Source organism: Diabrotica undecimpunctata, chromosome 5 (genome assembly GCF_040954645.1).
Source record: "Diabrotica undecimpunctata isolate CICGRU chromosome 5, icDiaUnde3, whole genome shotgun sequence".
In the NCBI taxonomy this organism is placed as follows: Eukaryota; Metazoa; Arthropoda; class Insecta; order Coleoptera; family Chrysomelidae; genus Diabrotica; species Diabrotica undecimpunctata.
This window is the reverse complement of record NC_092807.1, coordinates 127493996-127638174: the sequence shown is the minus strand read 5'-3', so window position 1 is coordinate 127638174 and position 144179 is coordinate 127493996. Positions and strand designations below refer to the sequence as shown.

General features: G+C 32.8%; 2 protein-coding genes across 3 annotated transcripts; both read right to left on the bottom strand.

Annotated features, from left to right (window-relative positions):
• Window positions 1-39855: 39855 nt before the first annotated feature.
• Window positions 39856-97992, bottom strand: LOC140441775 (neprilysin-11-like). Of its 2 annotated transcripts, XM_072532689.1 has the most exons (12): window positions 97772-97991; window positions 89588-89633; window positions 83389-83709; window positions 82136-82257; window positions 66952-67182; window positions 65387-65419; window positions 61226-61449; window positions 54847-55302; window positions 45654-45718; window positions 45345-45595; window positions 40422-40584; window positions 39856-40124 (listed from the first exon to the last, which is right to left on the bottom strand). In XM_072532689.1, the coding sequence occupies exons 1-12, from the start codon at window positions 97835-97837 to the stop codon at window positions 39883-39885; spliced, it is 2220 nt and encodes a 739-aa protein (XP_072388790.1). In that variant the 5' UTR covers window positions 97838-97991; the 3' UTR covers window positions 39856-39882. The 2 variants fall into 2 exon arrangements, with proteins under 2 accessions (XP_072388790.1, XP_072388791.1); XM_072532690.1 differs by lacking the exon at window positions 83389-83709 and having other exon boundaries at window positions 97772-97992.
• A 25152-nt stretch (window positions 97993-123144) lies between these two features.
• LOC140442470 (uncharacterized) lies at window positions 123145-143104 on the bottom strand. Its single transcript, XM_072533540.1, has 2 exons — window positions 143020-143104; window positions 123145-123557 (listed from the first exon to the last, which is right to left on the bottom strand). Exons 1-2 carry the CDS (start codon window positions 143102-143104, stop codon window positions 123145-123147), a joined length of 498 nt encoding a protein of 165 aa, XP_072389641.1.
• Window positions 143105-144179: the final 1075 nt, after the last annotated feature.

The window sequence follows — 144179 nt, the reverse complement described above, 5'->3', positions numbered from 1 at the left end:
AATTTTGTAGCTCTAAACTAGATAGGATAACAAAATATAGCTGAAAAACTTACCAAGCTGTAAATTGCTCTCTCTGGAACATGTTACCTCTCTTTGTAGTCAATGCTTTGAAGGCAGACTAAACTGGGACTTTGTTAATTTTAATTTTCTTTTTGTATTTGCGTAAGAAATGCATGTTTTTATTTATTAACGATTAAGCAATTACTTATTCTATTATTTTTTAAGATTGTTGATTAAAAATTTTTGTAAACTATTACATCTAATCCCTTTATTAAGTATAATTATTTGAAAAATGTGTGTTTATAAGAATATATAAAGCGATATGTCTCTATCAGTCCAACAGACCGAACCAGTATTGTGTGAACTTTTTACGTCACCGCTGGAGGGTTCATATTTAACCCAACAAATAATTATTATTATAGGTATTACATCAATTGATAAAATTAAACTTGTAAAAGCTTGATTTAAACCTTATTCACTGTGATTTAGTGATTTTAAGGCTATATTTTATAAAGGCACGTTCGACGTTGGAAATTTGTACGGGAGTGAATCGGCAAAATTATTACATATGTAAGATATAGGTAAGACACAAACAAAAGATATATTTTCTCTCTCTTTCTCTCTCGAGAATACAATGTTCCTTTTGTAAATGTATTTAATATTTATTAATATTATTATTATTTTATATTATTTCGGTAGATATATACATTTGGCCAAAGTCTTTTACAAATAAATATTCTTCCTGGAACTTCTATGATTCGTAATAACATTTCCATTTTTGGAACACAATAAATAAATAAACACAAACACAAAATGCAACCAAAAAACTGACATCTTAAATAATGTTCTTGTCCAATAACGACATTGATTAGCCACCTTATTATTTAAGGTTATTGGTCGAATCAGTTGAAGCGCGGTATTTAGAACGAGAAGTCGCGAATTCGATCCCAATGAGGTAATATATTTTTTTAATTATTATGTTCTGATTTTTGTCACTTTGGTTTTAAAAATCAAATAATGGAGAAATCATAATATCTTTTTTAATATTGTTTCGCTAATTTTATACATTATTTAATTTTCCAAACTATTTTATTTATCATTGAATATTTAGTACATATAGTAGTCATGGGCGTAGAGATAAAAGGGTCAAATATAATTATTGTTATTTTAAATTTCTTTTATGTATATGTTTATATACATGAAGATAAATTTCAAAAAAGGTCGATTTTATTTTTAAATTATGATTTTTTGGCATATATATGATACTAGTGACATTATTTATCTGGGAAGAAACAGTTATTCTTTCACCGAGAGTTAATTTAAGAAGATTTTCACAATTTATTGGGGATTTTGAAACCGTGCCACAAAGAATCAAAAAAATGCAGGGACCTAATAATTTATACAAGTGCTTTTAAATAATATATTAATTTCTCCATGGCTGCATTTAAAAGTATCTTACAAAATGGCATCAAAACGCTATTAATAAAACTGAGACTTAGTTCAGTTACCTAAAAACTATTAATTCAAATTTTAAGGTTCAGAAAAGAGTTATTTGAGTGGGACTTATTTCGTTTTTGAAGTTATACTTTTATATGCGCGTTCGACGTTGGAAATTTGTATGGGAGTGAATCGGCAAAATCGTTACATATGTAAGATGTAGGTAAGAGAGAGACAGAAGATATATATTCTCTCTCTTTCTCTTTCGAAAATAAAAATGTTCATTTTGTAAATATACTTAATATTTATTAATATTATTACTATTATTTTTCTATTCTGTTCAGATTTGTCTTGAGCCTCGTTGGGTATGTTAAATTATAAATTAAAACTTAAATAAAATATCTCTTAAGTAAATATCTCAAGAAAATTAAAATGAGTACTGATATACACAGCAAACAATAATTAAATTTTGTATCTGTCAATGTCAGACAAATTGACAGTTGTATCAAGAAACAATATTTTTATTTTATCATGGTAAATTAAACATATGCGTAAGTAAGTTATGTATATTGTTATTTTTAAATACTTATGAAAATTGCATTTTAATTTGTATTGTATTATTATATTGAATTATATTGCAGTGTTTTGTATTGTATTTTTAAATTAATAACAAAATAAACAATGAATTTTGCTGCAGAGTATGTGTAAAAATTTTTTTTTGCATTCAACTCCTTTCAAACATATATGAAAATAAAAATATACATTTTCATCACAATATTGATTCAATCCTCCATTTACTGTACTCCTATTACAGATCAAATGTTGTTTATATACAGCAAACGATGCACCATATACCTGTATATCTAATTCTTTTTCTCTTTCTGCTCTCTCTTACATATAGCCTTACATATGTAATGATTGTGCAGATTGACTCCCATATAAATTTGTAACGGCGAACGCGTTTATAGAAGTATAACTTCTATTGGCAGTCCCAATGGACTGCCACACCCGTTTTTTTTTTCCAAAGTCTGTGATATAAAGCCGACCATGTTTGTTTAATTCCAATTAAACGCATAGGAAACTCAATACAAAATTTATTTTGTAGTTTTTAAGCACACAATAAAAATAACTTTTTACGCTCCTACTGGCCACTTTTCCTGCTTAGTGGTCTTCCGATTGCAGAATAAATACAATATTGAATACTAAGCAAAAAATAAGAACAATTCATAAATTATTAAAAAATAATACCTGATACTTTTTATACCTAATTTTCTAGGAGTAAACTTTAGTATAATGTTCATTTATATATTCATTCTATTTGCAAACTTCAATTTCTCACTATACCTAATTTAAAGAAAACCATTTACGTTAAAATATGTTTTTGTGTGATGAAAAACGACCCCAAATGTCCCGGAATATCGAATAAGGAGACAAGATAATTCGTCACACACGCTAATATACTGGTTTTGACAGGAACCAAGCAACTTCGATCAACGAATTTTTGATCTGAAGTGTTTTATTAATCGCTCGCTTTCTAAAATTGTGTTTGACGTAAGTGTATGATGTAAGATATTTTTATGCTAGATCTAATTTAAAAATTAACGCAATAAAAGAATTTGTTTAAATAACAAATCAAAATCTAATCATTTGTAGTATAAAACAAATAGTAGTATTGGTTTATACTACACTTCTAATTTACTTTAATTCCTTAGTAGTCACTAGGAATTTTTGAAAACTAGTAGTCGCGAGCGGTCAAAACGATCGCTGTCTTTTATTTCTTAGCTTGTGTTAATTAAAGTATTTGGGACCAGTTTAAGTAAAACACTATTTTATTAAGATTCCATAGGTATAGTAACCTGTTATAATATATAAAAAGTAAACTGTTTTAAACACTGAACAGAACACTAAAAAAACTATTCTCTATTCCGGCAAAAAAAGAAAACTTTTAGGTAATCCGATGTAAGTTCAGTTTGGCACTCTTCACATAGTACACGTATATGCTTTATGCACAAAAACATTTTACATCTTCAAAAGTGGTTTACCAGTTCTTTTTACGGTTACAAAAGTAGCATCTATCATGTACTCTTTCATTCGATGGATTGTCGTATGTGTTAGGAATATCACATATAGCTTTAATTTAATTTAGTTTTAATTTTAAATCTCTGAAAATTCATCACTTTATCGGTAATAGAAAATGCTCAAAGCTTCAACAATTTTCTTTCAAGCATTTTGTTTTAACCAGGCTTCTTACTTGTATAATTTACTAGCGAGTTAGTGCCTGCAATATTTAGAAAATTATAATCTATAATTGAAATACATGGTATCCAACGACAATTCCCTAAAAAACCAGACAACATGTCAATTCATGTTACAAATTCTGAAAGGTTATATCCATATATATATATATATATATATATATACCTATATATATATATATATATATATATATATATATTATAATGACACCATAAATGATGATACTAAGACTGACAAAGATGAGACAGCTGTAGAAGAGATTGAAACAGTAAATGAAAATTTTTGTACTCCTAGCATACAAAAAATCGTTAGTGAGCACAGAAATCGGTTATTACCAACTAAGAACAAAAAACCGATAATATTTACGATGAACCTTTGTTTGCATATTGAGCAAAAAAAGCCAGAAACATATTCGGCACGGTCGTCACTTGCTGCTGATATAGCCCAATCTGGTTATGCAAAAATCATCGATTTCACGGCAAAATTGTTCGCAGATATCTGAAGCTTTTTAGACATAGTGGGGGTTACTAAATGACTAATAGATGAAAAAGTACTCATATTTTTACCTTGCGTTTTTTTAAACAATAATTGATGGCCACAATTTGATTTTTTGTCTATTAGTTTTTTCGCTTATATTTTACATAAATATTTATATCATTGTTATATATTATTATCAAAAATATCTTTATTTTCTCGTTTTTTAAATTAAAATTGATAAATAATTTACGGAGATATTTGCAAAAAAGCAGTTTTTTTTGCACTAATTTATAAATTTTATTATTTTTTTTTTAACAAAATAAAATGGTATTAATACATTTGAACATCGAGGAATTACCGCCTTTTAAATGTGTGCGAAATTTTCCCTCGATCGGTCAAATAGTTTAAAAGTTATTTAATTTATTTATCCTTAAGGAAAAATATTTAAACTATTCAACTTGCTCTACTAATGATGCTAGACACATTTATCAAATTTCATAGGATTATTTAAGACTTAAACTATCTCAGAAGTTAAATGCATATTGCGTTTTTATCGAAATTATTTACAAAATAAACGTTTTAAAAAGGGGTATGTATGTTTTGCGCTTATAAACAATTGTTATAACTTCTATACAGGGTGTTTCAAAAAGTTATGTCATAAATTAAATCACACATTCCGGGGACAAAAATAAATTGATTGAGTCCAACTTACCTTAGTACAAAAGTGTACACAAAAAAGTTACAGCCTTTTGAAGTTAAAAATAAAAATTGTTTTCTTTTTGCATTATATCCTAAACTACTTGACATTTTGTAATAAAAATGGACACGTGACTTTCTTCTTCTGAATGAATTTTTCATAAAAAGAAACAACAAAATCTTAGCCCACAGAAAAATTTTAAGGGAGGTGTGCAGCCCTAAATCCCCTCAAACTTTTAAACACGTTCAAATCAAACGAATTTTGTGGCATCATTAGTTTAACACAATATTTTTAAAAAATTTTGGCCTCTTGTTTTCATTAAAAAAAATCCGTTTGAGTTACGGCCCTTTTCATTAACTTTTAAAAAATTTCGTGCAACTAAATAAATGACTTAAATGAATTAACAAGTACAAAAAATGTCTATAACCTCTATAAATATGATATTACAATAAATGTTCAAAATGACCCCCATTTTCTTCAATACACATTCGGCATCGTTTTAATAAGAAAATCCGAATGCGCTGAAAAATCATATATTTCTGACGAAATTGATTTGCATCTTCAATTATTCTAACCCTCAATTGTTGTTCGTCCTCTATTGTTACAGAGTACACTTTCTCTTTCATAAACCCCCAAAAGCAAAAGTCCATGGGGTTAAGACCTGGACTTCTTGGTGGCCAAGAAAAAGGTGCGTCACAACCCCTTCCAATCCACCGACCAGGATACTGCCTGCAAAGGTATTCCCGGACTTCATTACTGTAATGCGTTGGAGCGCCATCCTGTAGAAACCATATATTTGGCCTTATTGCAATATTCACTTCTTCCAAATACTCTTGTAAATCGTTTGCCAAGAACTGCAAATAATTATCACCATTTAAATTGTTGGGAAGAAACACTAGGCTTATTAGCTTGTTATCCACAATTCCTACCCAAACAATAACTTTGAAACTCCTTTGGGACTGGGTCGTTTTTTTTTTCGTCGGCTTAAATGTGCTCGTTATTATGGTTTGTTATTCCATTTCTACTGAAGGTAGCCTCGTCGGTAAACAAAATATTTCTAATAAAATTAACGTTTCGAGTGTTTTCCATTAACAACTAATCGCAAAATCCAATCCTTTTAGGATACTCTTCAACCAATAACTCTTGAACCGTTGTTAAGTGATAGGGTTTAAGCAGCTGATCTTTCAAACGCCTCCAAACCCTTACGTGAGGAACATTTAGTTAAGCTGCTATTAGGCTTGTACTTGTTCCAGGGACTTTTTCAATGATTTTCTAAAATGTCTTCATCAGTTGCATCCATTATTGGACGACCACTATTGCCAGCAACTTGCGGTTGGAATGTACCCGTTTCCCGTAAACGACGATCAATGGTCAAAAATAATCGTCTATCGGGTGTATTTCTATTGGGGTATTTTACTGCATAACGCCTTGCGGCTGCTGCACTATTTCCTTGACATTCACCTACGATATTCTCGATAGTTTATTGAAATCATAATTTAATCTGATCCAACTTACCCAAAGTTAAATGCATATCTGCCATTTCCTGAAATGTGTAGGCCATTGTAATATCAAAATTTTTAATATTAATTTTAAACGATGGAACTGTTTGTAATTATTGTATCGGTATAAACTAATTGTAATTTTATGGCCAACTAGGAAAAAACTAGTTTTTCAAAAAAGTGATAAGAGGCAAAAAAGTTTTAAAAATAATGTGTTAAACTAATAATGCCACAAAATTTATTTGATTTGAACTTACTCAAAAGTTTGGGGGGATTTATGGCTACACACCTCCCTTAACCCTTAACTACTGACGTGGATGTTTCAGGACGTTGACTCTGACATGCGGTATGTCATACCGTTGCCTATTCTCCTTTGTTTTTAATATGAATTTATCTTATATCACTGTATTTGTTTTTTATATCAACTACGGAATGATTTTTCACATTACTGTAGCATAATGTACTGCTACAAGTAAAATAAACTTTACTTTTTCAAGAATATTATGAATGCATGCATAATATTTAAAAAAATGGTGGACGTTACTACAAAATCGTTTATAAACTAAATTACAAGAAAAATTGATTACTTGTGACTAACAAATGGTAAAATAATGTTAAAAGAAACAGACTAATGATTTAAATGTAATGAGAAACTAAAATACAAAATTCTGACAATAACCAAAAATTACAATAAAATAACTAGTCATTTTGCGCGCAAGGTCCGCAATTTTTCTTTGTACACTGTAAGCACACTGGTTTTCCACAAGAAAAGCACACATAAAAAGTCTTTCACTTTAATGCACTTGGGCATAAGTAACACGTCTTCTTTTTCTCAAGCCTTTCTTCAAAATCTGCTTCTTTTGGCGTTTTTGTCCTAGTATTCGTTCAATACCACATAATAATTCCCTCGGGATTCTGGGATTTTCGAGTCTTCTTTGTAGATAAGGTAAAACTAATTGTTTCACCAACTCCTTTGTGTAGTTTAGCCTTTCCATATTATCTTCTTGTAGTGATTGGTACACAACATGCGAATTAACAGCACCTATATCAATGATGCGGTAAAAAATAGTAATGATGCCATCGGCGAGAACGACGTTTTACAGAATATTTGGCACACTTGGCATCTAAAGTATCGACACCTCCTTTCGTACGATTATAATGAGCTATAATTTCTGGTTTTCCAGGAATCTGATCCGTGCCTATTGAATGGTGCATCGAAGAAATAAGTAAAACAGCCGTCGATTTTTTTGGCACATGGGAAATTAGGGATAAACTTTTCGTAAATCCGTAAGTAGTTGAATTTACTTGCCTACATCGGTGTGGCTAGAATTTCCGTTTATTTTTCTTGAGGGTTCCCACATACGTTGACTTCTTTACTTTTAACTGCTTTACTAATTCTATAGAACTACACCAATTATCAGCTGTGATATTACGGTTAGTTCCATAAATAGGTTAAGCAAGCCGAAGAACAGATTGAGTTGGTTTATTCATCTTCTTTTCTTCTCCAGATAACCCAGTTCCGTCAGTGTCCTTGCCTCCATATATATAGGCATTGTATAATTAACTTGTTCGTGCATCAGTCAGGCACATTATTTTAATGCCATATTTCACAGGCTTATTAGGCATATACATTTTAAACCTACACCTTCCCCTAAAGCCGACCAACATTTCATCAATACAAATAAATGTGCCTACGGAATACAGTTTTTGACAATTTGATATGAATATATTAAATATGTTACTAATGGCTGCTATTGGATCTATCTTTTTTCTTTCTTCTCTATCCACAGGGTTATAAAAACGTAAACATTTTAGAAATATTGAAAATCCTTCTTTTGACATAACACATCTGAATATATCTCTACCAGTGCCATCTGTAGCAAATATAGAATTTATATCTTCGTCATTGGATTTGAAAGCTGATGAGTATAAAAGCAATTCCAAAAAGGCTTTTAGTTCTATTTCATCAATTTCATTTATTTCTGGTCTATTCATTCTTTTATAGATTTCACGAATTGCACGTAATTTATTATTTGTCCATTTACGTATTTCTTGTATTATATCCTCAGAAATAAGAAAATTAAAAAAAAATGATGAAGTTTCGTTTCTTACATCTCTGGACCGCACAGCTGGTACTTTTATTACAAGGTTGTGTAACGGAGTTCTTACATTTTTCGAGGGTGCTGTACCATTATCATTTAAATAATATTCGTCTTCAGAACTTTCCGACTGCTCACTTCCGGTGTCGTGTGAACTTTCAATACATACTTCTTCGCTTGCATCGTCAACATCACTATCACTACAATATTCTAAATCACTAGGTACTTCGTCAGCCCATTGAGATAAAACAGCCTCAAAATCATCATCTGAAAGCTTTACAGTTTTGCGACTAAATTTAGAACAACTGGATGAACTTGCTACCATACTAACAGCAAAAGAATACACTACACTGCTTTTAACTATAGAAACGTAAATACTGACATGCGGTACTTGATACCGCAAGAAAACTTTATGTCAACGTAGCTCAAAGACTAAACGTGTACTAAAACTGCAGCAGTTGAGAGCAGGTACAATTAAACCCCACTTGAAGGTACACAGATGGTGTTCTAAGAATCTTTTATAAAACACGTTTTAAAACAAAATATATTTTCGGCTCGGTAAGGCATACCGCACGTCAGTGGTTAAGGGTTAAAATGTTTCTCTGCTCTTATATTTTGTTGTTTCTTTTGTATGAAAAATTCTTTCAGAACAAGAAAGTAACGAGCCCATTTTTATTACAAAATGTCAAGTAGTTTAGGAGATAATGCAAAAAAACAATTTTTATTTTGTAATTTCAAAGGGCTGTAACTTTTTTTGTGTACACTTTTGTACTAAGGTAAGTTGGATTCAATCACTTTATTTTTGTCCACTGAATGCATGATTTAATTTATGACATACCTTTTTGAAACACCCTGTATTTTTTAAGCTACAGACTTGTACGTCTGGTACTGGTACTAACCATTGGATAGCTAGTACAACACTCACATTTAAAAGAAAAAAATTTTAATAACCAATAGACACGAAGTTAGGGACTATTTAAAAAAAAATCAAATCTACTTTGTTTATAATACCAATATGTTTTACTTTGATAATTTCGCTTATTCTGTTGTTCGTTACTCTTTCTAGTCTAGATTTTCCAGCTAAACGTCTCCAGAAATCCATTTTGTTGCCTCTAGCTTTGTATTGTATCTTTCCTTTATTTGCCATATTTTACTACTGTAGGTAATTATGCTTTTATTGATTGTGTTATATATCTTGTGTTTGTTATTATTAGAGATTGATTGATCCCAAAGGATACTATTGAGAAGGGAAATTGCTTTTATTGCTTGGTTGTTTTTCTCCCCATTTGTGTCGTCTACGTTGCCTTCTTTTGTGATGATCATACCTAAATATTTATATGTGTTGCAATGTTTGATAAGTTCTCCATCTTCCAATATGAGGTCCTGTTGTTTCCCGCCGATACACATATACTCGGTTTTTTGGATATTGATTTTAAGTCCCCATTTTTTATACTTCCCGATTAATCTTCAAGTCATATACTCAATATCTTTATAATCTTCTTCATAATCTTCTGCTATCACTAGTTGCTCATCTGCAAATGACAAAGTTTATATGCTATTGTTGTTAATCGGCATTCTATTACGTTCATTTAGAGCTTGTTCTAGATAAATTTTAAATAATGTCGGGGAGAGAGCCCTGCCTAAGGCTTTTATTCAGTTCGAATCCACTTGACAGATTATTTCCAACCTTTACCTTTGAGTTAGCATTACCGTACAATGCCTTAGTCGCATTTATTAAATTCATGCTTATGTTTGTTTTCTCTAAGACTTTCCATAATTTATAATGTGCTACGCTATTCCTTTCGTAGGTCTACATTCAATAAATGTACTTCTTGATTAACGGCTATTTGCTTTTCAATAATATGTGTAATGCAAAACAAATGATCAACAGTAGATCTACCTGCCCTAAATCCTGCCTGTTCCTCAGCCTCTAAGTCTTTATATTCGCTTTCTATTCTGTTTTTAATCACTTTTTCGTATATTCTACTAATCAAGTTTATCACGGCAATGCCTCTGTAATTGACATATTCATCTCTTCTGCCTTTTTTGTGTATAGTGGATATGAATGATGTCTTCCACTTCATTGAGGTTGCTCTTCCATTAATGCAGTTTTGGAACAGTTTGGCTAAACTTGTATATAGTTTGGTTGTACCGTGTTTAATTAACTCTGCAGAGATGTTACCTGAAGCCAGTGCTTTGTTATTTTTTAGTGATCTACATAATTATATCTTCCACTTCTTTGGTGTATTCGTAAGGGCGAAGTTAAAATATTTATATTTTGTGTTTCGTTGCTGTCTTTAAATTGTGGTCTATCTTCCCTTAGAAGTTTCTCAAAATATTGGTCCCAGTCGTCCATTGTTATTGTTGAGACTATGTCTTCCTTCTTATCTTGTCGTAAGGATTTTAAGACTCCAAGTTTCTGTACTTTTTCGTCCTCTTAGATGTGAATTTATCATGTTACACTTTGGTTGCTATTCTTCATTTTTATTCCGACATATCATTTTTAGTACTTTAGTTTAAGACTTCTTATGGAATATTTTATCCCTTTTATTCTTTGTATTGAAGAATTTTTGATATTAGTCTCATTTCTTCTTTAATTCTTCTTCTATTTCTTCGTCAAACCAATATGGAAGTTTTCTTTGATTTTGGATTTGGTATCCAATGGCGTCTGTTGCTGTCTCCTGGAGACAACTTTTTATGTAAGTGTAATGTTCTTCAATAATATTATATTGTTAATTTTTCAATTTTTCTATTCCAATAATTAATCTATTTCTGTATAATTCTCTCTGGGGTTGTAGGGTTGTGTTATAGAGGAAGTACCTTTCATCGGAACGACCACATCGAGCGTCATAGACGGGAGATGGTTCTTGATAACTGGTCCTCATAAGACACCCAACTCTCACTTATGGCTCCACGTGCCACACCCTAGGCAACTGCATTGGTCTGCAAGCTAAACTAAGTGAGGGTAACCAGATATGGTGAAAATAGCAACGTCTGTACCCAGAATGGGCGGTTGCAAACGGCGTCTGTTCCATAGTGGGCGGCTGAAAACTAAGCCCTGAAGCGGCATGAAGGAAGGCAACGGGATACCACCTTCATTATATTTCCCAAGACAATCACATGAATACATTCAACTCAAAATTATCCGGAGGTATAAATAGTTTCCCAATCGAATCTCCGGGGGGAGCGGTCTTGAATGTTTCAAACGTACGAGCAAACTTAAGAAAGACATTAAAGATAGGCACCTGGAATACACGCAGCTTATTTGAAGCCGGGAAGCTGGCTAACCTAACTCAAGAAATGAGCAGATTTGATCTAGATATCCTTGGGATCTCAGAAACCTGGTGGCCTGGATCCGGTAAATGCACTACAGAAAGCGGAACATTCTTTTACTCAGGCAATGATGACCGCGATCATAGAAAAGGCGTCGGGATTATGATAACTAAAAGATTGGTGAGAGCTGTCACAGAGTTTGTACCATATTCCGACCGCACAGCCATAGTAAAACTTGAAGCGAAGCCAAATAATCTCAACATCATACAGGTTTATGCACCAACTACAGACGCATCAGATGAAGTAGTGGAAAACTTTTATAGTGAAATCAAAGAACTACTTAAATTGACAAAGAAACATGATGTTAACATAATTATGGGAGATTTTAATTCCAAAATAGGGAAGGGCAGCTTTGAAGACGTAGTTGGACCCTATGGTCTTGGAACAAGGAACGAAAGGGGCACCCGACTTATACAATTTTGTCAAGAAGAAAACATGAGAGTTACCAACACATGGTTCCAACTCCACCCCCATCGCCTTTGTACTTGGAAATCTCCAGCCGATAGAGCTCAGAACATAATAAGAAATCAAATAGACTTCATTCTTATCAACGGTAGATTCAGCACAACTGTCAAAAGAGCTTGCACATACCCTGGAGCAGATGTCCCTTCTGACCACGTACTATTAGTGGCCGTCATAAAGATCGCTCTTTTATGCAAGAACAAGCCTGAAACTCAACAACATATAGCACTGGACAAACTGAAAGACCCAATGATACAAGCAGAAATAAGCAATGAAATAAACGCACAAATTCAAATATTGACGACAAATATTGCCGAAGATCTAACACCAACATGGAATACGATTACAAGTGCTGTAACAGACATCATGAAAAACAACGTAGGGTACAAACGAAATAACAAGAGGCAAAAATGGATGACAGACGAAATACTATTACTAATGGAAGAACGACGAAGACACAAGAATAAACAAGATGGCAGAAATATGTATGAAAACATTAACAGGAAAATAAAAGCAAAAATAAGAATAGCAAAAAATGAATGGCTTAAGCAACAATGTATCGATCTAGAACATTTACAACGACAGCACTACGACCGTAATTTACATAAAAAGCTTAAGGAGACTGCTGGAATATACAGAAAACGAAGACCAACCACCATAGTTAATCAGGATAACCAGATAGTGCTGGGTGAAAAGGAAAAAATTGATATATGGGAAAATTATATCCAGGAGCTCTTCCATGACGAAAGACCTATGACTGAAGTTTATACAGACGACCAGCTGACTGGCCCTTCAATCACCAAAGAGGAGATAGGAAAGGCAATATTCAATTCAAAAAACAATAAGGCACCTGGACCAGATGAAATCCCGTCAGAAATACTCAAATTACTGGATGAAAGGGGAATTTCAGCACTACACAAAATATTTAACTTAATTTATGAAACTGGCTGCTATCCTCAACAGTGGTTACGCTCTACCTTTATTCCCCTGCCCAAGAAAGTCAATGCAAAAAGATGTGAGGATCACAGACTCATTAGCCTGATGAGTCACACTTTAAAGATATTCTTAAAAATACTACATCAAAGAGTATACAAAAAATGTGAATGGGACATCAGTGACTCCCAGTTCGGGTTTAGGCAAGGTTTAGGAACACGAGAAGCAATAGTAGCAACACAGGTGCTGGTCCAAAATTGTTACGATCAGAAGAAGGATGTGTTCCTATGCTTTTTAGATTACCAAAAAGCGTTTGATCGTGTCCAACACCACAAGTTAATGCAGATCCTCAAGAAAGTTGATATAGACCAAAAAGACATAAGATGCATTGAAAACTTGTACTGGTATCAAACGGCACAGTTAAAAATAGACAATTCTATATCCAAACCCATACATATAAGAAGGGGCGTTCGACAGGGATGTGTGCTTTCCCCTCTTTTATTTAACATTTATTCGGAAGCCATATTTCAAGAGTCTCTGGAGGATGCAAAGATGGGAATCAAAGTGAATGGAGTACTGATCAATAACATACGATATGCTGATGATGGTGTCTTAATTTATGACAACATAGTCGATCTTCAACAACTTGTCACTATAATCGGAGAATACAGTAAGCGAATGGGATTAGAGATTAATACCAAAAAAACCAAATTTATGATCATCTCCAGAAACTTGGATGCACTTGAAAACTCCACCATAACACTGAATACTAAGTCCATTGAAAGAGTGAGTAAATTTAAATACCTGGGATCGTGGCTTTTTGAAGACTGGGCATCGGACAGGGAAGTAAAATGTCGCATTGAGCAAGCTCGACAAGCTTTCGTAAAATTCAAGAAGGTACTGACTTGTTCAGAGTTCGATCTTCAACTGAGACTAAGGTTTACTAAGTGCTACGTGTGGTCAGTGCTGCTATATGGCGTAGAGGGCTGGACACTCAAAACGAGGGATATAAACAGATTAGAAGCTTTCGAAATGTGGCTCTATCGCCGTATCCTAAAAATACCATGGACAGCAAAAATCACAAATATAGATGTCCTTAAAAGAATAAACCAAGAACGCCAACTTTTCGAAACCATCAAGAAAAGGAAAACGGCGTATCTAGGTCACATCATGCGAAATGAAAAATACCAGTTCCTCCAACTTATAATCGAGGGTAAAATTGAAGGCAAGAGAGGAATGGGACGCAAGAAAATGTCCTGGCTCCCAAACATAAGGCAATGGACAGGGATTAATACGACATACAATCTCTGATACATATTGCAAGAAATAGAGAATTAATGGAAAATGTGATCGCTAACATCCATTAGTGGATTTGCATCTAAAGAAGAAGAAGATAATTCTCTCACGATTTCTTGTTTTAAGCTGATTAGGTTATACCTATCCCGTATTTCTTTTTCCCTTTCGTTTCCATTTTTTTCTTCTTTAGGTTTATTTACTCCAAACGTGATCTTAGCTTTTAATGAGTAATGATCGCTTCCACAGGTAGCTCCTCTCAATATTACATCGTATAAAATCATATTTGTTTTTTGTCGTATGATTATGTTGTCTATGATTGATTTAACCCTCTCGTATTTTACGTCCATGTGTATTTGTGTATGTTTCTGTGTTGAAAAAATCCATTTGCGATTTTTATTTCATTTTGTTCGCATAATGATATTAGTCTGGTACCATTATCATTCACGTGGTCCTCTCCGAATTGACCTATACTGCGTTATGGGTTTTTTTTTCAGTTCTGCTGTTTAAGTCTCCCAAGATGATAATTTCTCGAGATGTGCTTCTTCTTCTTATGGTGCCGTGCACCTATAGTGCGTTGGCGAATTATCTTAAGGTCAGACGTCTGTCTTTTGCAGCATGCAAAAGTTCGCCAGTGTTAGTTACGCCTGTCCAGTTCTTTATATTTCGCAGCCACGACATTTGTTTGCGACCTACTCCTCTCTTGCCCTTAATCTTTCCTTGGATAATTAGTTGAGGGATTGCGTATTTTTCCCCTCTCAGGATGTGGCCCAGGTATCCAATCTTTCGTGCCTCGATCAAGCTGAGCAATTCTCTCTCAGTATTTGCTCTTCTTAGGACTTCCTCGTTTCTCACCCTATCTGTCCATGGTATGCGGAACATTCTTCGCAAGGTCCACACTTCGAAGGCTTCCAACTTGTTAATGGAAGATATTTTCAATATTCAATTTTCAATGTTCGGCATGTCTCCATGCCGTATATCAATATGGACCATACATAGCACTTAACCATTCTGTAACGGAGATTGAAGGAAAGATTGAGGTTACAAAGTAGCGGTTTAAATTTAAGAAAAGCTTGTCTTGCTTGTTCGGTACGGCATTTTATTTCTTGTTGAGGATCCCATTGGTAGACTTTTGCAGATGTGCAGACTTTTGCAACCTCTAAATTTAATTTCTCAAAAAAATCGTTTTTAATGTGTCTGCTGCCTCATCATTTACTGCATATACACCCAAGATTGTGCATTTGTGTCCTTTAATCGTAAGGTTCATTGTTATCATTTTCTCGTTTATGGCTCCTACGTAGTTATGTATTTCCTTAGCTTCTTACGTATTAATATGGCAACACCTTATTGAGCTCTTTTCTCCTTTAGTACCTTGCTGTAGAATTGATAATATTCTTCGATGTTTTCTGATCTTCGGCCCTTTCATTTTGTTTTGGTAACTACTGTGATGTCCAATTTCAGCTTACTCAGTTCATTCATTATTTCATTTATTTTCGGTCTAAAACCTTGCACGTTCCAAGTTCTAAAATTTATACTCCTTTTTCGTAGCGTACGTCGTCGTTTGTTGATCGATTCATTCCGAAGCATTTTGCTGGGTTTTTTAACATATTATATTTTTTTGTGAGTAACGAAGAGTTAGCCTGATCCCTCAACCCCCGACTTGGAGGGCCAGGGAGTTTTCCTTCTAGACAATTTGCTTTCACTGCAGCTTAAGAGCATAACCTACACTTCTAAATAAGGAGCCTGTACAGGGTGCTATTAACCGGGCCAATTGAACCCTGTTTTTTTTTAAGTGTTCAACTGGCCCGGGTTTTTAAAGGGTTCAACTCCTCTATCCCTCCTCCTCTATCCGGGCTTAGGACCGGCTGTCTCGGTTATAGAGCTACTCAATTTACTCCACACCAATATAGGCAAAGTTACCTTAGATATATACGAAGGGAAATATTTTTCATTCCGTCTCACTTAGCAGCTCTACCTGACGAAATAGCAAATCATGTATAATAGAATGGCTGGTTTGACGTGATGTAAATATTCTTTTTCGTATAATGTTTAAATATTCTATTACTTTAAAATAAGTATTCCTATAACATAAATAAGAAACACTTTATTCCTGTACTTAATATTCTGGCTTATACAAATAAAGCTTTCCATTTCCGCATTAGACAAGCGTTGCAGCTTATCAGATAGTTTATTTAAACTATGAACACTATCACCAAGATTTCTTTCATACACAGTATTAGGAATAAAATGTGATTAGGATCACTCTGGTTTTACTTAAATTAAAATTTGATTAAACATTTCTGCTTGCACAGGCTGCAAATTAAAAATCAACAAACAATTTATGCAACTCAACGTTACCACTCCAAGTAAATCTATTGTAGAGGAAATAACCGCACGACTTGCAGTTAAGTTCGTATCTTCTGTAAGATGTAAGCCGGAAAGTAAAGACCGCATCTCCAAGATTTGCTTTTCAATAAAATAACGCTGCAATTACAGTTCAGTGACGGCTGAGAATTATTGAAAAGTGCTATTACAAGATGATGGACTAGTCTTGTTTAAATTAAAATTAAATAAAACTCGTCAATTTCCTTTCTTTCTTATATAATATAAGTTGTTAATAGTGTAACCATTGAACGACACATCAGAAACGTTAGGCACCAATGTGTATCAATAAAACTCTCAATATTCTTTGGGAGTCAATCGTTAGGCCTCGATTAGCTCAGTCTCTCAGGTGTGAGAACGTCTTATCTTAGAAGTAAATCTGAGCAATAAGTGTGTCTGGAACAAATAAACCAAGATGTTAACTAATCATATTTTTATTGTTCATAAAAAAATCTTAAATTTAATAAGATATTCAAAAACTTAAAGCAAATCTTTCATTTAAGCTTTACAAATATCAAACATCGTACTTATCATGCATCACTCACTGGTGTACAAATTAGTATTTCTATAACCAGAGAAAAAACGCAGTACCCTCTACTCGATTACATATACAGCCAAGATATCAACAAAAATAGCCAAACACATAAATTAGAAAGGAATAACACCAGCTTTTAGAACAAACAACAACTTAAATTACATTCGTTCAGAAAATTGCCAACTATAAATAAACTCACGTGTTGATATTATCCCTCTCATTCGTCAAGAGGCTATTAAATATAATTTATTTCCTTAAGCCAGACGGATTCTCATTTTACACGTCCAAACTTGTCAGTCTGTTTAAATTCAAATTGTAGCATGTTGGTTTTTAAAATACTATATTGTGTGTTATATGTTATAGTTATTGTTATCTACTGGTCGTGTTATTTTTTAAAGTTTAGTTTAAGTGTTTAGTATTGAGTTTTATAGTGCGTAGTGAACTTCTAGTATCAAAAGACAAAGTATTTGTTAATTAAAAGTAAAAATAGCTTGCGGTAATCACTTTAATAAAGATAAGAGAAACCAATATTTTAATTTATTAATATCTCGAAAAGCTTTATTTCCTTTTTAGTCCATTTATTCACAGTTTTTGCTGTAAATATTAAAGAACCGCTTGGACTGACATGAAATTTGGCATATACATAGCTAACGGCAAAGAAAAAAAGTGATATTGTGCCGATATGTGCTTTTGTCATGGGGGTGAGTTTCACCCCTTCTCTGGTGTGAAAAAACATGCCTTGTTTTTGCTTGTTTTTTTTTATTCTTTCACGTTGAAATTTATTCGATTTGGAGTTTGACGAATAAGAACCAACTTTTCATTAGCTACAAATATGCTTCTGGCTTTATATGTACACCATTTTTTTTGCTATTTTATAAGCTATATTTTTGCTAAGAATATTTTTTCGACAAAATACTTATTTTTTAAATCATGAATGTGTAGCTTGTATAAGTCCATTTTAAAAAGAGGTAAAAGAAATAAATTAGACTTACTCACAATCAATTTAATTTTACTATCCAAGACGACCGTTCTCGCTTTCTAAAATTTGCGAAGCATCATCAGGTCAGTGGTACAAAGTAAATTAAATGCTGAAATTATAAAAAGCCCATATTATGGTGTTGTCTTATAAAGATATAGATCAGAAAAGTTAAAGTAATTATGCCAATATTACATGTTTGTGTTTATTAATATGCATAAAATTGCTTTAGCAGATAAAATAACAACCCACAAATTGGTACGAGAAAAAAAATATGTTGAATTGTAATAAATTAGAAATAAACAAAATACTACTTACATTCCGGTAGGTACAAGAGTTTTGGTGATTGGTTATACATAATTCAAACTATCCCGTAATGCTGATACTGGGTGAGCTTCGGTCGATGTTGTAACTGTCTGACAATTAAGGAGGAAGTTTCTTGAGGAATATGTTATTGTTTGTTGAATGAAAGAGTGATGTTTTATATTATTTAAATTATATAAGTTATTTTTATTTATTAAAGAGATATATTTTTGAAATGTGTGTTAAATTATTGAAAAATTTCTTTATACAGAAAGAGGACAGTTATATGACAATGAATGAAAGTACTTGTATTATTTTGTGAGTGTGCAATTTCTTTTGACTTGTAATTATCAACTTTTGGATAAAAGCATTTCATTTTTGTTGGGCAAAGAATTGTGAGTTCAAATGTTAAAATTATAAAACTAAAACACAAAGGGAACAGAAAACAATTAAAAGGACAAAACAGACATAAAACTTTAAAAAAGGGGGCTTATAGGTACTACATTACTTGATAGGAGAGGAATTGAGTTTTTTTGTTATCTGCAAGTATTTTAAGAGGTAAATTTGACAAGCTAATGTAGGTTAAAGTGTGACAGTTCTTCTTCTATTTCTAAAAATAACTAGTTTTTGAAGCCAACAGACCTTAGTAATTAAACAATTAAATGAAAATGAAAATGTAAGCTAATATGTATAATATTGGCATACTTTTGACAATCACTAGATAAATTTAATTTAACTTTAAAATTTAAGTGTGACATTCAAAATAATTGAAACAATTTTTATATAACAAATTTGAATTTTTTTTTAAAAACCAGAATTACAAAACAAATTTAAGATGAGCATTTGGTAACAAATAATAATCCAAATGTGTAATAAATATACAAATTTGTGAAAAAGATTTTTTGAAAAAACAAACTTATTGTCGGTGTGGACGAGCGTTCTGCAATGGTATGTTTAAACTTCTTCATTTTAGTTTTATTATATTAATGTGTAAACAAGAGAAATGGATAAAATTGTTCATAGCAACACATTCCAAAAATTAATTCGAGTTATTAATTAATTAATAATGATGTGCTATTTAAACGGTGTAACAGTAAAATTTAGTCTTATTTTAAGTTTATAATGTACCAAAGTAAGTTGTAATGTCTACGTCGGTATTGTTAAGTCTGTTCAATAAATTTCACATGTTGAATTAAATCAAATTCTAATATAATGAGTATATATTGTAACATTTTTTTTATTAATATATTAAATTAATTTTAATTTCTTTTACCCATGTGGATGATACGTTGATGGTCGTGTTTACGATCAGAAATTTTTATTGGGAAACTACCGAAATATGACTGAAGAATCTACCTGAGTATTTATTTAAAGACGCCGGTCTGGCGAATCCTTAGTTAATCCTTTTTCGGGTTCTTTGTCATAAATTCGGTAATTGTCGTCGAACGCCCGTTGTAATGTTTTTCGGGAAAAACCTAATCTAGGAGATTTGATATTTCATCACGTTTGTAGGTAGAAGGATACCGTTATGTTCAATGTTAATTAGAACTTTTTACCTTCTCAGAAATACATACAACTGGCCTATGATTTTTGAGTGGAAGATACCCTCACCTTTTCTTGGGTAGTTTGGTAAAATTTTAGAGGAACCAAGTCACTTACCGATGGGCATTCGTCGAGCTAAGACGCTTAGTTCACATTAGCGTATATGCTACCTTACCGTCTCTGTGCATTTTCTTTATAAGTGTGTATACACTTGTTTATTAGAGTTTTTTTTATCTTACACTATATTAGATTAAGTATAGTTGTAAAGTACCTTTAAGGGTAATTAAATTCAGTGTTTAATACAAGTACAGTATTAACTTCAGTGAAATGAAGCAGCAGTCGTCAGGAATTACTGTAAGTTAACATAATCTTAATATCTCCACCTATCTTGGCAAGTAACATGGTATGGCATCATATCATCTTCCATTATCTGGACGTATTTAACGAGCATACATGTCTTCAAATGTAGTTGAGAATAACTACTGAATTTTGCATTAAATTTAAAGAACAGTCAGTATTTTGTTACGAACCAAATAATCGACTTAACCAAGTGCGGTTTGGTTAAATTTTTATGTTTTCACTTCAGTAACTTTTTTGTATTTTTGTAAATTTAGATTTTATTAATTTTTGTTATCTTTGGTGTTTGTTATACTTATATCTTTGTAAAGGTATTTTCTAATTACATTTCTGCTTATTTTTATATGTATACCTACCACCATTTCATAGTTGTTTGTGTATTTTTATTACTTGTGTTGCATTCAGCAGCGTCATAATTTTCTTGTGGAATATATTGTTATTGTTTTATGTATGTATTTTATTTGTCGACTCCTAACAAAGTTCCCTGATATAACCACAACTCTAAATATTTGCTTTTTACCTTTAAATATAACTATACCTTTGACCAGTAGAAAGATCAGGCTGATTAAGTTTCGTAGGTAAGTAAGTGTAATACCTTATATATTTATTTTTTGTTTATGTAGAGTATTGACTAATTTTATTCAATAACTAACTGTTGATATCTTTTCTTGGGTTTGATCTCTGAACCTAAATATCTTTCCTTATCTCTTTTCTTTTCTAAGGTTTCTTAATTTTCTCCTTAAACCCCAAAAAATTAAGTGGCGCCCTGTTCCCTATCTTATCTTATCTTTGGTAATTTTACCCATCTATCTTTTTGTTTATTTCTGTATCTTTTTCTAATATCTCCTATCGTATCTTTACTTATTTCTTCCGTTGGACCCATTTCTGGTTCCAAAAGCTAGTTTCGAACCCACGACTCGCTCTCCACCAACCATCTGGCTGCCGTCCGCAGTGTCTCCATTGGTGACCTTTCTAGCACCATCCAAAAAAGGTTTCCGAGGTTACAATATCGTAGATATTATAAGCCAGATGGACTATATTAGAAAATTTGTGGTAACTAAGTTGAGGTAGGTACCATACCATCAAATACTAATATTTTATTTTAGTTTAAGGAAAAGGAATTTTATCAAAAAGAATATTGTGGATGTGAAGGTGTCCGAATTTGAAATCATTCGTTGACGATTGGAATCACTAATAAGATGAATTAGCTGTATTAATTTGTGTTGTCAAATATGTGAAGTTGTGAAATATATATATTATGGATTTTAAATAATGTTGAAGTTACTTTAACATACCACGTGGTGATAATGGATGATATATGACATATGAAAACAAGAAAATAGGGGATCAATCAAATAAAATCAAACATGTATTTCGACTGAGAGTAGATAAAAGAACAGAAATAGAATCATGTAATGTTATTTTATATATTCAAGTAGTTATATTAATACTGAGTAGACTGGTGTATATTCCAGTTCTAATTCTGTGGCTAGAAGGCAAAAGGGGATAACTCTAATTTGGAAGTTTTTCAGTAAAGACATTTTTAATTCATATGGTCTTTTTGTTACCTTATAGAATTAATATTAGTAACGTTTGTATATTTCTAGACCCGACTTACATTCTGTTAGATATATTTAAGTGTTTTTTCTTAAATTAATATCTATGTGTCCAATATTTGGATAAATTAAAAAAAATATTTTAGGATATTTATTATTTTTAATTATTTCAAGAAAGCATAAGGAGATAAGTCAAGTTATAGTTGAAATGCACATAAAATCATCTTGGTAAAGGGGGTTATGTAGATTTATACCCTTATACTCGGTAGTAATTTGGCTAACATTATATGTGCACTGTAGTGTTAACTGCAGTTATTTCTACTTACAACGGGCAATCACAATAAAGCAAAGAAAATATTTTGTTCTGGATATAGCATTGACAGAACAAGAAATAAAACGTAAATTTTTTCAAAAAGTTTATTAAACATGGAGGTTTCTACAGCAATCTGATGATACGTTTACAAATTAACAATTGATTAAGATGTTACTTAGAAAGAGATTAAAGGCGCATTCTAAACATAAAATAAAAACATATATTCTATATAATACGAACAAAATAGCTTTAGCAGGAAGAAAAAAAATTTTGATGAACACAAATATTTTTCGGAAGCTGTTTCTTTAAAATAATAAATTACACAAATATTTGTTTTAGAATATTTTATTAAAAATCGTCATCACTAAAATAATTATCTATGTCTGGATCTGTGTCAGCAGTATTATCCAGATCTTGTGAATTTCGTGGGATTTGGGCAAGTCCACGATAACATTCTTTTGCACTCTCATCAACTAACTCAATATCGTCTGAAAGATCGCTTACTTTTTTTTCACTTATTTGTCTTGGCTTAAATACAAATTATCTAAAGTAATGTTCTTGATATCGATGGGTGTATCTTCTTTTTTTGTCTTCTAAAATTTATTTCTTGTAATGGCTGATATTCCTGAAGCGATGTTTTAAAATTAATATTGCCAAATTCCTTGGTGTATCTTAGCTATTTGATATTTCTCCAGCAAATTTCAGTCTTATTGTCTCTCTTCTTTCTCTTTATTAACATTCCTTTTAGCAGAAAGCATTTCAGAAGGTAAATTAGCAAAACTCTCAAATAAACAAGAAGCAATTTCGTTTGCACGTAAACACGGTATTAGTTTGTAAGTAAGGAGTAGGAAAAACCTGTTGTAAGTCAAATACAAATATTTTTGGACTTTTGCTGTTTATACATTTTAATTTGTCTAATCTCTGACTCGTAAGCAGTTTCAGCTTCTATATGATGATCTGCTAATAAATTCTCATGCTTTTTCCTTGCATCAGCTGTCTTACTGATATTAATATGATTGTGAAAAATATCACAATTGTTACAGGTATCGTTGCTTGGTTTTTTAAACTTTAAGCCTAATTTATCGATTGTTTGAGACTAAACTTTATAAGAAACCGGTTCAGATGTTATGTCCTGGGTAAACATTTGATACATCTTACCTTTTGTTAATTCTGCTACTAGATACTTTTTACTAGTATGTTTTCGTGAGTAGTGAGACTCATAGGCAGGAAATTTTGATATGTGGCTATAGACGAGTTCCATTTTAGATTCGGAAATTTTGTTTTTTGGTTCATGCCTGCCTCTGCCATCAGCCATAGAAATACCACAGTTGGATGACATTCTCTTTTTTGTAACAGTTTCTATAAATTTATTACTTTCGTCAAAAATAGCACAAAAACATACCTTGCAGCATTGGATTCTTCCTCCTTGGATTTCTATAAAAAAATGTAAAACACTTTTCCCTATTTTTTAAAGGTTTATCAGTATCACTTCTGTTAGTAGTAATCTTCTTGTCAGAAATTTAAATTAATGAGGCAATACAACTTACCCTTCTATAGTAGTTGCCCATTCCCCAGTAATTTTAAAACAGAGATATAATCTATGTTCATCAAATATTTTTTCTTTACACTTTCTTCTAGAATCTCGCAGTGACTGTGACTGCCTAGCTTTACTGCATTTCCTTTGTTTGTTTTATTTCATATCCTTTACCCGTATTTCGTAAAACCTGTCTATTTTTTCTTTTTCCTACTTTTCGTTTCAATATTTTGTGCATTGGTTGGCCATGTTCTTCATTATTTTTAAAATTTGGTTTATCTGAGCCCTTTTTCTCCTGTTGTTCTCCTCTCATTGTTCGGTGTCAGAATCACTATGGTGGTCTTCTTGAATGTGATCATATTCCGGGTCTTTTACGCTCTCGTCTTGTCAAAGACGAGAGCGTAAAAGAGTCAAAATCTTGCTGTACATTTTCTTTTACTAAAAAAGAATATGGAATGTAGTGATCAATAATCAACAATTATACCACACGTGGAGGAATAATAATTGTTATTTCGAGTTGCCATCGTAGTGAACGTTCCTTGATAAAATTTGCGTGTGCTCTCTTCACAATCTAGACAAGTACTGACGAGAAACTGATACGAATATGATTTGCGTGGACACCGCATTCTTGCAAAAAGGGATAACTTTGTATATCCTAGCAATACTTTCATATATATTTCTTCTATCACATTCCGGCAAAAGGGGATATCTTGATTTAATGCCTTTTACTAGCACACGTTTCGAATAATTCTCAAGTTAACATGACTTAAATCGTTTTGCTTCTCAGTTAATTTCATAATGTTAGAAAATATGTGCACATATACCATTTTACTAGTAATTACTATTTTGCTCTCCAGAAGATATCTTGAGTTATATCCTTAAAACAGTCGAAACGATTAAATTGTAGCCCAGTTACCCCTTTTTGATCAATAATAATATTTTAATTAGTAAACTTTCACTTAACTCTCTTTAACAAGATTGTGCAGAATCAAAAATGCTGTCGAATGGTATACATAACACTATTTTGCAAAAAATCGACTTATCCCCTTTTGCCTTCCAGCCACAGAATTGTGCATTTAATGTATGCGATGACGTATTTTTTAAGGATTTTAAAATTTCTAAATGTTCCATGACTCGTTCCATGGAGTTGACTCGCTCGACCAGATAGTGGATAAATATATGTGCAAACGTAAAACAAACTGTTGGATTTTCGCATATTTTATGAATATGTTAGATGTATGCTGTTTAGCATCTTATGTTATTTGGATCAACCCGCATCCAAACTGGAACATAAAAAGACACGAAAAAAGATATCTATTCATAATTGAAACAGCAGAATAACTTATAAAGCCCTTATATTATCCGCAGATCTAACGTAGGGGTAGGACTGTCTAAATCCACTAGATTCCTTATGGCGAACTTTGCAGGAGAAGCAACTACCACAAGTGCCACACCTAAATACAGAAAAGAAGATATTACTTATGTCCATTAAAAAGAATCAAGAACAAAAAAAAACTTGTAATACTTGCAGCAAGAACGTTTGCAACAACTACAGCAGCGTAAAACATGAGTGTATTAGTTGCCTAAGAAAGTAATAAAATGTCATATCATTGTAGATTCTTTAGAATTATAGATTAAGATTTGCATTGTTTTTTATGTTTGATAGTCCGAGCACTCAATAATTATTATTACTTTATTAGCTAAAAATAACATGAAAAAGACAGTAAAGATTCTATTTCACGTACAAATCGTCTATGTATCTGTTTATACGTATTTCGCTTTAATAAAGCTCATCAGAACAGTTATTCATAGGCGTTCTCAACGTGAAAAATAGATCTTTTCTGTCTTTGGGAAGCAACGATAAAATCGCTTCGAAACGGACGCAATAGCGACATCTGATATTAAATCCGTAAAATAGTTTCCAAACACAATTCAGATTTCTGCTTTAATCTGAACCTTCTATAAATGCAAGGTATAACAGACGTTGATAAAGATGTTAATAGAGACATGGGAAATCTAAAATTTGCATTCCACGACATGTCTCCTCAACTAAGCAGAAATCGTTAGCGAATTGGTTTCTTGAAAAGCGAAATGAAAAAGACAGTAAAGATTCCATTTCACGTACAAATCGTCTATGTATCTGTTTATACGTATTTCTCTTTAATAAAGCTCATCAGAACAGTTATTCATAGGCGTTCTCAACGCGAAAAATAGATCTTTTCTGTCTTTGGGAAGCAACGATAAAATGGCTTCGAAACGGACGCAATAGCGACATCTGATATTAAATCCGTAAAATAGTTTCGAAACACAATTCAGATTTCTGCTTTAATCTGAACCTTCTATAAATGCAAGGTATAACAGACGTTGATAAAGATGTTAATAGAGACATGGTTAACAGAGACAATAGAGTTAATAGAGACAATAGAGTTAACATCTTCCATAGAACATAGAACATCTTCCATCTAACATAGAAGGTTCAGATTAAAGCAGAAATCTGAATTGTGTTTCGAAACTATTTTACGGATCTAAAAATAACAATTCAAATGAATTGCCAGATATTTTAATAATTATAACATCCTACTATAATATTGTTACAATGTGTCCGACGGACACACTCTGTCCTACTACGTCAGTAAAAATAAGTGCCCGGATGAGGGTTAATCATATTAGCCCTTGAACGTTAATTTATTTCTGTCTAGACACTTATAAATAATTTCACGATCTGTAATATTTTTATGTTTTTAGTGTATTTTTAACTTTAGTATGTGTTTGCTTTTAACCTTTGTGTAAGAAAGGCGAATAAATATTTTAATTCTTGTAATGTGAAGTTTTAATAGCGAAGTAATTTTTATTGAACTAAATCATTTTTAAAAACTGCCCCGAACGCCAGAAACATATTATTCGCTTGTCTTTAAGTCATATTTTTGAATAAATAAAATAAATAAATTTCCAAGTTTTCATACAATACTTAAAACTTTTTATAAAAATAATCAAATTTTATAACATTATTATCCTTTCTCGACAACCCTGGCGTGCCAACGGTTGCAATTCTATCTCATATGCTGTGTTGCCAATTCTCGTGAGAGCATATGTGCAATGGGACAATCAAAGCCGACTACATCTCGGGGTGCGATCGCAGCCTAATTGAACGAAATTACTATGTGGATTGAGCAAAGCTTGATGGTTAGCTGCTCCTATGCTGAATTAGACATGAATTATTTTTCTTATTATTCCAGAATAGTATTGTTAGGCGAAGTTGGTAAATTGTGTAGTTTTAGATAGTAGCAGAAAACGTGTTCTTTAAATTAAAATTTATGCAGTATTAGTATTAAATATCGAATAGTAATATAAAAAAAATTGAAAACGTAAGTTTAGGCCACAGACGTTTTGGGTGTTAAGAGTTTTGGAGAAATTTATGTTTTATTAGTCTTTCGTTATTTCTTTATTGGAGTAAATAGGTTTAAAACTTTTGTTTCTGTAGAAAACGGCGTTATTGATTTTTAAATATAAATTTGTCAAAAAGTAATAGCTTTTTGAATTTTGGAGTATTTTAAAAGTTATAAACAAATAAACTATGTTTTGGTTAAACGTATTGATAAAGCTGTATTTTATTTTAATATTACATAATTTTAAACGACGTAAATTGCAATTAGAGATTATATCATAGTCATAAATACTATTAGTATAGTTGCTATTGAAAACAGCTTAACCCAGCGTGAGCTGAGCCTATTTGAGGAACTATGTACTTTGGTATAACTGATCAAATTATACCTACTTATAACATAGGCGTAAGTGAAAAATTACCGTGTGTGTGCTTTGCCTTCATAAATGTGGAATACTTAGTCATTTTTTAATATGTATGTATGGTAGGTATATACTCATTCCATTGGGCATTATATGATTAACTAATTTTCATTCAATTCATTTCATTTCATTCATTAGCATTAATTGTCACACCACTTTTAAGGTAGAATACAAGGCGCGTTTTTCCACATAATTTCATCATTAGGACTAATTCACGTTGTTAATGTTAATTTAAAAAAAAATTAAAAACTAAAGTTGTGGTATTCAGATGCACGTCTCTATCAGTAGCGTCTAAGACAGAGTGTAATAATTGAGTTAAAAGATATCTTACATTTTCGCGTCATGCCTTGTGTATCCTGTAGATGCCATAATATACTTGCGATTAATGGTATAATGAACACAACGTATATAATGTTGCAAAATCGGTTCGCTTTGCGCATAACATAGTTAAGAACGCTTCTTCACACAACATTTGAATGTAGTTGTATAGGAAAGACTTTTAATTTTATGTTTGTTTTTATATAATTTGGCTAATTTAATTATAGTAATTACAAAGAGATGATAAAATTATGTTATTATAATATTTAATCATAAATAATGTTTTGAAGTTAATTTGATTTTATTGATTTTTGGTACAGTTTTGTTCACATAGATATCCTTTATAAAACAAGTTTTAATTATCTTTTATTACACATAGGTACAGGTTGATAAACTTATACTCCAGGGTTCGATATTTCAGATGTTTAAAAAGATACAAAAAAGTGGTATCTACATAAAAATGTGTCGAGTACAGCTAAAAATATTAAGATTATTTTCAAATATACAAGGTATTCCCACTTCTTAATTTGTTAATGATCACTTTGTAATGTAGGTACACAAAATTTGTACGTATATACTGAACTAAAGACAAAATCAAAACAAATAATGCTAAAGCCAACTTTATTTAGATCGGATGAGCTAGCTGGCCATCGAATATGAGTGTAGTGAGGCACACAATATTGTACACTATTTTAAATGGCATCTTTTGTAATTTAATTATAATAATATGTAAGCACTATGAGCTTAGTAGGCTCATGGCTGATGTATTATTCTTTGTCACTCTATTTTATTTCCCGGTTTCTTTACGTTGTCTTCTTATATCTTCTTTAACTTCGTTGCTCCATCTTGACCAAATTCTTTATCTTCGCCTTTTGCCTTCCAATGCACTGGGTAGTACCATTCTGGAAATTCTAGATGGAACCATTCTCTGTACATGACCCAAACATCTAAGTCTTTGAACCTTAATTACCGCTAATATGTTGCCACAAGATTTTGCGCTCCCAAAATAATAAAAACTAGTGTTTTTTTGTTGTGACCCATTTTTCAAAAGCATACATCACTATTGGCCTTATTACGGTCTTGTATGTCCTTAGTTTTACTCTTCGAGACATATTTTTGCTTCTTAACAACCCATGGAAAGCATGTACAGCGCGGTTGCCAGACATAATTGTTTTTTGTTTTCTTGAGGGACAACGCTTAAAAAACATACTGATAGGTCCAAATCTCTTGAAGTAATACTAGACCGGTCACTAACGTATAAATTCCACTGTCAGAGTACAAGACAAAAGGTTTCTACGAGAAACAACCTTCTCCGGAAACTTGTAGGGAGCAAGTGGGGGTGCAAACCCCCAGATCTTGAAGACAAGCCGAGGCCTTATGTTTCTCAACAGGGAAATATGCTGGTCCCGTCTGGGGTAGATATAGACACGCCCAAAAGTCAGTAAATGAAACATGTAAAATAATTACCGGTTGTATGAAGCCTACCCCTCTGCCCCTACTGTACTGGGTAGCTGGATTCGCATCACCAGACGACCGTAGACGCGCCTCACAATATGTAGAGAAGTTATACGGGTTTGACGAACCGCCAGGAATCAGACGACTTAAATCAAGGAAAAGGTTTATGAGAAATGTCAGCCTTGAACCACCCGAACTGTTCCCCCTACACCCAGAACGACCTAATGGAATGAACCTGCACTGGAGAACCTGACGGATACTGTAAAACAGAACCTCATTAAATGGGGCATCAAGACAGACAGCGACGCACTTTGTGAATGTGGGGAAATACAGAACGTGGAGCACCTGAGAGTATGCAGACTTCGCCCATCATAGTGTACCCTCTTGTGGGCTCGCTTATATAAAAGTGGACTGGAAATAAATCTAGAAAAGACCGAATATTTAACAACAGAGTAAGATCCAGTGAGAAACTTGGAAATGGGCGATAATAGGGAAATTAACAGCACTGATAAATTCAAATATTAAGGATTCATACTCTCAAAAAATGGAACCACCGAGCAAGATATAACCATCAGATTAGCACAGACAAAAACGTGTATTAAACAAATGAACGGGGTACTGTGGGATAGACAGATTACCAGAAATACAAAGAAGAGAATTTATAACACATTGGTACGCAGTATAATGACCTATGAAGTAGATAATTGGGTAATAAATAAACGAAACAGGTCTAACATCCCAGCAACTGAAATGGAGTTCATGAGAAGAAGCTGCAGAGCGACAAAATGGATCGCATCAGAAATGAGGAGACAAAACGAAGAATGGCAGTAGAACAAGACATACTAGCTACATCGAAGAAAAACGTTTAATTTGGCATGCACCTGTGAGAAGAACAGATCATCCAAGGTGGATAGCAAAGATTTCAGATTGGAGCCCAATAGGAACGAGAAAAAGAGGTCGACCCCAAAGATCATGGAGGCATGAAGTGGACGAGGCCATGGAAAGACGAGAACTTAGAGATGGATAATGGTAGAACAGAAAGGACTGGAGACGTTGGCTGAAAGAAGGAAGGCGGCGACAGCTGTAAAAATCCTTATATAGATAGATAGCTATTAGTCGGATGACATTTATTACTTTTAGTCTTAGACTTAGTGACAGATATTTTTTTAATTTTTTACTTCTCATCTTGTTATTTTTCATGCAGTTTTTAATTTAAACCTGCTTAGAATAAATATATAACGAGAGTAGTGAATCGACATGAAGAATCCTATTTTATGACGTACCCGTGACGACGCCATCTTGTAGCGCTAGTTCCATGACGCTCGCCTCAACATTTTTTTATCGAATAAAAAGTAATACAACCCTAATATAGAAGTTTCGCTTCAAAAGTTCACGCTTGTGTCAGTTGATTTATTCAGAATAACAGAAATTCATTTCAATCATTTTCCTTCATAAGTTCCAGGAACTGAAAAGACAAAAGCCGCCTCAAGATGTGTTGTGTGTTTACATACAAAACAAAATAATAAAATACAAAAGGTTTTATGTTACATGTGTAAAGAATGTGACGTAGGTTTGTGTGTGGTAATACTTAATAAACAGGTAATTAATTATTTTTATATTCTGACCGATATATGTGATATTGAATGAAATATCAGCTCCAATATTTTGTAATTATCAACAACCAGTAATTTAAAGTTATTTACAGTAATTTCAGGATTCAAAAAATTAATTCTTCTGGTAAGTTGAATCACTTTGGATTTAGAATGGGAAAGGGTAAGGCTAGAGGTAATGGATTTTGACAAGAGCTATGAGTAATGCGGATGCAGTACACAAGTTTACCTTTTATTTACAATGTTATAGCTCTTGTCAAAATCCATTACCTATGCATAATTTATTTTAACCCTCCATCACTCACACCGTTAGAAAAATCTTACATTTTTAAATATTTCGCCATAATTTTCGAAATATTGTTTCATTTGGGTTCTGCAACCAGGAATACTCCTATGAAAACTCGTATAAGACTATGTTAAATAATGGTGGGAATAGGTACCTATTATCTTACAGCCGACAGCAGTTGTTGTTATTAGTTAAAATCTAACATGCGAGCGATCGCGTTCGTCAGAGCGTTAGATCACTTAAGAAAAGTTATAATGTTTCAATAAATGGTTAGATTTTTAGTGAAATACTTATAGATTGTTGAAGATCCGTTAATATAAGCCTCATTTTGGTTTATTGCAGGTAAATATGGACAAGAAAATGGAAAACCAGTTACTAAAATAGTATGAAGAGATAGACAGAGATGTGAAATCACTAGATTCTGATAAGGACTTAAGTGATGTTCGTTCTGGACACAGTATCCACAATACAGATTCTGAGTAGTCTACACAAGATCTACCTAGTGATCCTGAAGATGCCATGGAAGAAAGCGGCCAAGATGATGGTTATTCAAGATTTTATGGCAAAGATCAAACACCATGGGTGAAACATAGGAAACACACTCCCAAAGACCAAAGCTTGTAATATTATTACGAACTTATCTGGGGTAAAAGCAACCGCAAAAGGCGCCAAAACCATATTAGAATGCTGAAAATTGTTTTTCTCAGATGCTATCATCAATAATATTGTAAAATATACAAATAAAAAACTGGATATGATAAGAGTGCTTTATACTCGCCCTAGGGATTGTCCTGCTATTGACTACGAGGAAATGCAAGCTTTTATCGGACTTTTGTTGCTTGCTGGGCTAAAGAGAGCGCAACATTTAAATACTAATGAACTCTGGAAATTAGATGGGACAGCTCCAGATATTTTTGCAGCTACTGTGTCCAAGAAAAAGAAGATGCATTGAAATTAGAAGACGCATTGAAATAGCAAGATCTGGTTTCATGAATTTGCGTAAAATGCTCTGTAACCCCAAGCTATCAGTCTCAATAAAACTGAGAACACTAAAGTGTTATGAGTGGTCTCTAATTACTACATGGCTGTGAGACCTGGACATTATAACAGTATGACGTCAACAAATTAAATTCATTTGAAATGTGGATGTACCGCCGAATGCTAAGAATAAGCTGGACCAGCAGAACAACGAATGAAGAAGTACTGAGAGCAATGAACACACGCCCTCATCTGGTCAATACTATCAAAATTAGAAAGACGTTATATCTAGGGCACATAATACGCCAGAGGGAATTTGAGCAGCTTCAGGTAATATTAGAAGACAAGATTGAAGGTGAAAGGGGCATAGGACGAAAGAAAAAATCTTGGCTACGAAACATCAGAGATTGGATCCACACAAGAGGAAATTAATTAATTCATTAAGCCCAAAACAGAGAGAAATTTGCCATATTGATCGCCAACCTCAACAAAGAAGGCACTTAGGAGGAGGATATCCCAGATAAGATTTCACCTAATAATTCAAGCTGTAAGATTTGACGACGCCACTAAGAGGCAAGAAAATTCGGCAATTGATAATCTTGCACCCATTCGAGAACTATATGAAATGTTTGTCACCAACTGTTTATCTGCATACACTTCTGGATTTTATGTGACCATAGATGATATGTTGGAAGCGTGTTGTGGTCCATGCAAATTTAGGCAGTATATAGCCAATAAGCCAGCGTAATACGGAATCAAGATTTATGCCTTGTTGGACGCTAGAACATTTTTCACACAAAATCTGGAAATTTACCCCGGCAAACAACCTGAAGGACCATATCAACTACTTAACGATGCATCTTGTGTAGGAAAAAGACTTATACGACCCATAAGTGGAACCGGTCGAAATGTAACTACGGATAATTACTTTTCCTTTGTACCCTTAGCCAACTCTTTATTGAACGATCATTGTTTGACAACGGTAGATACTTTGCGTAAAAACGAACAACAAATTCCCCCTGAGTTGACAAACGTAAAAGGAAGACCTTTATGTAGTAGCATATTTACATATGGTGACGATAAAACAAGTGCTTACTTATATCATATGTGCCAAAAAAAAAATAAGAATGTACTACTACTTTCAACACTACACAACGATGGTTTCATTGATGAAAACACCAAAGAGCATACCATAAATCCAGAGATTATTACTGATTACAACCTCACAAAAGGAGGAGTGGATGTTGTTAATAAAATGAGGGCAGAATACTCGGTGACTCGATTTAGCAATCGCTGGCCGTTTACTGTTTTTTTGCAGCCTACTAAATATTTCAACTATGAACAGCCAAATAATTTACAACAATAACATTAATATTGTAATATCTCGAAGAAGCTACATTGCGGAGCTTGGCAAGCAACTTTGAATATCCCATCTTTAACGGCGTTCTAATATCCCAAATCAAATATAACCAGAGAAAAGTCATTAGTTTCTCAAGGGGCAACTCCAACTATAAAACCAAGATGTTCTTTTTGCCCTGTAAGGAAGAACAGGTTTACTCAACATTATTGTACTAACTGTAAGTTCCCTATATGTAAAGAGCACATTGGTTTAACAAATTTTACTTGTCACCACTGCCTAGAAGAGGAAGAAATCTAATTTTATGAGTAGTGCGTATATTTTTTTGGGATAAATCTTCTTATTTGTTTTGTTCTAGGGTAATGTGTAATATTTTGTAGTTTACCTAGTAGTTTTTTTTGCAGTTTTGTTTTAAAAAAATATAAGTTTATCGTTTTTGTGACTTAATAGCCAATAAGCTTAACAAATGACCAAGTACTAATGACTCTTTTATTTGACCTGTACCCATATGTTAGATAAAATCTAACACGCGTCTGGTGGCGTAATTTTTTGAGGTGCGAGTGACGGAGGGTAATGCTAAAATAATATTAATATAATATATTAAAATAATAAAATAAATATATAAAATAAAAAAATAATATATAAAATAATTAAAAAAATAAAATAAAATAAAAATAAAAAAATTATGTCAGACAATACTTATGTGTCAAACTATAGGAAATAAGTATATAGGTCCCTTATTCGCTCTAAACTCGATTACGGCTGCTTTATATAGTCAGCATCCAAAACATCCTTACAAGCCCTTAATTCAGTACATAATACTGCTATCCTCCTCTGTTTAGGAGATTTTCGTAGCAGTCCAGCTGAGAGCCTCTACCGCGAAGCCAACGATCCCCTTCTTTGGCTTAGGCGCCAATATCTCCTCCTTTCTTATGCTGCCTCTACTTCAGCTAACCTTTCTAATCCAGTACACACACTGCTGACATTACCCAAGTATACTAGTACTCACCCTCCTGCTCCACGCATACACACTATCGCCCTCCTACTTCCAACTTTAATACCACATATAAATTTATCCCTAACTATTCCTCTCCCGATCCCGCAGAATTCTCCCTGGACCAAAACTTTACCGAAATTTAATGTGTCACTTACAAAGTTTAAGGCAGAAACCAACCATGATTTGATTAGGAAATCGTTACTAGAAATTCTTAATTTTAAGAAATTCGATTGGGTCCTCTTCACTGACGCATCAAAGAGTGAAACGGGGGTTGGTTGTACGGTTAACACCACGGAAACAGTTGTTAGTTCATGTCAAATAACTGCCATATGCAGCGTTCACACTGACGAACTGTATGCTATTTACTAAGCCTTCAAACTCTGTACAGCACCGAATCAACATATTGCCATCTGTACAAACTCCCTTGCCTCTATCCAGTCCATCAATAATCTATTTACTACCTCTTGTAGAAAAAATCCATGACACTTACCAAAATCTTATCACCCACGACATCCATATAACTATCATATGGATTCCCTCCCACATCGGGATTATGGGTAACGACAACGCCGATCGCTTTGCCAAAGAAGCTTATTTGGGAAAGTATATACTATTTGTTTTCATATTTTTACATTTAATATTTTTCTGTTACGGTACTGTAATGTGATCTAATTCAATGCTATGTATTCTAACGACTTTGGTAAAATATATTGCTTCCTGTAAAATTGTTAAACTGGCTATCTCATGTATTATGTTTTAAGTGCGGAGAATTTGACTTCTCTTTTGTATTCTGTGTCACAAACATGCACACAAGTGTACGGTTTCGTATTACAGTCACAATTAACTTAAATTATCGCCACTTAAAATCACAATACACTAAGGTGATTTATTGATGTACTCTCTTCCACCCAACGGTCAGAAGGTTTTTTTCTGACCTGCAATCTCAAGACACTTCCTCCCAAGACAGCGAACGAAACACACCAAGTTTGTTGGCTCTCGTGCCATAGAGCCGCGTCGGCGGGCGTCCCGACGTACCAACGAGATTTCCTTGGCTAAGAATACATCAATATTTCAAGGGGTAAGTCTATATTCTTTGTACAAACATCAATAATGAGTAAGACCAGCTAATTTCTTAATTTACTGACAGTTGTGTTTGCTTTTTGTCGCTAATTTGTTCACAAACAAAATTTCGCATTTTTACTTTATAATTATTTATCTAATATCATTTAACCAGCGACCTCTTAAGTTTTATACAAAACAAAGCTGCTGTATCCAATTGTACACCACGTAATATACAAATTGCCAGTGACCTAAAAACTAGTATAAAGGAACTTGTACGAAATTACTGGTAGAATCATTGGAACCAATCCACTACATTTTTACACCAAATAGATCAGACGATTGAGCGGTTCGTTATACCTGGTATAACTAGAAATGAGATGGTTGTTGCTAGAAGATTTCGTATCGGTCACACCAGATTTACACATGGTCACCTAATGAATTCTACACCTAAGCCAATCTGTCACTATTGCCAATCTCCACTAAGTGTTCTACACATCCTTGTGGACTGCCCTCATTACAACAAACGATGCCAAGAACTGGGCATGAAGGGCGACATCACAGATATTATCGAACCAGAGCCAAGTCATCATAGCTATCCAGTTCCTGAAGCTAGAAAACTTACTAAATAATATATAACTGTAGTATATTATAATATGTAATTGTACCTTATATATAATTGTAACCACGGTGCCTCGTGCTAATGGCCGAAGCTGTCACAAACACGTTAAATTAAATAAAAAAAAATAATAAAAAAAAATTGTTTTATGGGCCATGACTAGCTATTTCAAAATTATAAGAATACATGAATATAATATTAATCTCCTCAGGTAAAATCTATTAGTCACTATTCTATGTCTGCTAACTTGCTTTGGGATAAGCATAAAATTAATATTAGATATTGTCTTGTTACGGAATCTGAACACAAATATTTGCTGATCCATTGACCGAAAAACAAGACTATATGCTGGAAACAACGTCTTACTTTCCCTAATAAATAATACCTAATAGAGGTCTGTTTGCTTTTCAGTTCAGAGTATTAAGCTAACAATAAACCGTGCATCTTGAGCAGATGCTCAATGTATAACTTTCCGAGTGTGTATTGTAGGAATTATTATGTGCAAATTTTAGAGCTATACCAGACTGGTAGAAAGGAAGTAGGAAATTAATTACGGCATTTGTTATATTTTTAGGTAGGGCAAAGAAATATAATGTTACGTCCACACGGAGATTATGCAATGAGATACGACTTTTTAGATATAACATTTAAGCACAACGTGTAGTCAGTTACATATTTAAATAAAACTAATTCTGAATTCTGGCCAAAATTATTGGATTAAACTATACGCAAATATACAGTGGTAGCTGGTGATAATTTGGTTCAGGAGGGGTAGTAAGAAAGTAGTATCTTAACCCTAGAAAAATAACGTGGCGTCGCCGATGACCGGTGAAAAATGTAATCGCTATGTACTCAAGTGTTTTTGTACATACATCTCCTGTTTTTTCAGTACCTTTTAGTTTAGTGACGACGATCAGATCACGCAGGCAAGAGGGTACGTCCAAATAATTTTTTAAAGTTGTGAAATCTGAGCGATTTGTCATATACGACGCCACGTTGTTATTTACGTGAAAAATAAATTTTTATCAGGTAATTTTTTTATTTTATTATTTTGCTAAAAACTAAGAGTTTTCCGCGCAGCAGTTTCCAAAACTACAATTGCCATTTGGATCGCCAACCTTCGAAAGGAGACGGCGCAATGAGAAGAAGAAGATGACCTTCTCATTTGTTATATGTTTTAGCGCTTTCTCAATTTCGTCTTTGGTGATTGGTGGCCCATTTATTCCTCTTGGTTCAATGACCTTAATTTTCTCGTCGTCTTCGAATAGCTCTTTTAAGTATTCTTCCCATTTGTTTATTTTATCTGTCATCACCCTTAAAAAGAAAAAATACAAGTAGGAGCCGTAACTGCTGCAGAAAGATGGACATTAGTAACTGTAGTTACGTGCGTGAATGCTGCCGAAGGATTCGTTCTTCCGTTATTTGTATTCACACGCAAACATATAAAAACCAAGCTATTTAAAGGAGCTTCAGCTGGGTCAATTGCTGATTGTGACCTTTCAGGATGGATACAGAGATATATCTCTACGCGATGGGTGCAAAATTTTATCAATAATGTAAAGTCTTTATAAGACGATCCCGTGTTGCTCATTATTGACGGCCGTTATAGTCATACACGGAATCTGGACGGTATAGACTTAGTGAGAAAAAATTATATTTCTATTGTATATTTATATCCCTCTCCATATGTCACATAAAATGCAACCGTAAGATTTGTGTTTTATGTCTCCATTAAAGACATACTATTCAAGAGAAATCCAAAATTAGCTAAAGAATATTCCTTCTTGAAATGTAGGACCCTTTCAGATAAGTTCATTATTCTGCCCTGCTTATCAAAAATTTGCTACCGCTGCGATATCAGCCAATGGGTTTCGTAAAGCAGAAATTTTCCCTACTTTGTCATTGGAATAAGACTTTGCCATTGGAACCCAATCACACCAATAGCTCAATTCAGCTGTCTATTGAAAAAACCCCCCCAAGACATCAAATGGGTAGTAGTGTGGAAATTAATCAGTTATCGAAAATTGTAAATGTTCAGGACTTTTCACCTTTACCATCCTGCAGTTCATCGACACCTACTTCAAATAGAGGACGTAAAACCAGTTCTGCGGCTTTAATTACAAGTACACCTTACAAAAATGATTTAGAAGCTAGCATTGAAAGACAAAAAACAAAGAAAAAAATCATTTAAAAATAAAGAACAGTTGCCAAAATTTAATGTTTTAAAGAAAACTAACAATAAAACGATGGTCAAAAATAAAAAGATGATAAAAGTAAAACAAGAAAATAAATTTTCAGATTCTTCAAACGTTCCTTATGATGATAATTCAGATATGGATACCGATCAAGAAAGTGACGCAGAGTGTATTTTCTGCACTGAACATTATTCAAAGGACCAACATGGAGAAAAGTGGGTACAAGTTGCTTCAGATGGTCACATGAAGAGTGTGCTGGAAGTGACAAAAAGAACACTTACGTGTGTGATTTTTGTATATCAAAATGGGTTCCTAATTTTGAATAAGGTATCTACTTTTACGAACTTTTTTTTTTATTTGAAAAAAGTGTCACCGCTTCGATTATCATTGCGCCAAGCTTTCGACATCTTCCTTTATGTCTTCTTCAGTCTCCGAGTCGACTGTTGAGTTTAATAATAATGCTTGTAACACCTAGTATTAATCTTAGCTCCAGGTTTAATATATATATATATATAAAAATGAAATGTGTACTCTTTTAAATTTTTATTCCAAGCATTTCGGACATTGGTTATGTCCTTCATCAGGGAGCTACAAATGTGATTAAGAAATTGTTGGTGTTGGTATAATTAATTAAAATTTGTAAGTAGAAACAATTTTTAATTAATTATACCAACACCAACAATTTCTTAATCACATTTGTAGCTCCCTGATGAAGGACATAACCAATGTCCGAAAGCTTGGAATAAAAATTTAAAAGAGTACGCATTTCATTTTTATTGCTGCAAACCCACTATTTAACGTTTACTTATATATATATATATATATATATATATATATATATATATATATATATATATATATATATATATATATATATATATATATATATATATACACGGACCAAACGGCTCGTCTAAATATACACTGTCATGAACTCATAAGACAGAGAAGAAGATAGCATGCGTTATCGTCAGACCGATCAATAAAAATGATCATTGCAAATCCTTAGCAAATCCTTGCAAATAATCATTAAAAAGTTATATTTAATGTTTAGTTTAGTTCGCTAAAATATAAGAACTCTGTAGTGTCACTATTGAACCATTAGTGTAAATAATACATAAAATAGGGTATTCTAATATTTATTACAAATTAATAGGGTATTCTAATATTTATTACAAATTAAACGAAGTAAATAAATTTCAACATTTTATTTTTTTCTATTATGGATTATAATCGTTTTCTTCGTCTTCTTCACCTTCTTCATAATCATCTACAGGAGGATGAGGAAATTGTCTTATAACAGATGGATCTAGCCACAGAGATGATCCCTCTACGCACTTAAAGATTTCAGCAAAATATTCGGAATTGCTAACAATATTGCGGATTTTAATAAGTGGTGGTAACTGACGTTTCTCAAAAAGATCTCTCATGAAAATTGCTTCTGACTGGTCGTCGCAGAATTCTAAGTTACAAAACAAATTATTTTTTTATTTGACGTAAGAAAATATGTTGCAGTATATACATATTATAAGGTAAAGATTTTAATAAAAAAATCAAGAAACAATAAAAAAAATGGAAAAAGGGGTAAGGGTACATCAGGTAAGGGCAAATCGATGCATATAAATAGAATTCTGAGCAGAAAACTCTTACATCCTGGACTAATTATTATACATTACGGGGCATTTTATTATAGTGTAGATACGTATATAAAATATATATACAATATTATTTAAATGATGGATTATTTATTATTGTTTACCTTGGCCAAATGCGATAAAGAAGCTTTGGTGTACTGTTATGGTGCCGTTCATGATCCAAGGCAATTCTTTAGTTTTCTTTACTGCTTTAACGTAATCAGTTACTAATCGGAAAGCAGCGTTGTCCGATATCAACTCATTTAAAAATAGTTTACCATTTACCGGCTGAAACAAAAGAAAAATACTAGCAACTCGTGCAAAAACTACGATAAAAATATTATTCGGAGAAAAATATCAGAATAGGAACAGTCCTTTATATATTCAATTGTTTCACCTATTTTTCTAAACCCTCGTCTACAACACCCCTCCATCCAAACTCTGGTCTACCTCTTCGTTGACTTCCACCGGCTATTACAGAATAATTTGTATAGGAGGGTTGCTCTGCTGTGATCTTGCTATATGTCCCTGCCCTTCCTAACTTCTTCCTAACTTTGTAGATATTACTTCTTTATCTCTTACTCCGAATACCGTTTCCGAAAACGTAGAAAGTAAGTCACTTCAGCGCACTTTGATCTTTGTGGCTTGAACGGTACGCGCATTCACTTCGCACCTTGGTCACCCTAAGCGAACCTGCTTCGTGCATGTCTATTACTTCGCAAAATGTGATTATGAGTGATTAATGCATCCCATTTTGGAAGCTAACGCATTCGATTTTTTAAATCATTTAAAAAAGGGCAACACGTGGGTGGTCTTATTTTCCATGTAAAATCCCAAAAGACATAGTTAAAGTTCACTTTGGTTATTTTTGGCTATTTTTGTGGTGGGGATTGAATAGTTAGAGGGGATATACAGTTCGTTCACCAATTTAAAGCTAAAGTTACCAACAGTGAATTAGGGACCAATGTTTCTGACTCTGTTGATATTTGAAATATTTAAAAAAGTGTATTTATTACGTATACATATTATCTTTGTTAATGTTGAACCCTCCTTCACTCGCACCGTTAGAAAAAATCTAACATTTTTAAATATTTCGCCATAATTTTCGAAATATTGCTTCTTTTGGGTTCTGCAACCTACTCCTATGAAATCTCGTATAAGACTATGTTTAATAATGGTGGGAATAGCTATTATCTTATATCCGACAGCAGTTGTTAGTTCAAATCTAACACGCGAGCGATCATGTTCGTCGGAGCGATAGAAAAAATCTAAGAAAAGTTATAATATTATCACAAAAGCTAAGATTTTTAGTGAAATACCTAAACATCCGTTATTATAAGCGCTATTTTGGTTTATTGCAGGTAAATATGGACAACAAAATGGAAACCAGTTACTCAAATCGTATGAAGAGATCGACAACGATGTGGAACCACTAGATTCTGATAAGGAATTAAGTGATGTTCGTTCTGAACACAAAGTCCACAATACAGATTCTGAGCAGTCCACACAAGATCTACCCAGTGATCCTGAAGATGCCATGGAAGAAAGCGGCCAAGATGATGGTTAACCAAAATAAAACACCGTGGTTGAAACATAAGAAACACACTCTCAAAGGTAAGTCCAAAGCCTGTAATATTGTTAAGCACTTACCTGGGGTAAAAGCAAAAGCAAAAGTTGCCAAAACCATATTATAATGCTGGAAATTGTTTTTCTTGGACGCTATGATCAATAATATTGTAAAATATAGCAAGCATTTATAGGACCTTTGTTCATTGCTGGGGTAAAGAGCGCGCTACATTTAAATACTGATAAACTCTTAAAATTAGATGGCACAGCTCCAAATATTTTTGCAGCTACTATGTCACTTTATTACACTAAATAATTCAAGCTGTAAGATTTGATTTCGCTACTAAGAGGCAATAAAATTCGGCAGTTGATAATCTTGCACCCATTCTAGAAATATATGAACTAACTTGTTTAACTTTAAGTTTGTCACTAACTGTTTATTTGCATACACTCCTGGATTCTATGTGACCATAGATGAAATGGTGGAAGTGTTCCGTGGTCGGTGCAAATTTAGGCAGTATATAGCCAATAAGCCAGCGAAATACGCAATCAAGATTTATGCCTTGGTGGACGCTAGAACATTTTACTCACAAAATCTCGAAATTTACCCCAGCAAACAACCTGAAGGACCATATCAACTATTCAACGATGCATCTAGCCTAGTAACAAGATTTATACGACCCATAAGTGAAACCGGGCGAAATGTAACTACGGATAATTACTTTTCCTCTGTATCCTTAGCCAACTCTTTATTTAAACGATCCTTGCTTGACAACGATAGGTACTTTGCGTAAAAACAAACCACAAATTCTCCCTGAGTTGATAAACGTAAAAGGAAGACCTTTATGTAGTAGCATGTTTGCATGATGTGACGATGGAAACAAGTATTTACTTGTATCATATGTGCCAAAAAAATAAGTATGTACTACTACTTTCAACACTACACAACGATGGTCTCATTGATTAAAACACCAAAGAGCATCTATAAAGCTAGAGATTATTACTGATTACAACCTCACAAAAGGCGGAGTGGATGTTGTTGATAAAATAAGGGCAGAATACTCGGTGACTTTGTAACGATATATTTTGCCTACCATAGGGGTATTACTATTAGGGGTAGAAGATGGGGGATAGAAATTCTTGGGGCGAAGATAGGGTAAGCAAAATAAACGCTACTTGTGCGAACGGGCACTCAGGCTTTGGTAGGAGAGCTGGGGTCGTGGATAAGTAAAAGACAAGGGGGTTTGGATTGGGGCAACTACAGAAAAATAAAATAAAGGGTCATAAATCTCTTGGGACAAACAAAAACAAAACAAAACAGGAAACACCTCAAGAAATTTAATATAGGGCGCCACTTGAGGTGCCTAATTATACCTATTACAACCAGCTAGTTGTAGTTGGGGGTATAATTATTAAACATAAAAAACATATCTTTTTCAAATAAAACTCAAAAAGAAAGGGTTTGTTAAAAAAAATAAACAAAATGTTGAAAAACAAAATTTAACATTTATTTTTGTGTCACCACAAACAGTTATGAAAATATAGAGAACACAAGAATGCTCAAAAAGACAATACAAAATTATAATGACAATAGCTGCAAAATACAAAAATACAAAAAAGACTTACATGTGTCATCTGTTTACAATCTCCAGGAGTTGGAGATACTACAAAACTTGCAATTGTTAATGGGCGACAATTTGTAGCAGAAATAAATTATTACAAATCAAAAAAATATCTTTTTAAGTGAAACTATGCATAGTGATTAACCTTCTTTAAAAAACAAAAACAAAATCTCAAATATGATTAGTTATTTACCAAATGTCAAAAATAGTGCTAACTGTCATATGTTAATACTAAATCTTAAAACAAAACTGAACAAATAAAATGACAGCTAAAAGTCAAACCATAAAATTTACAACTTTAAATATTACAATTTTTTTTGTATGAAAGCAATTATTACGTTTATTTAAAAAATGTCTGCTTTACTTTTAAAATCTGATCACAAAAAAAGTTACCTGAGTTTCACTGTATAACTTTCAATAACTGAAACAAAAAACTACATCTTCAAACTGTGAAAAAAAAATATCCCTAAACGGCTGCTTAGGACATTGAGGTTTGAGGTGGAAACTGGCAGATTGGACACACCATGTAAACGCTTCTTAAAAACTGGACAATGGAAATGTTGATATCTTTATAAACACATTACTTGAGTAAAATACTACTTTTCTAACATATTTGTCAGTTTTCTTTTTGACCGACCTCTAAAACGTCTTTATTCTTCCGTTATCTCTGCCAACCTCATCGACTGCACTTAAAACTTAACACTGCTACTATACTGCACGTTTTCGCATGACAAAAGACGAAAAAAAAAACATTACGAATTAAAAGAAAAATTCGGACTAACACCGAAACCACTGCCTCTAACAGCGGCTCCACTGAGAGTGACGAAATTATCTAAAAAAATTGCTCACATCAGTTAGAATAAACAAACCACTTTGGGTATAAACAAAACACAACGGAAATTAAGACGTAGATTAATTTGAAAACGCAATATCGGGCGGTTTGAACAAAGAAATATCGAAGAATTTGCGCCTGTGACATAAACAAACAATAAAATGATTCATGATCGACGGCGGCGGCCTAAAACGAACGAAAGATTATATTGGTTATAAATTGAAGGATACGAACTAAGAAACATTGAAAAAATTCTTTGTTATTATAATGCATATATAAGGGGATTTCAATTAACACATATACGAGGGGATTCCAATAAATTTCAAATGCTACAACTTGATTTAGCAATCGCTGGCCGTTTACTGTTTTTGCAGCCTACTAAAAATTTCAATTATAAACACTCAAATAATTTACAACAATAACACTAATATTGTAACATCTCGAAGAAGCTACATTGCGGAGCTTGGCAAGCAACTTTTAATGTCCCATCTTCAACGACGTTCCAATATCCCAAATCTGCCTTTTCAGTTGAGACTCAGGATCGGAAACCATCAGTTTCTCAAGGGGCAACTCCAACTATAAAACCAATATGTTCTTTTTGCCCTGTAAGGAAGAACAGGTTTACCCAACATTATTGTACTAACTGTAAGTTGCCGATATGAAAAAAGGCAAACTGGTTTAACAAGTTTTACTTGCCACCACTGCCTAGAAGAGGAAGAAATCTAATTTTATGCGTAATGGGTAATTTTTTTTTTGAATAAATCCCTTTATTTCTTTTGTTCTAGGGTAATGTGTATATTTTTTAGTTTACCTAGTAGTTTCTTTTGCAGTTTTGTTTTAAAAAAATATAAATTTATCGTTTTTTGTGAGTTAATAGCCAATAAACTTAACCAATAAGTACTAATGACTCATTTATTTGACCTATTCCCTTATGTTAGATAAAATCTAACACGCGAGTGATGGCGAAATTTTTTGAGGTGCGAGTGATGGAGGTTTAAAATAAAGCTGGCAATATTTTTAGTACTTACCATAAATTTAAGATTACTTTTATGAAACGTAAAAGGTGTTTTTGTGTAGTAGGTGTCAAACAACTCATTCATATGTTTAACTAAATCATCATAAAAATCGTCATTTGATTTTAAATTATCCGTCATAAACAATCGTCCAATAGGATCAAAATGTTTTGCTATTTCTTGTGCTAAAAAGAATCCCAATTTTGCTAATCGAATATGTTCTGGAAGGCCACTTGGAACATACTTAAAAACGGTTGGATGCAATACTAAAAAATAGTACGAATATATATTTTTCTATTAAAGTTTAACTTGGTTTCATGTTACCTATTGCGTCGCTGGAGTAAAATGACTCTGGTCTTTTGGAAAATGGACTAACAAAAAAGTTCAGTCTAAAACAAACATAAGAATTTTTATAAAATATATTATAATAAAATTTTCACAAAAATATGAATTAGTCCAGTCAGGTTAGACAAAAAAATCTAACCTTGCATGGCAAGCTACCCCAAATTTTATTAGTCTAGCCTTTATTAAGAGGTCCTTGCCTGCAAAGATAAATAGTATAAATTAAAAAAGTAAGTTTTAAGATAAATGCCTTTTTGTTTTATCTGTGCTGCTTTTCATTTATAAAGTCAGATATATAAAATTTGGGATATAAAAAAAGCATATTATTGTAATAATTATTAGAACAACAATCATACAGATCACGACATTGTTTTATTGAATATACAACACAATGGCAATCGCTCTGACATGTTACACGTTTCCACCTCTATATTCATTTCACAGTAGGTACGAATTGTCGTAATTGTCAAATTGACATTAAAAATTTCAAACGAAGTTCTGAAAGAATAAATAAATAATTAATAAAATGCCTATTACGTTCTAGACCGTCCAAGAAGCAACTTGTAACATGGTACTTTCAGAGTCACTCGATACGCGACGAAATTGATTTATTTATTGTTGCCTTCAAAAATAGACCCTTACCAAGTGTTACAACAGTTAAAAAGATCATTAAACATTTTCAAACTTCGGGATGTGTAAACAGTTGTAAAAAGTGTCATGAAGGCAATGAACCACGTGTTAGACCTGTCAATGAGGAGCGTCAAGACAGGGATATTGATATTTGTGCTTTTGTGGAAGCTAGTTAACAATGCAATAGTGTACAAATTGCTAGGGAAATTAACGTAAATGCTCGAACTGTCCAGCGAGTTCCCAAAAGGAATAGGTATCACTGTTTTAAGATAGAACCAGCACAAGAACTGTTTCCGGAAGATAACTTTGGGCGGTTGGAGTTTTGTGAAATTATGTTAGATAAACAGAATGAAAATGTATACTTTTTAAATATTTTATTTTTAGACCAATCTTCATTTTCATTACATAAAAATACAATCCATCCGTTGCAAGGTATTATTCTCGGAAAAATAAGGACCTCGGTGTTGCAGTGCGAACGCAGCATCCGCAAAAGTAAAATGTTTGGACTGGGATGTTGGGCGACCATATTGTCGGTACATTTTTTATCAATGGAAACCTAAACGGGCTCAAATATTTACAACTTTTACAGAATGGGATCATTCCGACAGTTCGACGCGTTCCCGTTAATTTTCAGGAGATTTATTTCCAACAGGATAGGTGTTACAATTAAATGGCCCGCTAGATCCTGTGACTTAGCGCCTAACGATTTCTTTTTTTGGGGTATTCTCAAAGAAAACATTTATGGACATCAGTTTGAAAAGGCCACAAACCTAGTCAAATTAAGGGCAAAAATACTTCATTTCTCTGCAAGCATTACACCAGCCCCACTCCAAAATATGAGGAAAAATCCGTAAAATAGTTTCGAAACACAATTCAGATAACTGCCTTAATCTGAACCTTCTATAAATGCAAGGTATAACAGACGCTGATAAAGATGTTAATAGAGACATGGGGAATCTAAAATTTGCATTCCACGACATGTCTCCTCAGCTAAGCAGAAATCGTTAGCGAATTGTGTTTCTTGTACTCATACAGAGTAAATCCGAATAAAAATAAAATTAAAGACAGTCAAGATTTCCTTTCACGCAAAAATAGTCTATGTATCTGTTGATACGTATTTCGCTTTAATAAAGCTCATCAGAACAGTTATTCATAGGCTTTCTCAACGTGAAAATTAATCTATTTCTGTCTTTGGGAAGCAACGATAAAATGGCTTCGAAACGGACGCAATAGCGACATCTGATATTAAATCCGTAAAATAGTTTCGAAACACAATTCAGATAACTGCCTTAATCTGAACCTTCTATAAATGCAAGGTATAACAGACGCTGATAAAGATGTTTAATATCAGATGTCGCTATTGCGTCCGTTTCGAAGCCATTTTATCGTTGCTTCCCAAAGACAGAAATAGATTAATTTTCACGTTGAGAAAGCCTATGAATAACTGTTCTGATGAGCTTTATTAAAGCGAAATACGTATCAACAGATACATAGACTATTTTTGCGTGAAAGGAAATCTTGACTGTCTTTAATTTTATTTTTATTCGGATCTACTCTGTATGAGTATAAGAAACACAATTCGCTAACGATTTCTGCTTAGCTGAGGAGACATGTCGTGGAATGCAAATTTTAGATTCCCCATGTCTCTATTAACATCTTTATCAGCGTCTGTTATACCTTGCATTTATAGAAGGTTCAGATTAAGGCAGTTATCTGAATTGTGTTTCGAAACTATTTTACGGATTTAATATCAGATGTCGCTATTGCGTCCGTTTCGAAGCCATTTTATCGTTGCTTCCCAAAGACAGAAATAGATTAATTTTCACGTTGAGAAAGCCTATGAATAACTGTTCTGATGAGCTTTATTAAAGCGAAATACGTATCAACAGATACATAGACAATTTTTGCGTGAAAGGAAATCTTGACTGTCTTTAATTTTATTTTTATTCGGATCTACTCTGTATGAGTACAAGAAACACAATTCGCTAACGATTTCTGCTTAGCTGAGGAGACATGTCGTGGAATGCAAATTTTAGATTCCCCATGTCTCTATTAACATCTTTATCAGCGTCTGTTATACCTTGCATTTATAGAAGGTTCAGATTAAGGCAGTTATCTGAATTGTGTTTCGAAACTATTTTACGGATTTAATATCAGATGTCGCTATTGCGTCCGTTTCGAAGCCATTTTATCGTTGCTTCCCAAAGACAGAAATAGATTAATTTTCACGTTGAGAAAGCCTATGAATAACTGTTCTGATGAGCTTTATTAAAGCGAAATACGTATCAACAGATACATAGACTATTTTTGCGTGAAAGGAAATCTTGACTGTCTTTAATTTTATGAGGAAAAATCTTTATGACAGATTTGGTTACTGTTTAGCACAATGAGGTGGAATATTTGAGCCCTTAATTAATAAATCTGTTTTCCTAATTTTTATTTTTTGTTAGGTAGATTTTACGAAGTTTGTAGGATCTTAATTAGGTAGTATTGATTATGTTTAAGTTTGGAAGAATTTAATTTTTTTTTATTTAAAAGTACAAAATATTCTTAATCTTCTTTCTTTACTTATTATTATAAACTTTCTCCATCAAATTTGTACAATTTTCAGTGACAATAAAGCATATTACTTATTTACTTACTTATTTATTTGTATTGCTATATTTATAACCGAAAAATTAGTTTTAGAGCATTATAATAAGTATACTTTAAAGATGTAATTGCAATAAATCTTAATTCCTATGGTCAACAATCCCAGGGTATCAACGTCGACGGATCATACTTAAACCACTTGCGATTCGCAGATGACATAGTTTTAATAGCCGACAATATCCAAGAACTAAATGATATGTTACAACAATTAAATGCAGTTTCAGGAGCGGTAGGCTTAAAAATGAACTACAGCAATACAAAAATACTAAGCCGAGACCAGACAAATATAACAATACAAAATCATACCATAGAAAATGTTGAACATTATGTATATCTAGATCATGTTATCAAACTAGGAAAACCAAATCAAGATGCTGAAATTAAAAGAAGAACACAACTGGCATGGGGCGCTTTCGGCAAATTAGCATATATCTTGAAAAACACCTCCATTCCTGTAAACTTAAAGAAAAAGGTGTATAACACATGCATACTACCAGTTTGTACTTACGGCTTGGAGACAGTAGCCCTTACCAAAAAATCTGCTAAAAAATTAGAAACAACGCAAAGAGCAATGAAACGAATCATGCTTGGAATATCACTAAGAGACAACATTAGAAACACCGAGATAAGACGTAGAACGAAGATTAGGGATATTGTGAAAGAAATTGCAAAAATGAAATGGCGCTGGGCAGGTCACGTAGCCCGATATAATGACAACAGGTGGACACGGAGAATTCTAGAATGGAGACCAAGGACGACAACAAGAAGCACGGGAAGACCTCAAAAAAGATGGGTAGATGACATAAGAACAGTGGCAGGCAAACAGTGGATTAGATTGGCGCAAGATAGAGAAAGATGGAAGCAATTGGGAGAGACCTACATTCAGGAGTGGATGGAAAATGGTTGACAAAGAGATGGTCAACAAAACAATGTTTTTATCTGTATACTATTTTATCTTATTTTAATCTGGAATATTATATTTTATATTACTATAATAGAGATAAATAGTAATAATATTAGAAGCTTAGAAATATTAAAAGCTGACAACAAAAAAAAAAAGAAAAAATACATTGTCACCAACTTTTGTCACGTATAAAATATATTGTCAACAAATTAAAATGAGGTAAACACCTTTATTAATTAAATCTACAGATATGTATTTTTCTGTAAGGTCGACCTAAAACTGCCCCTTATTTTCAAGCATTCGAGAGATTAGATCTGCAACAATTCTTGCTTTCTTATTAACAGATATTCCTCGGTCTGTTGTCATCGTAATAGGCATAATTAATTTTGTTTTTCATTTTAATGTATTTTTTGTAAATAAAAAATTACCTCTAGGGGAAGTTTGGTAAGTAACATCTGTTGAGCCACGAACAAATTTTGCACAAACAATGTCCTCAAGAAAAGAATAGATTCCTCGCCTTGATTCGATTTTCGACAACGAATTATATTTTCGAATTTATAAAAATCAGAATATTCTAAGACTATATATGTCCGACTTGAAGATTTTGTGCAAACTTGTTTAAAATCATTAAAGACGTAGGTGTTCTTAGCCTTTCGCATACCTTGCTCGATTCGCCCATGTAAACCACCAGCGGCCATGAATGTATGACCCTTAACTAAATATTTTAGAATAAATTCATGAACAATACTGAGAATTTATATGGCCAATAAACTAATTATTTTATTTGCATCTTAATTTAGTTTCAAAAAGCAATAAAGGCACTTGCAACGTCTTTGCATGACGACCAGCTATCCCCGCATTCCATAAAATTAAATATGACGGCCAATTTTCTTTTGCATATAGGTGGATGCTTCGTTAAAAGTAATTAGTCTCGACGTAAAAAAAGAGTTTTTCCATTAGACATCCGTGGATGCAGTAGGACCTTTTGCATATCTACAGAAAAACAACGTGCTTCAGCATATGAAATCTACTGGTCGTTTAAATATTCTTCTATTATTTGGTCAATCCAAAAATTATCATTATCATCAATGGCGCTACAACTCTTCGTGAGTCTTTCCCGCTTTTACTACTGCCTTCCATGTTTGTCGGTCCTGTGCCAGTAATTTCCATTGTCGCACTCCCATTTTCTCTAGATCTTCTTTGACTGCATCTTTCCACCTTTGTCTAGGCCTCCCTACAGACCTTCTTCCCTCTGGGCATTCCCAGAACACATTGTTTATAAGGCGATTGTCGTTGCTGCGTATTACATGCCCTGCCCATCTGAGTCTATTGGCCTTTATATATCTGACTAGATTTTCTTTTCCGAATAGAGACTCTAGCTCGTTATTGTATCTACTCCTCCATTCGTTTGTAACGCTGTCTCTGCAAGGGTCATATATCCCTTACATACAACATACAACCCAAAAATGTATATAAAATATTATTACATGATGACGAAATTAAAAATACAAATATTTTATTATCAGGTTGTGTTCAGCTTTACGTTGTTGATTTTTTTGACAAAGGTTTGACAAAGGTCTCCGGCTTCTGCACATAATGTAGCCTTTCCTAAATTATTTTAAAGTGTTTGTTTGTCCTTTTGTAATGTAGTGTAATGTACATTTATATGTTTATGACATTTTGTTCTTGTCGGATAGGCCGCAATTGACGAAATGCCCCTGAAGATGATCTAGGGATCGAAAGTACTTGGGCAAGATTAAATTAAACTGTGCTCGATATATGCCTTTTATCTGATCAAAGTTCATTTATTCGAGCATTTAACCTTATGTTTATTTATTACTAATACATTTTCTTAAACTTACTCTATGTACATTAAGGAAAAACAGCCATATTTACTAGTTTTTGCCTTTATTTTAACTTTCAAATACAAACTTTGTTTCCATTCCCGGCCTAACTATCCAATTTATGTAAATATAAGTTTCTATTTACATCATTGATTAGCCTTCATCCAGAAGATAGATTTTCCTGAGGATGCACTTTTTCTCTTTTAAATATCCATAGATAAACTTTTAAATACCTATCTTACACAACTGATCACAACAATGTTCTTAATAACTTTTCTAAAGAAGCGGGTTTTGAACGAGGTTTAGATAAGTTGCTGTCAAACGTGAATAATTATCTTTTGAAATTTTAAAATAAAACAACACATAATATATCAACTCGTATATATATAATGCTAATAATGCTATAATTTGTGGCAAAGAGTTTATGAAAACTCTTACTGGTATGGTAAACCCAAAGATAAGATTAATCATCATACTATACTATAAATCCTCAATTTTGATGAGTGATTTCATAGTTTAAACGCCGAATATCCTAAAATTTAAATGTACACAGCGGCCCTCGAAAACTACCCGTTTTCTCAATTGCAATTTGCGTTTTCTCATAAGAAATTACAGAATATATAAAGTAGTATATTTATTTGTGCTTCTCTATGGAAGACTTGACTAGAAGTTGTCGTACAGTGTAATTCTTGTTCACAATTAGTAATTATGGTCATATAAAACCTGTATTCTTCCACGCAGCGATTATTACTGTCATAAAAATACCAAAAAAACATGATTTTTTCAATAGTAAAATTTAAGCACATAATTGTAAAGAAATAAATTTTATTTATATGTTCCGTTTTGTTACATATTTAAATTTATAAAATAAAAATCGATATTTTAAAACATTATTTTTTAATCGTTTGGCAACTTTGGAATTAGCGAGGAAACTCCGATTTCCAATTCCGGCCTAGAGATAGCCGTAAAACTGATTTTTATTATTTTACGGCCGAGCAACTGCCGATCAAGAAATCAAAAATGGTTCATTTACATTGACGTTTCTGAGGGTAGTGCATGTGTTGCATTTTATGAGTATGTTTTATGTGATAAGTTTATAAACTTATTGTTGTTAATACTGTTTTATCAATACTGTATTGTAGTATTGATAAAACGTGTTATTGATAATACGAGTATAATAGTTTGCCGTTTTATAGTAAATTTTTAGTTATATTCTGTGATTATTTGGTTTGAGATTTATTGGAGTTTTGGTTTATAGTGAATTTTTAGTTATATTCTGTGATTATTTGATTTGAGTTTTATTGGAGTTTTGGTTTATAGTAAATTTTTAGTTATATTCTGTGACTATTGAAATACAATGGACGAAAAACCGAGTTGTTCTAAGAGAAGACAGCAAAATTCTGATGTTGATTCCAAAAATGAAAAGCCGCAAAAGAGATCGAAAATGTTAACGTCCGAAGGAAAGGTAATAATACGAAACGTTTATGAAGAAATTGTCGGCAGAAAAATGGCATTCAATGTTAGCCAAGCGGTCGACATTTGTAGCAATTTAACAAAAGTATCCGTTAGCTGTATTTAGCGTGTACTTAAAAATAAATCGAAATATTATAAGTCGAAAAATGCATTCACTTTATTTTCGAAGTGAAATTCCAACACTGAAAAAAATTTCTCAATAGCTCGAAAACGATGACTTACCCAAAATATCTCGTAGAGTCTTAATCAGGACCATGCGCGAAATGAACTTTCGATGTGTAAAACGCAACGGAAAAAGTATGCTATTAGAAAAAAATTAAATTTTTCTGTGGAGAAGAAAATATTTAAAAGAAATACGGAAAATTCGCAGCACTAGACGCAAAATATATTATTTGGATGAAACCTGGATTAACGAAGGTCATACAGTTGGAAAAGTTTGGCAAGATTTAAATGTCAAATGTAAGCGAAGCATTTATGGAAGGCTGGTCTACAGGATTAAAAACTCCACCAGGAAAGGGACGGCGTTTAATCATCCCCCATATAGGAAGTCATACAGGGTTCCTTGTTGATGGCTTTCTTCAATTTGAGTCGAAAAAAACAGATGATTATCATGAAGAAATGTTTTCCGAAATATTTGAGCGCTGGTTTAAGAGAATTTTACCAAATTTGGAACCTAGGTCTGTGGTTGTTATGGACAATGCGTCGTATCATAGCCACAGACTAGAACAATTACCGACGACGGCATGGCGGAAAGGGAGAGTTCAAGAATGGCTTACAAAAAAAGGGATTGCATACGAAGAATCAATGCTCAAAATTCAGCTACTTGACATTGCCCAGTTAAGGAAAAGTGAATATCTTAAATATACTGTGGATGAAACTGCAAAAGAATATGGTGTCAAACTTCTGCGTCTACCACCTTATCATTGCGAACATAATCCCATTGAACTTTTTAGGGCGCAAGTGAAAGGAGAAGTAGCACTCAATAACAAAACGTTCAAATTAAACGACGTTAAGGAACTTTTGATTCAAGCAATCCTCCATGTAATTCCAGAGAAATGGGCTAAATGTATAGGCCACATAATTAAAGAAGAACATCGTGTGTGGGAACTTGACACTCATGTCGAAGTTTTACTAGAGCCAATTATAATTACACCAGATAAAGATAATGACAGCGATAGCAGCAGTGCATCTTCAGATTTAGACAGCAAATAATATTTTCTTATAGTTTAGTAACAACATCAGCAAAAAAAACCAAAAACAAAAAAAAACGAGAAGAACATAGTAAGTGTGTATATTGTTTATATTTAAATAGAATAGTACAATGTATTGTTACATCAAAAATTGTTTTTATTTTGTTTTTATAGAATTTTCTTTTGTTTTATAAGATTTTATTTTGATTTGTTTTATACTGTTTAAGTGTTTTGTTCATTTTATTTAATGGGACAATATGGCTCTTGGCGAACACCCATTTAAAAAAAGTAACGCGCCACAAGACATACCTTTGGGGTTGTGGAAACTGTCTTAAAATTTGTTTTAAAAAAAATTTATTGTGCAACTCCTTATGTAATTCTTACGGTAAACTCCTCAATTTACGTACAATAAATTGCAAAATTAACAACAAAGATTTTATAAGCTCAACAATCTGTTACCTTTTAATAAAATTTTTACTTACAGAGACGCCGCCGTTGAATTATGTCCTACAAAGCTATATATAAACTTTCTGTAATTTTTTAACAGAGACATCAAGTTTTCTTGGAAATCGGCTCTAACTTTTATATATCTATAGTTATCCCTAGTAGTATTTCTGTCACCGACTGATATAAGTCCCAAATTTAATCGTTCAAGTTTCTTTCCGAATTTCTCTTTCGAGGTATCATCCAAAGTTGAATCCTCAATGGATTGTTTTAAGGCATCTTTTAGATCAGAAAATATTTTGTTTGCTTGATACACAGAGAAAAATATTTTCTTAGCGGGGTTGAGGTCGTAGACAATGTCTGATACAATATCTGGCATTATTTCGTGTGCTAAATTCATGCAGTAAATTTCTCTGTTATCTGTTCTTCGTGAAACGAGAAATATTCGGTATAGTTGAAATCTCGTGAATTCTTGAAACATATTGACCAGTTTGCTGAAAGAATATTTAAAAATTTACTTAATTAGAACTACTTAGAATTACTGATTAAAAAATGTATTTATTGTCAAGCTTAACAGTAGAAGTAAAAGTATATTTTTGCCCACCAAGAAGCACCAGAGAGGTCAAAAGGAGGGGCATTAGAAATTTTATCGTCAGCCGTTTGTGCATTTATTTTTACTTAAAAAAACCTATATTAAGTTATACTACCGACAACAGACATATTTAACATAACCGACTGGCTAATTGGCTATGCCAAAGCTATTATACAATAAAAAAAAAAAAAACATAACCGAATAATTTAAACATATAATTTTTTAGCACAATTTATGCAGTAGCAATTTTTTTTCAATTTTGCTTATAAAAGACCCGCACATACATTTTTATATATTACAAAACTATCTATTAATAATGGGAGACTTTAACACCAAAATTGGAAGTAAGATTGAAGACTCTGAAAGCAAGATTGGAAATTTTGGATTCGGCACAAGAAACACAAGAGGAGAAAAACTCATGGAACTTCTGGAACAAGAAAACATGTATGTTATGAATACCTTCTACAAAAAGAAACCTAACAGAAAGTGAACATGGTCGCACCTAACGGATTTACCAAAAATGAAATAGACTACTTTCTCTCAAACAACAAAGGAATGTTTGAAGACCTCACAACAATAAACAACGTAACAACTGGTAGTGATCATCGTATAGTTACAGCAAAAATAAATATTAATATGAAAGAAAAGAGATAAAGGATTAAAAAAAAAACAACGAGGATAGATGCTTTTAAACTAAGAACAAATGAAGAGCAATTCCGAGAGGTCTTAGCTGATAAGTTCGAATCTGATCCTTCACACAATCAAGATCAAATTGACGAGATTAATAAAAACATAAATAAAAACCTTCTCGCACCAGGACTACAGGTCGCAAAGAAAACAAGGATTAAAGAAGACAAAATAAGCAATGAAACTAAACAGCTAATGACGGAAAGAACACAACTACTGGCGCAAAACAAACGCCATACTCAAGAATACAGAGAACTTAATAAAACAATTAGAAAAGAACTAAAACGCGACATACAAAAATGAAACGAGAACTTAATAGAGCGAGTAATTGAAAACAACAGAGGCTTAAAATGTCTAAAACCCGCACTGGTAGATTAAAAAATCATCAAAATTAAAGACGCCAACAATAAGGAGGAGCAGGACAAATATAAAATAACAAATATTGTCGAAGACTTCTACACATCCTTATAGAGCTCGCAAGACCAGCCTAATGAAACAACAAAGGAGAACGTCAAAAGAAAAATAAAAAACGTGGGATCAGAAGTACTACCAAATATAAAGGGATTCGAAATCGAAAGAGCTTCAAAAGAGCTAAACAATAATACAGCTCCAGGACACGACGGTATAATTGCCGAGCTTTTGAAAACAAGCAAGACATTAACAACCCCTGTACTAACTTATTTTGTTCCGGGCGATATTAGACTTTATTATATTTCGCATGTACTCTAATTTCGACCTTAGCCAAATTTAGCCTGACATGGTATCTACAAAAAAACACTTATTTACATTTGATTTTTTTTTACAGAATCATCAGACAGAAGATGTATGTTATACCAAAAAGTACATTGAAAGATAAAAGAATGCAAAAGTACATGCACGAAAATATTAAAAGATAACCAGTTTTAACTGGTGATAAGGAAACACTAATTGTAAAATAAACATTTTTTTGGCTGTCGCGGATTTTCTTGAGACACGCGATTAGCTTATTAACATCGTAGCAGCGCTCATTAAAAATTTTAAGAAAGCCAATTCATGTAAAAATGAAATTCCTGAAAATAGATGGTACCAACATTTCCTAACCCGGCATCCGGAAGTAAGACCTCGTGTATCGCAAAATCTGACAGCTAGCCGTTCCTTCGGTACAGAGGAAATGACATGAAATTGTTTCAAGAAAGTATATGATTATTTCAGTCAAAATGGTAACGCAAATGTGTTGGAAGATCCAAGCCGAATATTTAACTGTGACGAGGACGAGACAGCCTTTTTCATGGCTCTACACTACAGGACAAACAAATGTTAGTTAAAGAGGGTCTAAAACTGTATACAGTGTGTAAAAGCCAAATGGAATAAATTCATTATTTAGGTTACTGTACATATTTATAAAAAATCCCGAAACACGTCAAATTTAAATTATAACTTGACATTCTTTAACGTGAAAATGCAACCCCTACCTTCAACCCCCTTAGAATGAAAGGAACAACCCCCAATTTTTTAAATATGTTGTTGTTTCTAAAACACTCCATTCAAAAATGTTGTAGCTTTCAAGTTTATTAAAATTAATTAAGATAAAATAAATTAAAATCATGTGGTTACCGAAATTCGCTACAATACAATCAAAAACTAAAATGTAATGCAAAGTAATAAAATGTAGAACACGAAAAAGAACTATGAATGTTAATGAAGTAGATGTTCAAAATGTTCACCGCGAACGTCTTGGCAACACCCTAATCTCAAATAAAACTGCCTTCTAACATTATTTAACATAACAGGCGTGATCGACCTAATTGCAAGCGTTATTCGTTCTGTTAAATCATTTAAATCAGAAGGTTTAGTTTTGTATACATGGCTCTTCACATATCCCCATAAAAAGAAATCTAATAATGTAAGATCAGGTGATCGCGCTGGCCATTCAATCGATCTTCGCCTCCCTATCCACCGATTGGGAAATATTGTATCGAGGTACTGCCGGACATTAAGTTGGTAATGTGGTGGTGCTCCATCCTGCTAAAACCATATCGTATTCGCTGGAACTTGAGGGTTTCCTGGATCAGGATATAAATTTGCCAACGTTGGAATGACATCATTTTGAAGTAGTGCCAAATAATTGTTGTCATTCAAGTTGCCCCCAATGAAAAAGGGACCAATGATATTGTTTGCTACAATCCCTGCCCAAACATTAACCTTTTGAGGGTATTGAGTGTGTTCTTCTCTCATCCAGTGAGGATTTTCCGTGGCCCAGTAGCGGCAATTTTGCCGATTAGCATGACCGTTAAGTGAAAAAGTACACTCATCAGAAAACATAACGTCTTCTAATTGGATAATATTGTTATCCAACATGTCCATCATTTGCTCACAAAAAAAAGTTCTCCTATTAAAATCGTCTTCCATGAGCTCCTGAGTAGGTATTATCTTATAGGAATGCAATTTATGGTCTTTTAATATGCTTACTATCGATGTATGGCTAGCATTGAATGTAGAGGATGCCTGTCTACTCGATGTATGTGGATTTTCCTGAAACTCAAGCAACACACCTAATTTGAGTTCATCACTCAGTGCATTTTACTTACAGTGAACTTTTTACTTAAATTAAAATACTGACAACATAAATAAAACAATTTACTGATGCGTGTTAAAATAACGTTGCCACGGAAATTCTTTAAAAATTTTTAATGGTTACCATCTAAAAACCACATTGCTATGGTTTTTGTTCACTTTCTCATTATCAACACCTAAAGGGGAAATAAGTTTTGAGTATATCTTAGCGAATTTCGGTAACGACATGATTTTAATTTATTTTATCTTAATTAATTTTAATAAACTTGAAAGCGACAACATTTTTAAATGGAGAACGAAAAAAACTTTAAAACGATATATCACAAGCCTATACTTCACACACAAGCCTTTTACACACTGTATAACAGAACTACTAACGACGAAAACGAATGTCTGACCGTATTAGCAACAATATCCACTAGTAGAGATATCCCACCACAAGATTGTATTTCCTTATACAAGGCTACCAAAACATTTAGTTCCAACTATGTCAATAGGTTGGGTATCGGTGTATTGAATACAATGAAAGTGGATAAATAAAAAACATTAAATGACCTGTCGTTTTACTTTTGGATGAACATGTTAACCATATATCCCTGGCATTGAGCGAGTTTTGTCGTGAAAATGGAATTGTTTTGGTAGCACTGGTTCCAAATTTTATCTATCAAAGCTACATGGCGCAAAATATTTCATTATTTCTGAAACTATCTTGAACAACAATTTTACATAAATTTTGCTGATCCTATTTTGTTACTCGTCCAAAATTTCCAAAGCCATTTAAAAATGCATTTTATTTCGCCAGAAAAATATCTCAAACGTCCAAAAGAAAGGCTTCATAGAAATTAGCACCTGTTGTAGCGATTTCTGATGATTTAGTAGAGTACCAGAGAAGAGTAGAAACTGAAAAAAATGAAAAGGTGGTAAGTAAAAAACAAAAGCTTAAAGAAACAGGGAAAAGCACCTAACATCACGAAGAAAAATGAAAAATCTGATGAAAAAAAAAAACAGAAAAAATGAAAATTTTAAAAGGTGTCAAATTAAGCTAACAATTGAGAATAAAGAAAAATGAAGAGAAGAGATAGATGGAGGAAATAAAAAAGATAATGGAATTTAAAACAAAAATGCTGGTTCTGGGAGAAAAACAGGTAAAAGAACTGGAAAGCCGAAAGCTAACAATTCTATGCAGTTAGAGGTGGTCAACTACGAACTAGGTGAGTACGTCATTGTAGTTTACGAGGATAAACATTTTCCAGAAGTATTAGAAGAAATAACAGATAAAAAAAACGAATGTGGCAGTCCAGTAGGACTGCCGGTGGAAGTTTCACTTCTATACACGCATTCGCCGTTACAAATTTATTTGGGAGTCAATCTGCACAATCATTACATATGTAATTCTAAAGGTAAGACATAGCAGAAAGAGAAACATAATTAATAACAACTTACTAACAATGAAGGATTGAATCAATATTTTGATGAAAATGTATATTTTTATTTTCATATATGTGTGAAAGGAGTTGAATGCAAAAATTTTTTTACACATACTCTGCAGTAAAATTCATTGTTTACTTTGTAATTAATATAATATTACAATACAAGTTAAACTGCAATATTCATAAGTATTTAAAAATGACAATAATATACATAAAAAAATACACTACAATACAGTGCAACATAATTCCATATAATAATACAATACAAATTAAAATGCAATAACCATAAGTATTTAAAAATGACAATAATGTAATAATATTAATAAAAAAAGTCCTCCGTGACTGGGAATCGAACCCCGGTCTCCCGCGTGACAGGCGGGGATACTGACTACTATACTACCGAGGACATAACACAAACGTATTTCAAAATTGACTGTTCTGGATCATACAGTAATTTATTGAGAATATTATTTTGAAATACAAAAGACTAATATAATTATGAACATTTAATAAATAATACAAAACATATCACCTAAATAATAATATTAATAAATATTTTATTATATGTATAATATTATATGTATATATATCTTCATATAATATATATATATATATATATATATATATAATTAAATTATATATTCAAAAGGAACATTTTTATATTCGAGAGAGGAAGACAGAGAAAATATATCTTCTGTCTCTCTCTTACTCATTATCTTACATATGTAATGATTTCACAAATTCACTCCCATACAAATTTCCAACGTGGAGCGCGCGTATAGAAGTATAACTTCAAAAATTTAAAATCAAAGGTATGGAAAATATGCAGGCCAAAATTAAATTACCATTAGGCCGGAATTACCGCTAATTTTTTAACATAGACTGGAATTAAAGTTTTTTGCATTTTAGTGAAAACAGTTTTTTTTTGGCGAATGAAAACACATTTTTTATTTTTTAATTAATTATTTTGATAAGAAAACACCAAGCTATCAAATCTAGCTTAAATTCATTTTCTCTATTTTTTTGTTTCCTTAATATTTACGCCAGCGTGGCGATTGTAAGATTTTCAAACTTGTTCCTAGATTTGACAAATTTGTATTTTTTAACAATGTAATCTTTAAAATTCACCATCAATAATAACAACGTCAATATTACCTTTGATCCATTGTTTTAAATTCTGCAAATACAACTCGAAAGTAGTCAGGAAACGCTACCAGCACTTTTTCGGTTCCAGTAATTGTTTGATTATTAACTAATTTGCCAAAAAATATTTTCCAATCTATTAAACCATACTTTTTATCTAGATCATTAATGGTTACTGACTTAAAGGTTTTTTCAATCTGTTTAGTTCTTATTATCTCCTGCGGTATTTGAAATTTCTAAAAACAAGATAATAATGAACTAACTAATATTATCACTTACCAAAATATTTATATATTAATTTTGAAATCCGTTTTGTTGCTTGGAGAATTTTTTATTAAGTAGCTGATTTTTTACATATAGAAGAGCAGACAAGGTTTTAAATTTATTATTTTGGAAAATAAGATTCTTTTGCATAATTTTTTAGTTATTGAGATTAGACTAAGGAATTTAAAAAAATACTGTTATCACCGTTCTCTTTTCCTATAACCTTAAGCGAGATCGGCTTTATTAGTTACATTTTTCCATGTTTTTCTCTTGGGTCATACCAATGTCCTTATCATCATATGCTACCTCTGCGTCTCCCCCCACATTGGTACTTATATCTTCCTCTCCTACTTCTTCCTACCTGGTATCACCTATAGACTTTCCCTAATTAATCCAGTCGTTAGACATTTGACCTTTAAAAATCATATCACTAAGCTCAATTTTGTTTAGAATGTCAATTTAAGGACACCAAAAAAATGCATAAATATTTATCATTCCTACCTTTGGCGTTTCATTAAATTCTTTTCATTAAATTTCTACCTTCGACTTTTCATAATCTCATTAATTTATAGCCTGAAATTCTTGAATATTTGGCGAACAAATAAGAAACTATCGCAGTGTTCAGTTACAATAATATTAAAACACTACATACATGAAATATTAGAGGTAGTATCATTAATTTAATTTCAAATTTTCTTAAACACCGCAATTTTCAAGTAAGAGTCAACTCATTAGAGGAGAAAAAGCTCCTCATTAGCAACGATTTGTCTTTTCCCCTAAAACTACGTCTAGTTAAATGCTACATTTTTTCGATCTTACTATATGGTATGGAGGCCTGTACGCTGACAGAGACGCTAATAAGAAAACTAGAATCATTCGAAATGTGGGTGTACCGACGCATTCTTCGTACATCCTGGACCGAACATGTCACCAACATAGAGGTACTCCAAAAAATCGGAAAGGAGAAAGAAATCGTGAGCACAATCTAGTGATGTAACGAATGTCAGTTTTTGAACATTGGCGAATGCGAATGCGAATATATGCCACCGGCATTCGCGAATACGAATGCGAATATTCAGTTTTTTTTTAATTTGGCAATTTTAATTGTCTTCGACACTGCCGGCAGTCTCATTTGCGTGAGATGTGTAGTTAGATAAGTTCAGATAAATTTAGTAATTCAGCAATTTTCAGAACAATTAATCAAATCATGTACTGTATTACATTACAGTGTAGTGTACATTATATGTATCTTGTTCCGAAAATTGCTGAATTAATCAATTTATTTGAACTTTCTAATTGAAGTCGAACTGTTTATGTTTGTTTGTTTAAACTCTTTACATAAAAACACATAGACTATTTTTAGTTTGTAGTTTAATAATTCTTAGACTTTTTCAAGATGATTGTCTAAAATTAAAAACTTCTGGATAATAAAAGTTTCAGAGAATAATTTGTTTTTGTTTGTTTACACTGCATCATGTATTTTTTGTTTTCTAATTTTATAGTTTTCTAAGCTTGTAAAATAAAGTGAGTTTTCTTAATAAAAAAATTAAGAAGTGAATGGATTTTTATTTTATTAACCTAATCTTCAAATTATTTTGTTTTTCTTATACATATTTATATTGGCAAAACATTCGCACAAATTTCGCAAATGCGAATGCGAATATGCAAAAATATGCGAATATTCGCGAATGCGGATGCTTATGCGAATATTCGTTATACCACTAGCACAATCAAATATAGAAAGCTAGAATATCTAGGTCACATATTGAGACACGATAATTAACGTCTACTGCAATTGATTGTCCAGGGGAAAATAGACAGTAAGCGAGGGCCAGGCAAGAGAAGACACTCGTGGCTCCAAAATCTGCGGAAGTGGTTCGGGCTCACATTGGTCGAACTACTCAGAAGCGCGGCAAACAAGATCAGAATTGCCATGTTGATAGCCAACGTTCGCAACGGACAGGGCACTTGAAGAAAAAGAAGTCTTAAGAGAAAAATGTGAAATTAAACATTTAGTTACATTTCCTAAAAATATTAATATACTTAACAAAATGTATTATTTATAAGTAAAATACTTATGTATATGTATTGTTGTGGCATTCAAAATTGAAGGGTAAAAATATTAAATGTTCGATGAAATCAATATTTCAGAAATTATAGAAAATAAAAAAATACTCCGAGCTGCCTGGAATTAACCAAAGGTAATCTTAGTCATAAATAATCTTTTGTATAAATATAACAATGAACAGAAGTTAACGATGGTTTTTCCCCGTAAGCCGGATTTGCGCCATGAAAAGGACAATAAAAATAGTTAATAAATAACTGATTGTTCGGAATATGTAAATACCCAGTAGAAATTAAGTGTCCTTGTAGAAATAATATGAATTAGGAAAGTTTGTAGGTATTTCTGATTTTATCTGGGAGTGGTATGCAAATTTCTGATTGGCCGAGAATTTGGAAAGTGGTGATGGGTGTGTATAATGAGAGGTTGGATGAATGGATAGAGGAGATGAGAGAGCAGTTAGTTCCAGTTTCTTAAAGTGAATGGTTGGTTTTCGAGGTGGTATCCAAGGGTAGTAAGTGATAAAGAATAAGTTGTGAGTTGGTGAAGTAATTGTGTCCGACGGTAGCTGATCTGGTACAAATTTGTAAGTAAACTTTTCCCACTTGTATTCTACGTATCGCTGTTTATTTCGAAACGAGAGATTAAGTTTGGCGAGAGGAAAAGAGGCTGGCATCATTGGAAAGGTACGTGCATTCGAAGGAGAGCATTGAAGACACTAAATTGCAATATCTTGTTTAATATTGCCAATTACATAGGAGGCTGCTGAGAACTGATAGTTCATTTTGCATAGAACAAGGAATTGGACAACTCAAGGCAGAGGAAGCGTTTCTACGGAAGAAACATTCATAATATTAAATTTGAGAATTTTGGGTTAAAAAATATTATATTAGTAACGTGTGAATAAGTTGTCGATAGTCGAAGGAGATCAAATTTGTTCTGAGAGGGGACACGGAGCTGTGGAGAGAATTGGATAATTCATACAAATTTTTCTTGATACAATCGTTATATCAAAATTGCATTAGGAAGGACACTGAATATTATTTGATTTGTTTATGTAGACTAATAAGCTGTATCTTAGATTGTAGTTGTATTATATTATCCATGCATTATTGAAGGTTCACGTACGTAGAACGAATTTTGTTTGATAAACATTGTATGCTAATAATTTTTGGAGGTATTTTAATCAGTTTATTTTATTACATTATTTTCATATCATATTATGTTATTTTATTCCGTTTTTCTTTAAACCTAACCCATCAGCTGTAAAGTATAGATATTGAAGCACGAGTAAAACCTGAGATAACAAAATTGAAAGGTGTGATACAAATCATCAATCAAAAATTTTAATAATGTTTTATATATATTTTTTTGTAAAGTTTTAAAATTAAAATTCTAGATATCACATTAGTATATATGTCGCTAATAACCTCAGAGATTTATTCGACTATGTAAATGCATTCGACACTATTTAATGAATTGTATGAAGCCGCTTTAGAGCAATATGTACTCGCGAGTATCCTGAATGAGAATACTATGAATATTTTGATTGTACATATTATGTAAATAAAAAAGAATTCAGTTACGTTCGTTTAAAAAATTCTCACGTTCAATAATTAATTTTATTTTTTCCAATTCGGCTTAATAACATTTTTGTTCTTCTTTAGGGAAAAAATAAGCAATTTATATAACAAGAATTTTCTACGCGGAAAAGTTTTAAAAGGCAGAGCTGGAATTATTATGCAATAATATAAATAAGCAACGTTTTCCTGGATATCACTAAGGTAGATTTCTCATTCTAAAAGTTAAAAATGTAATATAATTATATAATAATAGATATAACTTACATGATACAACCTAATTAGTTCTTCTAAATGAGCCTAAAAATAAAATTTAAAAGGTTATTTTGGTAGTCGATATACAGAAGAATGTTATTGAAAGAAGATAATGAAATAAATTGTATGTCTACGTTCTGGGAGAGAAAGTAATATAATATTATAATTTAAAATAACACAGCAGATATGAATATACCTCCTACAGTTTCCAAAGCGATCATTTTAACACCTAGCATTATCAGCGGATATTTTATATAAATAATATAATAACCAACACTTTTTAGATATTCAAAGAGTAGTTTGCTTAAGCAGCACTAATATGAGTTTAGACACACAATTGTAGGTGTGACCTTGCCGAAAGGTCGTAGAAACAATGGTTCTTCTTAACTCCAAAGTTATTCAATGCGAGGTCAAACTTACCTTACAAATTTCAGTTTTTTGAATTTTAGGAGCTTTAAAAGTACTTTCACATACAATGTGGAATTAGTAAATAATTATACAAATTAAAACTGGTGGGAATTTTTAATTTTAATTAAAACGGTTATGGACGTCTTACGCATAGATATCTGATAACAAGAGATCCTTAACCGGAGTGTTATACTTACGAGATCCCGCTACTAACAAAATACCTACTAGTGGATTGCCCGTTATACACTGCGAAAAGACGTGAATTCGGAATCCCGGAGAATTTGAAAGGATTATTTTTAAAATGTGGGGCCAAAGAGATTATTCAATATTTAAAATGAGTAAACTATTGATAGAAAATTTAATTTAATTTCTATTTAAATGGGAATAAGCCACAATTAAAGGTTAAAGTAAGTTTATTGACGTTTCGAGAATGAAATCTCTTCAATAAATCAATTGTGACACGAGCTGTGTGACATGTTAAGCCCTCTTATTGAAAGGAGAGCTTCTGTACATCATGGTAGTCCAATTATAGAATGAAAAAGGCAATAATTATGGCTCTTTAGCAGTTACCATTGACTGTAACGTTCTGGCCAGCATTGTTTTTGAAGAACTAAGGTGCAATAATTTTACCAGAGCATAGAGCACACCAAACAGTTATTTTTTTTTAATGATGTAATGGTTTTTTTAACATACATTTAAGGATTATCATAACATTCATAACCCTAAATAGGGCAGTTTTGTTTGTTGACGTAGCCATTCAACCGAAAGTGAGCTTCATCGCTAAACAAAAAATACGATTGGATGACAATTGGAGTCAACGTCAATCTTGGTTTGGACCCACTCACCGAATCTATCCACTCTCTTGGATAGATTCGGTGAGTGGGTCCCGACTCACCGAATGGACTGTTATGTTGACCATAGAATGGACGTGGAGCGCGATACGTATTATTTCGAACCGAACCACAATTTTCAAAATATATTTGTACAATTTGGAAGCGTTGTTCGAGCGTCAAGTCTATTCATGCCAAAAAGGCCAAACCAAACTTGACACAAATCACTTAACAGCTATCAAAATGGCAGACAGTGAAAAAAATTTTACCAACTTACATTTCTATATCTCAAAAAAAAACACTTGTTAGTAGAATTTATTATGTTAAAAAATATTTTACCTCATTGTCGCTCATTTTTTTAGTAAGTTTCATAACGGCTTCAAACTCTTCAGCATATTTTAATAAAACCACTCGTTTGCACTTTACGTATTTGGAATACATTTGTTCTAAATCAACAGTCTTAGCTCCTACAGAGTTTTGAGCTTCTTCCAAACATTCTCGTTCAACTTCTTCAAAAACTGACCACCCATTCGTGTGAGTTTTAAGGTAGTTCACGCCTGGTAGTGTTAACTAAAATATTTAATATAAAAAAAGGCTCGTCTATTATTGATTAAAAACAGATTTGATATTTTTTTTACTTGATCAACAATGTATACGATTTATAAGAATGCCCTAAATATAGTTTTTATTGGGACATCTCTTACAAAAATCATCTTGTTCCTAACTGAGTATTAGCATACTTAGTAGGCAATTTTATTTGTTGTCACAATGGGTTATCGTTTACCTTGGTTATCATTAGAGTCCGAAGTTTCAGTGATTATGTTTTTTTTTTAATATTAAAAGCAACTTGTATGTAGCTAAACATAATGATAATTTGAACCAAAAAGTGCCAAAAAGGCATTATTGCTTTATTTATTTTCGTTTATTTTGGACTGATTTTACTTTTTGCCGTTATTTAAAGTTTTTTTTCCTTTTAATACAGGCAAATTAAGCCGTAAATCATCAAATAAACAAAAATAATTGCGAAGTGGCTATAACTTGGTATATACCTTTGAAAATGTATATTTTAAGAAACCAATGAGTCCCTAGCCATAAAGGTTGTGCTGGAGTGGCCACGCTTAACCTTTCGCAGTACAACGGGTCTGTCAGAGATCCACAAGCAAATAGTATAATTTTTTTATATTGTTTTTCATGTAAATCACTATGAATATGGACAAGTTTGGTAAATTTAGCATCCTAAGATCTAAAATAATAAGTAAAGATACAGTACCATAATATTGTTGAAATAAACAAACAAAATTGAAAAATATTTAAATGAATTTAATTTTTCAAAAAATATAAAAAGTTATAAATTGAAATTTCGTACTCTGAGGTTTTCGAGGTCTGTTTCGATTACTTTTGATACTTATTTTTTTTGGACTATTTGCAATTAAAAGTTTAGATTGATATATGTTTTTTACAATTATAACAGGAGACCCATTCTAATTGTAGAGCCCATTCTTACATATGGAGCAGAATGTTGGCAAATGACAGTAAAAGGAAAGAAAAAAGTTGACACGGTTGAAATGGACTACCTAAGAAGAGCTTGCCGTATATCAAGAGTAGAACCTATACCTAATTCTGAAATTAGAAGAAAAACAGATAGAGTACATACAACTTCTGAAAGAATAGAAACTAGACAGTTAATATGGTATGGACACGTACAGAGGATGGACGACAACAGATGGCCAAAAAGAGCTATGGAATACAATCCAAGTAATAGAAGGAAACAAGGAAGACCAGCCAAGTCTTGGATACAAGGTGTTATGGAAACCATGAAAGATAGAGCCATTGATGAAGACACCTGGAGAGATAGAAAAAGATGGCGATCGAAATGCGGGAAGCGGCAGAAGCTGTAGGATCCCCGCTTATATATATATATATATATATAGAAATGTTTCTTCAACGTCGATATTCCCAAAAAAAATCTTTATTTCGAAATAAAAGTTACAATTTTTGAGAAATTCTACAAACTACTACATTTAATGATTTAAAGTTGACTATTGAAACATAATAATTACAATAATAATAAAAATATTGATTTCTTCCTATTTATAACGTCGGATATCGGAATCTGCTGATTCTTAATAGTAAGGGAGCTTATGGCTACATTTCTCCTCCCTCCATTGGTTGGGACTTCGTCCTCGAAGTTTTGGTTACTTCGGCTATCAGCTCGTCTAGTATCTGGATCTGGGCAGGATGCAATTTTTCTCCAAATAGGATTTTGGAAATTCGTTTTCTTTTCCTAATTAGGAAGATTATTAGGAAAGCTAAAATAGTTAAAAATATTATAAAAGAAGTGGTGCTCAGTCCTATGGATAATCGGGGTAGTACTTCTATGGTATCTATTGGTTGAATTTGGCCATGTGTCTCTGGGATTGTTAATTTTTCGATTTTCATCTCATGGTTTGGTATTAATTTTATTGGAACAATTTTTGGAATGGAAATGTCTTGAGACGTCTTTTTATTAAATTGGATACCTTCAATCATTATTGGTACATCTGTCGTCAAGAGGCTGGTTGAATTAATTTCTATCTGCTGGATTCTCATTGGGTGAACTATTCCTAGCAATATGACTTTGCTGGTTTCTTGGAAAAAGTTCTCTGTGATTAATGTTTTTGTGCAATTATCTACATTGGGTATGTTACATTTGGATTGTACATAGTTGGAACAAACTATGTTATCGCCTTGTCCTATACAAGTGTTGAACCATTTATTATTTGTATAGTAGCTTGCAGGTGGCAGAATCATAACATGATCTTTGTTTGGAATGGGATAGATTTTATAGGTAGTATAAGGAATTTCATGGAGTATAGGGATTTTAATTATTATGAGCATTGTATTTGAAGTTACACAAACTAAAGTTTTTGTTGACTCTATAAGTTCGTAAGGGTGTTCATTACTATTGGGAATTGAATTTCTGGGATAAATTTTGAGAAGGTTCTCTTTAAGGTCTATTATTTCCTTTAAAGTGAATAATTCTATATTAGAGATATTAAGTTCAGATAAAGTAATGGTTCTTATAAGTTTCATTAGAAATTCGTTTATATTTTGGAGATTTATTATCTCATTGTGTAGAATGATATAGCTGTCGAAATCAGCTGATAATTTGTTGAGTGCAGATATGAGAATTGAATTATCAGAATTTAGTTTTTCTAAAAGTTTATCGAATCTCGTGTTAAAAGAGTTTCCATAAGATATTTGGTTATTAAAATTTTTTTATGATTTCGTTTTGTTTATTTTCTAAAGAGATTATGTGTGATTTTAACAAGTCTAAGTCAGAGTCGTCTGGATTTCCAGTCACGTATTTGATGGCTGTACCTAGAAAATTAAAAAGTCCGCGTTTCTGTTTTCGCGTAATCTTGTGTAGATCGTCTTTTGTTTGTTCTTGTATGTGGGTGTATTGGGAGTACAGTAGCGAGAGAGGTGCATTTTTGAAGTGATCTTTGAAATAGCTTGTCGGACTAGCGTCAATACTGTCGGATAATTTGTCTAGTGGAATGTGAAGAAAATGTCTGTGATAGTGGGAGATTTCTCTTGATTTGCCTATCTCTTCAGCATAGTAACCATTATTCGGAATCTCCTGAATATTGAGTGGATGGACCAGGGCGAGGATTGTCCTGTGAAAAATTTGGGTCTTGAGTAGGTTTATCTACATGTTTTCGTATTCGTTTTACATATTTAAGGTGAGTGCTTGTTAAATTTTGTTTATCTGTTTTACCGATTATTTTTGTTTTGTCTTGCGTTTCTGGATGAATAGTGGAGAAAGGGGCTTGTAATTTGGACTTATGTTTTTTCTTAGAAACATATAGGGATTTTGTAAGGTCTATTTCCGGAATATCTTCGGCATTTTCGTTTTGTCTATCTAAAAGTTGTTGTCTTTTTTGTTTTTGTTTATTATATAGTTCTGCAATAAAGGGTTGGAGTTCTTCTTTATGTCTTTGATTATATGTTTCGTATATCGGAAGATCAAAGTCGAAATGTATTTCTTCTGCATAGGGTCCGTACAGAATTGAGAACGGGGAATAATCTGTGGAACTGTGGATTGATTGGTTGTAAATAAGAATGGCGTGTGTTAGAATGTCATCTAACGAATCATTTGGATTTTGGGCTTGTAAGGTCCTAAGTTTTTCAATAAGAGTTGAATGAAAGCGCTCTACAGGAGAGTTTGAGGAAGAATTGTTTACTGTTGTAAAATGTATTTCGATTTTGTGGATATTTAGGAATTCTTTAATGACTGCGGAATTAAATTCGGTGCCGCTGTCGCATACAATCTTTTTTGGGTAATTGTGGTGCGAAAAGTAGTGTCTTAATTTATTTAGTATGGAAATGGAAGTTTTGTCGGTGAGCTTATAGCATTGACCGTATTTGGAAAAAGAATCTATTATTGTGAGATACAGGTTTTTATTGCAGTGGAATAGATCGATATGTAATATATCAAAAGGTTTTTGACCTAACAACGGTCCTAATTGGGGAAGTTTATAAGGGCGTCGTTCGTATTTATTTTTTAGGCAAATTTCGCATTTATTGATAAAATTAGAAATAGTTGTCTGCATTGAGGGCCAATAAAATTTTTGTTTTAAATGTTTGTAGGTTTCAATTATTCCGTTGTGATTTTCTACGTGATATTTCTTTATGCATTCTATTTGTTGGTTTTCTTCTTCTATGTCCTGAAGTAGTATATTGCAAAATATTGCTTTGACTGTGGAATTTATTTTTTCTTTAAAATAGTTACAGATAAAAGGTCTAAATTCGTGAGGGATTGTTATTGCAAATTTTTGATTTGGTCTAAGGATATTTTGGAAGGTATTTGCTATTTCTGTTTTCCAATTATTTGTCAAAGTGACAGTGTAACGGTGTTTGTTAAAAATTCTTTTGTATTTAATTTCAAAATTATTTGACTCTGGTTTAAAAATAATTTGGTTTGAGGATAAATTAATTGGTTCAGGTGAAATCTCTATTCCAGTGATAGGGTTCTCAACTGATGTATGTTGTGTGTTAGTACTGTTTTGTAAGTTGTCAAAATCGGCAAGGAAATCGTCTATGTCGAAATTGTCGGGTGGTTCAGCACATTCTGAATTCGGGGGTTCAGCACATTCTGAACTCGAGCTTAGGGCATTTATTTGGACTCGGCTAAGAGCATCAGCAACTTGATTCTCTTTGCCTTTTTTATATTTAACTTCAAAATCATATTCTTCTAGTTTAAGTCTCCATCGGGCTAATCTAGAAGTGGGGTCTTTAATTTTGTAGATCCATACGAGAGGATTGTGATCTGATTCTACAGTGAATTTTTGGTTGTATAAATACATACGGAAGTGTTTACAAGAATCTAGTATGGCTAAAAGTTCTTTTTCAATAGTGGAGTAGTTTCGTTCTGCGGAATTTAGAGTTCGAGAATAGTAGGCAATAGGGTGATTATTTTGAGATAATACTGATCCTATAGCTATATTAGAGGCGTCTGTAGTCAGTACAAAAGGCTTTTCGAAGTCTGGATATTGTAAGACTGAAGAATTAGTTAACAATTGTTTGCATTTTGCAAAACATTCTAAATAATTTGGATTTGTGGGGTCGATAGTTGCTCCTTTTCGAGTACATCTCGAAAATGGGGACGTTATTTTTGCAAAGTTGGGTATGAATCTTCGGTAGTAACCGATTAAACCAAGAAATGATTTAATTTCTTTTACTGTTTTTGGTAGAGGATATTTTTGTATAGCTTCGATTTTTGCAGGGTTAGGTTTGATTCCTTCGGTTGTCACTACGTGACCTAAGAAAGAAACTTCTTTCGTGAGAAACTCAGATTTGTCTAACTGAATTTTTAAATTATTTTTTCTGAAAGTGTCAAAAATAGTCGCAATATGAACTAAGTGTTCTTGCAGTGACTTGGAAAAAATAATGACATCGTCCATGTAGACGAAGCAAAACTTATGAATAAAGGGCCTAAGAATATTGTCCATTAACCTTTCGAATGTTGCTGGGCTATTCTTTAAACCAAAGGGCATACGTAAAAATTCAAAGTGACCATGCGGAACTGAAAAGGCTGTTTTCCGAATAGAATCCGGATGAACTTCAATCTGATGGTAACCTTGAGCTAAATCTAATGTTGTGAAATAACTGGCTTTTCCTAAGTTATCCAGTATCTCATCTATCTGAGGAAGTGGGTAGCGATCACTTTCAGTATGATCATTGAGCTTCCTATAATCAATTACTAATCTAAATTTTTTCTGACCTGAGGCATCAGCTTTTTTTGGTACTATCCAAACTGGAGCTGAGTACGGTGAAATTGACGGTCGAATTATCTTATTATCTAATAAATTATTTATTTGTTTTTTTATTTCTTCCTGCATTGCTTTGGGATGCCGAAATCCCTTTACATAAATTGGATTTTCATCCTTAGTTTTAATTTCGTGTCTAACAGCTGACGTGAAAGTTAAATTTTTATTTTCGTCGTAAAATACGTCTTTAAATTTTTTGCAAAGACTTATAATTTTATATTTTTCTTCGTTATTTAAGTGCGAAGTACGGATTTTGTTTTCGTTAAAATGCGTCGTTGGAATTTTTGCTATATTATAATTACAAAAGTTCTCAACTTCAATTCTCTTATTAAATTTCATAGGCATAGGTAAGTCGAAAGTGTCTAGAAAGCCGTTTTTTGCAACGTGAATAGAATTGGGAATTTTGATACCTTGAAAGTGTCTTTCACGCAATAAAACTTCGCCATTATGAACGCTTACTGGAATTTTTTGGTATAATGTTTCAAATGGAATGCTAACGTGAGGATTCTCAAAGGTTAAAGTATGAGTTGCGTAGCTAATTGTGGCGTGGAATCTTTTCAGATCGTAAGTTCCAAGGAGGAGGTCAAAGTATTGACTGAAATCTGCAATTTTTACGTCGAATGTTTGTGGAATTCCATATTCTAGGAATAGTGGCGTCTTAATATTTAAGTCGTGCTTGGAAGTAATTTTCATTGACGTTAGCGAAAAAGGTTTTCGATAAATATGATTTTTATCGAATAGTTTGAGAGCTCGCGGATTTAAAATTGAATGGGAACCGCCGGTATCGATTAAAACGCGTAGATGTGTTTTGGGTGTAACGAAACAAGGTAACCCAGGGGAACTTTCGATATTATATAGGTTTATACAGGGGGTGGATGATCGTCTAACGGGATGGCTTGAAAATCCTGATGATTTTCATCATGCAAATCGGGCTCTTGTTCGGATTCGTAATTTTCGAAATCGTTTTCGAAATATTGGGTATCATTTGAGTCTATGTGAAAATTATGGCTTCTATTAGTTGTAATTGTCATGGGCTGATGGTTTCTGGTTGTGGTAGTTTGAACACCGCTCATTGGAGTAGCAAAATTTGGTTGGGGTCGAGGAGCTTTATATTTATTTAATCTTTGTTGGTTGTTTTTCGGAACATTGTTTCGTTGGAAGGATTGATTTTGTTCGTGAGAACTGAAATTTTGTCTCTGAGGAAAATTATAGTTCTGTTGTGGAGTAAAGTTAAAATTGGGCTCTGTGTTGTGAGTTGAAGGTCTCACATAATTTGAATGCGTGGGTTGGAAGTTTGAGTATGTGGGTTGAAAGTTTGTGGATCTTTGATTATTCGAAGATTGATAGGGTTTATTTTTGAGTGGGGCCTTTTTGTTTTGTTGGCTCTTAAGGAAGTTCATGTATTGTTGTTGATTTTTGTGGTTATCGTAGGCAATACACTTTTGAAGGGCTTCTTCTAGGGAATTTAATTCAAAATGCGATAAGTATTCGCAATAAGGCTCGTTGATTCCGGTACAGAAAGTTTTGAGGGCAATGTTTTTGAAATATGGAGTTTTAAAAGTGACTGTCGCGGGATTATCGTTTAAAGTGATGTGTTGGAGTAAATCGTTCAGATTTGTAGTTATTCTCTGATGATAATTGTCGTAGGATTCACTATGTTTTTGGACGGTAGTGGATAGTTGTGTTACTAATATGTCTTCGGAACGTCTGTCTCCGTATTTAGTTAATAATGCTGGACGAATTTCTGTCCAATTGGTTTTATTAGAATAGTTTAAGAAATTTCTAGGTTCTCCTTTAATTCGAGATACGATATGGGAATTTAAGATAAATTCTTGGGACGGATTTAAATCTTGGGTGCCTAAGAAAACTATTAAATTATCTACTGCTTTGATGAAGGTGGAGAGGTTGTCTCCAGAAGAGAATTCGGGCAGAGTTGAGCAAAGGCTAGCAATATCGCTATTGGTCATCGGCATTTTGGAACGTAATTTAGATGCAGGCTTAGATTTAGAGGTTTGTAGATTTCTTTTTATTTTTAGATTTAAACTGTCGAATAGTAAACTTAAATTTTCGATACTATTTTGGGAAATATCATTCAATGTACTCATAAAATATATGCAAAAATATAAATGCAAATATATATAAAAATTCGTTGAAGTAAAATGTTATAAATAATATAAATTCAATAAACAATAAATAATAAATTCAATGTAAATGTTTAAGAATTCAATTAAAATAATAAATGCTCATAAACAATGGTAAAGAAAGGAAAAACTTACGCAAGGATGATCGTGTTTGATTTCCAATACATTTTTCTCTTTTACCAGGTTCTTCAGGATTTCATTAAACTAATGTAGACCAGGAAACGACTATGTTTCTGTATGAAATATCCTGTGGTTCGCAGCGCCAGAAATGTTTCTTCAACGTCGATATTCCCAAAAAAAATCTTTATTTCGAAATAAAAGTTACAATTTTTGAGAAATTCTACAAACTACTACATTTAATGATTTAAAGTTGACTATTGAAACATAATAATTACAATAATAATAAAAATATTGATTTCTTCCTATTTATAACGTCGGATATCGGAATCTGCTGATTCTTAATAGTAAGGGAGCTTATGGCTACATTTCTATATATATATATATATATATATATATATATATATATATATATATATATATATATATATATATATATATATATATATATATATATATATATAACAGGAGACCTTAACAGCAGAACCGGAAGAAAAGACAACGACAAAGTAGTGGGGATATTTGGAGAGGATGAACAAAACGATAACGGAGAACGTCTGATTAAATTATGAGAACTAAACAACCTAAAAATCACCAAAGGATTTTTTAGACATAAAAATATGGAAAATCCACAGGGCAAAGAATGGAAGGACTATTACAAGAAACTATTAACAGAATAAAGACCACAATTAATTGGAAAAGAAAGCAGGCGAAGACGAAGCAGATTCCCACAACAAGAAATATAAATAACAGATAGGGAAATTAGAACGACCATAAAAGTAATCAAACATAAGAAAGCACCGGGACCTGGAGGCATCTCATCTGAGTTTATAAAATACGGTTTAAAAAAAATTACACCGGATAGTACAATAGATATTTCAGAAAGCCATAAATTGAGAACAGCTTCCAAAGGAATGGACGAAGGCATATATGACATCTATATTTAAAAAATGAGATAGAAAACGATGCGAAAACTACAGAGGAATAAGCGTAATATCAACAATAGGAAGATTATATGGGAAGATATTGCGAGAAAAGATAGAGCAAGCGATAAAAGGCAAAATCGGGGAGGATCAGGCACGATTCACGGCAGGAAGATCATGCATAGACTACATATGCACATTGGAACAACTGTTGAAAAAGAAAAAAGCAAAAAATAGAGATATCCACTTGGCATTTGTGGACCTGAGAAAGGCGTATGACTCTGTACCAAGGTCAAAACTATGGGGGGGCAATGTACAAATTAAAAATACAGACAAAACTCATAGAAGCTACAAAAGCTCTGTAGAAAGAAAATAAAGTGTTTATTAAAATGGGAACAAGAATCATAATTTATTTATTTATCACTTTACTACAACAAAAAGGCTCTTGCAGGGTTGTTCCACATCTCCAACCTTATTCAACATATACTTAGAGAAAGCCTTGACTACATGGAAAAGAAAATGCGAAGGCATGGGAGTACCGGTACGGAACGAATACCTATATACATTAAGCTTTGCAGACGATCAAGTAGTAATTGCACAAGACCAAGACGACCTCAGCTACATGATGAAGAAACTACAAGAAGAATATACCAAGGCTGGCCTAGATATTAACCTCGCGAAAACAGAGTACCTATCTACAAGTAAAGAAGACATAGAAGATCTACAGATTGATGACAACGTAACAATCAAAGAAAAGGATAAATTCAAATACCTGGGGTTTATAATCATGAAAAAGACAACAACAGGGGAAGAAATTACACAAAGATTAGGACAAACAAGAACAGCAATCCGACAACTTAACTCAGTATGGTAGAATAGACACCTAAATATTAAGACAAAAACACAGATTTATAAAATATTAGTGCGAAGTATTATGACATATGGGGCTGAAAATTGGATCATAAACAAGAAAAACAGCAGTAAGATAGTAGCAACAGACATGAAATGCCTGCGAAGAGGCCGCAGAGTAACAAGAATGGTTAGGAGAAGTAATGACGAAATAAAGCAAAGAACATCAATAGAAACAGACATACTAACAGTATATAAAACAAAAAAGACTAAAGTGGTATGGACATATAAGAAGAACTAGCGACAGCAGATGGATAAAGATAATAACCGAATGGAGCCCCATAAGAAGGAGGAAAAGAGGACGACACCGAAAATCCTGAAGGAACGAAGTAGACACCGCCATGAGTAAGAGAGGTCTAAACGATGGAGAATGGGACAACAGAGAGAGAGATGGAAACGGTTGAGCGAGGGAAGACAGTGAATACTGTAGGATTCCTAAATATATATATATATATATATATATATATATATATATATATATATATATATATATATATATATATATATATATATATATATATCTATATATATATATGTTGTATATTATTTAATAAACTAACATATATAATAAACTAACACATCTCGTAATTTCAATAAACAAGCGCCTAAGCAGGTGTATCACAGGAAGCTATTGTACTTGGAATAGTAATTTTGACTCATTTGGCTAGATACAAGTTCACATTTTGTATGATTATCATTGCGCAAACCTAATCTTTATTCTCACGGTTTTCTTATAGATTCGTTGTGACACTGAACCGGCCAGGAAAACGAGAGCTGTTTTGAGTAGTATGAACCTCTATAACAAAAATCTATGTTTCCTGCAGTCGAATTTTTAAACTTTATTAATTATTAACAAATTAATATTATTCTGAAGCTATTTTCTTGTGGCATGGTAAAGTAATTACTATTTAAATGGGAATAAGCCACAATTAAAGGTTAAAGTAAGTTTATTGACGTTCCAATTTCCACTTCAGAAACCGTTCTCAAAATACAAACATTAGGGTAAGTCCGGGAGAGTTGGACCACATTTCTTTGGACGCTCATTAAAATTATATTTGTCAACTTATTAACAATATTATTTAAGCGTTTGGTAAAGAATTTAGTTTTATACCATTAGGAGTTTACTTTCTAATTAAATATTATTAATAAAGGCTACATTGCATTTTTTCCACAACTCACCCGGACGTGTCTGGGTGAGATGGACCAGTAGCTTGGGAGAGATAGATCAGGGGTAAAAAGTAGGATCAATGACTACAAACCAAGTATAAAGTAAAAAATATGTATATTTTACATAATGATAAATGTTACAATAACCAAATAAAAGTCTACTCTTTTGCTTTCTTGACCACAATCTTCCTATTAATGGGAAACTTCTTTTTTTGTGACATTATTTCTCTGGTACCGCAAAAGTCACATTTTACTTCAAATCTAGAGCAACCTTTATGAAACCACCGAGAACATACACTGTACACACTTCACCCAGTCTTCTTTTTTGTATTTTCATTGTAAGCCTCTCCACATATCCCACAAAAGAACATCCTGTTTTGGCTTGAGAAACTTCTTTCTGATTAAATTTTTTTCTCAGTTGATCATGTTTCTTTTTCTTTTTTTGTTTATCTTTCATTACTTGCTCAAATGCCTTCCTTTTTACAACAGCAATGTTCTGAGCTGAATTTAATACTTTTAAAACAGTCGTCAAACATCTCTTAACGGTTACTTTCTGCGTCAGAGAAGGGACAGGTAATATATGTTCTAGAAGTTTAGAAGGAGTTATTTTTGACAATGTAAGGCTACTAGAAGTACTGGAGATACTAGCAAGATCAAATTGGGTTCTTGGTACTGTACTGGAGACAGAAGAATCAACAGTGTAACTTGTTGGCACACTAGTTACAGCAATGACGTGTTGGCCAATCAGTTCTGCATTGGTGGCAACAGGATCAACCTCACCGGTTGGTACACTAGCGAGAGTGTGTACCTAGACTTGGACATTGGGCACTGCATAGGAGAAATCGGGCTTTAGGTAGGTGTAGGCTGGTATTACAGACATATCTAGAGGGACTATGCCACAAGCTTGAAATCCACTCACACCGTTTTGTACACCTGCAGGTTTGGTCCATGCAGAGTTCAGAAGTTTTCCAAACTGCAGACGATTGATCATTATGGATGGATTGGTTGTAATGAAATAATTACAAGCACTATAAAAGTAGGACTTGATTTGAAAAAGTATCGGTCCAAAGGTTGTAGCCAGTGCGAAGTGTGGGATAGAATGCTCATCAAAATGATTCCTGCTTGCTCCGTGTACACTAAGACTTCCAAGGAAATGGTGTGTGAAGTGTGACCATTAAGAGAAGTACTTTTTCTGCTGGTTTTCTAGGTTGAAAATGACTTTTTAACCAGTGCAGAAAAATTTCACTAGTGCTATAAGAAAATTCTTGTGACATTTTTACAACTGAGCCAGAAGGCATCCCGTCCATGAACTCAACTTTCAAGTTTTTGCCCTTCATTATGCAGTATGGCGGAAGAAATGTACCTTAAGCGCTAGCACAAGCTAGAACAGAAACGGTTTCACCCTTTTCCCCTGACGTAATTGAAGTTACATTTCTGGAACCTTTAATGGCAACAACATTTCCTGGCTTGTTGTTCAGTAGTTGAAGTCCGGTTTCGTCAATGTTAAAAATATGCCAAGGCTTTTCAACCAAATTGTTTTCCAAAAGAACACTTTCGAGTAACTTAAAGTACTCTTCCACACACCTCTTGTTCCTTCCCTTATCTCGGGATATAGATACACCTTCTGATTTTCTAATAGGAAGAGTAGGATTTCCTAAAAGAAAAATTAAGCCAATCATAACCAGCTTTTCTAGTTTCCTTGTTGAATTTGTGAGGTAGTTTTAGCGCCTTATCAAGTTCAAACGCCTTGCTTCTCACTGAATCCCTACAAGGAGTAAACCCATGAGCTTGTAACTCTTTTATGTGGCCTACAATTTTCTGTTCACTTAATCTTCCCAAAATGGAGGAAAACCCTAAGCTGTCCTTCGTAAACTTTTGTTTTTTAATCCTTCTTTTAAGAGTGGTCTTAGAAGTTTGATAAGCTTTAGCAGCAGCATTGACACCCATTTCTTTATTTCCACCGCATTAACCGCTTGTATTAATGCATCTTATGTCCACGCCCCTCTCCTGGTATCCTTCTTTACGTGGTTAGTTGGCATTTTTATGAAACAGAAAAATACCAGCTACTTAGTAATTACACTATAAGTTTTTTTAATAAAAGCAACATTTAAAAACGTTGGTACTGGTCCACCTCTCCTGTATTGAAATACGTGGCCCATCTCTACCAAAACGTACTGGTCCATCTCTCCCAAAAGTCCGGGTGAGATGGACCACCGCATAATTCGCACTTTTAACGTACACGTATGGCGGCCTTTTTAGGTTAGGTTACTACCTACATGTTTATTGACATCGCCACAAGAATCCTACGTCGATATCACGTAAACTTAAACTGAAAACTAAAACTATGTTACTACGTTAAAAAACTTTTGGACTTACCAAAACAGACAATGAAGTTTTACTCGACAAATATTAACAACAACACCACACAGCATGTCTTCACGGTAACTGAAGCATACTCACAACAAACGATGGTAGCGCTCGAGCGTCACAGTTTGGAAATAATGGACTGGTCCATCTCTCCCGGTGGTCCGTCTCTCCCGGACTAACCCTAGTAAATTAAACAAATTTTGTTTTTTTTTAAACAACAAAAAAACAAAATTTGTTTAATTTACTATGTTTATATTTAGAGAACGATTTCCGAAGTGGAAATTAAAACGTCAATTAACTTAGTTTAACCTTTAATTGTGCCTTATTCCCATTTAAATATTAATTAAATTAACAAATTAATCTAAAAAAACGGTAAATTTTCGCTTGTTTCTTCTATCAGCAAAAAGTAAAGCGTTTAAAACAAATTTGAGAAGAGAAGAAACTTATAAGTCATATAAAAACCTTCAAAATAACGTTTTCTATACCTTCGTATCCTTATTTGTTGCTTAGAAATTTGCAAAATAAGTCAAAAATTTCGGTTTCTTATAAATGTTCATATCTTTAAAAAAAACTTATAACCTTTATATAACACCAAATATTGGGTCTTGATGTGCTTTTTTGCAACAATGTAAGTCAGAAAATTAAACAGTTAGATTAAATATACGGATAGATTCTAAAAGAACGGGAAAATAATTTTAAATATTGCAAAATAATTTGGTAAAAACATATTAATTTTGTGCTTAAAACCAATAAGAATAACTTCTTAACCAGTGAACGAAAAAAACATTTTTTTTTTTCATATTTTGACAGCCTAAATTTTTTTATAAATTGAAAAGGAAAAAAAGTTCACCTAGGACACTTTGGGACGAAGTTAGTACCTTTTTTTATAAATTGATAGCAGCTTTGATTATATCAATTAGGAGATCTTATTAGGGTCATCTGAAAGAACATAGTTTTGGGTTTTAACGTGATAAATTCAAAAAAGATTGGATTTTAATGGAATCGTTCACAAAGCTTCTAAATTGTGGTCCTCAAAAATGGTTGACTTTTAAACTAGTGAGAGCGCTGGAGGGGAAAGGAGCTGTTATCTGTATCTCAACATTTTGTGTAATATAATACAAGCACTTTATTTTAAAACGTACAATGTACTTTATTTTAAAAAAAGTTATTAACATTTATATAAAACCGGAATTTTTGACTTATTTTGCAAATTTCTAAGCAACGAATAAGGAAAGGAACGTTTTTATATAACTTATAAGTTATACTCTTCTCAAATTTGTTTCAAACGCTTTACTTTTTGCTGATAGACGAAAAAAACCGAAAATTTACCGTTTTTTGACCTTAATTCGTTAATAATTAATTAAGTCCAAAAAATCGACTGCAGGAAACATATAGGTTCTTGTTATAGAAGGCCATACCACTTAAAACAACTGTCGTTGCCTGGCCGAACGAGTGCTTAAAATATCCCGCTACTTCATGGGCAAATTAAATCAGTTTTTTTGTATCTTGTCATTGATTATTTGTCAATTTTTTCAAAATTTTTTAATTTTGTTATACAACTCAAAAAAGTACTTTTAATAAGCCTTACCACAAATGTATAACTCTCATCATCAGCGTCAATATCCAGTCCAACATCCAAAAATGGCATTGACTGTGTCAAAATGGCCTCCACAAAAACTTGAGTTAAATCGTTTGTTGCTGGAGTTCCAACTAAAAAAATTAAAGTAGTTTTAATTAATTTACTATTTTTATTAGGAGTAAGTCACAATTTTACTGTAAAATAAATTTATTTGGATGTTTCGAATTCCACTTTGGAAATCGTTCTGAAAATACAAAACGGAAATAAATTAAACAAATTTTGTTTTCGTTACTTGAAACAATTTTTTTTTTTATTTGCTTCTCTGTCTATTTTGTCACTCTTTCTACAGGGGATTGGTTTACTTAGAGTTGACCTTCTGTTATCCTTTTCTTGCTAATTATCATAACCTTTGTCTTCTTAACGTTTATATTGAGTCCATATTGTTGACTGTAATACATGATTTTGTTCATAAGAACTTGTAGATCTTCTAAGTTGTCCGCAAGTATTATGGTGTCATCTGCATATATCTGATGTTGTTTGGACGGTATCCATTTAGTATAATACCTTTTTTAGTTTCGTGCAAAGCTTCGATAAATTATATTCTTTCAGAGTACAGATTAAAGATTAGAGGAGACAAAATACAGCCTTGCCTCACTCCACGCATGATTTTCACATAGTCAGTGTGTTCACCTTTAATTCTGGGATTTGCTGTCCAATTCTAGTGTATTGATTCCAGTGTATTGCATAAAATTTTTTATGTTGGTGTAAAGTCGGTCTAGTAGATAACTGAGTATAAGAAATATCTTTCTCGTAAAATCCTCTATGTACGTACATACATATGCACTACTTATGAGATAAAAAATTTCATCGTCAAAAAGTAAAATAATCGCCGATCAAAAAAACGCCGATCAAATTAATAAAATTTAAAGATAAAGTGAGGAGCGAAAATACGCAAGGAAATTAAGTGCCAGGTCAAAAGAACTGATACAAAAGCTGAACACCAATATTTTAAGACTATGGAAGATATGACAAGAAGATGCAAAAGCATATAATATGTTATATTATATCTAAGAGATCTTTTTAGAGCATCCGTTAATAAGGTACGGATAGCTGTGATGATAGCCAACCACCGATAAGAGAAGGAACTCCAAGAAGAAGAAATATCTAAGAAAAATATTATTGTAATAATATTGATATTGATACAATGATATATTATTATACTATAATATACAAATAATATACTATAATATACAAATACTTACTGAAATCTAAATTACGGAGATAACCAAAATCTAGAGAATATCGTAAACAGCTGTCATAAAACCTCTTAAAATCTTGCAAATACTTTTCGGATGTATACGTAACTTTATTATTCAAATAATATTCCAACGTCTCGAAACTATCACTTGTAAACCCTCTCTCTGCTACTTGGTTTCCACAAACCATCTCGAAAAACTCTTCACATGCATCGGCATTATGATCCATAGACAAAAGCAATTCGGCTGTTACTTTTTTACACATTGGTGTACTACATTCATTGGGGTTGCCGCCTCGTTTAAAAAATGCTCTTTTAAATCGTTCGTCTAAAAGTTATTATATTTTATGTAATATATATATATATATATATATATATATATATATATATATATATATACATATATTTAATGCCTAAAAGTTAATAAATTTAAATTAACGCTGGTGCAGAATTAATCCATTAAATCGCCCGTGTTAACAAAAGTATTAGAATTAGTTAAAATCTAGTTATTAAAATAAATATTAAAGTGGCTGTGGCGTACCAAATTCTGTTTTCTATAATCAAAAAGTCACACATACGGAACACAAACAGTCAGTGTCTATTGTAGTATCAGGAATTGCAGGTAAGCAGCAGGTCCGCTATTAACAAACATTCAGGAACATGTACCCAACTCCCCAACAATATTCGCCACCTTAAACATAAAGCTAAAACTTGCAATAATTACACATTCAGAAATTTCGGATATTGAGTCTAGCGAAGATGACAATCATAAAACCCAAACTAAAAACTCGTGGCAAGTAATCAAAAGGCGTAAATTTTTAAAACAAAATAACGACCTCAATTCTCCAAACTCACCACCAACAAAAATACAAAATCAATACAGTGTATTATCAAACGCCGAGAGCCCTGAACAGACTGAAACAGAAAAACAACAAAAAATACCAAAACTCCTCCCAATATTTGTATATGGCGTTAAAAAATTTAAAGATGTGGTCGATAACTTTGCACAAATTGTAGAGTAAGAAACCTACTATACCAGAACTCTGCCAAACGACACTGTAAAGATTACAACATATACAATAGATACATACTGTAAACTAATAAGACATTTATGAAAAGAAGAAATCATTCACCACACTAACCAAATAAAGGAAGAACATGCCTATAGAGTGGTAATAAGACACATCCATCTCCCTATACCCAAAACAGATATTACAAAGGAACTAAAAAAAGTCGGCCATAAAGTTCGCAATATAACTAACATTCAACACAGACAAACAAAAGAACCTTTATCTTTATTTTTCATAGACTTTGAACCCAACAGTAACAATAAAGAGATATTTAACCTAGAATTTTGTCAATGCTCCAAATAAGAGAAACAATGCATGCGATGTCAAGCATACGGCCGTAGTAAACGCATTACTGCGTTAATTATGGAGGACAACATGATATAAAAGATTGTAACAAATCTAGAAGCACTCTAGCTAAGCGTGCACTATGCAAACAAGATCACCTTGCTAACCATAAGGGCTGTGTAGTCTACAGGGAGCTAGTATAAAACAGACATAGGCAGAGAAGAGGAAACCAACAGCCTCAAAGAACAACATTCTACAGCCCACATGTATGTACTGAAACAAATCAGCTAAACACCACTCTACAAAACCACCAAAAAACATATGCAAACGTGACAGCACATCAAACCAACCACGATTCAGAACCTAGAACTGATATAGGACAACAACTGTTAACATTCCTAAACGAGTTAAAAATAGTATGATATTCAACTTACTAACACAAGTCATTAACCAAAGAAATTCTTAAATGTACTTAAAGTTGCCATATGGAAAGCTAATGGCCTGCTAAACCATAAGCAGGAAGTAATTATTTTCTTAAACCTGAAAAAATTAATGTTCTGCTTATTTCAGAAACTCACTTTACTGATCTAACTACGTTTAATATTCCGCTCTATACAACATACAACACATCTCATCCCGATGGTACAGCTCATGGTGGTTCGGCGGTAACCATCCGCAGCAACAGAAAAAATACAAGCAGCAATCGTTAAAGTGAATGCAACGCCATGACACTCTAACATACCTGCATTGTATAGCCCAACTCGTCATGAATACAAAGCCTTCTTCCAATTACTTGGCAGTAAATTCTTAGCCGAGGGAGACTGGAATGCAAAACACACACACACACACACTATGGTTTAAGACTCACAACAACAAAAGGTAGTAATCTTCTAAAAGCAATGACTGCTAACAACTATGATTGCGGCTCCAGCGGAATCCCTACGTCTTGGCCGAGTGACCCCAGAAAACTTCCAGGTCTACTGGACTACAACATAAGCAAAGGAGTGTCCAGAAACAACTGTCTAATAGAATCCAGCTATGATCTTTCATCGGATCATACAGCGGTTACTATGAGCTTAAGTACCACAGTTTCAACAACCCTCCACCTCTTCGACTCACGTCAAAAAACGCTAACTGGGCAGATTTTTAATTCTACCCAGAAGAAAACACTAATTTTAATCTGTGGACATAGTTACGGCAGCTCAGTATTTCACCACACTTGTGCAAAAAGCGGCATGGTAATCTACACCACGAACTGAACGCAAATTAACATATACCACAAATGTTCCCTTGTACATACGCCAACTTCTTGCTGAAAAACGTTATGCGAGGAGAACCTGGCAAAGATCTAGAAACAACATAGACTACGTAGGCAACTTTGAGTAGATATTAAAGCCGCAAACAACGAAACTTTCGAAAATTACATTACAAACCTTACAGCAAATGAACAGACTAAGAAGCTTAAGAAACCATACACAACTGTCCCTCTTATCCGCAAACCAAATCGCGAATGGGCCTGTTCCAACAAAGAATAAGCAAACTGAAGCTGAACATCTTAAAAACGTATTTAAAACAGAGCCAGCAGACCCTGATAAAGAAGTAAAAGAAATAATTAGTTCAGCATGTCAAATGTCCCTCCCAATTAAAAGTTTTACTCCTAGAAGTCAAGAAAAAAATAAACAAGCTTAACTCATGAAAGGCCCTAGGTTATGATTTAATCTCGCCACAAGTACCAAAACAACTTCCTCGCACGACCATTACTTTGCTAACAGTTATATTTAACCGCATTCTAAGCTTATCACACTTTTCAAAAATATGGAAATTTGCTGAAGTCATTATGATCCTCAAGTCAGGAAAAGAGTCCAATGAAGTAACATCTTATCGATTTATCAGCCTACTCCCAACCATAAGCAAAGTTTTTGAAAGATTGCTGCTACAAAGGATATACGCGGATCATGAATTCCTAACATTACTCCCAAAACATCAGTTTAGTTTTCAGGAAAATCCGACTGCACAAGTTCATCGAATGATAAATAAAGTATTAAAAAGTCTTGAAGAAAAGAAATACTGCAACGCTGTATTGCAAAGCCAATGTCGCTGAATATTATACAAAGATTCCAGTCTAAAGTGCTAAGATCGATAGTGGATGCACCATGCTACGTAAGTAATCAAATTCGTCACTACAACTTAAAGATTCCTTTCATCATAAAAGTAATCCATCGAGCCACGAAGTCACAAATTAAACGTACCATTCACGATGAAAATTAGCTAATAAGGGAATTATTCAACAATGGTCCACATACAAGAAGACTAGATAGAACCTGGTCCCAAAACCTACTTCAAAACTAAACCAAAATAGAATAAGGTGAGACATCATTGGATGTCTTTCCTTCACGCCCAAAACCTGTAACACATTTACTTAATACTCTGTAATGATGTAGATTGTAGATAAACATAATTATAAAAAAAAACCTTAATAAAAATAAAATTTCACTACTTCAATAATAATATTGATTTAAACCTATGGCAAAAATGGTTCAATGTTACATAGGGTTAATGCTCTTGTACTGCACTGAAATCTGGACTCTTAAAGTAGCCACTATAGAGATATGCCATGGGTGAAAAAATTGTCAAACGGTCAAAGTTTTACAAAGGGATAATAATATTGGAGAACTCTTAATAACCAATAAATTTCCTATCTAGGTCACATCCTTGGCGTAGAGTGTTTCCTAATTCGTTAAATTTGCGCAATTTTAACATAAACTCTCCAGAATGATACTAAAGAAAATTTCAAATAAAAATCAAGAAGTGTAGTAAAAACAAGAGTGGACAAAAGAAGAAATACTAAAACTCATGGACCAAAGATAAGAAATCAGATATAAAGAGAAAAACGAATATAAGAGGATCCAAGCAATAATCAGGGAAAAGAGAAAACATGCGAAATAGAAAATGGACTTGGGTAGCACCAGTTAAAACAAATAAAACCGAAATTGACTTTACTCTAACGAACCAGATTGCTACAATAAAAGATATCAGTGATATCTTTTAAAATATATAGATATCTGATATCTAGATAGATATATATCAGATATTAATTAATGGAAGTTCACAGGACCAAATCGACAGATCTCAATTAATAGAAATCATTTTTTATAGTGTCAAAGAAATTAAATACAAGCAACAATAAAATGAATAAAGACATAGAAAGTTGTGTAATATTCATAAAATATTTCTAAAACATAGGCGGGAAAAAAAGTGAGTAGATACACATATACAAAGAATTTAATACACAGATGTTTGTAAGACAATAGGGACAAGTATTAAGAAAGATATAAGAAAATGCAATAAAAGACTCGTAGAAAATGTAATCGAACACAAGAAAAACTATAAGAAAACAAAAAAAAAAATAATCATTGGGAATAAGCAAGTCGTAGCAACTCTAACAAACAAAAACACCCGAATTGCAGACAGAAATGCAGTGTTATAACTCTAACAGTGACTAAATTCTACAGTAAACTATACAAAGTTCTTGAAATACTTAAAGAAGCAATCAGTAACCAAGAAGATGTACCAGAAGTCCTACCTAAAGAGGTAGAATCGACCATTGGAAAAATGAAAACCAGTCAAGCAGCTGCAATAAATAGCCTAACAGTGAAACTGCTTAAATATGTGGGAGAAAAACTGAAAACACACAACTCTCATTCATAAAAAAGGTACTAAAATGGATATTTGAAACTACACACCCATGAGTTTACTATTAATTATATACAATATATTCACAAAGATCATCAACATCACATTATCAAATGCATTAGATGGTGCGCATTGAAGATGGAGAATGGCTTCAGAAGTGGATTTAGTATCCTGGATCATATCCATACGCTTTGAGAACTAATTATTAAAGCTAAAGAATATGAAATACCGCTAGCCCTAACCTTCATAATTTTTGAGAAGGCTTTCCATTTTATATATTCCAGGCATATATAAGGCAGTAATAGAAGCTTTGACCAATTAAGGCATTGACAAACCGTTCATAGAGACTTTAGAAAATTTATACAGACAAGCAAAAGCTAAGATATCAATGTATGAAATTACTTTAGAAGTTACCACAACCAGAGGTGTCCAACAAGTTGACGCAACAGCACTTCTAGAAAATATATTTAGCAAAATAAACTTTTACAATAAAGGCGTATTCATTGATGAAGAATATTTTATCCATCTAAGATTTGCAGACGACATCGTTCTGATCGCTAATAATCCTGCAGATCTACAAGAACTTATAAGCGTCCTAAATGTAACTAGCAATGAAATTAGTCTAAAAATGAACTTGACAAAAACAAAAACCCTATATAACGAGCTAGTGGGTGTCCAAATTCTAATAATAAACAACACTGCACTTAAGACAGTAGATGAGTATACATGGACAATTAATAAATCTGGTTTCTTACTCCCAGAAATCAACAAAAGAATAAAACTGACTTGGATGAAACTGAAAGGTCAATGTCAATGTCAAGGTCAAGGGACAGAAAACCAAGGTGACTGATTTAGTCTACAAAATTAAATCTTTAAAATGATAGTGGACGGAACATTTAGCGAGAAGAACTGACAATAGATGGTCCACTAGAATTACACCTTTGGTATCGAAATGGCGTCAATAGCCTAAGAAGACATCCAAATTTAAGATGGGGCTATGATATAAGGAAACAAGCCAGTACAACATGGCACATAAAGCTAAATATTAGACAATCGTGTGCAGAACTGAAGAACAGCTATAATATAAGGGAGGCTGCACCATAATCAGTATATGTATATATCAATTTAGCTAATAATGAAATTAATAAAAACACTTACGGAAAAAGTTGCTGTCCTCTTGTAGTAAAGAAAAATCAGCATCTACCTAAATATTATAAGATATTATTACAATAAAAATATTAAATAAAAAACCACTTTGTTATTGTATAAAAAAAAAATTACTTAAAATTATTTTGTTTGAAAACGATATTAGATAAAAATCTGTGAATAATTCCCAATTTGAAATTAAAAAATTAAAATTAATAAAAAACAAAGTATAAATTATAACATGTAGTAAACCCAGTGTTTTATTTTACTATATAGTACTTTAAAACAGAATTTACAAAATTGTTTCACTATTAATCACTATATATTCATATACTTAAACTTACGATTCTAAAATAGGTCTAGAATAAAATAAATTTTTGTATGCAAAAATCATGAGAAAGTCCGGCCCCGATATCTAGCAGATCATACAGCTTTATATCGGTTGTGACAAAATATTATACTATTAGGTAGTTAAAATTAAAAATATAATCTAATTTTCATACTGTTTGCAACTTAAAGTTAAATGTGACCGTTCTATGAGTACAAAACTGCATTATTAATAACTTTAAACTCAGAAGTTTAAAAGGCAAAATATTTTATCGATTTCAATTCAACTTATCGATTATCGACAACTTTTTGCTGGTTCTTGCTTCTAACAAGTAATTAGGCTAGGCTGCTGTTCAATTTTATTAAGTGGCCAGGTCCGGCTTCAGATCCTCTGTGCCGATGTACGTAAATTCTCAGCGGGAAGATGGATGAACCGGGATCAGCTACTACCTCACGAAATATACCCACTACGACACATGTATCTTACTCCAATGCATTAAACAGTTTCAAATATCCATCAAAAGACCAAGGTATTATACTTTCAACCATACAAGGAATAAAAGTTTTCGAATATGTAAAAGCTGTTGGATCAATAGTACAGCCCAAAAATGTTGTTTGGGCATCCAAAATAGCAAACAACCGCGTCTGCATCTACCTCTCCTCTAAATATGTAGTTGATCAATTTCTTAGCTCCCACAAATATATAAATATTGATGTTAATCAGATTGAAGTAAGAAGACTTATAACCCCTGTCCAGAGACTCATCATATCTAATGTATGCCCTACTATACCTAATAGCACTAGCTCTTCATTAGCCAATATCTAATGAAGAGCACTTAAAAACTATGGGTATAAAATCCGCCTCCAATATGACGTTTCTACGAGTAGGCATGCAAGACTCAGAATACAGCCACGTACTTAGCTTTAGAAGGCAAATGTTCATAAGTCCTTTAGAAAATGCATCAATTCCTGACTCATTTCTAATCTAATTCGACAATATATCATATCGTCTATACATTTCCATAGATGGTTTAAACTGCTCCAGATGCAAAATTGTCGGACATCACGATTCTGACTGTCCTTCTTTATCATCATCAAGCAACTCAATTAATCAAATGGAAACTGACCACCACGTGAATATACTTAACTCTACCAATGAAAAATATAAAAAGCTACAAGATCAACCACGAAACCAATACCAAGAAGATACCGAAACATTAATGGAACCAGAACTCAATACCATACAAAATCACGCATCACCTACAAAGGACCAAACCACTACCTTACAAACAAACAATGAATTACAAATTTTGAATTAACCAAAAATATCCCAAGATAATTCCTTAGTAATTGAAAGCGATAGAAAAACCACTGAAATTACTCCTGCAACTAAAAGACAAATACCCTCTCCTGAAATTCTTGAAAATGACCGTCCTTCTTCCGATACTCAAAAACCTAAGAACAAGCGTAAAACCCAAGAAGACATTCCAATTATTCCAAATCAAATTAAAGAAAAAATTGAAAATAGAAACCCTTCCTTTACACTTACTTTTCATGAAATATGTGATTTTCTGGCAAATTCCCTTTACTCAAAACATCCTGAATGCATTGTTAAAAATTATTCAAATGAAAGCCAAGAAATAAAAGAAATTTTAAACTTTATATATTCTCAAATACAAAATAAAACTTTAAAAAGCAATATCACCAGATTGAGGAAGAAACTGCTTCTCAACAGTCCTTCTTCTACTGACGAAACTGACTAAGAATCAAGTTCTCAACAATAAATAGTTAACACATAAAGAGTTAATGGCCAGCACATTCATATTACAGTGGAACCCCAAGGAGGTTGCTCCGATGTGTACCAAGTGCAACACTCTGTTGTGAGTGAAACTTATAATTGTTGAGTGTCCAGTGTACCAGAACAAAAAAATCGTGTGACGCGTGTGCCCTTAGTGATAATTTAAAAAGTATACTAACGTCAAATTTACAGTCTTTATTAAGTTATCTTAAAATGACTAAACTATATACCAAATTGTAACAAATATTTTTTTTATGTAACAATATGTATCTTACTGTTTGTGTATGTCCCCCCGCTAATAACCATTAGTGGTTGATGCCGGTATATTTGTTTAAATAAAAAAAAATATATCATGAGATCATAAATATTCAAGACTTTGTATAGGTTAAGAATTTGTAAATATAATGATTTATAATTAAGAAGTGTTTCCGGAGAACAGTGGACTTTAATATTGAATAGTTTCTAAGAACAATTTGTATAGGAAAAACATTTCGGAGTTATTTAGAAAGTATTATATAATATTGTTTAAAATCTTAGAAATAATTAAACATGGTTTTGTATCAGATAAGTAACTCACTAATTGTATTTTATTATCTTTTCGTTTCTTTTTTTTTTTACCTGATATAATAATATTGTCTTCTATTTCTTTTTATATAAAATGATGTAGGTACAGCTACATCTTGTAAGAATACTCATTTCATCGAGCAGCATGAAAAATACCTAACACTATAATTTTGCCATAACCTATCATAATTATTGTTGCGACGTGAAGTATTGTCAACAACAATATGAATTTTAAAAATTATGAAAAATAAGATATCATTTGGCATATCATGAATGTCAAAAGAATGTTATTGCCGCATCTGAATTATATTTTCAACGACATCCAGAGAGAAAACAACCAGACAAGAGAATTTTTAAAAAGCTTGATTCAAATTTATTACAGTATGGATATCTCATAAAACCACGACGTCAGTATAAAAGAATAATAAAGCATGGGTTGTAGATACGTTAGGTTATATAAGCATACCATAAAATTTTCTTTCTCCAAATTGAGAAGGAAATGGGTATTCCAAAGACAATTGCTGGGAGAATTTTATGGAAACATAAATTAAGACCGTATCATACATCTGTCAAACAAAAATTATACCCAAATGATTATTTAAGAAGGATAAGATTTGCAGAATGGTAGGTATATAGTAAAATGTAATGAAAATCCAAATTTCTATTCTAAAGTAATATTTAGCGATGAAGCTCGCATTTCCAGTGCAGGAATATTTAATCGACACAATGAACTATATTGGAATTACTCAAACCCCCTCTTAGTTTAGGTGATCAGGCGGTTAGGAAAATTCGGTTTCAACGTTAGTTGTTTTGTCAAGCATAATAAATTAGTTTATCATGTATTTGACGATAAACTAACTGATGCCTGTTATGTTGATATATTAAAAACGAATTTAAATGACATTTTTGATGAGGAATATTTAGCTGAAAATTTGTTTTTTGGGTGCAGTTTGAATGCAGCCAGGCGACAAAAATGGATGGAAACTGTGAAACGATTAGACTTTGGTAAATCAAGAAAAAAAACATGGTCTTTACTTAGAAAACTTGGTAGTAGCAGACTTCCAACTAGAGACAAAGTACCAATAGCTCATAACAGAGTAGCCTCCCACACTGTAGCAGCCCCAACAGCACCTAGCGATCGTGACCACACCACCAAAGTAAAACAAGAACTAATAATACTAAAGTCTGCCTGCCCGCCTGCATCTGAATACTCTGACGAGTATACTGCAAAAGAAATTATTTCAGCAATATCAGAAATTAAGTCTGGAAAGGCACTCGGCTCCGATAAAGTCCATCCAGAATTTTAACTCCACTGTGGCAAATATGCTAGAAAATGGCTGGCATATATGTGACGACTGACAGATATGTCAAAATCAGGACAAATCTCCCATTCACTAAAAAAAAGGCCTGCATTATTGCCATATTAAAACCTGGAAAGGCAAATAGTCAGCCCCAAAACTATCGACAGATTGCACTGCTGAGCCGTATCTATAAACTGTTGGGACGCTTAATCTACAAAATAATTAGTAGAAACATATTTGAATTGATGCCTATTGACCAAGCAGGGTTCTGACCTAACCGCAACTGCACAGATCAGATCCTATCCCTAACAACACATATTGAAGCAGGTTTTTAAAGAAAGCAAAAAACATCCGTTACTTTCATTGACCTATCAGCTGCATAAGATACTGTCGGAGGGCAAGGACTAATCTGCAAACTAATCCGTGCCATTCCGTGTTAAGAGGTAACTAAACTCATTGACAGCATGCTCACCGACAGATCTTTTTAAGTCACAATGGTCAATTTTAAAACTGTGCAAATAAAGCTCAGCAATACACTGCCACAGGGATCTGTTTTGGTACCCTTGCTGTTTAATTTATACATTGCGGACCTACCTGGGACAACTTTGCAGAAATTTAGCTACGCTGACGATTGGGCCATTGCAGCAAGACATAATAATATGAATATTACAGAAACAATAGTAACGGATAACCTTGCCGTTATCGAAGAATACTTTCTCAAATGGAGGCTGCGGCCCAATGAAATGAAAACCGAAGTGTGTTGTTTCCATCTGAATAATGCCCAAGCCAACAAAAAACTCTTAGTTTACTTTGAAAACAGACTGCTCACTCAGAACTCAACACCAAAATATCTTGGAGCGACTCTGTTAAGTTTTAAAGAACACCTATAGGGAGTCCTCAGCCTCCGTACTCAGATCATCCGCTCTCGGACTTGTATACTCGGTGGCTGAATATGTTTCCCCATTATGGCTCAATAGCAAACATACGAAGAATATTGACAAATAATTAAACCAGTCAATGCGAATGATCTCAGGTACAATTAGACCCACACCAAACTATTGGCTTTCCATTCCGAGTCACATTCCACCACCGAAACTGCGAAGAAGGTATACTCTTGTCAGAAAATATCAAAAAATCACCTACCCATTCACCAAGATAAGCTTGTTATCGCACTAAAAATGCGAGTGGCATAAAGGCGCATGGAAAGATCAATTCTCGGCATGACAAAAAAAGACAAAATAAGGAATCAAGACTTAAGGAAAAGAACAGGTCAGTGATGTCGTCGAACGCATAGCCAAGCTGAAATGGAATTGGGCAGGTCACATAGCGAGACTGAAAGACACAAGATGGACCAGAAAACTAATTGACTGGCGCCCAAGAGAAGACAAACGCAGCAGAGGACGACCACCAACACGCTGGATGGACGACATAGGACGAGTATCCAAGAAATGGCAACAAGAAGCACAGAACCGTGAAGAGTGGCGAAAAATGGGAGAGAAGTAGCAGTGGACAGAAGAGGTTGCATGATGATGCATACTAACTGTTACGGTTGGGTGCAAGTGATGGTACTGGGTGAAAGAAGTTTATGGCAATGGTCCGAAGTCGCCGTAAGAAAATCTAACCACTTGAGTAATATTGACTTTACAGAGCCATTGGAACTTGGAGTTAACTCTATATAGAGTTTCATGTTAGTTTTAGTTTGTTTTGTTTGAAATTTAAATAAATACTTTTTGTACCTAACAAAATGTTTGTTTTTGACTTATTTTGTAAGGTGACTCTAGCCCAAACAATAATAATCACAGAGAATAAATGTAAAATGTAACTTGACACAAAGTCACCCCACACTAGCAGGTGACTTTGCACACCACGTGTTTATTTTTTTATATAATAAAGTAAGCGCTTCTTTGTGTTTAAGTGTAATTTTTGTAAAAAAGTAGTTAAAAACTCAAATACAAATAAATAAAAAAACATACTTACTAAACCTCTATAGGCTCGACTTTTCGCAGATGACCTTGTTGTCTATATCAAAGGAAATAACACCGAATCAATGACAAACGCTTTGCAGTGTTTTATAAACCAATTAGAACAATGGTCTCTAACGACCGGATTCAAATTTTCAGTAACAAAAACATCACGTATACTCTTCTCCAAAAAGGTTTCATCAATGCCCCCTACATTAAAATTATACAACACTATGCTACCATTTAAACCAACGGCAAAGTTCTTAGGTATGTGGTTTGATCAAAAACTTACTTGGCAAGAACAAATAAAACAAATAGTTTTAACATGTCATAAAAGACTGAATTTAATGAAAACATTGGCAAACCGAAATTGGGGATCAGATCAGGAAACTCTGTTGAGAATATATAAAACACTAATTAGATCTAAATTAGATTATGGATCAATTGCATATGCATCTGCTTCAAAAACACTACTTAAAAAACTTGACAGTATACACAACGCTGGTATTAGAATTGCACTCGGAGCCTTCCGGACAACTCCCTCCGAAAGCATACTGAGCGAAGCCGGCGAGCCACCTCTAAATTACCTAAGAATATACTTAGCTCTAGCGCATGCTACATCTATAGCCTCAAATATAAAAAAACTCCTCTACTTTAATATTTTTAATAACAAATATATTAATTATTACAATAATAAGCCCCGTGCCCCCAAACCTTATTACGAGAGAATCCGATTATATAGCTCCAGACTGAACATTCAATTCCCAACATTATTTCAAACAAATACCAATAACTATCTACCTTGGACTATCGAACAGCCCAAAGTCATTACAGCGTTAAGTATATATAATAAACATGAAACTAGTCCTATTATTTTTAAAGTTAAACTAAATTCAATCCTAGATCAACAATACAATGAGTGGATTAAAATTTATACAGATACATCCAAAGGTGAACTTGGCGTTGGAGTAGCAGTGGTAACACCAAATGACACTTTTCAATTTAAACTTCCTCTAAATTCCAGCATCTATACTGCAGAACTATTTGGTTTGCTCAAAGCCATCAAGCAAGTAAATCTTAAAAACATCCCTTGTTGTCTAGTCCTTTCTGACTCTCTCAGCGCAGTCAAAGCTATGCAAAATGTATACCCTAAACACCCCATTGAGAAAATTATCAGGGCCGAATTAATAAAAGCTCAAGAAAATTTCAAAAGATTCCACTTCCTATGGATACCATCTCATATAGGCATAGAAGGGAATGAAGAAGCAGATACTAGTGCGCGTAACGCTATCACCAGTGACGTATCAGAAACAGAGTGTCGGAGTATCGCAGGCGATCTAAAAGTTTATTTCAAAAATAAGGTGTTAAGTGCGTGGAATCGGGAGTGGAATGACTCTAGTTCGAAATTCAGAACCATCAAAAGTGATATTTTTTCATGGAAGTCCACAGTCAGAAGTAGAAGATGCCAAACTATTATTACACGTCTACGACTTGGACACTGTAGGTATACTCATGCCTATCTCTTCTCAAATAGTGAACCTCCAAAATGCGAAACCTGCAATACAGTAGACAGTATAAAGCACTTCTTGATAGACTTTCCTAAATATGTAAATCAAAGACAGTCTTACAATTTGCCAAATAACCTGAAAGCACTCCTCAACAAAAGTTTAGTCCCGAACAATTTATTAGGTTACTTAAAATCTATAAATATGTTACACAAAATTTAACTTTAATTGTTAACAAAATTAATTGTTACAAATGTTCAATTGTTCACAAATTGTAATTAATTCTTACAATGATTTATTGTTATAAATGTTAATTTAATATTATTACAAATGCTACAGAAATGTCGCTAATAACCTTTGGGTGGATGCGACTTTGTTGCTTTAAATAATAAAAAAAAAAACATACTTTTATAAATTCAGAATACTGAAATCTACATTTAAACTTCGAAAGTGAGTCAAAGTCACTCGAAATTACGGTACATTTTTTCTATCACCTCTAGTTTTCGATCTACACTGCAAAATATACCATTTTGGGACATCCTGTACATTAGTCAACGACCTACACTGTCTAGACCAATAAAGTAAAATAATATCTAAATTTAAAATATCTATCTTATACAATACCCCGGTAATATGAGCTGAGTTATTTTGTGACTAATTTGTGTTGAAATATTTTAAGCCGATGCACGCATATAGCGCATTTTACGTTTTACAGGAGTTAAATTATGTTAAGCACTTACTAAATATTCCGAAAATGATGAAACCAGACAACACGAAAACAACAAAAATCCCTTAAAGCCAAACATTTCAGACTTCCCTCTTGATTCACAATAAAACCACACTTTTACAATGACCCAGTTTATACTCTCTCTATGCACTGAAACTCGTGGAATATTTTAAAAACCACAAAGTTGTGCACGATGCAAATGAATTAAATTAAAGTTCCAATTATTAAAACGTATTAGGTGAATAATCTCGAAATGATTTCCTATTTCCTAAGATATATTTTTTAATTGAGAATGAGAACAACATTGTGTGTGTTGAGATAATAATTTGGGAGGAATTGTTTCCGGAATGTGATAATATAATATCCACAATGTGTTTAGTAATATAAATTTTATTTCTCTAAATTTTCTTAACAATACTCCAAATATTTTGTAGGTTATTTATCGTATGAGTAGTTTCAGTTATTTTTTTGACTGAAGGAAGAACTCTATTTGTTAATAATATTTTGAACTATGATATGCTACATAGACAAGGCGAAAATATTGGATTCATTAGGAATAAAATTCCCATAAGATTTTTTTGCATAATCTCTTTCTAGATAATATCCCAAAATAAAGTTCAAGTGGTTGTCCAGGAAAAATTTTTTTTAACACCTTCACGGCGGTTCGGGACCCCGAGGTCCTGTACATGTAATGATCTAAAATTTTTGTAGAAATCTTTCTTGACATTCCTAATATACGAAATGCGTATTTCCACTATTAGTCAACCGATGTCGATAGTTCAAACTTGCAGTATTATATTAATCTTTGAAGGTAAGCTATTAGTACCTATCGATTTATTTATAGTTTTTAGACGAAACTACACTAATATTTTAACAAAAACACATTAAAATTACTATAAAGTTTTGGTTTATTTTGCAATCTAAACCATTTTAGACACAGAGATTTTTCCATTGTTTCATAATTGAATACTATATGATTCTATTCGTAAGACACAATGTAGAATCTATATAAAATATAGATATATGTGTGTGAAGATGCTTTGGATTGTAAAATAAACTTTTAATTGTTTATTTCATTGCACTGTGCCTTTTATACAAATATGATATTTGTTCCAGTGTTTCAAAAATGGACAGAAGAGCGACCAAAATATTAAAACTAGCTCTCGAAACTGACAAAGAAAACCAATCTTCTGAACCAAAAGTCATTGTACAGAAACTAGTAGATTATGACGAGTCACCTGCATGTTCCGGTTTTTCGGAAGAATCTGGTAATAATCCATTACAAGAGCAAAATGGAAATTATTTTGGAATGGTTGGTCTTCTGAAGAAGAGTCAATTTCTGAAGCACAATCAGATTTATTTTCTGCTTCAGATGCAGGGGATCAAGATAATCAATACTCTGACCAAAATATTACTAACATTCAAAGTCAACAATGTGACTTATGGGGGCCTATTTTTCCGAAACTCGATCCGTTTGTAACAAATTGTACACAAAAGTTAAATGTTAATATGGAAAATATCAAAGAACCGCTAGATGCTTGAAGGCTTTTTTTAACCGACGAAGTTTTGGAACTGACTATTAGAGAAACTAATATGTATGCAATCCAAAAATTAGATTTCCAATTTCCAAGAAAAGTAAGTGGAGAGTTGAATGGAGTAATACCGATAAAAATGAAATTTTATCATTTTTTGCAATAATTTTAACAATGGGCTTAGTTCCTTTGCCGACACTTAGTGCTTATTGGAGTAAAGACGAAATGTTTCATAATGCATTTGTAAGTTCCATCATGCCCCGTGATAGATTTTTAACATTGCTCAAATATCTACATTTTTCCGATAACACCGTTGCTAGTGAAAATAGGCTCTGCAAAGTAAAACCATTGCTTGATATACTGCTGGAAAACTTTAAGTCTGTCTTGACACCTGGCCAAGAGATTATAATAGATGAAAGCATGATTCCTTGGAGAGGCAGATTGTTATTCAAACAGTACATTCCGAATAAAACACATAAATATGGCACCAAACTATACAAATTATGTACAGTAGTAGGGTATACGCACAATATGATTTTATGCAGGTAAAAACTACGATACGGTTAATATTAGCAGTAACAATCATTCAGAAGGCATTGTACTAAAATTAATTTTAAGTTTAGACCAGAAGGAGGGCAGAACCTTATACGCTGATAATTTCTATTCCAGCATTTCTTTAGTGAACGAATTGTATCTAAGAAATATCAAATATTGCGGAACACTTCGATCTAATAGGAAAGGGATTCCAAAATCTTTTGAAAGAAAGATGAAGAAATCTGAGGTGTATGGAGAAGAAAGTGGGAATTTAAGAATAATAAAGTGGATAGATAAGAGACCAGTTTTGATGATCACCTCTGATGTCACACATGAAGCGATCCTTGTAGAAACTGGTAAAAAAGATAGAAAAGGTAATGAAATAAAAAAAACCAAAATGTATTATTGATTACAACAAAGCTAAAAAAGGTGTGGATATAAGTGATCAAATGTCCGCCTATTTTACGGTTTTGAGGAAATCACTAAGCTTTGCTTAGTGGTTTCGAGTTGCTTTTTGGAACGTGTGTTGTAAATGCATGGGTCGTTTTTCAGTTGGCCACAGGAAAAAAGTTGTCTATGTTGCAATTTAGAAGGCAATTAGCTCGGTCATTAGTTACTACGGATACTAGAGATACAATAAATAAAACACCAAAACGAAAAATCCATACATTTGTAAAACCGGAGGGCAAAGGACGCAAACCAAGGAAAAAGTGTGTAGGATATTACACAACGTTACCTAAATCACTTTTAAGTCGAGAAGCAGATAAGAAAGTTAGAAAAGTAATCAGCTATTGTGCTGATTGTACAGGTCAGCCAGGATACTGTTTACCTTGTTTCAACGAAAACCATGTAAATTAATTTTTAATGCATATTTGTTAATTTTGTCCAGGCATTTCTTTTATAAATAAAATAGATTTTTTCTTTTAAAAATTAGTCTTATTTTTTATTATATGTAGTTCCTGATAAAACCTTGTATTTAAAACATAATTGTCGACATTTATTTCACATATTAGAATTTTAAGAATATTTGTTTATATGAAAAAAACAAGTTTAAAAAACGGCAATATTAGGGACGCCGGAGACCCGAATCGTATATGAATAAAATCTTGATACAGGACGCCCGGGGTCCGAATCGTATTTTAATAGTTTCAGTGGAAATACTACCCGTCGTGATTGTGTTAAACATTTTTTTTATACAAATTGTAAAAATTAAGTTTTTCAGTTCGTTCAATTTTTTTTTAAATTATTTAGATCGCTTTGAACAAAATAAGTCTCTTGCAGTTGTTTTGTAAACTTTATCGTTTTGGAGTTGTAAATAATTTAAAACTGAGAAAAGCGCAAAATTACTATTTTCAAGGCTAAAACACAAGTAATAACATTTTTTTTACTTAACCCTCCATCACTCGTACCGTTAGAAAAAATCTAACATTTTTAAATATTTCGTCATAATTTTCGAATTATTGCTTTTTTGGGTTCTGAAACCAGGAATACTCCTATGCAGACTCGTATAAGAATATGTTAAATAATGGTGGGAGTAGCTATTATCTTATAGCCGATAGCAGTTGGCTATAAATCTAACTACGCTAGTGTTGGTGTGTGTTGATTTTTTGGAGAGATCACTTAAGAAAATTATAATATTATCATAAAAGGTAAGATTTTTAGTGAAATACCTATAGATTGTTGAACATCCGTTATTATAAGCGCTGTTTTGGTTTATTGCAGGTAAATATGGATAAGAAAATGGAAAACCAGTTACTAAAATGGTATGAAGAGATAGACAGCGATGTGAAACCACTAGATTTTGATAAGGATTTAAGTTATGTTCGTTCTGAACACAGTATCCACAATACAGATTCTGCGCAGTCCACACAAGATCTACCTAGTGATCCTGAAGATGGCATGGAAGAAAGCGGCCAAGATGATGGTTATCCAAGATTTTACGGCAGAGATAAAACATCATGGCTAAAACATAAGAAACACGCTCCCAAAGGTAAGACCAAAGCTTGTAATATTGTTACTAACTTACCTGGGGTAAAAGCAAAAGGCGCCAAAACCATATTAGAATGCTGGAAATTGTTTTTTTAGGATGCTATAATCAATATTATTGTAAAATATACAAACAAAAAACTGAATATGATGAGAGTTTTATACTCACCCTAGCGATTGTCCTGCTGTTGACTACGAGGAAATGCAAGCATTTATCAGACTTTTGTTCCTTTCTGGAATAAAGAGAGCGCAACATCTAAATACTGATGTACTCTGGAAATTAAATGGCACAGCTCCAGATATTTTTGCAGCTACTATGTCCAAGAAAAGATTTTACCAAATAATTCAAGCTGTAAGATTTGAAGACACCACTAAGAGGCAAGAAAATTCGGCAGTTGATAATCTTGCACCCATTCGAGAAATATAAGAAATGTTTGTCACTAACTGTTTATCTGCATACACTCCTGGATTCTATGTGATCATAGATGAAATGTTGGAAGCGTTCCGTGGTCGATGCAAATTTAGGCAGTATATAGCCAATAAGCCAGCGAAATACGGAATCAAGATTTATGCCTTAGTGGACGCTAGAACATTTTTCACACAAAATCTCGAAATTTACCCCGGAAAACAACCTGAAGGACCATATCAACTTCCCAACGATGCATCTAGCCTAGTAACAAGATTTATACGACCCATAAGTGAAACCGGTCGAAATGTAACTACGGCTAATTGCTTTTCCTCTGTATCCTTAGCCAACTCTTTATTTAAACGATCATTGCTTGACAACGATAGGTACTTTGCGTAAAAACAAACCACAAATTCTCCCTGAGTTGACAAATGTAAAAGGAAGACCTTTATGTAGTAGCATGTTTGCATATGGTGACGATGGCAACAAGTTTGTACTTGTATTATATGTGCCCAAAAAAATTAAGAATGTAATACTACTTTCAACACTACGCAGCGATGGTTTCAATGATGAAAACACCAAAGAGCATACCATGAAGCCAGATATTATGTTTTTTACGTAAATTTAGTTTACCTATTAGTTTTTTTTGCAGTTTTGTTTTAAAAAAAATATCGTTTATTATTTATTATTATTATATATATATTATTATTTTACTAGATCAAACATCATATAATAATAAAGTTTCAACTTTCCTTAATAATAATAACTTCACTTTATTTGCAACAGACCCCTCTAAAAAGTTCATAAACAAATTAAAAAAAAACATTAAACATTTTACAGACTTCTTCTCTGAATATTTTGCACCATATTATAAAATCCCATGTAACCCTTCTTCTCTGAACATTTTGCACCATATTATAAAATCCCAAGTAACCCTTTGGTACCCAGACTGTATGGTTTACCTAAGATACACAAGGAGGGCATTCTCATTCGTCCAGTTGTTAGTTTCATAAACACTCCAGTCTCCATCCTATCAAAATTTATATTGAATCTAATTAACAATATGACGAACTTCACCCATCGATTCTCAGTCAAAAATACTAGTCATCTAGTCAATAATTTACAACACATTAATCTTCACCCCAACATCACTATGCTTTCATTTGATGTTAGCAATCTATTCACCTCTGTCCCCAAACTAGAAACAATTAATCTGGTTCACTCTCTTCTAAGAGCCAAATCCATTACCTCATCTACCTCTAACTACATTATCCAACTATTACAACTTTGTTTAGATCAAGATTTCTTTGTTTTTAACAACAAATACTATAGACAACCTGATGGCTTAGCCATGGGCAGCTGTCTCTCCCCTCTATTAGCTGATGTATTTATGGATCATTTAGAATCCACACAGATTATGAAAAACCCTGAAATACTACACTGGTTTTGCTATGTTGATGACTGTTTAGTCTTCATTTCAGGTAATTCCAATTCAGCTGAACTTTTACTTTCTAAAATCAAATAAATTCACCCCAATATCAAGTTCACTATAGAACTAGAATCTTCCATGTCAATTAATTTTCTTGATCTCACCATTACCAGATTAAATGACCACTTCGACTTCAGTATCTATAGAAAACCCACACAGACTGACCACGTAATTCCATTTTCATCCAACCATCGCATGTCACATAAATACGCAGCTTTTCATAGTTACATCCATCGCCTAGAAAGCATTCCACTGTCAGATTTAAACTACAAAAAAGAACTAAATATATTCAGACAAATAGCAGTCAACAACGGATATGATCACAACATCATCAACAAACTCATCCACAAAAAACGCCTTAAGACCCTGCGGGAGACTACGTTCCCCAGAGACCTTACCACCAAGCCCAACTATGTTTCACTCCCATTTTATCATGAAAGTCTTTCTGGAGATATTCGAAATCTCATCCAACCTTCGGTTGAAATCACCCATGTTTCTTTCAAAGTACCCAACAATTTGGGACAACATATTTCTAATTCCAAAGATCCTATCAATTACATGAACCGGAGTGGAGTATATAGACTTAAATGTTCAGATTGCAATGCCACCTACATAGGTAGAACATGCAGATCTCTTTCTTCACGCTCTCTAAAGCACATAAAAAGAGAAAATACTTCCACTTTCTCTCAACATCTCCAAGAACACAACCACACCCTCAATATCCCAGAAGACGTTTCACTTATCCACAATATCTCCCAAAAAAAATTCCTCAAATTAGATTTATACGAAGATCTTAAAATTCTTAAAGAAAAACAAAAAAACCCAAATTGCGTTAATCGTCATATTTCATTCAATCGAGATTTTCTCCCTCTCCATCGCCAACTATTCTCCCAACCCACATCCCCAATTTACTTCTACAATAAAAATCTATATTCATGATTAGTTCACCTAATACTCATCTTCCTTAGTTCACTCTAAAAACCTTCCTTCCAATAAATCTTACTCTCTATCTATCCCACTCTATTCTTTTCAACCCAAACTTCATGTCTTAACCACTATACCCAATTTTTTCCATGCTTCTTTTTCGACACTTCCAAATTTAGATTAGATCATCCGTCATCCCCCCCCTTCCAGATTATGAAATTCTCATTTTTCTTTTCTACACAACTCCCTCAGGGTTTGGTTTTCGGTCCTCTGGGGACCTCAGCCTTCTGTAGTCTATCCGTTTATCACAACTTTCTCAGAAACACCTTAATTTTCATTCTCTTTACTCAAATTTAACAGAGCCACCTACAACAATTTTATTTTACTATTATAGTCAATATAGACCAACAGTTCATTCAACTTACCAACTTATAACTTAATCTTTTATTTTCCTATGTACCTAGTGTTGCTTTATAACAGATAGGGCCTTTTCTCAAGTTGAGTACATTACGATCAATATATTACAAAACCACTCCCAACCATTAATTTTTGTCCATTTCATATACTTATCAACACACAAAATATAACTACATCACTCAGTCTGTTAATACCTAATCAGATATTTATATTCATGAACTTGTAACTCAAGAAGTTTTATATTTACCAGGTACCAAATGTTGTTTTTTGACATACAGGGCCTAATATAATTCAGTTATAAGTCAATTTTTACATGAACTTTATATTACAATAGTTTTATTTCATTCATTGAATAACATTCTCACATAATAAATATATTAATTCCTATACTTTTCAAGAACCAAACTTTCCACCTGTGTCTAGTTTCCATTTTCCAGGTACCAAATGCTATTGAAACATAAAGGGCCTTATATTAGAATCTTTTTCATCACACCACTTGACACTATATAGTTGGTTGCCTAACTATAATCACATAATTTTCTCATTACAATTTCATCTTACATACATAATTTAAATCAACAACATTGATGGTTGATACTATTATAATTTTTTAATTTTATTTCAACTTTCACAATTTTAAATATATTAATTCATATATTAACAGTGGCTTCTGTCTCAAATAGACACATACAGTTACACTGACTGCTCTGTCATGACTTCCATCACAACCTGTTAAGATTGTCATTTCAATCAGTTGCTTTAATAAAGTCCTCGTAGACATACCGTTTCAGGACTTCCAACTTAATGTAGAGTCATATGTCGCCATGTTACCAATCCAACGGTAACTTTACCATCCTATTTGTAAACACGACATAATGTAAACTAAACTTCATATATTAATTTTTAAAGGGTTTTTACCCTCATATTTAGTGGCTACATTCATGTAATATATTGTAAGTATTAACCACATTTCACATTAACCTTAGTCAAAATTTAAATCATTTCATGTTCTTTTTAATTAAGTGGTTAAATATTTTAGGACACTGATGATGGAATAGTTATTCCGAAAACGTTTTGTCTTTTTAACATAGCCCGACTGGGATTTTTATATACCTTTTTATAAAGGATTTTATTGGAAAATTTTTTTTAATGGTTTAATATTTATTGATGTACGAAGAGGGTTATTATAATGATTCCGCCCGGACTTTTGAGACGTACTTTTTTTACTGCACCTACAATATATATATATATATATATATATATATATATATATATATATATATATATATATATATATATATATATATATATATATATATTTTGTATGTATCACTGGTGTTAGCGGATGATTATACCCATCGAGTAACATTCATTTCTCAGGCCAGAGCCTCTCTGGCCTATATTGCTCTCCGGGCGTAATCATCTTAGAGTAACACCCATTTTAGTCCAGTAGTCAGAGAGTTGACCCCTAAAACACAAAAAAATTGATTTACCAAGAATCTATACATCGTAGAAAAAAATATTTCAAACAAAAATTGTAGTTGAGATAAGTTTAAACAAAAATGTTTATCAGCAATATTTGTGTAGAATGAACCGTTCTAATAGAAACAACGCTTGAAGCGATGTCGATTTTGCATGTAGGTTACTTACGCAAAATCAATGATCAATAAAATTTGTATCAGGTCGACGGTAAAAATTCGATATATTTCGATTAAAGTGACCTATCGACAAAAATCAAGATGCGTTTTAAAGGTAAAGAGTTTTACAGTAAGCCCTCCTACTAGACAACACTGCCGGCTTATCGAATCCCATAATCTCGATCAAGGATTTCATTTGCTAAGTCCCTGATTTGCTAGGTCTCTCTCACATTTTAAAACTAATCCGTCCCTATTTAAAAGAAAGGTCAGTAAAAGCAAGACCAACTATCTTAAATAAAAAAAATATTTGCTTATCTTGGAGAGGTGGGCTCTGAATTAGAAAGTGATGCATTACAAACCAGCACTTATTAGCAGCTATCGTTGAGTTTTTATTGTTTTTTTTTATTTAAATTTTTTATTTCTTACATTCAACTCGATAATACAATAGAACAACGATGGATTCTTCCATCGCTTGGATATGCTATGGATATTCATCCATATATTATATCATTCTCAAAAACTGTCCAGATATAATCTGTCTACAAGAGACCAATTTAAAACCCCAACAGAAATAGAGTCTTAAACAATACACATGCTTCCGTAAAGATAGGATGCTTGTTAACAATGCTAGTGGTGGTGTTATGACATTAATAAAAAAAATCTTTCTAAGCAAATTTATTTCTCATAGTAAGCAATTTAGAAGCTATAGTCATCAAAATTGACTCCTTAATGTCATTTTATCTATGTAATATCTACATTCCTCCCAACTCACAGGTAAATTATGCAGATATACTGCACTTTATACACCAAATTCCAACACCACGTATAGTCGGCGGTGACTTTAATGGACAAAATATATTAGGAAAATCTTTTAACACAAATACGACGAAAAGAATGATAGAAAACCTAATACGTTACGTTAATTTAAATTTTCCTAATGATGGAACCCCCACGAGGTTTTACTCAGCATCAGGAGAATCCTCAGCAATTGACCTAAGTCTCTGTGATCCAATTTTAACTCCTTGCTTATTCTGGGAAGTGTTGTCATTTATTTACGGCAGCGACCATTACCCCATAAAAATCTGCAATACTAACACCCTACCGGAACCAAAAAGCCTCCTTTGTCTTAAAATAGAAAACCGAATAGGCTGATTGGGTGAGATTTTCAACATATATTGATAATTCCGTAGAAAGCTGTGAAATAAATTACTGTGATATCGATAGAATATCATCGTGATAGAGATCATCTCCAGAAACTTGGATGCACTTGAAAACTCCACCATAACACTGAATACTAAGTCCATTGAAAGAGTGAGTAAATTTAAATACCTGGGATCGTGGCTTTTTGAAGACTGGGCATCGGACAGGGAAGTAAAATGTCGCATTGAGCAAGCTCGACAAGCTTTCGTAAAATTCAAGAAGGTACTGACGTGTTCAGAGTTCGATCTTCAACTGAGACTAAGTTTTACTAAGTGCTACGTATGGTCAGTGCTGCTATATGGCGTAGAGGGATGGATACTCAAAACGAGGGATATAAACAGATTAGAAGCTTTTGAAATGTGGCTCTTTCGCCGTATCCTAAAAATACCATGGACAGCGAAAATCACAAATATAGATGTCCTTAAAAGAATAAACCAAGAACGCCATCTTTTCGAAACCATCAAAAAAAGGAAAACGGCGTATCTAGGTCACATTATGCGAAATGAAAAATCCCAGTTCCTCCAACTTATAATCGAGGGTAAAATTGAAGGCAAGAGAGGAATGGGACGCAAGAAAATGTCCTGGCTCCGAAGCATAAGGCAATGGACAGGGATTAACGACATACAATCTCTGATACATATTGCAAGAAATAGAAAATTAATGGAAAATGTGATCGCTAACATCCATTAGTGGATTTGCATCTGAAGAAGAAGAAGATATCGATAGAACAATCACCAATTTTAATGACTTAATACTAAAAAGTGCAGAACTCTACATTCGAATCTGAGTCATCATCCAGTACCACGGTGGAATAAGGATTACGAAGAAGCAATACGGCAAAATAAAAAAGCTCTAAATAGGTTTCAACGGCACAAAAGTCAAGAAAGCAAAATGGAATTCAAAAGATTAAAAGCTAGAGCCCAACTAATTATAAAAAATTCAAAAAAGCCTCATGATCAAAATAAGTTTTTGAAATAAACAGTTTTACTCAAATGAGCGAAGTTTAGAAAAAAATAAAGAAAATTTTCGACATTTTGAAGAGGACGACATTTGCAACGCCTTAGATTTTCTTTGGTGTTTGATTGGATTACAATATTAACCTATGTAAAAATATATAAAATAGTAATAGTTTCTTCTTATGCTTCATTTATTAAACATAAAGAAGAAGAAAAACATTTATTAAGAAGTATACGTATATCAAAATCTTGACTGCCCACTGTATTTTGAGTTTAATAAAAATTGCACATTTAAAACTTTTTTGGTGCAGACTAGTATAAATTTTTCTCTAAAATACAGTTTGAGTGTGTTTTAGAATGTCGAAATTTATTCAATAAATTACGTCCTGATGGCACTAAACTTGACTTTAATTGGAGATAGTCGGAATTTTATTGTCGTTAATCCTAATATTATCGTTCTACTGCGTTAAAACGTCAAAGAGTTTTACAAAAAATGCCTAAACTTTATTTAGACATCGATATAAAAGGGTTTTAAAGAAGGTTTACGAAGCAGTTTAGATTCCCGATAATAAGTAATTGTATATTAAAAACGTAATTATAAAGGACAAAGTTCACAAGTTTTCCGTAATACACACTTACTAAAATATTTTATTGTCTTTCACGTAATTAAAATATATTGTCATTATTTAAATCTTTTTAAAACTTAACAATTTGTTATAAGTTATATCAGTTGCAATCCATTATTTAACACTATAAAAGAAGATTCTTTAAACATAGAGATTCGACTTCGAGCGTTCAACGAAGCAACACCTAATTACCTTAATCCACCATTCTGGTAGATACCTTAACTACAACTCATACCATAACAATTCTACTAAAGTCAACTTAATCAAACAGATGAAAAATAGAGTAACAAAACTATCAGATCCTTCATTTCATACAAAAAACCTACAAATCCTACAGAAACTTTTTATTTCAAATGCTTATCCAACACCATTAGTTAATAAGATTTTGTTTAATACTATCCATGACGAAGATATTACACCTTCCTTCGCGACTAACAATGCTGATCCTGATGTCTTAAGTGGGAACCCAGTCTCGGATACTCCTATAAACAAATATTTTTCATTACCATATTTCAGAGATATCACTCCGGGGTTAACAAGGATTCTGAAAAGTGTTGAAAATAGCTTTGGCAATAATAATAACAACATTAAACTTAATGTGGCTAGTAGATCAGCCCTAACAATTAATAATCTTTATTCTAAGATAAAAGATAAGACTCCCATAGATAGGCTTAGTAATATTGTCTACAACATTCCATGTCTCTCTTGCAACAATTCCTACATCGGTCAAACATCTCAATTATTGAAATCACGTATTACACTACACAAAAGTGATTCTCGACTTCACCCTGACCGTTGTGCATTAGCCAAACATGTCCATTCCACTGGTCATCTCATGGACTATACTAACACCACAATTCTCCACCGTGAGAACAATAAATCTAAAAGAGAGTTCATTGAAATGTCTTATATTTTCCTTAACGATTTCTCCATTAATGTTAAGAGTGACATCAAGAATCTAAGCGATATATACCACTTGTTACTTAAATCAGATACCAAGAACAATACTATATCACAGATAACTAACTTGACTGATATATCCATTAACAACTAACATACCTTTATAATTAATTTTCATTAACACAAAAAAATATATAACATTCCCTTGCTTTTCTTAGATACATCTCAATAAGTTGCAATAATACATGAACAATATAATATAATTAAATAAAGTAAATCAAAATAATATTTCCCTATACTGGGATTTAAATTCATTCGTTTTTTACCAATGAACCTTAACGACATAAAGATTCATAAGAACAATGAAGTTGTCAGCGCTTGCGTTCTGGCTAAAACAGAACCTCACTTTTAAACTATCTAAAAATCAAAAATTTAGTTATTGCCGACAATTCAAAGAATTACCTCCTTTTAAATGTAGATACATTGGGTTTTTCGATTAACCTTGGGTAAGCCTTTACGTGTCAAGTTCAAAGCTATCATACATTTCAAACCTTAAAAAAAACTTTTTTTGCACATAGTAACAAAAAACACATGTTACTAGCAAAGTTTTTTAATATTCTAACTCTACAATTCTAAGTTACGGTAAGATCAATAATGTTTTAATAGATAATATATGGTAGCTAATTATAATTTATTCTCTTTCAACCCTGAAGAAACCAAATTAATTCTCTTTGGCGAAAACGTTCGGCGAAACAATTGATACACATTAGAGTCTTTCTTGCAGATTTCCCCAATATTTAAGAGTTTACTATTTAACTAATCTGCAAAGATTAAATTTCTTTTATATGTATATATATATATATATATATATCTATATATATATATATATATCTATATATATATATATATATATATATATATATATATATATATATATATATATATATCTATATATATATATATCTATATATATATATATATATATATATATATATATATATATATATATATATATATATATATATGTGTGTGTGTGTGTGTGTGTGTGTGTGTGTGTGTATGTTTGTGTATGTGAAATAATTTAAACATATCTTAAATATTATCATTGGGAAGCAAAACATTAAGTGTCAATATAACATAGTACGTAACTGCACTGAACACCCATTACTTTACTGCGGTTTTCGTTCTGTGCTTTAACTAACGACCACTTAAACTAGTGTAAACTATTTCAACTCTGTTAATTCATTTTACCATCGAGCGCATCCTGCAAGATTGCTACGTAGAATCAGGTAATTTCAAATGAAAATTTAAACTTCCCTTAAATTATTAAATGATACAATGATAGTTAAATAAGTGACAGTTAAATTAAAATTAAAGATGATACTAATTTAAAATAATATATATATATATATATATATATATATATATATATATATATATATATATATATATATATATATACAGTTTTGTTTTAGTTCAAGGTTTAAATAATGTAATTTTAGTCTGCATATTCCTAGTAAATCACTATGATACAATAACGTATTTAAAAAGGCGACTTTGATACAAGAACGTCTTGTTCTGGGCAAACGTTTAAGTACATTGTGATATAGGCGGCTTAGCCTCAGAATTAGATCCATTTGAGGATTCTGGATCGGAGTACTTGCCTTCTGATGGAGAGTTTTGGAGGAAACTAGTAGATTAGGAAAAAAGGCGATGATACAAAAGCAGATATCCATAGAGCGGAAATAACATTAAGTCAGTTCAAGCCTAATAAGCGTGTTAAAATGTTTTAAACCATTTGACAAACGTAAAGGAAAGTATTCGTTTTTCCAGGTCAAAGTTCAATTTCTGATTTTGTCGAAATTAGGGAAGCCAAGAAAAATTTAAACGGTCTGTAACACCGGAGTGACTACTCATATAATACTGTTTTGTTTTTGAGTTCCTTAATTTATTTATAAAGGTACTTATTAGTGGATACAGTTGTTTTTATTTGATATATTCATTTATAGTTTATTACATATATGAGTTAAAACGAAAAACAGCGAAAGGAAAATCAATTGATGGATGAGGTGATCATAGAAAATGTGAAAGCTGCCTATAATAAGTCAGATGCTGAAGAATCAGACCGTGTAAAAACAGATCTGGAAGGAAATGAATGCAAATAAGATCCTATTTCTAATAGAGATGCAGACGATATTTCAAAAATCAATAATTAACTGTAAAAAGGAAAGAATGGGTTAGCACACTGGAGAAAATGTTCATCAGTTCGTAAGACTATAAGACCGAGAGCACATAACAATATAAATTTTTTTTCTTTTTAAAAACAAATTACCGGTCTTTGAAAGGGATTAGAGAAATATGGGAATACTTTATCGATGATTTTATGATTAATTTAATTGTTTTGTTTACAAATCAATATATTGAGTCTACTCGCCATAATTTTCAAAATATATGTGGAAAATCGATGGGTTAGTAGAGTTAGTTCGCTTTTTCATGTTTCACAGCAGTTTATATTTCTTTTATGTAGGTTTTGATTACATAAATTTTTGTGAAGAAAGAAGATAGCTAGATAAGCTGATACCTACACAATGTCAATCTATAAGCAAATGTCAAAATGTTTACAGTCGTAATTAATATGTAACTATTAACTAAACGCTGACAGGATTAGGAGATCATTTATTATTAGAGATTATTAATACATAAATACCACAAAAAAAATTAATACGGGATAAAATTACATTCTTCATCTATTGCATCTTTATATTGTATAAGCCGTATGAATAAACATGTTTGTTGTATAGGAGCCAGAAGTGCCATAAAAGATTTTTACTGGTGCCAAATATATTCGAACATAATCGTAATTTGATAATTAACAGTTCTTCTTCTTCATGTGCCATCCCACGGCGGAGGTCAGCAACCATCATAGTTATTCGGACTTTTGAAATGGCTGCTCTATTGATGTTGCATTCAAGGTCCAAGATTTCATTCCATAAAAGAAAGTCGAAAAAACATATCACCTAGCCAACCAAACTCTTAGATACAATTTTAAATCCCTTTTACATACATACATTTACTTTACATACTCATTTTGTTGAAATTTGCTTTATCCCTTTTCTGATTTTGATCTCCTGACTGTAATCATTTGTGGAGTTAATCATCGTTCCCTGATATGCATATTTAGCTACTTGTTCCTTTGGAACGTTGGTTTCTTTTATTAGAAGATTCTCGTTACTTCTTTGAGTTTTCGATATTGTCATAAATTTCGTCTTCTTGACGTTCATTGTTAGACCGTACTCTTTTCCATACTCCGCTATTCTCGTCGCCAGTCTCTGAAGATCTTCAATATTTTCAGCTGAGATCATAGTATCGTACGCATATCTAATGTTGTGAATATGAACTCCATTTACGTTTATTTCACCCTCTAGAGCTTTTTTTCAGGATCTCTTCGGAGTAGGCATCAAAAAGAATTGGCAAATACGTATTCCTATCTCACTCTATATCTAATTTCAATTTTTTTCATTTTTCTTTTGACAGCTGTTTATTAACACGTACTTTTGCTCGTTGTTTATAGTATAAATTTGATATGATCCTGAGTTTGTTGTAGTTGATTTCCTTTGATATTAGGACATTAATTAATTGTTTACATCGTACTTTATTGAATGCTTTATTGTAGTCAATAAAACATGCGTATGTATCTTGATTGACGTCCAGGCATCTTTGTATCAGTATATGAAGTGAAAAAAGAGCTTTACGCATTCCTAGGCCTTTGCGCAAACCAAATTGTGTATAATTAACGTCTATGTCCAGTTTTTAATATAATATTCGGTTATGGATGACTTTTACTAGTAACTTTAACACATGAGGCATCAAGCTAATGGTGCAGTAATCACTGCATTTCCTTGTCGATGTCTTAATCGACGTTAACCACTCTTTGGGTAATACGCCTGAACTATAAATTTGGTTCAAGAGTGTCACTAAAACATCAATGTGCTTCTTGTCTATAATTTTTAAGATTTCTATAGAAATTTCTATTTTCTATTTCTATATCTATATTCTATTTTCCCACTCTTTATTGTTTTTAATGCGTGTAATATTTCTTCTTTTGTAATATATCGACCTTAACAATTAAAATACAATTGGCTTACGTCAAACCCTTTGGTTAAAGAATTGTCTTAGAAATCTAACAAAATAGTCAATTATTTGTTATGCTATTTTAAGTGTAGAAGGGAGAAATTCACAAGTAATATATTGTTTTAACAATCCAAATGAAAATATTTTCAAAAGACAATATTTGAGAGAACGGACTCATCATTTACGGGCATTATTTCATCCTCATTTTTACGGGCAAATGCTGTAATGACAAATCGTTGTTACGTGTGAAAAGGCGGACAAGTCATAAAACTTAAAAACGACAAAAAACTATTTAAAATTTTACAAAAAATGATTTTTTTATAGTTGTTTAAAATGATGCTCTAACTGAAATTTTGTGTTCATGTACTTTTCCTAAATGGATTAACATTTTTTTGCCGAGTATTTGGTAAAAAATAATCTTCAAAGCAATATGTGTTTGACTTACCTAGTTTTTTACAAATAAACATATGACTTACCCCCTTTGTAATGAAACATAATAATGATAACACAGAGAACAACAATCTAAAATTATATTACGTGAATGCAAACTTACTTATCTGCAACGTATATTTAAGTACTAAAAACATTAAACATAACTCTGTCTGCATTGGTGTGGGGTGAATTGAGTAGCTCTATAACCGATGCAGCCGGTCCCAAGCCCGGATAAAAGAGGAGGTATAGAGGAGTAACACTTCTAAAAAAATCCAGTGTTCAACTGGCTCGGTTGATAGCACCCTGCAAGGCTCCTTGTCTAAGATTACAGACGAAGGGTAGATGATGCTCTTAAGTTGCAGTGAAAGCAAATTATCTAGGAGAAGAAAAACTCCAAAATAATTAAGCCCTGGCCCTCCAAGTCGGGGGTTGAGTCATCGGGCTAACTCCCCGTTACTCAGAAAAAAAAAATAATAAAATGGTAAAAAAACCCAGCAAAACGCCTCGGAATGAATCGATTAACAAACGACGACGTACGCTATGAAAAAGGAGTATGAATTTCGGAACTTGAAACGTGCAAGGTTTTAAACATAAGATAAATCAAATAATGTATGAAATGAGTAAGGTGAAAAGAGCTCAAAAAGGTGTTGCCATATTAATACGTAAGACGCTAATCATCATCTAGTCTCAAGAGTCCACTGCTGAACATAGGCCTCTTCCTCATGTAACCCCGTCTATCTTGCGCCGCTCTCATCCAGTTTTTATTGAGTCTTCTTAAATCGTCAGTCCATCTTGTAGGTGGTCGACCGACGCTTCTCTTGTCTTCCCTTGGCCTCCATTCCAATAACCTCTTTGTCCATCGCCCATCTGTCATGGATTCTGGCTATGTGTCCTGCCCATCTCCATTTTAGTCTGGCTATCTTCTCGATGATGTCAGTCACTCCGGTTCTTCTCCTGATGTCTTCGTTGGTTATTCTGTCTCGCAGAGTTATTCCTAACATGGACCGCTCCATTCTTCTCTGCGTGACTCTTAGTTTGGTAGCTGCCGCTTTTGTTAAGGTAAGTGTTTCTGCTCCGTACGTCAAGACTGGGAGGACGCACTGATCAAATACCTTTCTCTTTAGGCATATGGGCAGCTCACTTTTAAAAGTTTCTCTCAGTTTTCCAAATGCTGCCCACCCAAGGCCGATTCTTCTCTTCAGTTCATGAGTCTGGTTATCCCTGCTAATCATAATTTCATGTCCCAGGTATTTATATCTATCTACGAGTTCTATTTCTTTCCCACCAATACGGATGTTCTGGTTGGGTACCAAATTGTTCATGATTTTTGTTTTCGAGATATTTATATTTAAACCTACACTTTCTGTAGCCACAACGAGTTCCTGTACCATCTCTCTTGCTATACCTAGATCTTCAGCTATTATAAGTATATCATCGGCAAAACGTAAGTTGTTTAGATATTCTCCATCTATTTTTAAGACGCTAAGGAAGTACATAACTACTTGGGAGGCCATAAATTAGAGACTGATAAAAATGAACCTTGCTATTAGAAGACACAAATGCACAATCTCGGGTGTATATGCAGTAAATGATGACGCACCAATAAACTTTAAAAACGATTTTTTTGAGAAATTTAATTTAGAGGTTGCAAAAGTCGGCACATCTCGAGAAATTATCATCTTGGGAGACTTAAACAGCAGAACTGAAAAAAAAAACCATAACGCAATTATAGGTCAATTCGGAGAGGATCACGTAAATGATAATGGTACCAGACTAATATTATTATGCGAACAAAATGAAATGAAAATTGCAATTGAATTTTTTTCCAACACAGAGACATACATAAATACACATGGACGCGACAAAATACAAGAGGGTTAAAATCAATCATAGACTACACAATCATACGACAAAAGACAAATATGATTGTACAAGATGTAAGAGTATTAAGAGGAACAATCTGTGGAAGCAATCACCACTTATTAAAAGCTAAGATCACATTTGGAGTAAATAAACTGAAAGAAGAAAAAGAAGGAAATGAAAGGGAGAAAGTAATAGAGTAGAGGTATAACCTAATCAGCTTAGAACAAGAAAGCGTGAGATAATTATATAGAAATAGATTAAATCAAAAGTTAAAAAATAAACAATTTAATAATACTTAAGAACATTAAAGGAGGCAACAACAGAAGACATTGGATACCAAAGCCAGAATCAAAGAAAACTTTCATATTGGTTTAACGGAGAAATAGAACAAGAAATAAAGAAGAAAAGAGACCAATATCAAAAACTCTCAAATACAAAGAATATAACGGATAAGTTAATCTACAAGGAGTCTCAAGCGAAAAAAGTACGCAAAGTACGAAAAATGATATGTCGGAAAAAAAATAAAGCAAGGCAACAAAAGTGTAACATGATAAATTCACATCTAGGAGGACGAAAAAGTACAGAAAGTTTGAGAGTTTTAAAATCTTTACAACAAGATAAGAAGGGAGACAGTGTCAACAATAACAATGTATGACTGGAACCAATATTTTGAGAAACTCCTAAGGGAAGATAGACCAAAATTTAAAGACAGCAACGAAATAAAAAAATATAAATATTTTAAGGACGCCCATATGAATAACAACGAAAGAAGTAAAAGATCAAAACGCGTTTGGTACATTAATTTTTTTTATTAAATAAGCACATAATATTTTACTTTTATATTTATTTTTAGTGTCCAGAACTACCAATCTATCATAAGAAAAAAAATTGTCATAACCACAAACATAGAAAACAGAAATAGTTTTTTTGATTTTATGAACATTTTTCTAGTTGTGACAAATCATTTTTTGAACGCCATCTCCTCATGTGTGGCTGTATGTAGGTGCTGTTTAACTTACTCCTCCGAGGAATAATATACATGGAAGGTTAAGTTATTGTGACTGAAAAAGAACCAAAAAAGGTACGATATTGTTTTAAAAACAATATTTAATAAACAGGGTGTTTCAAAAAAGGTAACTTCGTCTCAAGGGTAGGTAACGAAAGAAGTAAAAGATCAAAACGCGTTTGGTACATTAATTTTTTTTATTAAATAAGCACATAATATTTTACTTTTATATTTATTTTTAGTGTCCAGAACTACCAATCTATCATAAGAAAAAAAATTGTCATAACCACAAACATAGAAAACAGAAATAGTTTTTTTGATTTTATGAACATTTTTCTAGTTGTGACAAATCATTTTTTGAACGCCATCTCCTCATGTGTGGCTGTATGTAGGTGCTGTTTAACTTACTCCTCCGAGGAATAATATACATGGAAGGTTAAGTTATTGTGACTGAAAAAGAACCAAAAAAGGTACGATATTGTTTTAAAAACAATATTTAATAAACAGGGTGTTTCAAAAAAAGGTAACTTCGTCTCAAGGGTAGGTAACGAAAGAAGTAAAAGATCAAAACGCGTTTGGTACATTAATTTTTTTTATTAAATAAGCACATAATATTTTACTTTTATATTTATTTTTAGTGTCCAGAACTACCAATCTATCATAAGAAAAAAAATTGTCATAACCACAAACATAGAAAACAGAAATAGTTTTTTTGATTTTATGAACATTTTTCTAGTTGTGACAAATCATTTTTTGAACGCCATCTCCTCATGTGTGGCTGTATGTAGGTGCTGTTTAACTTACTCCTCCGAGGAATAATATACATGGAAGGTTAAGTTATTGTGACTGAAAAAGAACCAAAAAAGGTACGATATTGTTTTAAAAACAATATTTAATAAACAGGGTGTTTCAAAAAAAGGTAACTTCGTCTCAAGGGTAGGTAACGAAAGAAGTAAAAGATCAAAACGCGTTTGGTACATTAATTTTTTTTATTAAATAAGCACATAATATTTTACTTTTATATTTATTTTTAGTGTCCAGAACTACCAATCTATCATAAGAAAAAAAATTGTCATAACCACAAACATAGAAAACAGAAATAGTTATTTTGATTTTATGAACATTTTTCTAGTTGTGACAAATCATTTTTTGAACGCCATCTCCTCATGTGTGGCTGTATGTAGGTGCTGTTTAACTTACTCCTCCGAGGAATAATATACATGGAAGGTTAAGTTATTGTGACTGAAAAAGAACCAAAAAAGGTACGATATTGTTTTAAAAACAATATTTAATAAACAGGGTGTTTCAAAAAAAGGTAACTCCGTCTCTAGGGTAGGTAAAAAACTAAAAAATAATTGGGGTTTGCTTAGTAAAAAATTTTTGTAACGCCATCCGTTTTCAAGATACAGCACTGTAATGAAATTTTATACCAATATGTTTTGGAAGCTGATACATCCCATGAATTTGGTTTTATATCTGATTCTCATAGAGGGCGCTAGTTACACGGATCGTACTAAGTATTAGTCAATATAACTTTTTTAAGAGTATAATTATTAATCAAAATTTCAAGAAAACTTAAACATCATTCAATTTTACACGAAAATGGTACTTTTGGTAAAACTCGATACTGTGTACCGTTTTCGGAATATTTTGATTTGAAAATTATGAAGTAATAATTGATGCTGGTAGTAATGATAAAGTTCTAATAGGTATACCTCCATTTTCTCCAAGTGTGCCATGGAAATCTGACATTTATTGATTGTTATGACGATAAATCAACAATAATTAGAATTTTGAAACCTTGTTATTTGTAAAATCAAATCAAAATGTACTTAAAATGTTGAATACACTGACATGTTATTAACCTTAGGCGAATGTTTAGAATGTTCTAGTGCAGCTGTGACACGTTATGCAGAAAAGTTTCCTAGAAGAAATTTACCAAGTAAAAAAATATTTAGAGCCGTTGAACGACGTTGTCGAGAAACTGGGAATGTGAGACCAAATAAAATAAATTCTGGTAGACCAAGAACAACAAGAACAATTAATAAAGAAAATAATATTTTAAATTTACTTGATCAAGATCCAACAGTAAGCGTAAGGAATATAGCAAGACAAACAAATACTTCTTCTTCAAGTACTTGGCGGATACTGAAAGAACAGCAATTATATCCTTATCATTACAGACAAGTCCAAGAGTTCTTGCCAGATGATCTACCGGTTAGAGTGGATTTTTGTGAAACATTGCAACAAAGGACAGCCCACAATCCAAATTTTTTAAAATGCATTATTTTTACGGACGAAGCCACCTTTACGCGACAAGGTATGTTTAACTCATTTAAAGTTAATGTTTGGGCAGCAACTTTAGGTAACGAATTAATAGGTTATCATATTCTACCTGGAAATTGAAATGGTGATATGTATGTTTATTTTTTAAACAATTCCTTATTCGAGATATTAGAAGATTTAACGCTAAACGAGCGAAGATCTTTATTTTTTATGCACGATGGAGCTCCACCACACTTTGATAGAAGGTGTCGTAATTGGTTGAGTAATCATTTTCCGAATCGATGGATTGGTAGAGGTGCAGAAACTCCGATTCATTGGCCTCCTCGGTCATGCGATTTTAACCCTTTGGACTACGCAGTTTGGTCGTATATTAAGGAAAAATTCTATGCTACAGAGGTAAATTCACGCCAAGAATGGAAGAAAGAATTCAACGTCAATTTAATGTCATCATAGCTGATCCCCTACCGTTTAGAAGGTTAATGGAATCTTTAGAAAAAAGAATAGACTTGTGTATTCGCGAAAACGGAGGGCATTTTGAACACTTACTGTAATTGAATTTTATTTTATGTTCTTAGTCATTAATTTAATTTTCTTCTTGTTTAATTACTAACTATTTTATACCAGCATCAATTATTACTTCATAATTTTCAAATCAAAATATTCTGAAAATGGTACACAGTATCGAGTTTTACCAAGAGTACCTTTTTCGTGTAAAATTGAATAATGTTAAAGTTTACTTGAAATTTTGATTAATAATTATACTCTTAACAAAGTTATATTGACTAATACTTAGTACGATCCGTGTAACTAGCGCCCTCTATGAGAATCAGATATAAAAACAAATTCATGGGATGTATCAGCTTCCAAAACATATTCGTATAAAATTTCATTACAATGTTGCCAGTAGTTCCGGCAAAATCGTAAAAAATGCGTAAAATTTTTTTTTCTTCAACGCCCTGTATCTTGAAAACGGATGGCGTTACAAAAATTTTTTACTAAGCAACCTACCAACCAGTTTTTTACCTACCCTAGAGACGGGGTTACCTTTTTTTGAAACACCCTGAATACACGTCCCTGGGACCGGCGCAACTAGGCATGTGAAAATCTAGGCGACTACTGGAAAGTTAAATTTCTTTACCTTTACAACACATATCCTGACGCACTGTGGCGAATGTTCACTATAAGACGTTTATTCATACTCGTAACGCAGTCAACGTAAGTTTACAAATATCTTTAAACGCAGCTAACGTGTTAATATTTCAGTCGTAAAGCTTTATGTTTCCACTTTAATAAATACTTCTAAAACCTCAAATAAGTCAAAGTCGTCCAAATCCACTTAATGGCCTGCACTAAACTGTCTTAAATGTTAAAATAATTTTATTATGTCGTCCTGTATGTATATTTAGCACTTCCATTGCCTTTCTAATTGCGGTTGTCTCTACCAGTTTCTCAGCATTACTGTAAATATATGAAATTGCTAACCATTAATGAGATTATCCTTCAGTTTATCAAGTATAATTTAACTAAAATTGTGTTGCTGATGTTAAACCAGGGATGAAGCAGAGAAAGAGAAAGTAAGCGATTACCTAATATATTATAGGGATTTTTCCCTAAAATTTAAAGTAACATAATAGAGTTAAATGTATAACAAAATAAATATTTTTTTAGGGAGGATGATTTATTAATCCTGAAAGATATATCGTGTAAGTTAAAATTAGACACTGGAAAATATGCGGTAAAAAATGTCTAAAACATATATGCAAAATTCATTTTTGGACAGGCTGAATATGCACAAATGCATAATTATGTACCAACATGGATTTATAATTTAGATATGTACACTTATTTTTTCAAAATAATTTTACAGTTTAAGGAAAATACATTGTCATTTAAATTTAACCCTTAACTACTGACGTGGATATTTCAGGATGTAGACACTAACATGATATGTCATACCGCTGCCTATGTTCCTTTGTTTTTAATATGAATTTGTCATGTTCACTGTATTTAAATAAATTATTATCTTTTGAAGATGGGCCTTATTAGGAACACATCTTCCAAATAAGGCCCATACCTGGTCCCAAGTATGGCCCACCCCAACACTTTAATGTATGAAGCATGTTAATGGCAAGAAAACCAATGACAAGATTTAAAAATATTTATTGAACATTAATATAATTAACAAATGATATACTATCACTTTTCACACCATGGGCATACGAAATTGGGCACTTTGTCTTTGGATGTCAACCCTACACATTCTTCATGAACATATTTTTTGCATTTTTTGCAAAGTCTCATGTCAGCTGTTCTGTCCTCACAGCATAAATGACAAAACCAGTTAAATTAAACCAGTCAATTTCATTACTAGATTTCTCCAGATGTCTTTGTTTCATCGGAATTATCTTTCCTTTTCCAACTGAAACCTCCTTAGAGGTATTATTCACTTTGGCACTCTGCTGTTTTTATCTTTCAGCGAATAGTTCCTTAGTAACTACTTGCGCTTGATAGTTAAGTGTTTTTCGTCTAGGAGTCTGGAGTTTCTTTCTCAGCTCTGGAGTTTTCAAAATTTCTTGGAAGGAACAGTCGAGATCGTCATTGTTGTCGCTATCGTCATCATCGCCATTAAGACTCACATCACATGTGAGTCTCTACTATCTCTCACAAAAAAAAACTCACTTTCCAAAGAAGTAGAACTGCTGGATTGGCATCTTCTTTTTCGGAAATTCCTTTGTTTGGAAACTGTTGGAATCTTTCATGCTTGAGCAGGTTCGGAACTCATTCGCATGTTTTCTTTTGGATCAGGACGCTGTGAAGGATGGGAAGGGGCGAATGTACAGTTAGGAATAGATTCTGGGTTAAAAGGATAAATCCCAGTAGCTCGAAATCCAGATATAACATTAACTGGGTACGCAGCTTTTGGCCATACCTTGCTAAAGATTTTTCCAAATACCCGTCAATTAATTGCTCTGTTTGCTTCCCCTTTATTTGTCGACCAAGGTAATTGGACTTTATCGTCCCAATACGACTCAAATGGTTTAAATACTGACTTGTCCATATGCTAAAGTTTATGAGTCGTATTGCTAGGCAAGCAGTACAGTCTAATACTGTGACCTTCAGCAACGTCACAAATATCTGGATCTAAATGTGACGATACTCCATCAAAAATCAGAAAAACTTCTCTTGCAAGTTTGTATTTAGCAAAATGATGCAGCCATTTAATATAGGTCGATGTAGTCATTGAGCCATTGTCTGTCATTTCTACCGCTGTTCCAGGTGTCAAATAATCTTCCCATTCTGGCTTGCGTAGCTTTCCTTTGAAAATGATCATTGGAGGAATAACCTGTCCAACTGCAGTTCCACATGACACGATAGGTACATTTTCCCCATGTTCAGGAGCAACAAAGTGTAGCCGTTTTTCACCTTTTTTTGCTAAAACTTGAGGAGGCTTGTTTGAAGAGACAGACAACAACCCTTTTCATCCATATTATAGATGAGTTGTGGTTTGCCAAATGCCTCTAGTTCTGTCATGATATTTTTTAATTTCTGGAAATGATCATCGACAATAAACTTATTCAATTTTGCAGCTCTTCTTGGATTCATATGTTGCGCCTTTCTTCTGGCAACCTCTGGGTTCCTCAGTAGGAATATCTTGAGCTATTACCGCCCAGCCAAACCTTTTCCTTCATTAAACGGATTCTGCAAATTATTTTTTTCGCAGAACTTGAATACACTGCGTCGGAGAACTTTAGCTGTAAGTGGATACCCGACTTCAGCAAGTCGAAAAATTCTTTGAGTAGTTCCCTTTCTTGAGCTTTCTCTAAGCAAGGTTTCCGTCCTAACTTCTTAATTGCTACACCGCCACTTACGTGGTTGCGTAACGTACGCCTGGGTATACCATAAGTTTTAGATGCAGTTCTGACTGACATCCCTTTATTAACAGCTCCCATCGCTTTTTTTTTCATTCTCACTCCAGGTAGCACATTTTTTCTTTGAATCCATCTTAAAATAAAAAAAAATCAATAAACAAATACACTCATACTTCTGAATTGTAGGCTTATATTTTTATAGTTTTTAAAAAATTATTTAGACGTACAAGTAAAATGCCGGATAAACAGAACAAAATTATATAAATTTCATCATATATTAAAGAAAAATGTATTTAATATTGTTTAAACAATGCAATTTTTTTTATTAGTCTCCTTGAATTATTGAATGTATTTTCTTATCTCTTTTTCCTTACATAATTATTATTCTCTGTATTTAAAACTGTAAGTGATCCCTTGTAGCACAATAAATATTATTTTTTCACAATAAATATTTTGTCACACAATAAATATTTGGCTTTTGCTGAAGCGTTACCAAGTAGCTCTTCCAATTAGTAATTTGAATTGCACACTTCATCTTAATTTCCAAACTGTATTCAATAGTACAGAAAAACAGGAGTATGCCAAAGAAGGCCCACCCGGGCCTTATTTGGAACACTACGGGTGGGCCTTATTAGGAGCCACCGGCTTAACAGTAATTGAAACTCAAGATCTGTTAATAACTCTGTAAATATACGCCGTTTGAGGAAAATGAAACTACCATATTAAAACACAATTTCCTGTTCATAAATACAAATTTACAGTACAAAATTATTTATAACAAGTTGGATGTAAACAGATGTAACATACCTTGCAAATAAGAACACTGGCTGCCGAAGTAGTTATTGTCTCGTCCACTAGATACCACTACCTAATTAATTGCAAGAGAATTTGGTACTTTTTCAAATTTTTTATGTGAAAACATGAGGGTGGGCCTTGTTAGGAACTGGGCCTTATTTGGTACATGTACCTTACAAAATACTTACAATAACTAAAAATTACTATAAAATAACTAGTTATTTTGAGCTCAAGATCCGCCAATTTTCTTTGTACACTGTAAACACACTGGTTTTCCTTAAGGAAAACACACATAAAATGTTTTTCGTTTTAATGAATTTTAACGTAAGTAACACGTCTTCTTTTTCTCGAGCCCTTCTTCAAAATCTGCTTCTTTTTGACGGTTTTGTTCTAGTATTCGGTAAATATAACATATTAATTCTTTCGAGATTCTGGGATTTTCGAGTCTTCTCTGAAGATGTGGTAAAATTAATTGCTTCGCCAACTCCTTTTTGTACTTTAACCTCTCCTAATTTTTTTCCTGTAGTGATTGGTACACAACATGCGAATTAACAGCAGTTATATCAATGATGCGGTAAAAAAACAGTAAGTGGCCATCGACGAGAACGAGGTTTAACGGTACATTTACCACACTTGGCATCTATCGTATCGACACCTCCTTTCGTAAGATTATAATGAACTATAATCTCTGGTTTTCCAGTAGTCTGATCCGTGCTTATTGAATGATGCATCGAAGAAATAAGTAAAACAGCCTTCGATTCTTTTGGCATAATATGTTAACCTATGTGAAAATCTTAAAAAAAATAAACAAAATCTCTTCGGAATTTCAACAACACAGATGCAGGAAAGTAAATTCGACTTCTTTCGGATTTACGAAAAGTTTAACATTAATTTCCCATATTATGGGAAATTTAAAATAAACAAATTTTAATATTTACCTTCGTATTCCCAAATAGGTAATTCTTATTCCAGGTAAATACACCGATAATGAACTTGGTAGTCCGAAGACGTTCCATTGTAATGTGGCTCAAAAGGGTCTTGTAGTTTTATACCTTTTGTACAGGATTTTTAAATAAAAATTGAGTTCCCTTAAACCCGTATTATAATATCTAGTGAATATTTCTTAATAATAATTCTTAATAATATTTTTACATAGTAAAGCTGGAGTTTCTCGATACAATCCATAAAAATCTACATTAATTATTTGTTTTGAAAAAGTTACTGGTAATTTAATTTTGCTCATAAGATGAACATTTTCTGCGGAAAAATTTAGTAACGATACAATAATTTCAGATAATGATTATAGATTAAAATATTTGTTACTTATATAATACTAGTACAGAATGGCAGGACATACGTTTCTGGGGTTTTTGAAAAAAATTGTTATTTCTGTATGGACTAGAACGTTGGAAAAAATCCCAATTTTGAAAATTATTCTAATTTGGAAAATTCTGGTTTTGAGAATAATGTTATTTCTATTTGGAAATGAGGAGTATTGTGAATTATTATTTAAATTTCTATTAGAATTAATATGGGCTCTAGAATAATTATAATTTAAGGGTCTGGTATTTTGTAAGTAATAATATTTTCTTCATCTTTAGCGAAACCGTTGCTACCGCTCTTTACCCCAGTAAATTAACGTGAAATACGACAATAGTCTGTCACCCCAGAATTATAAGAAAATTTAGATTTAGTTTATAATTAGCCTTCACTTTACTTTTGGATTTGTCTCGTTAGTTTCTTTTAATTTTTTAAGGGTGAAAACTACTCTTATTATAAAAAATTGTATAATTGTAAGTTAAAGCAAGTAATTAATTCAAATTATCTTTTAATAAAGTAAATAAATGTAATAAATGTGTTTCCATTGTACAATATTGTGTTTAAGTGCTTGTTTGATGTAAATAGTAAATGGTTTAAAAAATATTTAAGATAAATGCCTTAAACTTCTATTTTCATGTATTTGGTAAGGTGATGCAGGACTTTTTAACACCACTGTACAATTTGACAAGCCTCAGCTGTTTAGTATTAGCTCAGGTACATCAATCTTGCACAATATTACAACATTAAATTAATTTACTTTTAAACTGTATTACCTTTTACTAGAAACAAAATAACTAAAAACATTCTCTAAAGCACTTCAAATGTATCAGAATGAAGATTTATCTATTAATATCGCATACGTCTAATGGAATTTCATTAGATATTAAGACGCTCTTTAGATATTGATCTACATTAGTTAGTATCTCAATTCAGTGGAATGTAATATAATCCTGCTAAATGAGACATTAAGAAAATAGTTTTTAATTGTAAAAAACTGATTTAATCACAAAATGTCCTAATAATTGTAAATTGTACATGTGCTTATTAATAATGCTATAAAATATGCATTTTTAAGTTGAGGAACGCATCCCCAAATATATTTAAAAACAGTTGTTTAATTTCTGATCGTGGCAATATGAAAAATGTAAAGAGCATCCTTATAAATTTGATATTCTTAAATTTTATTATAAAAAACCCTCGAAGAAATCGTTTTATTTTTTCAGTTTTCAGAGAATATATTGACTTTCTTAAAGTTTGTCACAAATATCACATCATCGACATTTTCATCGATAATAAATATATATAACAATAAAACACTGAAAATTTTGTTTTCAAAACTTCCATAAAATGGTTGGTAACGTACGTTACAAAAAAAAAATAAGGTCGTATTAGCTATTTTAACCATGCACCATGATAACAGTATTAATACTGAAACAGAAAATAAGAACAAACCCGAACTATAGTTTATTTTTATGAACGAGAGAGTAATTAGCATAATTTTAACTGGTAGCTCCGACCACTCCATGGGCGTGCTCAAGATTAATTGAAAAATTACTTTGAATAATTGTAAAAAATAAATGAATTATTTCAGTGTTATAAAGTGTTATGTGTATGTAAACAAAAGTGACCTATTTTATCACACACTATATTAGAACTGACTGGCCTACATTAAAAAGGGTTTTAAAAAATTCACATTTTTTTTAATTTTTAAAAATTACAAAAGAGAAAAAGAGTTTTTAAAACCGTCTAAGGTATGTTAAATAGATGAATAAAAATATTAATATAAAACTTACAGCTACTTGTTACAAATCCAAATCAGATTCAGAAGATGAACTTTCAGAACCAAGATTTATAATAACTGGCTCGATCATTTTATCAGTGATATTGTCCAGCTTCCACATTTTTTCCTCTTCTTTAATAGTGTGATTTACTGCCTTTTCCCAGTTTTCAGGTTTTACATTATTTACGGCCTCCAAAAACAACTGTTTAACATCATGAATTTTAAAAGTGGTATTTTTTCTTGAAACTTCACTCTTTATCTGTGCCCATACCAGTTCAATCGGGTTTAATTCACAATGATATGGTGGGGATCTAAGTACTGTCATTCCACGATTTTTGGCAATTTCATCAATTTCGTATTTTTTAAATTTTTCTTTATGAAGGGCACACAACGAATAAAGTTCCTTTCTTATAGATCCGGGATGGTACGTAATATTTTTTGAACTCAGCCAATTCTGCAAGTCTTTTTTTAACCACTTGGTTGTGGGCAGTCCTTCTATAAGTCTGGAGTGATAACTTGCATTATCCATTACTATTACACAGTTCTTAGGAAGAAGATCTATCATTTGTTCGAACCATTCTTGAAAGAGATCAGCGTTCATGTCTTCATGGTAGTCACCGGTACAAGTTGATTCAAAAGTTAATAAACCACCTTCAACAAAACCGTCTGAACTGCCAATGTGTACTATTATCAGCCTGCGTCCCTTTCCTGATGGTGGGTTTAAACCAGTAGATAAGTTATTTACAAAAGCGTGCCTTTGACTTGTAACAGTTTCATCCTGCCAAAATTTATTTGGTGTATGACCCTCGTTGATCCATGTTTCATCAAGATACAATATTTTTCTTTTTTGGTTTCTCATTTCCTTTATGGTTCTTAGAAAATGTCTTCTCCATATGACAATATCGCTTCTTTCTAATAAAATAGACTTTCTGGGATTCTTTTTCCAGCGGAAGCCTATTTCTTTTAAAAGTTACCATAACGTACTTCGACTCATTTCTGGGTAATCCTTATCATCTCGAACTGAGACAAGAACTTTATCCAATGTTGGAAATTCTTGTCTAAAGAAGAATGCACGCACTTTCCGTCAAAGTTCTTCTTTAAAATGATATTCTATTTGAAATTTTGGTTTCCCTGGAGCATTACGTGGCATTTAAAAACTACCACATTTCTCTTCTTTAATAACTCTGTAAATCGTAGATTTCCCAACACCAAGTGTACTGCTAACTAACTCAACGGTCTCATCAACACTTTCACATAAACGTTTGTTTGTAAATGATTTAAAACAATTAAATATTAATGTTTTTTCATTAACTGTTAGAGGACCAATTTTTCGGCGTTTACACGGCACTTCCAAATTTTCCATAACACTAGTATACACAATAAACTGCACCTTGCAACTGAAGTACCTACTTTTAGTGAACTGTTAAGAATTTTGAATACGCCACTTGGACCTTCCTATATACAAAATGGAAAAACCCACTATCACATTTTCTGTGGAATAAGTTTAGAAGGTAATTATCTAGTCAATTACTGTCGTAAATTCCTGGAATTAAAGAATTAAATGTTTGATTGTTGAAACCCTTACTTCGTGGAATGCACTCATTTCAGATAAAATAAAACGTTTTATTTTATCTAAAGAATTAAACTTTATTTTGCAAATAGGCAAAGAATTAAACTTTATTTTGCAAATAGATAAAATAAAACGTTTTATTTTATTTAAAGAATTAAACTTTATTTTGCAAATAGGTAGGTACTTATTAAACTTTTATTGGTTATATATAACCAATAAAATAAACATCCTACATTTCTTGCAAATTCATTAGTACCTGTTAACCTCCATCACTCCGACACTGGCAACCTTATTTAGGGATTAGTAACCATCACAACTATTGTATTCTATTCTGCTCCAACCTTTATACCTGGTGGTCATACTCAATTTAAAATTGTTTTCCTGTATACTTCTGTAAACTTGTTGACAAATATCTGTTTTTCATTGAGTCACCCGTATCAACAGTTTAGGGATTTGCATACATAATTTATTGTTTTATTACTCTCTCATACATAAAAATACACTATAATAACGGATTACAAAAAAACAAAATTGGGTGTGAATCTGGTTGACCAGTTGTGTGCACAATATGATGTTTTCCGAAACTCTCAGCGTTGGCCACTCACCCTGTACTTTGATTTATTCAATATTTTAGAAATTAATGCATTTTCCCTGTATAGGGCTAACAATGTCACTGCATCACTCCCAAGAAGCCCTTTTCTTCAGGATATTTCGTTTGAGTTAATAAAAGCACTGATGTTAAGGCAACTAGACAACACTCACACATCAACAGAAATAAAAAAAAATTAAATGTCTTTTAAAAATAAACAAGGAAACTTCTATAGAAGTTCCGACTAGATCTTCGGTCCCTGGGCGTTGTCATATTTGTGGACAAGCAACGAATAAGAGCTCAAGGAAATGTTGCAGCAGCTGTGATCAATGGACTTGCCCAGAACATTTAAAGCAAATATGTGCACATTGTGCTGAGATAAAACAGAACATACAGTCTCATTTAAATTAGGATATTATATTTAGTATATTATAGAACTTAGTTTGGTTTGTAACGTTTGCTTATAGGTAACTTATATAGGTTATAGGTTATAAGCAAATATTTTCGCAAGTGGCGACTTTAACCAAATGCATCCAAAACAGAAGTTAGTTGCTTTTACCTGAACAATAAACTTGCTGTAAAGAAACTCAACATAAGGTTTAAAAATACCACACTTACCCACAACAAAACACCGAAGTACCTGGGCGTAACACTACACATAACGCTATCATTTAAAGAGCATTTAACAAAAACTGCCCAAAAGTTGAGAACAAGAAATAACATTATACAGAAGCTCTGCGGTACCACCTGGGAAGCATCGGTTTCCACTCTATGCTCTACTGCCTTAGCCCTTGTTTTCTTAACTGCTGAATATTGTGCTCCAGTCTAGCTACACAGTCCACACGTAAAAAAGGTCGACAATCAGCTGAACAGCACTATGAGGATGATAGCTGGTACAATTAAATCAACTCCCACCCAATGGCTTCCAATATTAAGTCACACCCCACCTCCACATTTACGACGAGTCGACGCACTTACAGGTGAATACAAAAAGATCTTGAACAATATAAACCTGCCGATCCACCAAGATACCGAGGATGCACGAAATACCCGTCTCCGTTCTAGAAAACCACCAATGAAAACGGCAAGAATAATACATGAGGAGTTCAAAATCACGAATGCATGGTCCCAAGAATGGAACGAATGGCAAAATAACATGCCCTGCATTACCCACAAGCCATCAGGTTTTGATCTTCCACGCAAAACTGTAAATAGGATCCGAACCAGACATGCATACATGCTACATAAATGGGGAAAGAACCCGTCTACTCAATGTGAATGTGGGGAGAACCAAACCATCGACCACATTATTGAAGAGTGTCCCACAAGATCCTACAATGGTAGCCCTAAAGACTTCCTCTTTGCAACTTCAGAGTCAATTGATTATATCAATACACTTGATATTTGTTTGTAACTATTTAAAGTTTGTCAAATACCTATATTACTAGTATTTGTATATTTTTGTTCTAAATGTGTTGTAATTGCCATACGATAAATAAATAAATAGGTAACTTTGATTTATAGTATTTGATTTTTAATTTTGATTGTTTTTTTAAAACCTTGGTAAAACAATAACACCATTTTCAAACAATACTGCTTTTCCAGAGCTCCAGTACGTATGGATTACTAATGCAATTCACGCGTGTAGTCACGCTCCACCAACCAACCCACCTCCTACATCAGAATCTTCACTAACTCTGAACTCAAGTTCGCCGAAGCACTTTCGAGCTGTATTAAGATCAAGGGCGAACGGCTAAGTTTTGGGATCCCAAGATCAGGCAACTCCGTCCCGATCCGTTCGAAATACTGCTCGAAATGTTGCAAAAGCGGACATTTCAACAACGAATGCCCCGAAAAATTCTATACATGTCCATATTGTGGACAAAATCACAGATCAGTCGCATGCCCCAAGACATCCGAACCTAAGTGCCCGAACTGTAGCGGTTCCCACCCTGCCTTCTCACCAAGATGTCCACACCAAAACATATTTCCCAACAACTGCGATCAAACATACGACCTTTCCTCCGACATGAGAAGCGCAACCATCCGAGTCGTTAATCAAATATCCAATACACCTACACGGATATGCCGTCACCACTTTCCACTATAATAACCGCATAAACCAAACATTTACCCAACTCCGCACCTAAAAATACATGCACACCTACACACACAAACAGAATACATACACTTATCATTTACACATTACACTTTACTAATACGCTCACACCACACAATTTATAAGTACCACACACACTCCTTAAGAGTCGAATAAATTTAATAAGGACAGGGGGAGATTGGTTTTCTGTGGTTTTCCAATCTCATTGCACAATGATACCCGATCCTAGCTGAGGACACAGCTATCCTCCACCAACAAACCTCCAAACAAACAAATAATGGCCAACAATCTGAAAGGAACCGTTTTCCATGGAACTTGTACTTAGTGACAGGCTTGGTCCACGCGGCCCCAGTCGCACATCGGTCGCTGATACAGTTCTTCTGACACTCCTGCCTACAGCGGTGGTACCCGGTCTTAGTCCTCGCACGAACCAACCAAGCATTAAACACCAATTAATAAATAAATAAAAAACCATCCTTGAAGAAGTACATTAAACAAGATTAAAACATTCAGTCAGTCAGTATACTGGAGGGTTAAATAAGTGATGGATTTGAACGTTACTTGATGGAAATTAATTTTATACGAGATAATTAAAAATTTTTAAAAAATTAATTAAAATCCTTTGTAAAAGGTATATATTTAAAAACCCAAACGGGCTGTGTTAGACAAAACGTTTTCGGAATCCATCATTCCATCATCGGTGTCTAGGAGTACATGAATGTAGCCACTAAATATATGGGTAAAAACCCGTTAACAAATAATTAGTTACATTTGTTTGACATTATATCTTATAAATAATTAGGATGTTAAAGTTACCGTTGGATTAGGTAACATGGCGACATATGACTTCACGTTGAAGTTGCAAGTCCTGAGACGGTGTGTCTACGAGGACTTTATGGAAGCAACTGAGTAACCTATACAAAGGATTTTAATTAATTTTTTAATATATGGTATACAGCCAAATACAGGAACGTAGATTCCTTGTGGATAAAAATTTTTAATAAATGATTAAGTTCTTTACTCGCTACTATATAGTCTTATGCTACTATATTCTAATAGTTTGCAATACATAGCTTCTAAAATAGAATGTAGATCAAATGGCTTTTGTATTACAATTAAATAGTTGGTATGAATAAAATACGATTTAAAATAGATCAATTAGTAAAATTTATATAGAGCTACACAGTAAAATGTGCTTTAAGATACATGTTTTTAGTTTTACTAAACTTTTATTGCTATACATAAGCTTAATGCCATTAGACGGCTTCTTATCTTTATAGTAGAGCTGAAACACTCACTATGCAAGACAGTCATCAAATTTGTAACCACCTAACTTATGGGCAGTTAGTGTCAGAGTACAATGTTATAATATACCAAGATAACTAAGAAAGCAACTACGTATCTACGCAAGAGAGAAACTTTATGGTTTGAGTATAACAAAATGTACTGAATTTATTTTAAAGTAAATAGAAAAAATATTTTTGTGATATTCAGCGAATTTAGTGAATTTATTTTAAAGTAAATAGAAAAAATATTTTTGTGATATTTAGCGTTAGTGAAAGATTCTTATTGAGAAAAATATGGGCAATTTTGTAAATAAAAGTAAAATATAATTACCCTCAGTAAACTTTAATTAAGTAATTTATTATCATAACTTCTATATCTCGGTTAACACTTTAAATTAAGGTGTTTCTAAAAGAGGAGTGAATTAAATTCAAGCTCTAATATTCTAATAACAGTCCCGTTGTCAGAAATTTGACCTCTAAAAATCGGACGAACAAGCTGAGTTTTGCTAAAATGTCAATTTTGGGACCCCAAAAAAGATGCAAAAAAGTTTACCACTTTTACCTCCCGGATTTCCACTAAAACGCCCCCTCCTAAGAGAGGAGAAACGGAAAAACTCGATTTACCAAGAATCTGTATACCCAATGAATCGTTGACTTCAACATTTATTTGTCTCCAAAAAAAAATGCTAGAGAATGCACCAACCACCGTACCATAAGCCTGGTATCTCACACACTTAAAGTATTTTTAAAGATTATCCATAAACGCATTTACCAAATACTTGATATGGATATTGAAGAAACCCAATTTGGATTTCGTAGAGGTAGGTACCCGTGAAGCTCTGTTTGCATTCAATGTACTAATTTAGAGATTCTTTGATGTAAACCAAGATATGATATGTACGTCTGTTTCATAGATTACAACAAGGTTTTCGATAAAGTCCGCCACAAAGAGCTATTGGACGTCCTCAAAGCAAAACAATTACAATACAATGACCTTCGAATTATTACAAGTCTATGTTATAAACAGCAGGCACATATACGTTTTAAAGAACATACATTAGAAGAGTTCGAAATTAAAAAAGGAGTGCGACAGGGGTGTATATTGTCACCAATACTATTCAATGCATACTTTAAAGAAATTATGAAAAGAGCTCTTCAGGAAGAAATAGCAGGAATAAAGGTCAATGTAACACCAATTAACAACATTTGATATGCGGACGATACCATCATAATAGCAGGCAACATTCAAGACGTCCAAACTATAATGAACAAGATAGTTGAGTATGAAGACAAATATGAATTATCAATAAACATCAAGAAATCTAAATTTATGAGGATATCAGAAACCCGAAATAATGATGAAAGCGGTACAAATAACGTTAACGGTAAAATTTTAGAACAAGTTAAAAACTACAATTAACTTGGCACAATAATTAATCACACAAACGATTACTCGAAAAAAATCAAACTTCAAATAGACAAAGCACGAACAAATTTTAATAAAATGAGAAAGGTACTTTGTGTTGAAGAGCTGAAATTAGACTTGAGAGTTAGGCTGGCAAGGTGTTATATTTTCTCGACTCTGCTTTACGGGATAAAAACATGGACATTTAACGCGACGACTACTAAAAAGTTAGAAGCATTGGAACTATGGTTGTATAGAAGAATCCTGAAGATATCATGGACCGAGCATGTAACAAACAACAAAGTCAAGAGAAGAGGCAAATGAATGAAAATATTGGAAACCACCAAGACACGAAAGCTGCAATACCTGGGGCATGTTATGCGTAATGAAAGATACAATATACTTCAATTAATTGTACAAGGGTAAATCCAGGGCAAGAGATATGTAGGAAGGAGAAGAATCTCATGCTTGCTTAACTTGAGGGAATGGTACGGATGCACATCAATAGAACTATTCAGAGCCGCATCACCTAAAATCAGAATAGCCATGATGATTGCCAACCTCCGACACGGAGATGGTACGTAATGAGAAAGATACAACTTTTGCCACACTTTTACTGATATATAGCCTTATATACTTTTCTATAACAATATACCTTAACGAACATAAAATTAAAACAGGTAAACTATTATAATTAATTCTATATGAACTTAAGAAAGCAATCAAAATTATAGTTTTCAATTTTGATTTTAGTGGATGAAATCACAATTTATGTTTATTTATTTATGCGTGTCAAAGAGTTTGGTAGACATCTATATTATGTAGTTAAGAGGTTTCTATAGAATATTATTAAAACTACTATATTTTTCCTTTTTAATTTTGATTGTCATTCTAAAAATCATTTTTCCAAAAACATACAAAATTTGCACGGATATGCAGTAAATATGCACAGATTAATATTATTTTAAAGAATTTTTTTAACGTATTACTTCTTAAAACAGTTACTTAGGATTTCGTACTTTAAGGTTCTCTTAATACGCACCAGTAATATTAAAATCGGTTATGGGAGGATCTTTTGAGTTATAGATTTTCGCATGAACATAAATTCCAATTCGAGAATTTGTAAGGAATCGTATTAATTTTATCCTTCGCTTTCTGTTTGAGACAACCACCAAATTTTCAATTCATACTTTATTATATATTGAAGATTTCTTGTTCTTATTCAGGAGTAAATTTAGGAGCGGGTCTTAAATAATTGGCTTGTGGGGTCCGTATCGAGGTTTATTAAAAACAATAGCTAGCATAAAAAATAGTATTACGGCACTTAAACAATACAGAATACAGACAAATATAAACAACTTATAACATTAAATACTATTGACAATACAAATTATTTATATTTTGAGAAAAATTTCTGAGTTGTGTTACGGAAATCTAGAAGTGAAATTAAAATTATTCTCATACGGAATTCTCAAACTTTAAACGAAAATAACTTCAATTAAAAAAACGGGACAGTTCCGATAGTACGGGAGTGTTTCTTAATCTTGCGTTATATTTGACAGACACATAGATGTTTAAAAAAGTTTGATACATTTAAAAATCTATTGAAATAGAGAACTTACCGTTTTAGCACAAAGAAGTTGACGCAGCGAACTTCGTACTACCGAATGATTAAGTAAAGGGTCAAAGATAAATAACCTACTCTTTCGAGTCTGTTAAGTAACAGAAATTTCTGGGTACTGAAATGAATCCGGTCGAGGTGTCAATGGCGACTTCACCATTTCCAATATCTATCTATTGCTTCGAAAACACAATTATTATAGGAAAGACAGTTAAGATTTGATTTCACGTATAATGCGTTTGTGTATTCGCTTATACGTATTTGACCCTAAAAGAAATCTTCGGAGCGGTTATTCACAAACGCTCTGAACGTGAAAACAATCTTTCCTATATAAAAATATATATGTATAAAAATTTCCAAAGACGTCCCTGTTCCGAGATATGTATTTCCGTTTAAGTACTTGACATATTGCGTCTGTGCTACGATTCTAAAACCGAGCTGAAATATTTCAAGGTTATTTTTCGATTCGTAGGTCTAACGAATTTTAGCCGATTCCGTGGTATGTAGCAGGACGCTCGGGGGAAGGGTGCAGGTCATGAGAGATAAAACATCGGAAATTGAAGTCAGATTGAAAAATTTGGTCAAAGGGAACGGCCGTTATGTAGTTTTGCGAAAAGCCGGCAAATTCGTCGACGAAAAAGTGATTTTTACTCAAAGTAATGTGTCAACTCTGAACGGGTCATCACTGTCTTTTTTTTGTTATTTGCCATATCTCATATGAGAGATTTGAAATGGCGTTTTACAACAGGTTTTGAAGATAACCTCATAATGTCATTTTGCTGTACCTGTTCCAGTCTTTAAAAGAGACGAGTTTTCAAGGTTTGTGTTCCAGCCAGTGGTAGCTTCCACCCTCATCTTATTATCCCTGGTCGCCATCCCCGATCTACTTCCAGAAATTTTAGTAGATCCAGTTTTTGGCCTCAGAAAATATGTTAAGTAAAGAAATTTAGCGCAATCAAGGTAACTTTTTTGTTTTAAACTTTTAAAAAAATAAATCAAAATTAAAATAATAATTGCTTTCATAATTTAAATAATAAATAATAAAAATTAAAGGTTTTAATAATTAATATTGTAAATCTTAGGGTGTGTCTATACTGTCATTTTAATTGTATATATATAATAAATTTTTGTAACTAATTATATCATATATATTTTGTACCATTTTGTCTTTTTATTTTAGAAAATTCTCCTAACCTTTTTTTGGTTTCTTATTTTAGGAAAGAAGAACCTTTTTTCCAGCAAAATTAGATTTCTTTGAAGCGGCGTTCTTATTTCAAATATCTAGAGGTCTTTCTTGTTGTTTTTTGTTAACCCTTTGGTCTAGGAGATTCATGTAAGCATCAATTTGTTTTTTTTTGTAGTTGCCCCAATTCGACCCATTGACATTTATCCACATTGACTTATCCACGACCCAGTTCTCCAAATTAGCCCTAAATGCCGTTTGTACAGTTTCGTTTATTTTGCTTGCCCTATCTGTGCCCTAGTTCAACCCCTTATAGCAATAACAAATAAATAATTTTCAACCCCTTATAGGCAAAATACTACGTTACAACATCATCAAACGACATTGACAAATTTTTAAATACATTTTTACAAACCATCACAGCAGCCGCAGAGACGTATGTAAGAAAAACAAAAATTTTAAAGAAACATAAACCTTTTCCGTGATGGACACCTGAATGCAGCCAAGCTACAAGAGTGTATAAGAAAACTTTCAATATACTAATAAGGCATCATAAAACAGACAAAAATATAACGGACTATAAAAAACCAAGAGCTGAGGCAAGATACATTCTAAAAAAGTATAGAAAAGAATCCTGGAAAAAATTCATCTCATCTCTAAATACCTCTTCAAGCATAAGTACAGTTTGGAGAAACTTAAGGAAAATCTCTAGCAAATGCCAACCATATAAGATTCTTTTTCTAGCAAAAAATAACAAAATAATTAGCGATAAAAAAGCATAATAACCGATTCACTAAGCTCACTTCACACTATCAAACGTTTATATACCAATAATCCAATTGCCTCACATATCCAATTAGAAATTCTTCTTCTTAGAGTGCCATATTCCTACGGAATGTCGGCGACTACTATGCTTATAATATTGTTATACTGATCTCGGTCTTGCGCTATGTGTAGCAATTGGTCCGCTGTCAAACCTGTCCACTGCCGCAAATTCCTCAACCAAGAGAGTTTCTTCCGTCCTATCCATTTCTTTCCTTCGATTTTACCGTTGAGAATTAGCCGAAGGAACTCATATCTTGGTCCTCTGATTATATGTCCAAGATATTCTAGTTTACGCCTCTTAATAATATTTAATAGAGTTCGTTGATGTCCCATTCTTCGAAGAACTTCTTCGTTTCTGGTTCTGCTAGTCCATGGAATTTTTAGTATCCTTCGATACAATCACATCTGAAACGCCACGATTTTATTTATGATATCGGCGTTTAAAGTCCAAGTTTCACATCCATACAAAAGTACAGACCACACGTAACATCTTGTAAACTTTTCACGGATTTCCAAATTTAATGAGTTATTGGATAATAGAGGCTTGAATTTTTGAAATGAGTTTCTTGCCTGTTCAATTCTACATCGAATTTCGAAGGATGGATCCAGATTTTGGGTAATCCAACATCCAAGGTATTTGAATCTCTGAACTCTCTGCAGCGGTTGTTGGTTTAATATCAGTTGGGTTGCGCCAATATCCACTTTACTGGTCACCATGTATTCAGTTTTATCGATATTTATCGACAGTCCCCAATGTGTGCATTCCATGTCAACTCTATTGATTAGCTCCTGCAGATCGTCGATGTTTTCAGCTAGAATCGCAGTATCGTCGGCGTACCGTATATTGTTAATTATTTTTCCTCCTATGATAATTCCTTTTTGATCTTTTAAAGCTTCCCTAAATAGATTCTCAGAATACACGTTAAAGAGGGTGGGAGACAGTACACAGCCCTGCCTTACGCCTCGTTCAATACTGATAGGCTTTGATTCTCTGTTGTTGGTATTAATAATGGCTGTTTGGTTCCAGTAAAGTTTGACAATAAGTTTGATGTCTTTCTCATCTAGTTGGATGCTCTGCAAGGCGGTAATTAGTCTGGTATACTGAATGCAATCAAATGCCTTTTCAAAATCAATGAAGCACATATATACGGGTTTTTTTACCTCTTAACATCGTTAAAGGAGTGTTTGTATAAAAAACAGTGCTTCTCTAGTTCCAAGGCATCTCCTGAACCCGAACTGCTCTTGACTAATTATTTCTTCGCACTTGCTGTTAATTCGGTTTAGAAGAATATGTAACAGTATTTTAACGGCATGGCTTATTAAACTAATGAGTCTACAATCGCTACATTTCCTAACGTTTGGTTTCATAGGTAGAGGAATAAAGATCGATTTTAACCAGTCCGATGGAATTTCACTGGTATCATATATTTGATTGAAAAGTACAGTGAGTTCGGTTATATTGTCATTTGAGAGTAATTTTAGCCATTCGCTGTATATTTGATCTGGTCCACTGGCTTTGTTGTTTTTGGCTTAGTGTATGGCTTTTTCTACTTCAGCTTTTAAGATTGATGGTCCTGTATTTGCACTTAAGTTAGGTAGTGATCCTCGATCATCATTAAATAATGCTTTAATGTAGTTTTCCCATTCCTCCATTACTTCGTCTTCTAGGGATAGTGCATGGCCTTCATTATTCGTTAATGTTATGGGTGTATTTCTTTTGTGTACTGTAACTTCTTTTATTTTCTTATGTGTGTTAAATTCGTCATGTTTTCGTTGCAATTCTTCTAGTTCCTCACATTTTGCTCGCATCCATAACTCTTTGGCTTTCCTGATTTTTCTTCGAATCAGATTATGCTTTCGTTTATACTCTGAGTTATTTCTATTTTTAAGCTGTCTTCTTTCTGTAACGAGTCCGTTACTTAAATAATCGTTTACCTTTTTTTGTGACTGGAATCTTTTAATTTAATTCTAAATTAAATTCATATTGAAATATTCTTAAACTAAATATTTAAATAACTCCCAGTAAATTTTATTTTCCGAGGTTGGCATTAAACTGAGCCCTCAGTGGTAAAATTCTGAAAGTTCATCCAACCGACAGCTTGTAGAATCACTTGTTAACTGGATGTGATTGAAGAAACATCGATTCAATCAGGGTAGTTGCGGCTGGGAGTGGCATATTTTTCCCGAATTTAGTTTAAGTTTATTTTTTATTGTGAAGAGCTGTTTATTTTGGAGGAAACCATTTGAGTTATTTAGTTGTTTTGTACGAGGATGTTTTCAGTTGGATCACCCTAGCCGGTAAGATAAAATTACAAATAAATTATAAGGAAAAATCCTTCATATCATCCGCCATTGTTAGTAAAATTCAGACCTATTTTAATTTCGTCTTTGATAGGTATTTCATATATTTGATACATGTTATATTTCACCTTAGTTCATTAAGGAAAAGTTTTATACCTAAATAAATTATAAGTATTAGATTCTATATCTATCTCAAATTTTTATTTCCTTTTAAGAGTTAAAGTAAACAATTATGTATTTCAATTTCATACCATTTAAACCGGCTAATATTTCTTTTTTTTTCCTATTCTATAATATATAAAGATCATGTTTTCCGTTAAAATTATCTATTTAATATATCCATACATTATAAAAACATTGCCACACCATTCGAAGGTCATTATTTACCGAAAACCATTAAGGTTTTTATTTCAATTAAGGTCACTTGCTGACATTTTTTGTATCGCCTTTCAAGATTGATAACCCTTGTGTTTTTCCTTACCTTTTGTATGTACAAAAACATGGAGTAACACAACTATTCCTTTTAACCTACTCAAGAATCCAGTTACAAGTCAGGGGAAGAATTTTTTTTTTCAGTTTTGGGGTTATACTTAATAAGGATAAGGGGAAGGAGTTCCAAGTTAATTTATGGGAAACTTAAGAAGGATATTAAGTGACTTATTTGTCCAATAGTACCTGATCCAGGGAATACAGGTTTGGTATCTTGTTACCACCTGAGTCCAGTTCTCCACCGGATCATCTTCGAGGGAAACCTACGGAAACCGGCAGGAAGAACTGACTAATTTTTGTTTATCATTCAATTACTTTAAATAATTTTTGCTATGTCCTCTTCAAGGTTTTAACTTTTGGTTCTATTTTTAATAAAAGAAAACTATCCTTAATAATAAATATCTTCAATTTTTTTAAAAAAACATTAATCATTGTAACTTAATTTAATTATTTATTGTCTACCAAGGGATGAGGTCATAACTCTCCCTTGAATTTCTCTTTGTTAGGTTATTGTGTGCACACATATCCCGGAGAATTTTTACTTAAAACCTAAACAATTTTTGAACGAAAACTAACTATTAGTGAGTAGTATATAATTATATTTATTATTTATACATTATTATTGGATCTAACATTTTGTCACAATTTGAAATTTTTAAGGGGTATATCAGGGGTAAATTGTTTTATAATTATATTCAGGGATTTTACTGTAAATATAGCTAAGTTAATTGTACATAAGAGGTGGTGGTTTAGTATATAAGCATTTAAAATAGTTGTACCTAAGTTTGGTAATCATTAAAGGTGTGGTTAAAATTTAATATTTCAATAAGTACCTATCTTTCATATTTCAGCAATACAAGATATCTCGGAAGAAACCATTTAACTTCCTGGCGCCCAAGTATTCACTAAAGCAACTTTTATTTTTCATCTGTTTATTTCTTGGTGGTTTTCTTGTCATTAGTTCTTATATCTTACGGTCTCTGTAGGGCATGCAAATTGGCCGAATCCTTCTTTGAGTGTCAAGTGGTCATTCTCCTGCATAGTCGCTAGCCAACACTTAATTCTGCTATAATTTAAAATTCATAGTTACTCTTTATTTATTTCTTCTACATAATTTATTTCTATCTAATCCCTTCCATCTTCTGTTATTCCACATATTAGTTCGTTGGTGTATCAAGGTACATTTTAGAGTTTACCCTTTTGCTACACTGGATAGCGTCACCCAGACTCCTCTAGCACAAATTTTGTTACATTAACATATATTTTTTGTTACATTTCGTCCATCATTTCGATTATTTGATCTTTTATCCACGCTTGCTTTTTATAATGGGTGACAGTTCCACTTTGCGTTGCTGTATCGATGATACCAGTCTTTATGTTATCCTATCTTTCTTCGACTGTTGGTACATTGTATACTTGTGTGATGTCTCGAATTTTTTCGTTCATTTTTTGCTCAAAGTAATGTTTAAATTCTTCTTCTTTTAGTTTTTGTCTATCGTATTTCTTTGTAATGGAATGCTTTTTAATTGTCTTTAATTTTAGGTTGATTCTAGATTCCAGTAAATTGTGATCGGTGGCTGCGTCGGCACTTGGATATGTCTTAGTACATTTACATGAGTTTCGAAATCTATTGTTCATCATGATATAATCTATTTGGTTACGCATTACACTACCATGGCCATCTCTCGGTGATATCCATGTATAGAGACGTCTTTTTGGTTGTTTAAAACATGTGTTGGTGATAACAAAGTTTTCCTCTTGGCAGAATTCCACCAATCTATCACCTCTTTCGTTTCTTTCCCCAAGACCGAATCCTCCAGTAATTCCGGGAGTTATGTCTTCTCCTAATTTAGCGTTGAAGTCTCCCATTATTACACAGATTTCGTGTTTTTTTGTGTTATTTAGTGCTTGCTTTAATACATGGTAAAATTCATTAATTTCGTTATCTGTACTGTTACTTGTAGGAGGGTATACTTGTATTAAGTTTATATTAATCTTACTTTTAATAGTTATCATCATTATTCGCTCTGAAAGAGGAACAAATTTGTCAACCAGGTTTTCAAGTCGTTCCTCAAGAATTATAGCAACACCATTTTCAGAAATAGAGATTCTAAATAATAATAAGAATATTGTTGACTTTATGTTTGTTCCATCACATTCAGGTATACAAGTAAATAAAGAAGCAGATGCAATAGCCCACTTAGCATCCTTCTGCCAGGACTTCATTCTTATTAATGAGGTTTCTTCAGATGACTTCAAGTCAGAAATAAAATATTAAGTGTTAAGTGCGTGGCAAAATAAGTGGAGTGCATCACAAAATAAACTCAAGGAAATCAAACAATTAGTGAAACCGTGGCTCCAACCCGAATAGACAGCGAATAGACACGACCAAGTGAGAATAATACGTTTGTGACTAGGACACAGTAACTTTACACATAAACATCTCTTTACGTGAATGGTGACGCTGATCTGAAAATTGTCAAGAAACACTCTCCGTGAAGCATATTTTATACTGGCTCAGTGGAAAACACAATGAAGCAGCAAGAAAGAAGCACATTATGCCAAATAATATAAAGGAAGCCTATAATATAAATGAAAAACATGAACATTAAAAACACAATAAGTTATCGTAAAGACTCAGGACTGTATCAATTATTGTAATTTTTTCTAACGTAACCTGTATTATATTTTTTAGGTCGCTAAGAACCCTTGTGGTTACAGCGTTAATAAATAAAAAAATAAGTATCGCACGTAATCATTTAATGTTAATTAAATAGTAGAAAATTTGTATGATCTATTTCAGCAAATGATTCAACGTTAATCTGTTCTTCTCCTTGTAACTGTTGTTTTTCTTTTATAAAGTCATAAAAGACGTTTCTTTACTGACAAATATTAATGGTGCAATAAAAATTGACTTTGAAAGAAATATTATTACAATTACTAT

Bases quoted from the DNA above. Each gene is read 5' to 3' on its own strand.
- LOC140442470 (XM_072533540.1), bottom strand. From the start codon at position 143,104: ATGGGAGACTTCAACGCTAAATTAGGAGAAGACATAACTCCCGGAATT. The intron at 123,558-143,019 runs GTGATAGATTGG...ATGGATGAAAAG, and splicing joins TGGGGAAAGAAACGAAAGAG to GGTTGTTGTCTGTCTCTTCA.
- LOC140441775 (XM_072532689.1), bottom strand. From the start codon at position 97,837: ATGTTTGGCTTTAAGGGATTTTTGTTGTTTTCGTGTTGTCTGGTTTCA. The intron at 67,183-82,135 runs GTAAGGCTTATT...TAAATATTTTAG, and splicing joins ATGAGAGTTATACATTTGTG to TTAACACTACCAGGCGTGAA. The intron at 45,719-54,846 runs GTAAGTAAAAAT...TGTTTGTTTTAG, and splicing joins AATTCAACGGCGGCGTCTCT to ACTGAACTTTTTTGTTAGTC.